Genomic DNA, 114349 nt, shown 5'->3' on the forward strand with positions numbered 1-114349 from the left:
CTATGTTATTAGATAGTCTTTATAAATCCGATAGAGAATGTAGTGTCCTACGACCAGTGGGGGTATCTTCCGTCAGTAATATTTATCATTTGGTACATGATGAAGTATCGGGAGATATGGATAATCTGCTTAAAACATGGGATCAGGATTTGGGACTAGAAATCTCTATAGAAACGTGGAATGATATTTGGGAAAATGCTAGAAGAATTACTATTTGTAACAGAACCCAGGCTATCCAGCTGAAGATACTTCATAGGGCCCATATAGCACCGGTTCGATTGGCAAAATTTAAGGCAGGAGCATCTCCAATGTGTCCTAAATGCAAAATAGAGGTGGGCACTCTTGTATATTGCTTATGGACCTGTCATAAGATCCGTGGATATTGGACTAAAGTAGCAAGTACCCTGATAGAAATTTTAGGAACGGAAATTAAAGTGGACCCCGTATCTCTCCTCTTGGGCTTTTCGAACTTTCCCTCCCTGGACACGTATGGGAAGAGACTATTTTCTATTCTTTCTTTCTGTGCAAGGAAAAATATTTTGGTAAACTGGGTGGCTGAGGGCCCCCCTGGACTTTCAAATTGGCACAGACTAATTATGGAATGTATTCCCCTTGACTTCCTTACAAATATGGTGCACCGAAAGACCGAATTATTTTATAAAATATGGCAGCCCTTTTTGAATTACATAAATACAGATATTTCGGCTATCCTAACAAGGGCTTTTATTTAATTGAGACTACGAACCTGGCTGGTCCGCGGCCCCTCGGGGGAGGAAATCCCGCACGAATACGGGTTTATCATATCTGATGTTAACACATCCCGAGCATGTAAGAGACTTAAATATACACCCTGGTTAGTTGTAGGTTAGATTAGTAGATAGTTGAGTTTTGTTTGTTTGTGGGTTTTTTTTTCTTTTTTTTTCGTTTTTTTTTGTTTTGTTTTTTTTTCTTTTTTGTCAAATTTTGGTTATTGTATATTTGAGCTAATTGTATATCAATGTTTATATCTGAGAGTTGTTTATTTTTGTAAACTTGTAAAAATGTTAAATTTCTAATAAAAATATCTATAAAAAAAAAGCGTGTGCTGGAAAAGCACAGCAGGTCAGGCAGCATCCGGGGAGCAGAAAAGTCGACGTTTAGAGCATAAGCCCTCCCCTCATTCCTGATGAAGGACTTATGCTTGAAACGTCAACTCTCCTGCTCCTTGGCTGCTGCCTGACCTGCTGTGCTTTTCCAGCACTGCACTTTTTGACTCTTATCTCCAGCATCTGCAGTCCTCCTTTTCTTCCTGTATGTGTGGCTTCAAACCAAAGCTTAAATAAGAATTCCAGAGTCATAATTCATAAATACACAAATCAGAAATTATAAATATAATTCTATTTATATAATTATAAATAACAGAAGCACAAGATTCTCTGCGTGTAATTGCAGTGCATTGAGTACAGAAGTTGGGTGGTCATGTTGCAGCTGTGTAGGCCACTATTAGAATAGTGTGCTCAGTTCTGGTCTCCTTCCTATCAGAAGAATGTTGCAAAACCTGAAAGGGTACAGCAAAGATTTTCAAGGATGTTGCCCGGTTTGGAGGGTTTGAGCTATAAGAAGATGCTGAATAGGCTGGGACAGTTTTCCCTGGAGCATCAGAGGCTGAGGAGGTTACCTTATAGAAGTTTATGAAATCATGAGGGGCATAGATTGGGTAAATAGCCAGTGTCCTTTTCCCTTAAACAAAAACAGAGATTGCTGGAAAGGCTCAGCAGGTCTGACAGCATCTGTGGCGAGAATTCAGAGTTAATGTTTCGGGTTGAGTGACCCTTTTCCCTGAGATGGGGATGTCCAAAACCAGAGGGCATAGGTTAAGGGTGAGGGTGGAAAGATTTAAAAGGGACCTAAGGGGCAACCTTTTCATGCAGAGTGGGGTGCGGGTATGGAATGAGCTGCTAGAGGAAGTGATGGATACTGGTACAATTACAACATTTAAAAGGTATCTGGATGGGTACATGAATAGGCAGGATTTAGAGGGATATGGGCTAAATGCTGGCAAGTAGGACTAGATTAATTTTGGATATCTGGTCAGCATGGATGAGTTGGACTGAAGGGTCTATTTCCGTGTTGGACAGCTCTATGATTCTACGAACATAGAACATTACAGCACAGTACAGGCCTTTTGGCTCTCGACGTTGCCCTATGACTCTAGGTACATCCTTCTGAGTACATCAATCTGTATTTCTGTCAGAATCAAAAAGTTTAAAAAATAAAGTACAACGTGACATTGACCAGATGAGCCAAAGGGCTGCAGAGTGGCAAATGGAGTTAAATTTGGATAAATAGGACTCAATTGATTTAGGATATCTGGTTGGACTGAAGAGTCTGTTTCCCTGCTGTACACCTCTAAGACGCCCTAAACAAACCATACAGCTGCAAGGAACGTGGTGCCAGGAATCGATTATCTTACCCAAAATCATTAAAAGGGAAAAGGTATTTTTGAAAGAGCTAATGCCTTGAGTCCAGTGACCCTTTTTCAGTTCTGGACTCCAAAACGTTAAGTCTGTTTTATCGACACAGACGCTGCCAAACCCCCTGAGTTTCTCCAGCAATTCCTGTTGTAGTTTCAGCATCTACAGTTAATTTGAAGGTGAGCATATCGTCCACTGTCTTTCGAGGTAGCTGGCTGATATTTGCCAGTTTAAGAAATAAAAGAAAGCCTTGCTTTAATATAGCACCTTTCATGACCACCCAACATTTCAAAGTTCATTGCAGTCTGTAAATAACTTTCTGAAGTGTGGGCCCTGCTGCAATGTGGGAAATATAACAGGCGATTAGCACACCATAAACAACAAAAGGAGATATTGATTGTGGTACAAATATTAGACCACATACCCAGGAGAATTCCCATGTTTTTATCTCGGGCCTCTGTCTACCTGTGAAGTGAGACGGTGCCTCTGTTTAGAAACAACAGTGGCTCAATGCTTAGCACAGTGGCTAGTGGGTGGCACGGTGGCTCAGTGGTTAGCACTACTGCCTCACAGCACCAGGGACCCAGGTTTGATTCCAGCCTTGGGCGACTGTCTGTGTGGAGTTTGCACATTCTCCCTGTGTCTACATGGGTTTCGTCCCACAATTCAAAGATGTGCAGGCCAGGTGAATTGGCCATGCTAAATTGGCTGTAGTGTTAGGTGCATAGTCAGAGGGAAATGGGTCTGGGTGGGTTACTCTTTGATGGTCGGTGTGGACTGGTTGGGCCGAATGGCCTGTTTCCACAGTGTAGGGAAACCAATCTAACCTAGAAAATAGGTGCAGGAGTAGGCCATCCAGTCCTTCGAGCCTGCACCACCATTCCAAAAGATCATGGCTGATAAAATCTCTCTGCTTAAAGTCTCCATCGTTGGCAAGACAGATATATTTAGCCCCAGAATTTTATGACTCTGTAGATAAGCAAGGGTTGTACGTAGCCAATTCCACTTGCGCATTTTGGACATTCTTCTGTTGTGTTTACATATTGATGGACCTCGAAACTTTTGAAAAATAAAGACGTGTATAGTTGTACTGTTTCCACGCATCCGCGCGTGAATGTAGACATTTGGGAGGGTGGGTAAATGATTGATTATGAGCGAGGACTGAAGTTGGGCAATGTCTTTCTAGTTTGACAGCATACCTCAATGCATATTGTGTCTTTGCGTCGACAACGCCTTGAAATTTGCTACGAGTCGCCAGTGCACGTTCCTTCAAGCCTGCAAGGAAATGAGTTTGTTTCACCTGAGAAAAGAGTTTGAATTTGCTCTATAGGAAATGCATTGATAAATTGAATAAGTGAATGAAATTGCACGACAAGGCATAGATGGAGAGATGAATCAATGTAATGCATTGTAAAAATTCTCAAACACAATTCAAACAAATCATAACCACAAATACGTGAACAAAGAAACGTCACTCGAAATTTGACACTCCTAATGGATAGAGTTCAAATATTGGCGTCAGATCAATTAGCTCAGTCTCGCACACGGGAATAAGGACTGAACATTATTTGGAGAGGTATTGTATTTGATGGATGTAATTGTATTTGCAACATTGATACAGTGAGACACACCGAGCTTTACTTTTATTTTATTTTTAACAACTGAGCTTGTGCCAACGAATTAGTCAGCAAGGCAGTTACATATAGATGTTTTTATTATTTTGGAGCAGGTGGCAGTTGAACTCGGATGTATGTATACACGAGTCAACAGATTTAATTTGCTACAAATGGTATAGATTATTCGTGATGGGGTGTACTCAGAAAGCATTAAGCGATTGAGAGAGCGAGAGAGATTTACTAATAAGATGAAGGGGCCACTTTCAAATTGTGAACACAGTATAACAGTAGACAGGTGCTTTGGAGTTACAGACAAATCAGAAACATTAAGTTGGTTTGGTTTTGGGGCGCATCAATAAAAGGCAGGTAGATGTTTAGAAAATATCTGATTAATTTGTTGTCTGCATTGATACTGAATGAGGGCAGAGATGATATTTCAGAGCATTCACTAACTTGACTGAAGACAATGTAATGGTGAAAATGCATAGTATGAGGGGCTTTTGATGCAGAGACAATGTTCAAGAGTTCAAGTCCTACCCCCCCCCCCCCTCCCCCCCCCCCCAGTCATATATCTGAATGTTAAGGTTTATAAGATGCTCAAGGAGATTGACAAGTCAGATGTAGAAAGATGTGAAGAAATCTAGAACAGTGCTTGCCCTTTTCAGATAAGGGGGTACTGAACTAGTTTTAATGTCACATGCATTCAAATGAGTACAGTGAAAAGTTTATAGAAAATTTCAAACAGGGGAGAAATTACTTCTCTCAAAGGTTGAAGAACCTGAGGAATTCACAACCCCAGAGTGCATTGATGCTGGGACTTTGAGTAAATTTAGGGAGGAGATGGACATATTTTTTAATCAGTAATGGGTTGAAGGGTTATGTTCTTAACAGGTTGATTAAAAATATCTAGAAGATTCACTCTGGACCTCACTGTCGAGTTGTTATTGGGGAAACCATCCTTGTGGAAGGTGCTATGTAAATGCAGGACTTGCTATTGGATCACTTCCTTTGTTTTTTAAACATAAATGGGTTAATGTCCGACTTGCAATACTGAGCAATGATGAGGCAAGGAGACATCTGCTGATAGAAGATAATTAATTTCCAGTCTATTGTCGAGAAATGTGTTATTGCCGTGAAATATTGTTCTCACCTGCTCAGTTTTCCACCCTGCCTCGCTAATGCTCTGCACCCTCAGGTTAGGTGGCTCAGTGGTTAGCATTGCTGCCTCACAGCACTAGGGTCCCAGGTTCGAATCCAGCCTTGGGCAACTGTCTGTGTGGAGTTTGTATATTCTCCCACAGTCCAAAGATGTGCAGGTTAAGTGAATTGGCCATGGGAAATTGCCCATAGTGCTAGACGCATTAGTCAGAGGGAAATGGTGGGTTACTCTTTGGAGGGTCAGGTTGGGCTGAAGGACCTGTTTTTGCATGTAGGGGATCTAATCCAATTACTTTCCCTCAGATCTAACTAGATTTAGCTGCTGTTTAACTTCACTGTGTGTTGTAGTGACCCTCAGGTTAAACTCAGTTGGCTCTCTCTCTCTCTTTAATGAGAGAGCAGCCCTATGGTCCTGTGGGACTAGGGCAGCTTTACCTTTATGTTAGAGACAAAAATATTGCAGATGCTGGAATCCAAATAGACAGGCAGGAGGCTGAAAGAACACAGCTAGCCAGACTCCCTTCCCAGCCCCTCCCCAACCCTTCCACTACTCCCTGCCATCAACTGGATCCATTCTTCCCATTGACCAACCAGGTCGTACCTTCTACCTGTCTTAACCTATCCACACTTCACCACCCTGCCCCCTCGACCTCCTCTATCTGCAGCTTCCCCAACACCCACCCCAGTCCTGAAGAAGGGTTACACCTGAAATGTCAACTTCTTCACCTCTTGATGCTGCCTGGCTTGCTGTGTTCTTCCAGCCTCCTGTTCGTTTATTACCTTTATATTGGGCAAGGCAAACAGGGTGTTTCTTTAATCTACAGGCTTGGGAAACGCCATTTAAAAAGTTGAATCCCAAGTGGGGCCAGATGTTGTCTTGCAATGATTAGTAATGGGGAGAGTCTTTTAACGTCTCACTGTCATATAAGAAATAAAGTTCTTTTATGCCTGAGTAGACTGGAGTTTGCCTTGTCTCTAGTATTAGCATGTTCCCTCAGTCATCTTTGACAATGTAGCACTGCATAGAATGTTAGTTCTGGGCACAGTAGACCTTTAATAATTATTGTGCAAATTGTATACTTAAGTATTTACACTTGTGCAATTGTCTTGTAATTTATTTTAATTCTCTATAATTGGCTTGAATTATAATTACAATGATTTTATTTTGTTTCAATCATTTCAACTCAGTGTCTGTTGTCATGATGACTTTTCGATAAGCAATCATCTGTCTGTCTTCAAATTTCAGGAGTGGAATTTGTACCCACTTATTCAGAATAACTGAATCATCAACTCCACCCTTTCTCAATGCTCCCTATGCCCTAATTAATCAGGGCCATAAAACTGTAAAATTGTGCCGCCAAAAGGATTTTTAATCAGTAAGGGGAATCAAGGGTTCTTGAGGGAGAATTACGTCAGCCTTGATCTAATTGGATGGTGGAGCAGATTTGATGGGCTGAATGGCCTCCTTCTGCTCCTGTGCCTTATGATCTAATTTCGGATCCTTTCTCTTCACCTCCCAATTCCTCCATGAATGGTCCTCTCCCATTTAAGAACCTTTTCCAGTTCCCTAGTCTAAATAGTATCATTTGCTCCTCATTTTAGCTGTTACATTTTTTCTGCTTACTCTATGCAAATAGAGGGAGTGAATCTTTAAGAGATTAACCCCAGCCACTGAAGTCTGTAGAACAGAGAGAGGTAATACAGTAAGAGCAACACTGAAATATTGAATCCCGCTGTCCTGTTTGTTGCAATTCTATTGCACACAACAGAATTCTCTCCCTCCAACGTTTTCATCTTGTGACCATTCTCTCCGATTGCAAAACTTCATGGAATATTGTCCTTCATTGCTACAGGCATGGAGTTTAAAAACAGGGAAGTGATGCTGCATGTGTATAGGGTGTTGGTGAGGCCACACCTGGAGTACTGCATGCAATTTTGGTCTCCTTACTTGAGAAAGGATGTACTGGCACTGGAGTGCATGCAGAGGAGGTTCACCAGGTTGATTCCAGAATTGAGGGGAGATTGAGTCGACTGGGACTATACTCATTGAAATTTAGAAGAATCTTACAGAACCATATACATTTATGAAGGGAATAGATGAGATAGAATCAGGGAGGTTGTTTCCATTGGCGGGTGAAACTAAAACTAGGGAGCGTGCCTCAAAATAAGAGGGAGCAGATCTAGGACTGAGTTGAGGAGGAACTTCTTCACCCAGAGGTTTGCGAATTCCCTGCCCAGTGAAGCAGTTGAGGCGAGCTCTCTGGATGTTTTTAAGGCAAAAGATAGATTTTGAACAGTAAAGGAATTAAGCGGTATGATGAGCGGGCGCGTAAGTCCAGGGAAAGACCAGCCATGATCTTATTGAATGGTGGATCTGGCTCGATGGGCCAGATGGGATGCTCCTGCTCCTGGTTCTTATGCTCTAACATTCAGACCAGAATCTAACTTTCTTCAGTGCTTCAAGCCATTTTGAACATGACTCCTAATTTCTGCTGTGCTGTCTCTGAGTTAGTTTTCTGTTCATGCAAAAACCAGTTATTGTCATCATTCAGAGTCAAGAATCCCACAAACTCCTTTTGACCTTCACCACATCCAAATAATTGCTAACCAATAGTCTCCTGGTCCATCAATTCTTCATTTTTTATTTAGGTCGTTTTGTGTCTCACCCCCTCCCTATCTCAGTAACCACTCCTATAAACCACTGAGATTTTGGCACTCATTCAAAACTTGCCTCTTGGAATTCCCCAGTTAACTTTCTACCAACATTCCTGACCCTGTGTTTGCTCTAAGCTCTGAAAAATCCTTTGCCAAAATCTCTTGATCTCTCTCTCTCACTCTGTCTATCTTGCTCTCTTTCCATTCCTCAGAGCTGACCTTTTCTGAGTGAACCTTTGTCACTCTGTGCTAATATCCACATGGTGCTCCTCAAGATGTTTTGTAATATCGAAGGCACAAGTTCTTTTAAAAATTCGTTTTGTGGGATGTGGGTGTTGCTGGCAGGGCCCAGTATTTATTGCCCGTCCCTAGTTGCCCCTTGAGAAGGTGGGGGTGAGCTGCCTTCTTGAACTGCTGCAGTCCACCCTTCCTCAATGCTCCCTATGCCCTAATTAATCAGGGCCATAAAACTGTAAAATTGTTCCGCCAAAAGGATTTTTAATCAGTAAGGAGAATCAAGGGTTCTTGAGGGAGAATTACGTCAGCCTTGATCTAATTGGATGGTGGAGCAGATTTGATGGGCTGAATGACCTCCTTCTGTTCCTGGGTTCACCCACAATGCCCTTAGGGAGGGAATTCCAGGTTACTGTCTGGAAATCCTCTTGTTCAGAAGCTGCTGTACTGAGGTGTCAATTATGTGGAGAGAGTGAGGGCTGCAGATGCTGGTGATCAGTGTTGAAGAGTGGGATGCTGGATGAGCACAGCAGGTCAGGCAGAATCAGAGGAGCAGGACAGTTGAATGTTTCAAGCATAAGTTCTTCATCAGGAATGCCATGCTTGAAACGTCGATTCTCCTGCTCCTCGGATGCTGCCTGACTGGCTGTGCTTTTCCACACCACACTCTTCAACTGTTAACTATGTGGACTTCTCTTAAGAAGGTAACTAATTAAGGAATAGATTTGTAAGATATGAGGCTGACATATCTTAAAACCAGCTTGAAAGTGACTTGTGTAAACTGAACAATTGAGAATATGTAACTAACTGATTAAATGTTAGACATACCTTTGTTGATGGGCACAGCACTTATAATAATAAACAATAGTATCTGAATAAGTGGATTAGCAAACAAGGCATTCAGGTTCGATTTACAATGGAAACTGTAAACTGGCTGAGGTTACCATGAAGGTCCCATCTTCTTGACTCTCACCTGAAATTAAACTCACCATCAGTCTAACGAGAGAGTGGGGCTATAGATTGGAATATAGTTTCGCCTACTAGCATCTCAAACGTTGTTGTAATATTTATGATTATTGCTACTACCCTTTGTTAGCTTTTGACCAGTTCTACCCAGTGCATGAGGAGGTCTTTTCACTCAGCTGATAATGTCTCTGCCTCTGAGTGCGAAGCTCTGGTTTTGAGTCCCACCTCGATGGCTAAGGAAGATGCCGTCATTATGTGGGCAAGCTGTTATGGGTATCAAACAACAGAACGCGCCAATTGCAGGCTGTAAGAATGGGAGTGAGTTATGTGATGGAAAAAGGTGTTGAAGCCTCTACTTCACTATCAATAGATCTAAGCTGCAAAAAGCAGGTAAGAATGGGCACATTGCCACAGAAACTCAGGCCCTCTCAGTGAACCGCAATGCAAATTTGTCTCACAAATCACATTGATGGATATCCTAACATGTAAATCCGGGTGTGAGAGAGCATGGAGACCAGCAGAGAAGGAGTAGATTAAAACAAGGATGCAATAATGTCCTCTATCACTCAGTATATCTTATGAAAGCTTGCTGATCTAATACCCAGATCAACAAAATGTTCAGCATAAGGTAACTACAGATAAGGAAGGTTATTTTTACTTCATCTTTTCCAAAAGTTCCTTGTTTAATTACCAATCATTTTTTGGGTTTTTTCCCTTAGTGTACTTTGCAAGAAAAACAACTTCCTGCTGTCAGTCTAGAATGCATCTTTTATCTGTTTTTACCCACATACTTAGCTTGGTTAGTAATGCAACGCATGTTCAATTCCCGCACTGGCTGAGGTTACCATGAAGGTCCCATCTTCTTGACTCTCACCTGAAATTAAACTCACCATCAGTCTAACGAGAGAGTGGGGCTATAGCAACTTTGCCTTTCCTTACCTTTGTGCCACTCTCCCACTCTTAGAGTTTGATGTAAATTACTGCTTCAGTTACCTTTTTCAAATGGATAGGACTCTGAGGGGGGATGACAGGGTGTTTCCCTCTTGTGGGAGAGTCAGGGACCAGAAGGCATAATCTCAGCATCATGGCTCACCCAGTCAGGAAAGAAATGAGGAGGAATTTCTTAGAGGCAGGTGGAATTCTTTAGAGCAGGGGGTTGTAGACTTGAGGTTGTTATGTACATTTAAGACTGAGATACACATTTTTAATCTGTGAGAAAATCAAGGGTTATAGGGGATAGGCAGTGAAGTGGAGATGAGGATTGTCAGATCAACTACAATCTCATTGAATGGCTGAGTACTCTTGATGGGCTGAACGGCCATCTTCAGCTCCTATGTCTTACAGTCTTGTGCTCTGGGAGAACAGAGAGCTCCAGCAGATACCTCGTTCCATTTCCCAGAGGCACTACCCGAACAAATAGTTGCAAATTTGTTGAACAGGTGGGCGCATTAACAACCACGACAGTACCAGATACAAGTCAACAACTGAGCGAAATCAGAGATAGAGTTATAGAATCGTAGAGGAGTGCAGCACGGCAACAGACCCTTCAGTCTGTCTTGTCCATGCTGACCGCATATCCTAAATTGATCTAGTCTCACTTGCAAGTGCAGTAGTCCCCCTGTACCAGTGGGGGATATGTTCCAGGATTTACTGCGGAAGCCCAAACCTGTGGATAGGAGCAAACCTATTCATTTCAATAGGAAATGTACCTCCCTGGCAGCATTCTGGTCCCTGGTTCCGGAATGTTCCTTATGTTCCGGCCGCAGTAAACAACAAGTAAGTGAAACACGGAAATCGATTCCGCAGGTACAGGAGTCACCCTGTATTTGGCTCATATCCCCCTTAACCCTTCCTTTTGGATACCCAGCCAGATAACGTTTAAATGTTGTAATTGTACCAGCCTCCACCACTTCCTTGGGCAGCTCATTCCCCACATGCATCATCCTCTGCATGAAAAAGTTGGTCCCTTTTTAATCTTTCCCCTCTCATTTTAAACCTATACCCTCTAGTTGAGAGAGGAAAGATTTAAAAGGGACCTTAGATAAGGGGACCAAGGCTGTTCACGGTCTTCCAAGTGTAGTTCAACTGATGCCTTGTATAATTATAATTTTCATTGCAAGAAATTTTGAGGTCAGAAGTAGGGACATCTTACTGCAGGGCTTTGGTGAGACCACATCTGGAGTGTTGCATGTAGTTTTCCACCAACACAAGATATATTTGCCATAGAGGTTCAAACTTGCTGAACGTTTCAGAGAACATCTCTGGGACACACACTAAACAACCCGACTGCCCTGTGGCTGATCACTTCAACTCCCCCTCCCACACCACCAAGGACATGCAAGTCCTGGGCCTCCTCTACTGCCAATCCTAGCCACCCGGCAGCTGGAGGAAGAACACATCATCTTCTGCCTTGGGACCCTCCAACCATTATGCCATCAACGTCAATTTCACCAGTTTCCTCATCTCCCCTCCCCCCAATCTATCTCAGATCCAACCCTCCAACTGGGCACTAACCTCTTGAACTGACCTACCTGTCCATCTTCCTGCCCACCCATCTGCTGCACCCTCCCCTCGTGGGACTAGATTAGTTTGGAATATCTGGTCGCCATGGACAGGTTGGACCGAAGGGTCTGTTTCCATTCTGTACATCTCTATGACTCTATCACCAGCACCTGCATCTACCTATCACCTTCCAAGCTACCTTCCCCTCAGCCCCAACCCCTCCTATTTATCTCTCAGCCCCCTTTCCCACCCCCACATTCCTGATGAAGGGCTTATGCTTGAAACGTTGACTCTCCTGCTCCTCGGATGCTGCCTGACCTGCTGTGCTTTTCCAGCGCCACACCTTTCGACTCTGATTCACGGGTTGGCAGGATTACCCTGGTTCACTAGAATTTAAAGAAGATCTGATTGAAGCATGCAAAATTCGAACAGGCTGAACAAACTGGATGCAGGAAAGATATTTTCTGTGGTTGAACCAGGTAACTCAGTTTCAGGATACAGGGTAAACCATTTATGACTGAGATATGGAAAGGTTACTTCATTCAAAGGGTAGCAAATCTGTGAATCACACAAAGCTATGGAGGCCAATTCACTGAATCTTTTCAAGCAAGAGTTAATTTTTTGTATAAAAAAAGACTGGATAGGCTGGGATGTCCTTTATAGGAGATACAGAGGTGACCTTGTGGAGATTTATAAAATCATGAGGGTTATAGATAGATTTAATGGTAGGTATCTTTTCCCTAGGATGGGGGATTTCAAGATTTAGGACTGCATTTTTAAGGTGAGAGGAGAGAGATTTAAAAAAGACATGAGGGACAAATCTTTTACACAAGAGATTGGGTCACATACGGACTGAACTTCCTGAAATAATGATAGATGCAGGCACAGCCACAATGTTTAAAATTTGGATAAGTACATGAATTTAGAGGGATATGGGCCAGGAGCAGGCAGGTGGGACTAGTTTAGTTTGGGATTGTTTTCAGTATAGACCGAAGGGTCTGTTTCTATGCTGTATGACTTTATACTCTATGTGAAGTATCAGGGGATATGGGAAGAGAGCAGGAATATGGCATTAAGGTAGCTGATGATATAGAATTTCAAAGCAGGCTGGAAGGGTGAATGGTCTATTCTTGTTCCTTAATTCATAAGTTAGCATTATTTATAGAATCCCTACAGTGTGGAAGCAGGCTATTCCGCCCATCGACTCCACACCAACCCTCTGATGAGCATTTCACCTAGACCTACTCCACACCGTAACCTTGCGTTTCCCATGGCTAACCCAACTATCCTGCACATCCCTGGACACAATAGGTCAACTTAGCATGGCCAATCCACCCTAACCTGCACATCTTTACACTGCTGGAGGAACACCCAGAGGAAACCCACCCAGACACAGGGAGAATGTGCAAACTTCACACAGTCGCCCGCGGCTGGATAGTTTTTATATTTTCGCGCTTTGACCCCATTCATATCCTGCCTTTGCATTAAACCTCAGCATCCTCAGTCTGAATTGTGTACTCAGCGAGGCATTTTTGATAACTGCTTAGAATGTGAGAGTGTCTGAATGGATATACTAGTACCTGCTAAATCCAAAGAACTTAAGGTCAAATCTTATTCCAGCAGACTTGAGCCCAGACACCAGGCTGACATTCCAATGCAGTACAGGCTGTAACGTTGTAGATCCGTTCCATGCAATCCTGTGTTATAAGAATATCATGTAATAGTAGTACCATTTCAACCAATGGGGCCGGAATCACATTATAAACATTGCATGCTTTAAAACCTCGCGCTTTAGAAACAGTGTTCCCAATTCATCAATCGCGTTATTGTGAATTTGTGTTAACAAAACGCGCATTATGCCAGAACGATCTGTACTGTCAGAGACACCTTCTTTCAGATAAAACCAAGGCATTATCAGTTTTGTCAAGTGTAATAAAAGACCTCATGGCACTGTCCAGTACAGGAAGGGAAGATCTCGCTAGTGTCCTCCAATATTTAAACCTGAACCAACATCATTAAAACAGATGAATAGCCGTTGCTAAAGGGTTGATATTAATATGTGGATTATCGCATCTACATTAACATTGGGAATTAATATAAGATCGCAGCTACTTAGAGATGGTGCTCTCTAGAATCCTTACAAATGTGCAAGCAGACCATTTGGCCCAACAAGTCCACACTGTGACTCAGAGTATCCTGCCCGGACCCATTCCCCTACCCTATTACTCTACATTTCCTCCATCTGATGCACTGAACCTACACATTCTTGAACATTATGGGCAATTATTAGCATGGCCAATTCACCTAACCTGCACCATTTTGGACTGTTGGAGGAAACCGGAGCAGCCAGAGGAAAACCATGCGACCTGTAGTAGATTTGAAGTTGTGAGCTTTGCATAGCTAGTCATTAAAATTCAAGACCATGTTTGTCAATTTGAGAAGGCTCATGCGATCTTTTCCAAGTCCTCTCTCAGAACCCAATCACAGTAGAACAGTCTTTCTTGGAGTCCTTACAGTCCTGAATATTGCTCTTGTCACCTCACTGTCATCGGGAGCTTGTAGTGAGCAAAGTGGCTGCTATTTTCTTTGTTGCATTGAACAAGTCACTTTGTACAAAGGGCAAAATGTTGCGAATCTGAAGTGCTAACAGGAAACAGCATCAAGTAGCCCGTGTGGATACTGGAACTAGTTATCAGGTCATGAGAGCTCTTTGGTCAAAGTAAGTGTTAACTCAACTTTCTCCACAACTCTTGCTTGAATGTTTCTCACACTTGTTGCTTTTAATGGGTGGCAGGTTGGCTCAGTGGTTAGCACTGCTGCCTCACAGCACCAGGGTCCCAGGTTTGATTCCAGCCTCGGGTGACTGTCTGTGTGGAGTTTGCACATTCTCCTCGGGTCTGTGTGGGTTTCCTCCGGGTGCTCTGGTTTCCTCCCACAGTCCAAAGATGTGCAGTTCAGGTGAATTGGCAATTCTAAATTGCCCGTAGTGTTAGGTGCATTAGTCAGAGGGAAATGGGTCTGGGTGGGTTACTCTTCGGAGGTTCGGTGTGAAAGGGTTGTGTCAAAGGGCCTGTTTCCACACTGTAGGGAATCTAATCTAATAATTGTTGGATTAAGTGCATGGTATTCGGAATAATCCAACAAACTAAGCATCAGGGGAAAAAGACAGTATTTCAATTGCCTTCAGTGGAGAGATAAGTCATTGGAAGGTTATTAGCTGATCCATACATCCTCTAGAGGCTGCGCTAAATGGAACCTGAGAAACCACCTACATTCTGATGGAGACATGAGTGAGGCATCTGGGCAAGTGACTTTTTTAAAGGGATTGAACAGTCCAGAAAAATGCAGTCAGTCCACGTCAAGGAGTGGTGGGACCAGTTTCACAAGCATTCCATCGGTCTTACTTAGCCCTCTGTCTAGAAGATCCAAATGAGAAAGACAAAAGGGACAACGTCATGAAACCTGTAACATGACACCGACAATCCTCATATAAAAGACCTGTTTGTTAGACAGCCCACGGCAAATAATAACCCATCTCTGCAAAGGAACAGGTATCATTTGGAGAGGTAGCTGTGGGGATTCACTCCTAACTTGCATAAGTAGGTTTTCATTAACCTGAATTGGAAGACTGGGAAGGATTAAACCAATTGAGGTAAGAGGCATTTTTGTTTATTTCATCATCATTGATATTTTTAAAGAAAAAGATGTCTTCTGGAAAGATTCTTTGCAATGAAATAAATTCTGGTTCTTTGTCAACTAAATATTGTTTTACTTATCCTCAGGATAAATGGATTGATTATTAGAATTTAATTCTGTGTCTTATGTCTGTGTGGACTGCAGTTGATTTGTGATTGTATTCTTGGTGTGGTTATTTAATGGCTTGATTGTGTATTCCCAGCGTAAAGCTTGAATGCAAACCTGGAAGCAGGTGCTAACTGAGGTTAGGTGGGTTGTGCCTTTGTAAAGCTGAAAATGAGTGGATTTGGTGTTGCATTATAGTGTATGCTTGCCACTCTGAGAAAATAATTTGGATTTCTAAAGCAGTAAGCTTTTGAATTTCGTTTACTCTCATAATAACGAATGTGGGCACACCTAGGAGGTGATTTCATTTGATTTGTTATCGTCACATGTGCTGAGATGTATGAAAAGGCTCATTTTGTGTGCTAACCAAAGAATTTGTAAGTACATCAGACTGCAGTAAGTAGCACTGAACTCAAAATAGAGTTACTTAATTAATGAAGACCTAGTCCCCTGAATAGCCTGTTTCCAAAATAATCATAGGATTTCAGCAGACATGAGGAAATTTTGCCATAAGTAAACGTTTAGATTCTCTGTATGAATTTCAGAGAAAAAAAATGCCTCACCTCACTTAATTCTGTTTTCTCAGCTTTACTGAGAGATTAACAGAGCAGTAATGTTCCAATGACCTTGAGGCTAAAAGAGGCCAACTCCCTCTTTATCACTTAGATCCCAGGTCAGATTGCTGTTGTGGGATTGAATTGGTTTTGCCTGCATCAATGAGGAGAGGTAGGACTGCCCGAAACCCTCCGTCTCCTTGTAAATTGTCAATCCATTCATTCTCACGCATTGAATGGGGACTTGGGTGATACTGAAAATAAGCTAAGCATTCAGTTTAAAGGGAGAAAAAACATTGATGTTCCTTTTCGCAGAAAATGGGTTAGGGTTAGTTAGTAAGGTAAAAACAATGACTGCAGATGCTAGAAACCAGATTCTGGATCAGTGGTGCTGGATTTTGCCTGTCCTCGGATTTTGCCTGTCCTCGGATGCTGCCTGAACTGCTGTGCTCTTCCAGCACCACTGATCCAGAAATAGGGTTAGTTAGTGTTAGGTTTAGGGTTATTTTTGCATGCAATTTTGTTGTGGGGAAATGGCAGATAAATGACATTTTGGAGTAAAAATTGCCTGCGCTTTACAAATATAGAGCAACAATAATCCCCATTGTAGATTCCAGCATATGCAGAAATTTGCTCCTATACTGTTAGTACTTGCTTTAATTAAAAAAAAACACTTGCACCCAGTCAGGATTTTAGGAACTATTTCTCTGCAAGTGTGCCTGCTGCGCTATAGAATCCCGGACAGCAATATAATCATGTCCAGGCAATCTGTTTTTAGTTATTGCTTAAGGGATGAATAATGGCCAGCAGTGATGGGTTGGAAGGGTGTGTTTCCATGCTGTGATGCCAGGGAGAACTTGCAGCTGTTGTTCATATAATGCCACTGGATCTTATAGCTGAGAGTGTAGATTATGGGCACCAGCGTCATGTCTTGCATTCTGGTGCACCAGCTCATCTACAAAGTGGCATTCAAATTATGTAGTACGCCACAAACATTGTTGTGGAGTATCAGCCTAGGTTTTGTGCAGGCTTTATTCTTCTGTGGAGCAACTGAGGGCTGCAGATGCTGGAGCTCAGGGTCGAGAGTGTGGTGCTGGAAAAGCACAGCAGCTCAGGCAGCATCCAAGAAGCAGGAGAATCAATGAAGGGCTTATGCCTGAAACATCGATTTTCCTGCTCCTCGGATGCTGCCTGACCTGCTGTGCTTTTCCAGCACCACACTTATTGACTCTGATCTCCAGCATCTGCAGTTCTCTCTTTCTCCTCTCACTGTATCTGACCTTTTATAGAGTCATAGTCATACAGCACGGAAACAGACCCTTGGGTCCGACCAGTTCATACCATCCTATAATCCCAATCTAAATCAGCCCCACCTGCCTGCTCTTGACCCATATCCTTCGAAACCTTTCCTATTCATGTACTAATCTAAGTGTGTTTTAAACATTGTAGCTGTGCCCAATTCCACCACTCCCACAGGAAGTTCATTCCTCACACGAACCACCGTCTATATAAAAAATTTGGCCCTCATGTCTTTTTAAAATCCATTTCCTCTCACCTTAAAAGTATTCCCGCTAATGTTGAAATCCCCCATCCTAGGGAAAGGTGTTGGTCTCTAGGTAGATTTAATAGAGACATAGAAACAGAGAGAAAAGGAGCAGGAGTAAGCCGTTCAAGCCTGTTCTACCATTCAATACAATCGCAGCTGATCAGTCATTTGTTCCTACTTTCTTCCCATACCCTTTCATCCCTTTAGCTCTGAGCTTGACTCTCAAATGTTAATTCTGATCTGTCTCTCCATACATTCTCTGTGGCTGTAACACTGCACTCTGTTCGGCTATCCTGATGCACTTTGTATGGTACGATCTTCCTGTACAGCACGCAAAACAACGGCTTTTCACTGTATCTTGGTGCATGTGACAACAATCAATCAATGAGGAGAAAGATTCCTGAAGAAAGGCCTGTGCCCGAAACGTCGAATCTCCTGTTCCCTGGATGCTGCCTGACCTGCTGTGCTGTTCCAGCAATAAAGTTTCAACAACAATCAATCAACCAATCAAAAAACAAATTGCTGGAAATGCTCAGCAGGTCTGGCAGTATCTGTGGAGAGAAATCAGAGTTAACGTTTCGGGTCGAGTGACCATACCGCGAAACTCACTGGATTCGAAATGTTAACTCCGCTTTATCTCCACAGATGCTGCCAGACCTGCGGAGCTTTTCCAACAACTTCCCTTTTTGTCTCTGACTTACAGCACCTGCAGTCTTTTCGGTTTCAATCAAAGCAGTCAATCTCATTTTTTGAAAATTCAAACTGCTTTTGTGGCAGAGAATTCCACAGACTTACCACTCTCTGGCTGGAGAGAATTCGCCTCATTTCAGTCCAAAATGGCGTACCCTTCAATCTGGGCTGCCCAGTCATTGGGAACATTCTTCATGCGTTTACCCCGTCCTGTTAGAATTTTATCGGTTTCTAGAGATCCGCTAATTCTTCTAAGCTCCAATGAATATAGTTCTAACCAGTCCAGTCTCTTTTCATTAATGCTGGGAGATCTGTGCATCAACAGAGAGACCTTCTGACAACGCAGTATCTTTGCCTTTACTAGTCAACAGCCCCAGGTACTTTGGGTCCCATTGGAGCCAGATAGGAAATCACCTCAAATTCTGGTCACCCTGTCTCAGAATCTCGGAAAGACAAGACCCAGACACAGTCAGTGAAGTGGAGATCGATTCATAAAGTCAACGGCACGGAAAAAGGCCCTTCGGCCCATCTCACCTTTCATTTTAAAGTTCAGTTCAGGCAGCTGCACAAAAAATGCCTCAAAATCCACAAGAAACAAGAAACGGTGGATATTCAGAAAGCCACTATTCTCAGTTCGCTAAACGTGTTACAAGATTAAAAATATTCCTTGCACATTTCTGCAACAGCAACAGATATGGGCACCAGCGCCCCACATTAGCATAAATAAAATGGCTTCCACAAGGTTTACAGATTTGAGTTTCAAACCAGTCTGAAAAACACTGTTGGCATTGCACTGTGGATGTATACCGTGGTAGCACGGTGACTTAGTGGTGCTGCCTCAAAGCCCCAGGGACCCAGGTTTGATTCCAGCCTCGGGCGACTGTCTGTGTGGAGTTTGCACTTCTCCCTGTGTCTGTGTGGGTTTGCTCCGGTTTCCTCCCTGTGGTGTAAAATTCCAAGCAGTGGAATGTGGTGAAACGGTTAAAAATTATGTCCCAATACATGTGTGAATCTAACCGGAATGGAGGTGTTGCTTAGTCCCGTGTGAATCTTCTTATCTGTATGTAACCAGAATGGAATGTGTTTTTTAGCCTTGCTCTGCTGTTCACATGAATGTTTATATCTGGAAAAGAATAAAAAGCTGGAAAAGTCTCCAGTTCGGTGAGTCTGCTCCGGGGTTACGTTTAACCGCCGAGCGTGGGTTGTTGGCAACCGCTCTACAAGAACTGACGGCTCCCAGTTTTTGTAACATGTAGAGTGAGCATAAACCAGACCCGTTGTGCGACACTGCGGGGAATAAAATGCCCATATTCTAGCAGTCTCGCCTCTTGGTCGTTTGTTCTGTGTCAGACTACTCTCCTACGAACCTGACCTTGAGAATTTTTTAAAACACTCCCGCAGTCCAAAGGTGGGCAGTGTAGCTGGATTGGCGATGGGAAATTGCCCCACAGTGTCCAGGGATGTGCAGGCTACGTTGATTAGCCACGGGAAGTGCAGGGATAGGGTGGGTCTGAGTGGGTTGCCCTTCAGAGGGATGGTGTGGACTCAATGGACCGAATGGCCTGCTGTAGGCACTCAATACTTTTGCAAAACCCTTAAAATCGCTTTTATGTGTCTGTTTGGTCTTTGGAGAAGTGTCCTGCCTTACCAGAAGTTTACCTGCAGTCAGTGGTATGTTGAAGGAAGGTGGACAGTTATCAGTTAACTCCCTGGTCTTAATGTAAACAGATAGGAAGAGACAGTCACAGATAAATAAGGGGAAGTGTCAGTTTGCCGGGACCATTTACTAACATACAGATACACCACATGTGGGCTCAAGCAAATCTCATGCAGGCAGTAAAACTGGTGCAGTGGATCAACTTGTTATTTATATCTATCCCTGTTGAGCCACATCAGGAAATGTGTTCAAAGATGCCAGAGGATGTGGTGGAGGCTGGTACAGTTGCAACATTTAAAAGGCATTTGGATGGGTATATGAATAGGAAGGGTTCGGAGGGATATGGGCCGGGTGCTGCAGGTGGGACTAGATTGGGTTGGGATATCTGGTCGGCATGGACGGGTTGGACCGAAGGGTCTGGATCCATGCTGTACATCTCTATGACTTTATGTAGATTCCAGAAAGTGCTTTACAGAGAACGGCATGTGCTTGATGGAGTTCAGGACGAGGAGGAGATTTCATTAAAGCTTACAGGATACTGAGAGGCCTGGACAGAGTGGACATGAAGATGATGTTTCCACAACTAATAGAGACTAAGTCCCACAGGTACACCCTCAGAGTGAAGGGGACAGTCCTTTAGAACTGAGATGAGGAGGAATTTCTTTAGCCAGAAGGCAGTGAATCTGTGGAACTCAATGCGGCAGAGGGCTGTCGAGGCCAAGTCACTGAGTGCCTTTAAGACAGAAATAGATAGATTCTTGACCAGTAAGGGATCAAGGGTTTTGGAGAGAAGGCAGGAGAATGGGCTTGAGAAATGTAACAGCCATGATCGAATGGCAGAGCAGACTCGATGGGCCTAATGGTCAAATTCCGCGCTTATTACTTATGGTCTAGTGGGGAAAAGAGGTTTGTAGTGAGTGAATTCCAGACTGATTGTCGAGGCAGCCAGTGCACAGTCGTTGAGGTGAAGGACTGTGATGGTTTGGAAACAAGAGGCCAGGATTGAAGTGGTACAGAGACCTCAACACTAGAGGCTGGTGCCATTTACTGGAATGTAGGATTCGTGTAGGTAGATCAGCACAAACCCAGTGGGCTGAAGGATCTCTTATGTGCTGTATGACTCTACGACTCTCTCTCGGATGGCTGTAAGACTGCAGAAATAGTGAGGGGAAGTCCCATGACGCAAGAACGAGAGTTTCATAAAGTTATCAAAACTGGAAAGGGTGCCAAAAAAGATTTGCAAGGATGTTGACGAGACTGGAGGGTTTGAGTTATAAGGAGAGGCTGGATAGTTTGGGACTTTTTTTCCCCTGGAGCGTTGGAGACTGAAGGGTGACTTTAAGGAGGTTTATAAAAAAACATGAGGGGCATAGATAAGGTGAATAACCAAGGTGTTTTCCCCAGGTTAGGGGAGTCCAAAACTAGAGGGCATAAGTTTAAGGTGAGAGGGGAACGAGTCACGAGGGTGATGTATATATGGAATGAGATTAGATTAGATTAGATTACTTACAGTGTGGAAACAGGCCCTTCGGCCCAACAAGTCCACACCGCCCCGCCGAAGCGCAACCCACCCATACCCCTACATTTACTCCTTACCTAACACTACGGGCAATTTAGCATGGCCAATTCACCTGACTTGCACATCTTTGGACTGTGGGAGGAAACCGGAGCACCCGGAGGAAACCCACGCAGACACGGGGAGAACGTGCAAACTCTACACAGTCAGTCGCCTGAGGCGGGAATTGAACCCGGGTCTCTGGCGCTGTGAGGCAGCAGCGCTAACCACTGTGCCACCATGCCGCCCACAAATGAGGCTCCACAGGAAGTGGTAGAGGTGGGTACAATTACAGATTGTTCTTCTATAATGCAATGGTTGTGATCTTGTGCAATCCCATGTTACAGAAAATCACGCTTTATAAAATCGCTTAAAGTGTTGGGGATGTAATCACCTTATGGCCAAAACATGTTTCAGAAGTTCCCGCTTTAGAAACAGTGTCCTCAATTCATCAATTGCATTACAACAAATTCGCGTTGACGAAACGTGTGAGGGGCAGAACGACCTGTAAAACATTAAAAAGAAGTTTGGACAGGCACACGGATAGGAAAGGTTTAGAGAGATATGGGCCAAACGCAGGCAAATGGGACTAGTTCAGTTTAGGATACCTAGTCAGCATGGATGAGTTGGGCCGAAGGGTCTGTTTCCATGCTGTGTGACTCTATGACTCTATAGCATTCCTGCATAGGCAGCAAGGGTGTGTCACCAAGCACAGGGGTAATGGGCCAACACTAGCTCAAGTGGAATGCTGTGTACAATCCCCCAAATAGCATTGCGTTTCTGCAGGGGTCAGCTACACTCCCATGGGGAAGCAACGACTGAGAGCAAGTGAGGACTGCTAATGCTGGAGAGGCAGAGTCGAAAAGTGTGGCACTGGAAAAGCATAGCAGGTCAGGCAGCATCCGAGGACCATGAGTGTCAACATTTCTGGCATACGCCTACATTTCAGATGAAGAGCTTATGCCCGAAATATTGACTTTCCTGCTCCTTGGATGCCCTCTGACCTGCTGTGCTTTTCCAGCACCACATGTTTGACTCCCGAAGGGAAGCCTCGAATAGAGGTCAGACTGTTCACTGTAGGAGACTAAGGAACGGGGAAACTGTCACTCATTCCCACAGGGTGTGATCCAGAACAAGGCTGAGAGAAGCCTGTTTACTGACCTATAGAATGCATTTGGCAAAAAGAGGGTACAAAAAGAAAAGGAGAGGGAAGAATTCATGTGGGAGCCATTTCTACTGCAGATACTGGAAACCCAAACTAAAAGCAGAACCAGCATTCTGTTTCGCCCCACAGATTTTGCAATCTCTAGCATTTTCTATTGTTTTTGTAACCATTTTCCGTTTGCCTTGCTCCGACGACGTATATAGACAGTGAAAAACCTGCTCGACAAGCCAGAACAATTAGCACATTGAGATTATGCTCGTTCTGAAATCTAGGGTGTCACTTTTGGGTTATGCTAATGAAATGAACAATTGCCACATGTTTCTCATTCATTGTTTACGCAAAGAAAATGTGTTTTAAAAGAGTTTCCATATTGAAGATTCATCAATTTCTGTGTCATTCTGATTCACTTAACAACCTCAATTTGCCATTTCCCCACTGTCACTGGGAATGAAGCTCAGTGTGCGCGTTGCAAAGCCACATTTACAAATAAAATATAAGAAGGTGTTTGATAGGCTTGCCTTTATTATTCAGGCCACTGATTATTGGAGTTGGGAGGTCACGTTGTGGCTGTACAGGACATTGGTTAGGCCACTTTTGGAATACTGCGTTCAATTCTGCTCTCTCTGCTATAAAGATGTGGTGAAACTTGACAGGGTTCAGAAGAGACTGACAAGAACACTGCTAGGGTTAGAGGGTTTGAGCTATAGGGAGAGGCTGAATAGGCTGGGGCTGTTTTCCCTGGAACGTCAGAGGCTGAGGGGTGAAATCATGAGGGGCATGGGTAGAGTGAATAGCCAAGGTCTTTTCCCTGGGGTAGGGGAGTCTAGAACTAGAGGGCATAGGTTTAGGGTGAGAGGGGAAAGATTTAAAAGGGACCTAACGGGCAACGTTTTCACACGGAGGGTGGTACGATTACAACATTTAAAAGGCATCTGGATGGGTGTACGAATAGGAAGGGTTTGGGAGGGATATGGGCCAAATGCTGGCAAATGGGATCAAATTAGAATATTGGGTCGGCATGGACGAGTTGGACCGAAGGGTCTGTTTCCGTGCTGTACAGCTCTAGGACTCTAATTGGGCAAGTTGGACCTTGTAGAATCTTCTGGGTTGGAGGAGTTGAGCTAGACAATTTTTCTCCCTCCCGTTCAATTTTGTGTTTTGCATAAAGTTGCTAAAACTGAGGCTTAAAACAGACGGGAGACAAATTATACCAGCTGGAATTTGATACTGGCGGTACATGTTGATTTCTGTCTGTGCATCAAAAACCTTTTTATTGGGGAAATTTACAGGAGCCATCCTTCTGCATAGAGTCGATGGAATGCATGACACCTTGCAGGATGAGTGACAGTTTCCCTGTCAGCTTTCCTTAGTTTCCTGCAGTGAACAGTCTGACCTCTAATCGAGGCTTCCCCGTGGGACAGTGCCTGACTGCAGGCATGCAATGTTATTCGGGGACTTGTGCTCACAAGCCCACCCCGATAAACTTTGTTTCCAAGTCAAGCAAAGCAAGACCCCTACCATCACCCCTTCTGCAGGGAGGTTAATTGTTTGGTGAAAGCAAATCTGATAAAGGAATCAAATTGTTTGAACTCTGAGGAAGCTTCAGCAAAGGAATCCAGAGTGGACGTATTCTGAAATTTCAATCTGGGAATTCAAGGAGTTCTTAATTTCTTCCATGCCGCAAGGAATGGAAATCCGAAAGGCAGATTCCAAAACATTGTGGATACTGATTGAATTGTAATATTCAGTGGTGAGATGGACAGATTCTTACTTATTAAGAATATCAAGATTTAGATTTTGGCTCATGCACGGTGAGAGGAACAGTAAACTGTAAGACTCCACCACCATCCCTGGGCCATCGGAATCTCAGTCGCTCCAGTCTAAGTGGTCTTCCACTCGTAAGGCCTGGCATGTTGGCTCAGTGGTTAGCACTGCTGCCTCACAGCACCAGGGACCTGGGTTCAATTCCCGCCTCAGGCAACTGTCTGTCTGGAGTTTGCACATTCTCCCCGTGTCTGTGTGGGTTTCCTCCGGGTGCTCCAGTTTTCTCCCACAGTCCAAAAATGTGCAGGTCAGGTGAATTGGCCATGCTAAATTGCCCGTAGTGTTAGGTGAAGGGGTAAATGTAGGGGAATGGGTCTGGGTGGGCTGCTCTTTGGAGGGTCGGTGTGGACTTGTTGGGCCGAAGGGCCTGTTTCCACACTGTAGGGAATCTAATCTAAATGTGCCCCCACCAAGTTTCCCTCTCCTTTCCCCATTCGGTGGTTCCCATTCCATTGCTGCTCGCAGGATCCAGAAAGCAGAGGATCTGTCGGTCTCAGTCATAGCCGCAAGGGCTAGATGTAAGGGCCTCTGACCAGTCTGGTGTGACACTTCTTCATTTAGGGGTGACATGCCTCCCAGTGACATCTAGGGTCTTCTGTTGGCAACGTTGATAGAAGATGCCCAACTTACATGCCGCCTTCAGTTCCATGTCTCACTGGCATCAAGGGCTGTTGAGCGAAGACCAGTTGAGGTGTGGCTACAATTTAACAGAATGGTAGAACAAATTTAGATGCTCTTGCTGTTAACTGCTATGGTTTAGTTCTGGGCTAGCTTTTCCGATTGGTGTATAGTTTTTTAAGGCCAACTTTCAAAGAGCTCCAGGTAAAGCTGGAAGGGGCAAATTTCTCTATTTCTTCTGTGGACCAGTCCTCCAATGCTGGGCACGGGCCTGCGTGGTAACTCGGATAGATAGTGTCAACATCACTCAGCTCGGGTTAATGTTTGCGGGGCCTGGGCTCAAATCCCACCAGAGGTTGGTGGAATTTGAATTCGAGCCAGAAATCGAAAGCTTGCCTTAGTGACAAAACTGTATTTGCCAAAATGTGTCTGCTTCACTGATTTCCCTTTAGGGAAGGGGATCTGCCTTCCATACCTGGTCTGGCTGCCATGTGATTCCCGGCCCACTTAACCCTAAACCAGATGACTCCTTCCCTGTGAGTCCTTACTCTGTAACTAACAGTAGGGTGAAATTAATGGACGATACAAGTGTGCAGAAATTAAAATAGTGATGTTTTTGTTCTACTTTAGAATTTCCACGTGTCGCCCAAGGACGCGAAGATGGGTCTGCTGACACCAATCCTCCTGGCACTTGTCACAAGTAAGAAAACTGTTCTGAATCATGTTAAAAATATCACTAATGCAAAACAAGCAGATTCTGTCGTGTGTGATTTCAATGCAAATAAGAGTTGGGACGGCACAGTGTCTCAGGGGTTAGCGCTACCGCTGCCAGCGACCTGGGTTCAATTCCAGCCTCGGGCGACTGTCTGTGAGGGTTTCCTCCGGGTGCCCAGGCTTCCTCCCAGAGTCCAGAGATGGACAGGTTAGGGTGGATTGACCATGGGAAATGCAGGGACCCCAACGTAAAGGACGGCGAGGCCCAACTTTGAGAATCATTACAGGTGGGTGGAAGAAAGAGGAGGAGGTATATAAGGAAGAGTTGGAGCTTCTCCTCAGGACTGTGGTTTCACAGTGAAACAAAACCAAACTTCTGGCTGTAGGCCTGACTGACAGAACAATGCATGCTCACCTGAGCAGAACCAAAATGTAGGTTTTTGTTCCATTCACTGGCGAGGCCAGCTTTTATTGCCTCATCCCGAATTGTTCAGAGGGCAGTTAAGAGTCAGCCACGTTGCTGTGAGCCTCGAGTCACATGTAAGCCACATCACCTGCCCTGAAGGACATGAGAGAACCAGGTGGATTTATGCAACAATTGTTAGTGGTTGCCATGAGTTTCATTTCAGAACTTAATAAAGAGTTCAGGGTTCACCATCTGTCAGGGTGGGAATCAAACCCATATCCCAAAAGCATTGGCCTGGGGATCTGGATTGCTACCTCAGTGACATTCCCACTGCACGCTGCCAACCTAAACTGATTGGAGCCCAAGGTGCAGTCAAGGCCTTAAGCTTTTCAAACACATAGGCTTGGGGCCTGAGCAGACTAGGCCCCAGGCCTGTGTGTTTAAAGAGGCTAAGGCCTGAACCAAAAGGCTTTCAAGCCACGCAACTTGATATCAATCTCGCCAGCAGCATCAGTGGAATTTTGGGCTAGAATATTTTAAAGTCACCTTATGCCTAAGGTAAGATGCTTGAAAATCTCCTTGTACTTGATTTCCATCAAAATATCTGGCCGTGTTTTGGTTGAAATAGACATCCTCCCTATAATGAACAAAGGCTATTTAGCAGTAGCTGCCAATCCCTCAGGATTACCATCACAGGAACAACAACACCAAGATTATGCCTGCCATTGGTACCTGCCCACATTGAATAAACACTTTAAAGTTTGAGGTTCCAAAATCGAAGGTCACATTTTCCTGTTGACACCAACACATACTAAATCCAAAGTCTTTCTCTTCAACAGGACTTGCACAAACCTTCAAGCTTATTTCGACACCGACTTCCTTCTCAGGCATATCAAGGGAGTGGGTTGCTAAACTTAGAAATCTGACCTTACTGGCCCACCCAACAGTTCATTCAAAAGGTCAACAAAATACCTGACAACAGACAACTTTGGCTACTGGCCTGGGATGGTGGTGGAGGTGAGGGGGGAAGTGTAAGGGGAGAAAGCACAACTGCTTTGGGCCTTTTGTCATCCGGAAGAATAAAAACACGCCCAGATATTGGAAGCATTTGTAGAACAGTAATGATATACTCAGGCACGGCAGAACTAATAAGTGTGTGCAAAACTGTTTTCCCATAGGTGCCATTCTTACAAATGCCACAGAACCAACTACCACCACAGGAACAACAACATCAGAACCAACTACCACCGCAGGAACAACAGCATCAGAACCAACTACTACCGCAGGAACAACAACACCAGAACCAACGACCACTGCAGGAACAACAGCATCAGAACCAACTACCACCGCAGGAACAACAACATCAGAACCAACTACCACCGCAGGGACAACAGCATCAGAACCATCTACCACCGCAGGAACTACAGCATCAGAACCAACTACCACCGCAGGAACAACAGCATCAGAACCAACTACCACCGCAGGAACAACAACACCAAAAGCAACTACCACTGCAGGAACAACAGCATCAGAACCAACGACCACCGCAGGAACAACAACACCAGAACCAACGACCACCGCAGGAACAACAGCATCAGAACCAACTACCACCGCAGGAACAACAGCATCAGAACTAACTACCACCGCAGGGACAACAGCATCGACCACCGCAGGAACAACAACACCTGAACCAACTACCACCGCAGGAACAACAACATCAGAACCAACGACCACCGCAGGAACAACAGCATCTGAAACAACTACCACCGCAGGAACAACAACATCAGAACCAACGACCACCGCAGGAACAACAACACCTGAACCAACTACCACCGCAGGAACAACAGCATCAGAACCAACTACCACCGCAGGGACAACAGCTTCGGAACCAACTACCACCGCAGGAACAACAACATCAGAACCAACTATCACTGCAGGAACAACACCAGAACCAACGACCACCGCAGGAACAACAGCATCAGAACCAGCTACCACCGCAGGAACAACAGCAGAACCAACTACCACCGCAGGGACAACAACACCAGAACCAACTACCACAGCAGGAACAACACCAGAACCAACTACCACCGCAGGAACAACAACACCAGAAGCAACTACCACCGCAGGAACAACAGCATCAGAACCAACTACCACCGCAGGAACAACAACACCAGAACCAACTACCACCGCAGGAACAACAGCATCAGAACCAACTACCACCGCAGGAACAACACCAGAAGCAACTACCACTGCAGGAACAACAGCATCAGAACCAACGACCACCGCAGGAACAACAACACCAGAACCAACGACTACCGCAGGAACAACAGCATCAGAACCAACTACCACCGCAGGAACAACAACATCAGAACCAACTACCACAACCACTGGTACAACAACACCAGAACCAACTACCACAACCACTGGTACAACAACTGAAACAACATTCTCAGCAACTACTTCAATCACAACTCCTCCAACCAGTACAGTGGCACCAGTAACCGTTCCTGTGACTCGTTTGGAGTTCCGATTAGATGAAACGTTTACACCAGGTTTAAGCAATCCTAATTCTGATGAGTTCAGGAATCTTGCGGTTGATATAGAAGCTACAGTAAGTCTTGTTCTTTGAAAACCTCTTTTTATGTTGGCTGTTCCAATTATGGTCCCTAACACCTACTCAGTATCATAAAAGTTTTAATATATTGTATCTTACCTTTCTCAAATGGAGATTTTCAGCTTGCAAACCTTTGTAGGTATAGCAAACAAATTTGTTGTATTGCCATGTTTATGCCACTGCCTGTGTCTGCAGAATTTTATCACTCTCCTATGTCCCTGAGTGTGCTGGTTCAATTCAGCTGCAGAGAATTCTGTGTCCCAGCACATTTCATATATCAGACATTAAAGGCAGCCACTCCTGCCAGTCACGATGGGAAGAGGAGCTTTACCCACTTTGTGCGGTGGCTGTTTACATTTCATTCACATACATCATTTTTTGTCTTGATATAGGACAGCACAGCACTGCCTTTTTAAAAATTATTGCATAAATATACTTTATTCATTAAAAGCTTCAGGTGCATACACAGTTACTGAAGCAGTTCTGTCCAGTCTTTGAACTTGGATAATATTTACGTATATCTGAGAGGGTCTAATAACTGAATGGATCACTATTGTACTTTGGCAAAAAGATCTTAAATGTCGTTTCTTTTCCCCATTCCCCCTTGCCAACAGCTTCCCCAAGGTTCAGTGCATCCCTCAGCACATAGTCTGGAGCTTGCAATGTGCCAGTCTGCAACACTCAGTCGAGGGCAACTTTTACATCTGTTTCATAGCATAATAGAATCCCCACAGTATGGAAACTGGCCCTTCGGCCCAACAAGTCCACACTGACCCTCCGAAGCATAACCCACCCAGACCCATTCCCCTACCCTATACTTACCCCTGACTAGTGCACCTAACCCTCACATCTCTGAACACTATGACCAATTTACCTAACCTGCACATCTTTAGATAGTAGAGGGAACACATGCAGACACAGGGAAAATGTGCAAACTCCACACAGTCACCCGAGGCTGGAATCGAGCCCAAGTCCCTGGCGCTGTGAGGCAGCAGTGCTGACCACTGAGCCACCATGCTGCCCCATAACCACTGAGCCACTGTGCTGCCCCATTGTTTCCATTACTGGATTCCTCCTGGCACACATTGCCAGGCTTAGATTCGATTCTCTACAGTGTGGAAACAGGCCCTTGGGCCCAACAAGTTCACACCGCCCCTCCGAAGAGAAACCCACCCAAGCCCATTCCCTGACCCTATATTTACCCCTGACTAACGCACCTAACACTGTGGGCAATTGACTGTGGCCAATCCACCTGACCTGTACATCTTTGGACTGTGGGAGGAAACCGGAGCACCCGGAGGAAACCCATGCAGACACAGGGAGGATGTGCAAACTTCACACAGACAGGCGGGAATCGAACCCAGGATCCTGGTGCTGTGAGGCTACAGTGCTAACCACTGAGCCACCGTGCCACCCAGAGCATGCAGCTAGAAATGGTCCCATTCACAGCCAGTGTGCCTGACCAAGAGAATTGTCCACTACCTTTCTTAAACTCTGTCAGAAGTGTGCTGGGGTGATTGTTAGGTTGACCCACCCTCATATAGATGCTCTTTCTGTAGCCATCAACTCGTGGACTGGGAGACAAAACTGAAGCTTCAGGCTCAGAATCAGGACAGTACACACTGTGCCACATGTGCTCCCTTTGTCTCAATCACAAGGAAGAGAATGATGTGTGTTTCATCTGGTTCAGCCTCAGTTTGAGGGTCCTGTATGCAGCTGAGCACACCACAGCCCTGAAGTGATTTTCCAAAGTTCTTCAACAATGTGTCTGAGCTTTAATAAGCAAACTCGCAATATGTTAAACAATCCCTTTTGTATAGCTGATGCTTTGTCACTCATTAGCTGAAGTGCTGAGATGATCATAAAACACTAATAGTCGCAGAAGCAGTTCAGGCAGCTTCTAAATAATAGCCTTAATTGGTTTTTCATTTCAACTGGAATTAACAAGTTCATTACCAGAGAGCTGGGGGTCAGGGAAGTGACAGGGGAAAGAACACAGAGGGAAGAATTTCCAAGCTGTACCACCTCAGTTCCCTCCCAGATATCAAGTCCAATGTCCTTAAATTTTCCCAGTGGATGTCCTACCATATCAGTCTCTCTTCCCAAAAATCACCTGGCCTGCTGAGTTTTTCCAGCACTTCTTGTTTCAATTGCCGCTTTTGAGAGGATATAAAATCCCAAACGAATGCTGCTGTTCTGATGGGGGTGCCTGGGGGTCCTCTGGAGACAGCCTGGCAATGTGTCCCAGGAGGAATCCAGCAATGGAAACAAACATAAGAATTGACCTCAACCGACTGTTGCAGACTGGCACATCCCAAACTCCAGGACTACATGCTGTGGGACTCACTGAAGCCTGGGGGTCAGCTGTTGGCAAGGGGCAGTGGATAAAAAAAAATCTAAGATCTTTCTGCCAAAATACAATGGTGGTCCATTCAGTTATTAGTTTTTTCTGGTATCTGGAGTCTGTGTTAGGGCCATTGTGTTATTCATGGCAGCATCTCTTCCAGGAATGGTCCCTTTGAAGAAGGTTAGCTCTTCTCTCCTACCAGACTCCGATGAAGGGTTATCGGCTTGAAAGGTTAACTTTACTGCTTTCTTCACAGATGCTGGGTCTTCCCAACACTCTGCTTTTTTTTTAGTTGTGACTTTTTGATTTCATTATCCAGTGTGACATTGCAATGCAATGTTGTGGAAGTGGTGCACTGTCAGAAGCTCTAGCGAGCAAGATGTTAAACTGCATCTGGCCTCCTCATTGACATTAATGGAATGAACCTAAACATTCATTATAGAAAAGGGGAATTCTCCCTGTATTCCCAAACAACTTTTATTGCTCACCTAAGACTTAAAAAGTGTAGATTATCTGATCAGCTGAACAATTCCCTCCAAAGTAAAATACCTCCATCGGCACTGCAACATTCGACATGGGTTTTACACTCACGTTCCCCTGAGTGAAACCGGAGTTTAAAATCTCTGGTTCGCGACTAAAGGTTGAGCGTATTTAAACAGCCATTAAAGCAGTTAATTTTGCTGATTAATTATAAAACAATTCCAACCAGATCCTAATGTATTTCTTTCCTTTGAAGCTCGGGAGAATATACCGAAGAAGGCTGCTTAATTTTATTCGGGCAAGGGTCAACAGTTTCAGGTAGGAAATGGGCTCAATTTAACAACCTTGGTCATGGTTAATTGATGAATAGTTTTCTTGTCGTGCTATGTATGCATATATAGAGTTCAGTGTTAGAGCTTGGAACTAAAGTTATGCATGGTTTAATGGGAGAGCATTGAACAGCAAGATTTGGATAAGCATGTCATGCGGAAAAGGGGCCAGTAGGGACCAGAATGGTGTAACTGGAACTGGGGACTCTTTCAAGCAACCTGCAGAATTAAACAAGATAAAGCTCGAATTTCTTCAGTTTTGAGATGTGATTGACCAGACATCGCAGAACTCATAGCAACAACTCAGTTCATTTACCTACAAACTAATGATGGGATTTTGAGAAATAGAGAGCTCACCTGCAGCCACACAGTTAGAAACAGCTGCTAACAAAAAATTGAGCAGGGAATGTTGGCCTGTGAGAAACTTTGGCCACAAATGAACACAAATTGTGACTGCAGAGACAAAGCTTGTGAATAGAAAGTGTGTTAATGTCCAACGTTGCAACTTGCTCATTTTAAAATGCACCCTCACATGGATTTTTGATTGCCATGACACAGCTCAGATGGACGCCATTTGGTCCATTGAGTCAGCTCCAACTCTCCAAAGTGCAATCCCACCCTGTCCTTGTAAACGCACATTTACTATAGTTAACCCACCTAGCCTGCACACCACAGGGCAACATAGCATGGCCGGTCCACCTAACCTGCATGTCTTTGGAGTATGGAAGGAAACCAGAGCAGATTCAAGGAGAAGATGCAAACATCAGATAGACAGTCACTCATGGCTGGAATTGAACCCGGATAGCGTGTACTGTGAGGTAGTACTGCCAATGTGCGACCCTGGTGATGTTATACACTTTATTTCTCCTTGAATCTATTAAATAAAGGATTGTCCAGAAACATAATGTTGAAATGGCAAATTCTCAAAATTGGAAGCTGGGAGTACAAGCAGCAGTAACATAACGTGCAGTGCGCATTACCACTGTGATCAAAAACCAATTCTTTAATTGCACAGTTTATTAGCCTATTTTACTAATCAACCTTTCCACTATCCTCATTGAACATGCAGGAGATAGATCATATTTAATTAGAGATACTGCAGGAGAGGGTTGGTTGAAAGATTGATACAAAACAGATAGGCCATTCAAATTCTGACTTGGCCTTGCCTTTTAACGTTCTGCCCTCTCACGCAACAACACAGTCCCTAAAATACACCAAAATGTGAAATCACAGACTGACGTCAATGAATCTATTAACACGGCATGTCTAATTTATTTCTTTTTCAGTCCGGGATCCATTGCTGTAAACAGCAGCTTGTTTTTTGAAGAAAACACTCAGCCACTATCTCCTTCAGAAACAGTCAAAGTGTTGGCAAACGAAGTGAATAATAGCACGAATTTAGGGAACCTTTCAGTCATTCAGGAATCCATCCAGTCTGAAAGTAAGTATTAGATGTTGTGAAAAATGTATGACATTTTATATTGTTGGTCTTGCCTCAACTTGTGAAGCTCAATGCCATCTGCATGATCCTTTCCAAGCTGCACGTATAAGAACTAGGAGCAGGAGTAGGCCATCTGGCCCATCGAGCCTGTTCCGCCATTCAATAAGATCATGGCTGTCTTTCCATAAACACAGCTCCACTGACCCGCCCGCTCATCATAACCCTTAATTTTTTTACTGTTCAAAAATCTGTCTTTGCCTTAAAAAAATTCAATAAGGAAGCCTCAACTGCTTCACTGGGCAGGGAACTCCACAGATTCACAACCCCTTGGGTGAAGAAGTTCCTCCTCAACTCAGTCCGAAATCTGCTCCCCCTTATTTTGAGGCTTGCTCCCTAGTTCTAGTTTCACCCACCATTAGAAACAACTCCTTGATTCTATCTCATCTATTCCGTTCATCATTTTATGGTTTCTACTCATTTGTCTAAATTCCAATGAGTATAGTCCCAGCCTACTCAATCCTTCCTCATAAGCCAAGCTCTCAACTCCAGAATCAATGTAATGAACTTCTTCTACATCCCCTCCAGTGCCAATAGATCCTTTCTCATATCAGGAGACCAAAACTGTACACAGTAGTCCAGGTGTAGCCTCACCAGCACCCTGTACAGCTGCAGCATAACCTCCCTGCTTTTAAACTCCATCCCTCTCGCAAGGAAGCACAATTTGCTGAATTAATTAGCTGCTGTACCTGCGAACCATTTTTTTTGTGATTCATGCACAAGGACACCCAGGTCCCTCTGCACAGCAGCACACTGCAATTGTTCACTGCCGGACTTGGAAGTATATCGCCATTCCTTCAGTGTCACCAGGTCAAAATCATGGCACTCCCTCTCTAACCTTGCTGTGGATGCCTGTACAGCCCACAGACTGCCACAGTTCATGAAGGGGGGGGGGTCACCTACCATCTTAAAGATGGCTACTTGGGATGGGCAAAGAATACTGATCCCACCAGTGATGCCAACAAGTATAACACAGAATGTGTAGAGCTGCAATTCTGCGACAGGTCAGGCAATAAGGTGGAGTCTTTCCATATGCTGTAATGATTAGATTCCTGGCAGGAGATTTTCCAACATGCCCACCAATGCAATCAATGGCTTTCCCTGGAGTTATAAAGGAGAGTGTGAGGAGGTTCATCTGGCCTGTAAACATTGGCATTTAGTGTATGGTAGAATGGCCAATTCCTGCATTACCAAAGTAGCCTTCCACAATGTTTAGGTAATATATTACAGTGTCTAATATTTATTTTTCAAAATAAATTGCTAATACAGTGTTAAAATCTCTTCTAATTTTATCCCAGCCTGTATTCCAGGAGCGGAGGTTCTATTTGGACAACATTCCATGTATATCAATGCTCTTTCAGTGGTCATCAAAATGGTGGCTTGTAGGGATTTGTAGCTCTTTTGGCATCTAGCTCCTGGCATTCTGCAGGAATGATGGTTTGATAAATCCTAAACCGCAGCATCCTGTAGTTTAAATGGAAAAGAGAGACACTTTGGGCTTTCTACTTCTGTTGTTGTCAAGTTAATGTTTAGTGATCAGTTGTTTAGCGGGAATTGGTTAACTCTGTGAATTAATGCACTCAAATAGAAAAACTATTCGAAGACATGAGGCTCATATTACAGAAAACCCATGGCAGGTTCTTGCAGTTTGCAGACAAAGCAGACTGTCAAGGCAGAGTTGCAACATTGTGTACGCACAGAGCGTGGTGAGCTTACGCATGGTTCACCTCCTTGTTTCACCTTCCCTATCGGGGGTCAGCTGCATCTTATCAAAACCTCATTCTGTATTTTGGGACCAGCTCTGTTGCCTTCTCTCTGCTGCACTGTGTCCTCTGGAGCAGAATTTGCTCCAATCACCCAGTCACCTTATTCACCAGCCTGTGCCAATCCCCTAACCAAATCCCAACCCACTGGCAGCCATGAAGTTGATGGGAGTGGAAGGGTTGAATTAATAAATGCACACAGCAGAGGGGGGGGGGGGGTCTCCAAATTGGAGGTTGCATATTGAGGAATCACATGTCACATTGTCTTAGAACCTTCCTGCATTTCAAAATCCGTAGCTGGAAAACTGGAATCTGCAGATTGCTGTCTACAGATTCCCGATCAGAATTCCCAAAGACTCCGCCTGGAACACAGAAACTGTAATGTTTCATGATCTACACTGTCAGCTGACTGTGTTTTCATACTGATTATCTGCTTTTTATTCAGGTATCACTGTGAACAATTTGGAGCCAGTTTCTCTGAATATTTTGTTTGTGATAGAAAACGTGACTTTTACTGATTCACTCACCAGCAATACTTCCAGTGACTTTACAAGTCTGCGAGATGCAGTCGTCTCCTGGGTATGTAGCAACAAATTGTGAATACAATTTGAAAATCTCAAAGAGCCGAGATTAAGCATACAGTCTTTCTCACTGGGTTTCTCTTTCTGTCAAACAGCTCGAAAACGTTCTCAGATCAGGATTTTCCCCAGAGGTGCTGCCTAATTCTCGTGTTGTGTTCAGGTATGTCCACTTTCATCCCGTTTTTATTTCAAGCTTTCGAAGGCTGCCAATGATGTATCTGTCAGTGATTTGTAGCTGTTAGAGGCTAAAGTTGCAGTGAATATTTCTGCTTCAGTATTCAACGCCCATCGGCAACATAGGAGTCTAAATCACTTCGTCAGGCTCAGTACAATCTCCTGAAGGTGTTTGAATAAACAAATTCCAGTCAAAGTTGAATAACTGATCTCAGAACTTCCAAATGAGGAATGGAAATCATTCCAGTTGATTGCAGGGTCATAAGAAGTCATGGTTGGTCTTTCCCTCAGAAGTGTTTCACTCTCCCAGCTTTGTACCCATTGATTCCTCACGGACTATAAGACAGTTTACGCATTCACCTCACCTTCATGCCTCCACACAGAGCGAACGAACCCACTGCTGCACTGTGGCAAACGGATTTGCCTTAAATGTCGCTCCGTATTGAAAGAACGGAAGAGAGGTTCACATTGGATGGAAATTTCCAAAGACCACTAGACGTTAGAATATTGCCCAGTAATGTTTGCCCCTTGAGCTCTCAAGGAGAGACCAGTCTGTGCATTGGTCAGTCGTCTTGGCGTAATTTTCACTCTTGGCCGTAATGATTGTCAGGATAATGGGGAAACACATGAGCAGTACCGCAAACCCAATTTCTCCCATCTTCCAGTGTCACCAGGAGGTTAAAATTTGCCCATCTACATGAAGAAAACATTCCTCATTTCATTAATTTTCTTCACAGTTGCTTGAACTAATTGTCCAGCTCTCATGATTTATTTTTCAGATCAGTAACCATTCCGCTTTAACGTTGAGCTCTCAATTAGTATTTCCTCCCAAATCAGGTCTCAGATGTTAGCTGAAGCCCTTGATTGCCGTCCCTTGGTGTTAGAGACAATCAGAGTGTTAGATAGGGTGGATAGGGAGTGCCTTTTTCCAAGTATGGTGACGGTGAGCACGAGGGGACATAGTTTTAAATTGAGGGGTAATAGACATAGGACAGATGTCAGAGGTAGTTTCTTTACTCAGAGAGTAGTAAGGGTATGGAATGCTTTGCCTGCAACGGTAGTAGATTCGCCAACTTTAAGTACATTTAAGTCATCATTGGACAAGCATATGGACATACATGGAATAGTGTAGGTTAGATGGGCTTCAGATTGGTATGACAGGTCGGTGCAATATCGAGGGTCGAAGGGCCTGTACTGTGCTGTAATGTTCTATGTTCTATATTTTGGCAAGTAAACCTGGACACCAGCCATCTTTCTAATGAATCAGTGGCTACTTTGATAGGACAGGGCTGAGCCGATGTCTGACTGAAGCATTCTGTGCAGTCAATGGCATCCCAGCTTTGAATTAATGTTTTACAGACATCTGAACCAGGCGCTAACTGAATGAAACATTGTGAATGGGAGAAGGGAGACCAAACGACTTATTGAGCAGGATTCCGCCTAGCAACCAAGCAGCCTATCACGTTTCTGTTCTTTTTCCAGCAATGCTTCCTCAAAGGTAAAGGTGGCTGTACACGTCCAGATCAACACGACCAAAATAGAAGACCGACCATTCCTGCGAGATCTGATCATTAATAATGTTAACAGTTCAGGTTTTGATATCATCAGATCCACTGTTCAAGTAAACGGTGAGTGCCTGTTAGTGTGAATGTGTCTTGTCTTCATGCCTAGCATCAAGAAATGACTCAATGTGCTTCATCTGCAAAGACGATAAACTGGCTTGAAGTCCAGGCATTATTGTTCTGCAGAGTCAAGATTAAAGTGGTGCTGGAAAAACACAGCAGGTAGGCAGCATCCGAGGAGCAGGAAAATTGACATTTCAGGCAAAAGTCCTTCACCAGCCCTGCCGAGTTTTCACTACCCCCCAGACCTCTCCCTCACTGAGGGCGAATGATCAGTCCTCAGCAAAGGCCTTACCTTCATCCCCTACCGTCCACACATCAACAAATTCAATACGCGTTGTGATATCAAACACTTCTTCCGCCGCCTCCAAGCTTACTTTTTTCATCAAGACTCCCACCCACCCTCTGAGGACCCCTTCGCCCACCCCATCCACCTGGATACCCCATGCCGGTCTATTACCCGCCCTTGACCTCTCTGTTTTCAACTGTTTCTTGCTCTTTTGATGTTGCCTGACCTGCTGTGCTTTTCCAGCACCACTCTAATCTAGACTCTGATTCTCTAGCATCTGCCGTCCTCACTTTCTCCTCCGTTTATTTGAAAGTACCTTCAAATAAACCTGTTGGACTATAACCTGGCATTGTTTGATTTTTAACTTCAGACACCCCAGTCCAGCTCCGGCACCTCCTCATCATGATTGGCATTCACCAGCCATTTAACTCTTCACAGTGTGTACGGTGAACGCCTAATCATCAGTCAGGATGATTTCCATGCACACAAATGCTCTTCCTGTTTGTATTGAACAGTTGAACTTTGCAAATAAAGGTGACTATTTTAATATTTGAGAAAAGTTAAGGACAAGCAGAACTGCCTTGAAGTGTCAATTAATATTTGCATTTCAATATGCCATGGCCTTTTACCGTGGTGGCACGGTGGCACAGTGGTTAGCACTGCTGTCTCACAGCACCAGGGTCTCGGGTTCAATTCCAGCCTCAGGTGAGTGTGTGGAGTTTGCACATTCTCCCCGGTTTCCTCCCACAATCCAAAGATGTGCAGGTTAGGTGGACTGGCCATGCTGAATTGCCCATAGTACTAGGTGCATTAGTCAGAGGGAAGTGGGTCTGGGTGGGTTACTCTTCGGAGGGTCAGTGTGGACTTGTTGGGTCAAGTGGCCTGTTTCCATACTGTCGGGAATCTAATCTAATGCAGGCTGCATTCCACTTGGTGGAACAGTGAATGACGAGTGGCAATGCTGCGACTGGATTGCACTGGAAATGGACGGGAGCAGCCAAAATGTAGCCATTGATTCCTCATGGACTATAAGACACTTTACACATTCACCTCACCTTCATGCCTCCACACAGAGGAAACAAACCCACTGCTGCACTGTGGCAAACGAATTTGCCTTAAATGTCGCCCTGTATTGAAAGAACCGAAGAGAGGTTCACATTGGATGGAAATTTCCAAGACCACTAGACGTTAGAATATTGCCCAGTAATGTTTGCCCCTTGAGCTCTCACCGAGAGACCAGTCTGTGCGCTGGTCAGTCATTTTGGCGTAATTTTCACTCTTGGTTGTAATGTTTGTCAGGATAATGGGGAAACGTATGAGCAGTATGGCAAACCCAATTTCTCCCATCTCCCAATTTTACAAACATCCCAATGGCTGCGCTTAATACATGCGGGAGCAGCAGTGATGGAAGAATTACCTTACTTGTATTCTGAGGAAGCAGAGAAGGATTAAATGTGGGCTTTATTTGATGAACATCCCAAATTGCCAGATCTTCTTTGCATCCCATATTTTAATCAAAGATCTTCCAGTGTAATCACCCTAGTCCCTGAAGAATGTCTGGGCTGATCTCTCATTAGAAAGACAGACAAACAGTAGTGAGTTTAACCAGAGGGTCATCACACCTCAGGCAAAGAGCAAGGTTGAGAAAGGGAGTCCTTCACAATAACCTCAGTCTTTTTTTTTATTTCAAAAATATACTTTATCCATAAAATACTTTAATGGTCTGTACAGTTGGACATGCCATACATATGTAAACATTCCATTTGTTTGCATACCGAAACAGAGTAATCATTCCTATTTACAGGTCAGTACAATTACATTTTTAGCTGAGGGGTCAGCAGAGCCCAAATGACTGCGCGGGCCCCCTGTTCTTCTTTAGGCAGGCAGATGTTACACGGTGGTCTTTCCCCGCCGCGCCTTGGCAGCAGCTGCCCCAAGCTTCAGTCCGTCCCTCAACACCTTGGAATGTGCCAGTCTGCAACCTCAGTCACTACAGGAATAGAGCCAACGCTGTTGGTCTCACCCTGCATCACAAACCAGTCATGCAGTCAACTGAACTATGCTATCCCTACAGTCCAAGTGCATGCATTACAAACATGAAATGGATGAGTGTACCTGCACAGCTTAAAGCACCTACTTCGCGTGGTGCTGGCCCCCTCGCCTGTGTTGGGAACACAGTTAAATACATAGGTGACAATGTGCTGTCTGAAAAGAAGTTGAGATGTAAATGTAGCTTTGTAAGACTTTGGTTAGGCTACACCCAGAATATTGCTTGCAGTTCTGGTCATCACATTATGTGGAGGCTTTGAGGAGGGTGCAGAAAAGGTTTACCAGGATGCTGCCTGGATTAGAGATTAGATTCCCTACAGTGTGGAAACAGGCCCTTCAGCCCAACAAGTCCACACCAACCCTCCAAAGACCAACCCACCCAGACCCACTTCCCTCTGACTAATGCACCTAACACTATGGGCAATTTCCCATGGCCAATTTACCTGACCTGCACATCTTTGGACTGTGGGAGGAAACCGGAGCACCCGGAGGAAACCCACACAGACACTGGGAGAATGTGCAAACTCCACACAGACAGGTGCCCGAGGCTGGAATCAAACTTGGGACCCTGATACTGTGAGGCAGCAGTGCTAACCACTGAGTCACCATGCCACCCAGAGCATATGAGCTATCAGGAGAGGTTAGAAAAACTCAGGAGGAGAAAGTGAGGACTGCAGATGCTGGAGATCAGAGCTGAAAATGTGTTGCTGGAAAAGCGCAGCAGGTCAGACAGCATCCAAGGAACAGGAGAATCGACGTTTCGGGCATGAGCCTTCTTCAGGAAAACTCAGAAAAACTCAGGTTGCTTTCCTCTGGAGGAGCGGAGGATGAGGGGAGACCTGACAGAAGTCTGTAACATTATGAGATGCATAGATAGGGTTGACGGTCAGAAACATTTTTCCAGACTTGAAATATCTAAACCTAGGGAGCATGCATTTAAGGTGAGAGGGGGCAAGTTCAAAGGAAATGTGAGGGGCAGGTTTTCTGCACAGAGAGTGGTAGGAATCTGGAATATGCTGCCAGGAGTGGTGGATGGAGGTACAATAGGGGCATTTAGATAAGGACAGGAATATGCAAGGAATGGATGGGGACCAAGGGCAGATAGAAGGGACTAGTTTAATTTGGCATCACGTCCAGCACAACAATGTGGACCGAAGGGCCTGTTCCTGTGCTGTCCTGTTCTATTTGCTATGTAAGTGTACATTTAGACGTGATCTATCATGGTCTTTCCTTCCTCAGGTCAGGGTCTTGAATTTGACCGTATTCCAGTGGCACTACGGTTTGAAACTACTACCTTCACAATTGAGCTGAATGATAGATCAACTCCCGAGTTCATTGCACTCAGCTCCAGAGTGACAAATGTGGTAAGTCTTCCACGCAGACTTGGATGATGTGCGAATATAAAAGGAATTTTCTAAAACTGGCAAAAATAATATTCTCAGATTTCCAGCCATGCTTAGCTGCAGTGTTTCATTACCGCAGCTTATAGCCCACACACATTTGCATGGGAGAGAATAGAATGATTGATTTACAGACACAATACTAAAGCTTTCGCCCTCTACCAAGGAGTGCTGATATAGTTAGAAGCTTTAACATGTTAAACTGATCACATACCATTTGCTGTTAGTCCCCATGCATTACCGTTATTGTGGTGGTGATATTCTGTTAGGGGCACTTACCAAGATCTATCAGAGCCTTATTCAGTGCAAACATCTTTCTGAGAAAGCTCCAAGCAATTCTTGGTCCATGAAAGTTCTTGGGTAGAAAGCAGCTTCACAAGCTAACGAGAGGTGCACTTGGTCTGAATGTGTCATTGCCAAACACAAAGGCTCTGAAACATTCATTTGTACTCTGTAAATACAGGACCACTAGCTTGTCACCACCGCTGAGAGGTAGCTCACCACACTGGGTGTGCTCAGCTTTATGAGTCCTGTTGGTATAAGGCTTGAAGCAGCAGGGACACCCACTAGGAATTCGAGCCTGGGATGATCAAACCTCAGGATTACAAGATCCTGGCCACCACCCACCATTCAGTGTTCCTGTCCCTTCATTCATGGATCATGTTGGAATGGATCACAGGAACGGGAGTGTTTAAAATGGCCATTTGGAGACGTTATTGATGTGATTCCGAATACTTCCACTAGAGTTGACACGTTCCGTGGTGAGCCCTGTGTGCATTTTCGATCTGTAACATTCACAAGGGGGGTTGGTGATGATTCACCACGGCAGATTCTCCACCAGCGTTTCTCCACTGGGGTCATTTGACCTCTGGAGAGTATTCGCCACCGTAAACATATATAAATGTACTGATTGTTTTCCCTCCCGCCTGTTCTTTCATACTTCTCATTCCCCTTTATTTATACAACTACATATTGATTTAAAAAAAGAGGTAAAATAAATATCATTTTATTGGTTTATATATAAAAATGAGTTACAAACTTTAACCAGAAAAAAGAAATATATTTTAAAAATCTTTATAATGGCAGTAAAGTCTCACATTAATATTAAACAATGAAATTTTAGTTCATTTGATACTTATGCGCTATTCCTCTAAGATATTCCAAACAGTCTCTTTCATCGTACAATCTCACCGTATTCAAGAACAATTTTTTTTTGTATTCTATCGTCTGAGTCTCCTATCATTCCTTTATCGTAAAATTATTTTCTTCACGTTGCTTGTCATCGGTAAAGATGCTAGGACTGACTGAGGGACATCAGCTACACAATCGTTAATAAGAACACTATAAGAACACAATACGAATGTTCACATCGCCAAAACTTAATACTTGAATCACTCTTGGACAGTTTATCAAAGACATATATAAAACCATCGTGGTAACACTTCTTATTTTCACGTTTACTAATAATTGCTTTTTCCATTTTGAAGATTTGAGGGTAAATGGAAAAAAAACCACAAGCTTAAAAGAAGCTCTCCTGTAACGAAAATAAGTTGTTACTGAAACAACGCAAACACTACCTTAACCAACGTAACGACGATTTTATATAGTTTAGATATGCTTGTTCTCTAACATTTTAAACTTACTGGATGTGGCTAATCATCTTCAGTGGCCAATGGGCGGTGGCTAATCATTGGCGGCGAATCTGCTGTCGTGAATGGTCCCATCCCGCCCAATGGAAGTGTCATGCAACTTGACTCCTATTGCCGGATTGCCCAGATGACACTCCCCTCATACAGAGCTCTCCATCTGGAGCGAGAGATTGTTTTGGGTATGTCGGGAGCGATTCATGTCCTGAGAACCTGACACTGCATGGCCCCCATTAAACACATTTATTCTTGCCTTCTTGTGCTGTAGATAAACAGTGTCTTTGGAAATGATCCGAACTTCACTGAGGTCGTAATCAATGGATTTAGGTAAGTACCAATCACTTGAAAATAAAGAAAATGCTAAACATATCTCTGTATTATCGGTAAGGGTAAGGTCCCTTTCCCATTATTGGTAGCACCTATGAGTACCAGACCCAGTTCGTCGGTGCATTTAATGGATTTGATGCATCTGTGTTTTCAGGCTACAGTGAGTCCACTGTATTTAACCTTTTCCCAAACTCTTTTTTTTGTTTCTCTTTACAACAATCTAGGAATGGATCTACTATAGCAGATGTAACAACAGTATTCAGTTTTGGAACAACAAAGCAATCAACTGTTACCCAAACAATCATTGATAACAGTGAAACATTCGTGAAGGCTGATTTCAGCTTGGACATCAACTTCCTTATGGGCACAAGTATGTTATCCATAACCATAACACCTTCTTTTTGTTTGTAGTGTTTAACTGTAAATCTTAATGGTGAATAAGTAAGGAATGACTGCCTCCAAACTGCCACAGACATGCCAAGTTGGTGGGTACAGGTTATAAATCTGTCACCCACGGACCCCCCCCCTCAGTTGTATCTTGATATGGTAAAGTCCTGGGGAGTGTTGCTGAACAAAGACAGTGCAACAAAGAGAGTCCTCGAAAGTGGAGGCGAAGGGAGACAGGATAGTGAATAAGGCATTTGGTATGCTTGCCTTTATTGGTCTGAGCATTGACTATAAGAGTTAAGATGTGATATTGCAGCTGTACAGGACATTAGTTAGGCCACTTTTGGAATACTGCATGCAATTCTGATCTCCCTGCTATAGGAATTAATGTTGTGAAACTTGAAAGGGAACAGAAAAGATTTTCAAGCATATTGTCAGGGTTGGAGGATTTGAGCTATAGGGAGAAGCTGAATAGGCTGGGGCTGTTTTCCCTGGACCATTGGGGACTGCGGGGTGACCTTATAGAGGTTTATAAAATCATGAAGGGCATGCATAGGGTAAATAGACAACGTCTTTTTTCCAGGTTAGGGGAGTCCAGGACTAGAGGGCATAGGTTTAGGGTGAGAGCGGAAAGATATAAAAGGGACCTAAGGGGCAACTTTTTCACACAGAGGGTGAGAAAAATATGTTATGAGCTGTCAGAGGAAGTGGTGGGGGTAGGTACAATAACAATGTTTAAAAGGCATCTGGTTGGGCATATGAATAGGAAGAGTTCACAGTTATGGGCCAAATGTTGGTTAATGGGACTAGGTTAATTTAGGATATCTGGTCAGCATGGATGAGTTGGACCAAAGGGTCTCTTTCCACGCTGTGCAACTCCAAGACTCTATGAGTCAATGGTACCACTTTGGAATGGTTTGCTTGAACACTGTGAAGGGGTGCTGCATGGAACAATGGAGACTGTGCCTCCTTCCCTGCCCAATCCCAGTACAGAGGTCAGTTGAGTTATAAATCCAGCCAAACAATCCCTTTGTGGTTTGTACACCAAAAGCATCTATTTATATAGTCCCTTTAAGGTACTAAAAGGAAATAGAAATGAAGATTGTTGAACAATGGTTAACGTTAAATCACAAAAGGCAGATGGCTAAAAAGCTGATCAAAGATCTAGTTTTTAATGGAGAAACCAAATGGAGGGAAGTGGGGCTAAAAAGGCAGTGAGGTTTAGAAATGGAATTCCACAGCGACTGAAGGGAAAGCGGCTAATGATAAAGGGCGGTGCGGAGGCCACAGTTAAATGAGCCCAGGTATGTCAGAGTCTTCTGCAACTGGAAAAGGTTACAGATCTTGGAAGGGGTGAAACCCCGGTCAAAATCAAAAATGAGTACATGAATTCTAAAGCAAAAGCATTGTTTAACTGGAGACCCTTGAGACGAATGAGCCATAACTGTCAACCTGAAGGTCATGTACAGCCTATTTAGGCACATCAAGCTCCCACAAACAAGGAGATAAATAGTTGAATAATTTACTTCAAGTGTTGTTTAAGGGTGGATGTTGGTTAGGACCCATTGAGAACTACCTCAGAGTCCTTCCAAATAATGCTGTGTGATCTTCTATCTGAAGGGATAGATAGGAGTTATGAGCACCTTATCCAAATGGAGTTAATTTTTTTAGACCAAGAGAAGGATCTCCATAAACTAATTCCATCATAATAATATTGAGTACAGTATCTTAGCTGGTGGTGCTAGGCACAGTTAACCATGTGGGTAAAAACAATGACTGCAGATGCTGGAAACCAGATTCTGGATCAATGGTGCTGGAAGAGCACAGCAATTCAGGCAGCATCGGGGAGCTTCAGCAAAATCGACGTTTTGGGCAAAAGCCCTTCATACTCTTCCAGCACCATTGATCCAGACAGTTAACCATGTGACAATCTTGGTTTCTCCTTAGAACCTCAAACTTCTCCACCATTCTGTGACTTTTTTTTAATTCCATAATTCAAATACAAATATTTGAAATCAGATGTTCTCAATAGTTTGGAGCAGGAGGATATTCAGAATATTTGCAACGTTATTAAAATATTGCATGTTATGACTTAGAATATATCTTTTACTGTTCCTGCACAAAGATGTTGCACACTTCAGATGAAGAAAAATTCATGTCCTCTCATGCTCTATTGTTTCTTAGTGAACTTTAATGGCCCAGGGGCATAATTATCTTATTCATTTAATCATATGAGATCAGGTTGAAGGTTTTGCCAGTTATGGTATGCCTGTCAAATGGACAGTGAGCCTCAGACATCATTAAAAGGAGAATGCAACTTATTCTGTAATATCGTAATAGGATATTTTAATTTAATGTTGGGGAAAATGCACTGTTGATCATTTTTTCTTGAGATATCTCATTTCAACTATATTAACCAGAGAGAACGGAATACGTTAAAATTGTTCAGGAACATAAACAGTACTCTTTCCATTCTCAGCGACCACCATCCCAGCAATGACCACCACCAGAACATCAACACCCACAACCAGAAGCACAGTGTCAACTACATCTGAATCTCCAACAACGGCCAATGCAACACAAGCATCAACAACAGCCAATACAACACAAGCATCAACAACAGCCAATACAACACAAACATCAACAACAGCAGCCAATGTAACACAAGCATCAACAGCAGCAGCCAATGTAACACAAGCATCAACAGCAGCAGTCAATGTAACAGAAGCATCAACAACAACAGCCAATACAACACAAACATCGACAACAGTCAATGTAACAGAAGCATCGACAACAGCCAATACAACACAAGCATCGACAACAGCCAATGTAACACCAGCACCGACAACAACGGCCAATGTTCTTGTGACACCTGTGACCGTGGCTCTCAATGGAACTTTTACACCAGCATTATCTAATAGTAATTCACCTGAGTTTCAGAATCTTAGAGACAGTGTAGAACGTCAAGTAAGTTTGTTTTTTCCTGCTTCTCTACTTGTATATAATATTGAGTGTTTAAAAATGTTTTGTAAAGATCTACAAAGTGTACATCTGCACTGGTGCTGATTTAGCATAGATCCTATCCTTAAATGGAAAATTTCAGCAGTATAATTTTGCGGTTAATGGAACGGAAATTTTTTTCCCTTTATCTTGCCATTTTGATAATACTGAATTTGCTTCTACGTAGATGATTCCTTGATGACTCATTTAATATCAGCAGACTCAAATGATTCAGTGAATCAAAGTCTGAGGGGAATGTGTTTTGCATCTTCAGGATATCTGAAATAAAATCTGAGAATGCTAGAAATACTAGGCAGGGCTACGTCTGTGAAGTGAGAATCAAAGTTAACAGGCAGAATTTTCCATTCTGGTTTGGATACCTGACTTTGACATGAAATGTGAGCCCTAACTCCACAGTGTGTCAGGAACTGTAACCCAACAGCAATTTTTGTTGCACTGCCTAAGCTTGGCTCAAGGGTAACCAGACAATGGAGGACAAGAGGTGATGGCTAGTCTGTTAATCCAGTGACCCAGGTAATGTTACTTTAACTCCCCCTCCACTCCACCAAGGACATGCAGGTCCTTGGTCTCCTCCATCGCCAGACCATGGCAACACGATGCCTGGAGGAAGAGCACCTCATCTTCCACCTAGGAGCCCTCCCCCAACACCCCTCCCCCAAGTCCCTCCTCCCTACCTTTTATCTTAGCCTGCTTGGCACACCTTCCTCATTCCTGAAGAAGGGCTTATACCCGAAATGTCGATTCTCCTGCTCCTTGGATGCTGCCTGACTTGCTGTGCTTTTCCAGCAACAAATTTTTCAGCTCTGATCTCCAGCATCTCCAGTCCTCACTTTCTCCTAATATACTGAGGGACTGGGTTCAAATGCCACCATGGGAATTCCATAAAGGTCTGGCATTAAGGGTGTATGATGATTGCAAAATGACTGTTGGGGAAAAACCCATCTGGTTCACTAACGCCTTTTACAGAAGGAAACCATCCTTACCTGATTTGACTCGAGACCCACAGCAATGTGGTTGACTCTCAACTGATCTCTAGGAAATACTAGGAATGGGCAATAAATGCTGGTATGGCCAGTGTAGACAAACTGGAGGCTGGAAGAACAAAGAAATCCAGCAGCATCAGGAGGTGGAAATGTCAATGTTGTGGGTATTAACCCTGCTTCAGGACTCAGTTATACCCATAACCACCTCTTCCTCTGGCATTTCATTCCACACACAAACCAGTCTCGGTGTGAAACATTGCCCTCATGTCTTTTTTAAATCTTTCTCCCCTCATCTTAAAACTGTGCTCCCGGGTTTTGAACTCCCCCCACTCTGGGGAAGTGAGCTTTGTCATTCATCTTTTCTGTGTCCCTTGTGATTTTATAAACCTCAATAAGGTCACCCCTCAACCTCCTTAGGCTACAATGAAAATGTCCCAGCCTTTCCAATCTATTTTTATAACTCAAACCCTCTTTTCATGGCAACATCCTGGTTAATGATTTCAGAACCTTCTCCAGCTTAATAATCTCCTTCCTATAGCAAGGCAACCAGAACTGGACACAGTACTCCACAGGAGACCTCACCAATGTTCTGTACAACCTCAGCATGATATCCCAACTCCTGTACTTGGCACTTTATCTGCTAATGGTTTGTCCTGAGCTGTGTTTTATTTTAGCTTTTGAGTCACTGCCTTCACTCTCAGGGATGGGGGGGAGGAGATTTTCTTCACATTCTACCTCAGCCAATAACGTGGTCACTATTGGTTTGTCTTTTTAACTGAGGTTTTTATTGAATTCCTCAATATTTTAGGGAATTGTGAATTACTGGTCCAATGACATTACCATGTATGCCCAGATCTTCTGGGTTAGTCGGGTGATCCTGGCTTTATTAATCGGGACGTAGAGTACAAAAACCAAGGAAATGATGTTGAATTTATACAGAATAGTTGTTCAACCTCAGCTGGAGTATTGTGTCTAGCTGTAGGTGTCACATTATATAAACCATGTGAGTGCGTCACAGAGAGTGCAGAAGTGAGTTACTAGAAACGTTCCGAGTATGAGAAATGCCAGGCACAAGGATCAATTGAAGAAATTGGAACCATTTCCCTTGGAGGGAAGGTGGCTGAGAATTTGAAGAGAGACTTCAAGCCACAGCATTTCAGTTCAGGAACTCCAAAGATCTCTAGGTTAGATGGATTGGCCATGCTAAATTGCCCATAGTGTTCAGGGAGGTGTAGGTTAGGTGCATTAGTCAGGGGTAAATATAGAATAATAGGGTCGGCGAATGGTTCTGGGTGGATTACTCTTCGGAGGATCGGTGTGGACATGTTGGGCCGAAGGGCCTGTTTCCACACTGTAGGGGTTCTGTGATTCAAATACACTACTTGTTGAACCACAACTGAAGTGATAAATATTCAAGATTCTGTTATCAGTGATTACTTATGAAAATTATTCAGACTGGATCTTAAAATGTTTCTTTCTTTTAAAGCTTACAGCGTTATACCGTAGACGTGCACCTACTGGTTTTCGAGGATACCGTGTCATAAGGTTCAGGTAGGCAGTGGGCTCAGTCTAATCAGGCAGTGGTCGCGGTTTGTTAATGAGCTTGTTAATAGCTTTTGTTTTTAATTTGCAACCCCGATGCAATTTGGAGAAAACTAACCTCTCAGAGTTTGTCCATGACTTTGAAACTGTTGCCAGGACAGTGGATATAGAATCATAGAATCATAGTGTCCACCAACACGGACACAGGCTCTTTGGCACAAACTGGTCATGCCAACCTAAATGTCAATCCGCTCTGACCCCATAACCCTACACTTGGCCCATATCCTTCTAAACCTTTCCTGTCCATGTATTTGTTCAAATGCCTTTTAAATATCGTTTGTGTACCTGCCTCAACCACTTCTGCTGGCAGCTCATTCCATACCACCCTCTGTGTGGAAAAAAATTGCCACTCAGGTTCCCTTTATTCTTTCCCCTCTAACCTTAAACTGATGCCCTCTAGTCCTTGATTCCCCAATCCTGGGGAAAAGACTGAGTGCGTTCACCCAATCCGTGCCTCTCCTGATCTTCTACATCTCTATAAAGTCCCCCCTTAGTCTCCTATGCTCTTAAGAAAAAAGTCCTAGCTTGTCCAACCTCTCCCGATAACTCACTTCCTTGAGTCCTGGCAACATCCTTGTAAATTTCTTCTGCATTCTTAATTTCATTATAATATTATGTTGGGAGATGGTGGTGTAGCAGCGTCTCAGGGTCAGGGAATTATTGTGCCTCAGAAGCAGGTGAGTCAGGCCATCGTGCCTGCACTGACTGCCTTTGGCTGGTGTGGGGTCTCCTTACTTTAGCCCATCTCCCTAACTACCCAAATGCTCCGATGCCTCAATTGACCCTGCCTTTCCCACACCAGACAGTGCACTCCTTACTCTAACACACTCTCACTTTGCTCTTGCTTCAATCACACATCATGTGAAGTCTAGACCCTCTCGCAAAGCTGTGCCTTTTACAAGCAGTAACAGCTTTACCCCTAACTACCCACTCATGGTCTTGGAAAACACAGTTAGACCTCCTCTCAGCCATCTTCCCTCCAAGGGAAACGGTTCCACTTTCTTCAATTGATCCTCGTGCCTGGCGTTTCTTTTACCCAGAACGTTGCTAATAACTCACTTCTGCACTGTCTGCGATGTACTCACATTGTTTACATAGTATGGCACCCACAGCTGAGACACAGTACTCCAGCTGAAGTTGAACAACTATTCTATGCAAGTTCGGCATCACTTCCTTGGTTTTTGTACTCTACGTCCCTTATTAATAAGGGCAGGATCAGCTGACTAACCCAGAAGATCTGGGCAAGCATGATAATGTCATTGGACTAGTAATCCACAATTCCCTAAAATATTGAGTTAAAAAAAATCACACAACATCAGATTAAAGTCCAACAGGTTTATTTGAAAGCCAATGCTTCCAAATAAACCTGTTGGACTATGAACTGGTGTTGAGTGATTTTTGACTTTGTCCACCCTAGTACAACACCGGCACCTCCAAGTCTAAAATATTGAGGAATTAATTAAATCAATTAAAACACCAGCCCAGTAGTGACCATGTGGCCACTGCTGAATGTGGTAGATATCCATCTGGTTCACAAATTTTCTTTACGCTGTCCTTACCTGATTAAAACTGAAAAGACTACGGATTCTGTAAATCAGAAACAAAGACAGAAATTGTTGGAGAAGCTCTGCAGGCCTGGAAGCAGCTAAGTATAGAAATGAGAGTTAACGTTTTACGTCGTGACCCTTCCTGAGAACTCAGAACAGTTCCGAGGATAGGTCCCTTGACCCAAAACGATAACTCTCATTTCTGTTCACAGATGCTTTCAGACCTGCAGAGCTTTTCCAGCAATTTCTGTTCTTTTTGCTGTCCTTACCTGGTCTGGCCTACATGTGACTCCAGATCCACAGCGTTGTGGTTGACTCTGAGTAATAAATGCTGGCCTAGCTAGCAGTGCACACAGGGAATAAAACAAAAAATTGAATGGGCCGTAAGCCAAGTCAATGGGCTGAATAGCCTCCGTCTGCATCTTCCGGTCTGTGTTGGCATCACATTCTCCTGTTTTTAAAAGGGAATCAAACAATTTCAGCAGCAGCAATCTGAATGAACATGAGCTGTACCGGTACCAATAAAAAGTTCCCACTCCGTTGAGAATATAGAGCACTCACTCGTGAATTATCACAAAGGATGTTGCAAAGATGTTGTACCTCTCCAGCTGGGGGAAGTCACAAAGGGTTATTCTAATGAAAAAGCAACAGTCTAACCTGAATTCTGAAAGTAGAAGGTGGGAGTATAAACAAGAGTTGTGGCGGTGCGGTGGCACAGTGGTTAGCACTGCTGCCTCACAGCGCCAGAGACCTGGGTTCAATTCCCACCTCAGGCGACTGACTGTGTGGAGTTTGCATGTTCTCCCCGTGTCTGCGTGGGTTTCCTCCGGGTGCTCCGGTTTCCTCCCACAGTCCAAAAGATGTGCGGGTCAGGTGAATTGGCCGTGCTAAATTGCCCATAGTGTTAGGTTAGGGGTATGGGTGGGTTGCGCTTCAGCGGGTCGGTGTGGACTTGTTGGGCCGAAGGGCCTGTTTCCACACTGTAAGTAATCTAATCTAATATCACTATGATCAACATTTAATCCTCTAATTCATCAATCTGCACACTCAGCCATTTAATCTGAGCAGCACTGAAAGGGGGATCACACCTCAATGCCTTACATTAGGAGTCAGTGGGAATAAAGTGCCAATTTGTTACAAAAAAATATAAATCGAGATTGGTTATTCAGAAGTGCTTGTTGTTTAGAAGCTCTGTATGCGACAATACAAATCAAATAGTGATCTGACATGTGAAATTGAAAAGCTATTTTGCTGAACCTAATAAAAGGATTGATATGATTTATTGCATTTCAGGAGTGGATCCATTGAATCAGTGGGTCAATTGGAATATGACACTAATGCCACACCACTATCAAGTTCAGAAGCAGTGAAAGTATTGGCAAATGCAGCAGAGAACAACCAAACGTTAGGGAACCTTACGATTATTACCACAAGCATCCGCTCTGGCAGTAAGTATTAAATTTCACAAAGTGGGCAGCATGTTGTGAAATATAGGTCTGGTCCCAAATGGTAATTAGGAAGCTTGGCTCAATCGTGGATAGGAACACGAAAATGCCATTCAGCCCCTTGAGTCTGTTCCATCATTCAATGAGATATTGGCTGATCTGTAGCTTAACTCCACACACCTGCCTTTGGCCCTTATCTCTCAACACATTTGCTTAACAATTGTTGATCTCAGATTTAAAATTAACAACTGATCCAGCATTCACTGCCAATTATGGAAGACAATTCTAAACCCCTACCACCCTTTATGTGTAGAAGTGTTTCTTAGCATCTCTCTTGAATGATCTGGTCCTTCCTCTCACGCAATGCCCTGAGTTCTGGAATCCCCAATCAGAGGATATAGTTTATCATTATCTACCCTGAGTTTTCCTGTCAATATTTTGAAGGCTTTGATCAGATCACCGCTCAACCTTCCAAAGTCTAAATAAAATTTGTATAATCTCTCCTCATAACTTAACCCATGAAGTCCAAATATCATTCTTGTAAACCTACATTGTTCTCCGTCTAACGCCAATCTATCCTTCCTAAGATGTGATACCAGATCTGCTTACTGTACTCCAAGTGGCTTTTGTATAACTGCAGCATACCTTCTGCATCCTTGTATCCCAGTCCTCCAGATGTAAAGGCTAGTCTTCTAATAATTGATTATTTTCTGCACCTATTCATAACATTTTAAAGATCTATGCACCTGAACCCCTGAGTCCTTTTGGGCATCCATTGTTTTTAACATCAGGCCATCTAGAAAGTACCTTGATCTATCCTGTTTTAGTCCAAAATGGATAACTCATACTTGTTTATATTAAACTGTGTCTGCCACGATTTTGTCCACCACTTAGTCTATTAATATCCCTTCCTAATTTTATGCTATCATCTACACTGTCTGCAATGCTGCCTAACTTTGTGTTATTAGCTACAGTTCTATGACCAGCCAGGTGGCAGGGTAAGGTCGTTCAATGCTCTGTAATTATTGCTGTCCTGAAGGGAGTCTTCTTCCAATTCCAATGCCAGCAATGACTGCCTGTAGTTGTAGAGTGTGAGGAGGTTCATCTAGTGAGTAAATCTTGGCATGTAGTGAATGGCAGAATGACCGGCTCTATAGTGTTACAAAAGCACCTTTCCTGTGTTTTGATCATGTATTAAAGTGTTTAATATTCACTTTTCAAAATGAAATCAATCCTCATTGCTTGAAAAAAAGTGTTAAAATCTTTCCAACAAACTAAACATGTACCAAACTAGGGGGTACAGGTTCAAGGTGCAAGGTATGGGGGAGGTTTAAAAGAGATGTACGAAGCAAATCTTTCACACAAGGGGTGGTGAGTGCCAGAGGAAGTGGTGGAAACAGACACAACAGCAGCACTGAAGAAGAACCTGAATAAATACATGAATAGGAAGGGAATAGAGGGATATGGATGCTGTAAGTGAAAACAGTTTTGGTATGGAAAGGCAAAATATGACAGCGCTGTCTTGGAGGGCCAAATGGCCCTCCTTTGTTCTACTTTTTGTGTTCTCCTTTGGTAGGGATTTGCTATTCTCTGACACTTTTCTCCTAGCTTTCTACAGGGGTTGTTGGATAAATCAATCCCAATTTCAGCATTCCTGCTTTCCATTCTCTAATTTCAAAGGAAAATTATGGCTCCATGAGTTTGGCAGTTTGTAATCATCGTCACCTTTGTTCGCCTTCCCCATTTGGGTTACAACTCTGTTTTATCAGAACCTCATTCTGTATTTTGGGACCAGCTCTGTTGCCTTCTCTCTGCTGCACTGTGTCCTCTGGAACAGAATTTGTTCCAATCACCAGCCTGTGCCAATCCCCTAACCAAATCCCAACCCGCTGGCAGCCATGAAGTTGATGGGAGTGGAAGGGTTGAATTAATAAATGCACACAGCAGAGAGGGGGGGGGGGTTTCCAAATTGGAGGTTGCATATTGAGAAATCACATGTCACATTGTCTTAGAACCTTCCTGCATTTCAAAATCCGTAGCTGGAAAACTGGAATCTGCAGATTGCTGTCTACAGATTCCCGATCAGAATTCCCAAAGACTCCGCCTGGAACACAGAAACTGTAATGTTTCATGATCTACACTGTCAGCTGACTGTGTTTTCATACTGATTATCTGCTTTTTATTCAGGTATCACTGTGAACAATTTGGAGCCAGTTTCTCTGAATATTTTGTTTGTGATAGAAAACGTGACTTTTACTGATTCACTCACCAGCAATACTTCCAGTGACTTTACAAGCCTGCGAGATGCAGTCGTCTCCTGGGTATGTAGCAACAAATTGTGAATACAATTTGAAAATCTCAAAGAGCCGAGATTAAGCATACAGTCTTTCTCACTGGGTTTCTCTTTCTGTCAAACAGCTCGAAAACGTTCTCAGATCAGGATTTTCCCCAGAAGTGCTGCCTAATTCTCGTGTTGTGTTCAGGTATGTCCACTTTCATCCCATTTCTTTTTCAAGCTAATGTTGCAGTGAATATTTGTGCTTCAGTATTCAATGCCCATCAGCAACACAGGAGCCTAAATCACATCGTCAGGCTCATTAAAATCGCCTGAAGGTGTTTAAATAAACAAATTCCAGTCAAAGTTGAACAACTAATCTTAGAACTTCCAAATGAGGAATGGAAATCACTCCAATTGATTATAAGGTCATAAGGATGTAAGAAATATCTTGAAGTCGCCCACCCTGATGACATCCCAGTGTTTCAATGGCAAGTTAGGAATTGATTAATTCAGTTAGGATGTAGAGTGCAGGTTTAATTCATTCATGTCACTGGGCAGACCTGGAGTCTTATGTAATCAAAGTGAGGACTACAGACGCTGGAGATCAGAGTTGAGAATGTGGTGCTGGAAAAGCACAGCCAGTCAGGCAGCATCTGAGGAGCAGGAGAATCAACGCTTCAAACATAAACTCTTCATCAGCCAAGCGGCAAATTAGGGGCCAAGCCACAATATGATGATGACTGGACTCTCCTGTGGTTCGGTGGTAATGTCCCTATGACTGGAGCTGAAGACCCTGCTCCAGAGGTGTGCAAATAACATCTCTGAGCAGGTTGTTCAGAAAACTAGGTTAAAGAATAAAATCAAAATGCAATGATGGCTGGGCTGCCTTGTGGCACGGTGGTAATTTCCCTAACCTTGGACCCAAAACCTTGGGCTCAAGTCCCACCTACTGTGATGATACCTCTGTGGAGAGTGCGTTGCTGGAAAAGCACAGCAGGTCAGGCACATTAGGTGCAGGAGAATAGATGTTTTGGGCATAAATCCCTCATTGGGAAAGTGATGGTATCTCTGGTCAGGTTGATTGGGAAAGAAAAGATTTAAAACTATGATGATGACTGGCTCATGTATTTGTTGTATATATTGGCGAAAACAATTGGTGAGCACCTCCTTCCATTTCTTAGCAATAATGCCACAGGACGTTTTACTGAAAAAGCACCCATTCAGCCTCACTGTGCCAGGGGCTTGTGTTCAATTCCAGCCTTGGGTGACTGCCTGTGTAAGGTTTGCTTGCTATTCCCATTGTCTGTGTGCGTTTCCTGGCACAGTGTAACGTTGTGTGGGTTCGGTGGATTGGCCATGGTAAATTGCTCCACAGTGTCCAGGGATGTGCAGACTAGGTGGATAAGCCATTGGAATAGGGATAGGGTAAGGGTCTGGGTGGGATGCTGTTTGGAGCGGGGGTGCAGAATCAATGGGCCGATTGGCCTCTTTCTGTGCTGTAGGGATTCAATGAATTCCGAGTTTAAACTGCTGCCAAATAAGCCGCAAGTATAAATCCTGCACCAAGATATCAATTTTAGGCAAAGGTGCATATGAGCTACTCATATTGTAAGTCAGGCTACAGAACCAAAAGCATGCTTTACACTAATGGATATGCTATGCAAAAAACAAAGCACTACACTAATTACATGTCACGGAGATAAAAATGCTTCCCTGAGATTTGAAAAAGCATTTCACAGTTGCCAGGGTCCTCAGGATTCCAGTCTTGATGCTGACTGATTTGAAGAGGGTGGACCTCACCAAAATGACTGAGCGAGTGGGAATCCGCCTAGTAACCAAGCAGCCTATCACGTTTCTGCTTTTATTCCAGCAACGCTTCCTCAAAGGTACAGGTGACTGCATTCATCCAGATCAACACGACTAAACTAGAAGACCGACCGTTCCTGCGAGACCTGATCATTAATAATGTTAACACTTCGGGCTTAGATATCATCAGATCCACTGTGCAAGTAAATGGTGAGTGCCTATTTGTGTGAATGTGTTTTGTCTTGATGTCCAGCACATCATCATGTGACTCAGAAACTCCTTAGTCTGCTTCATCTGCAAAAGCAAATGTTTTTAAAGTCGAGAGACTGTTGTTACATAAAGAGACCAAAAGACCTGAAAAAAAATTGAATGTTTTCTGGGCTAATGGAATTCCCTCATTTTCTACCTCTCTTTCCTCCCTTGAGATATCCCATAAACCCTATTTCTTGACCTCACCTGCCCTACCATCTATTTTACATGACATGATTGCAAAGCACCTTGGGACATTTTGATCATAGAATGATTAAAAGTAATCTTTTAACACAAAAAAATTGAATCTTTGATTTTAACAAGATCAGTGTGAGGACGTATTAAATCTTGCATGCATTTCCTTTACACACTCCACTTTGTCTTGTCCCAGTCTATGGTTGCATATCTCTATTAATGTCTCTCTCAATGTAAATTGCTATGTCAACAAGCCCTATTCAATCCTCACATGTCAACAGTCACGATGTAGGTGCAGCCTCATGCCTTAAGGTAGTGCTGTGGAGTATGTTTCTGAATATTCTCTTGTGCACCTCTGTCCACCATGTTTCCTAAAAATATGTCACAGGTAATTTAATCATCTGTATAAGCTGAGGTATAATTTAATTTTCTGAACATAGTAGGTTAGTTGTAGGGCTATATTCCACTTTCAGAGTAGCTTAGAACAGGAAATAGGATTTTTGCAATGTTGGTATTCACCACTCATTTAACTCGTCATCATACACTGTGAAAGCTAGAGCATTTTGCTTCGGTCACGACTATTTCTACACACCCAAACGCTTTTCCTGTTTGTGTTAACAATTTTGCGAATATTAAAGACCATTTTTGTTCTCTAGGAAGAGGTTGAGCTGGAAGTGTGACCTTCAAACTGATGTGCGGTATTCTTTCTTTCATCAGGTGACATGATTTCCTTTCAATCGTTCTCGCTGGTTCTTCGGTTTACAAATCGAAATTTCGTAGATGCTCTGAACAACAGGTCAAGTGCTGAATTCAAAGAGCTCAGCACCACAGTGACAAACGTGGTAAGTTATCAGTTCAGACCAGGACACTGCGAAGATGAAATGAATTTTCAAACATTGAGTGTTATTTGAACAGTGATAATATTGTCATTTTTCCAGCTGTGTTTTGGTGTAGAGATTAATTATGGCAGTTTATTACAAAGAAACAGAACCAGGTAATGTTAAGGTTGACTGCACCAACAATATTATCGAGTTCTGGTTCGAGTGCCAATCTCTATGTCGATACTGGAGGTCAGAGTCAAAAAGGGCAATGCTGGAAATGCACAGCATCTGAGGAGCAGGAGAGTCAACGTTTCGAGCATAAGCTGTTCATCAGGTATGTCTGACAAAGAGCTTATGCCCAAAACGTCGACTCTCCTGCCCCTTCGGATGCTGCCTGACTGGCTGTGCTTTTCCAGCAACGCATGTTTTGACTCTAAAAGATTTGTTGGTTTACAAATGCAATGCTAAAGCGGGTCTACATTTAATCCTCACCCAGGCACAGTGTTGAGATAGTCAGGATTTTAATGTATTACATTGTTCCCATGTAATTTGTTGTTTGCCCACCAGCATTATAATTGCGTCTTGGCCTGTTAAGGGCCAGTTGCTAACTCCCATTGGAGCCACAGTACCACGAGCAACCTTTAACCTTTAAGGCACCTTGCTGTTTTAGACAAGATAGAAAATGGTGGGAGGTCCTACATGACTTCAGCAGAGGGTCATCAGGAGCAACACTGCACTCTCTTATCATTGTCTGTACGTGTGATATTACGAACTTCTGGCACCAACAGAGGGCTGGCTCTCCCCGTTGTGTGAGCTCTGCTTTGCAAGTCCTCTTGGTGTAAGGCTTGAAGCAGCAGGGGCATACACTAAGAATTCAGGCCGGGGATGGTCAAAGCCTAGGATTAGAAAAGCCAGGCCTGGTGCCCTCTGCCAGTGGAATCCCACCATCCACCATTGAAGTGTTCACTTTTCCTTTATTCAAGGATAATGTTGGAATGAACAAAGAACAAAGAAGATTTCCAGCCCAGGAACAGGCCCTTCGGCCCTCCAAGCCTGAGCCGATCCAAATCCACTGTCCAAACCTGTCACCCAATTCTTAAGCATCTGTATCCCTCTGCTCCCCACCTACTCATGCATCTGTCCAGACGCACCTTAAGTGACTATACCGTGCCTGCCTCTACTACCTCTGCTGGCAACGCGTTCCAGGCACCTACCACCCTCTGTGGCATGTATCCCTCTTAAACTTTTCACCTCTCATCTTGAATGCATGACCTCTCATTATTGAATCCCTCACCCTGGGAAAAAGCTTATTTCTACCACCCTGTCTATACCTTTCATGATTTTGTAGACCTCATGAATCACAGGAGTATTTAAGTGGGCACTTGGGGAGGCCAGACTCTTGATGCGGTTCTGGCCTCCTCCACAAGAATTAGCGTATCGTCGAGGTCTACAGCATAGAAGCAGGCCCTTCGGCCCAACTTGTCCATGACATCCAGTTTTCACAATTAATCTGGTCCTATTTGCCTGCGCTTGGTCTATATCCCTCCGTACCTATCCCATCCATGAACCTGTCCAAATGTTTGCTAAATGGCAAAATTGTACTCACTTCCATCACTATCTCTGGCAGCCTGCTCCAGATACCAACCACTCTGTGTGAAACCGTGGACCCCCCAGACCCTTATGTATTTCTTCCGGTTCCCTTTAAACCTATTCCCTCTAGTTTTAGACTCCCTTACCATAGGGAAAAGCTGTTGGCTATCGACCTTTCATATGCCTCTCATCATTTTATAGACCTCCATAAGATCTCCCCTCAGTGTCCTATGCTCCAGGCTAAAATGTCCCAGCCTATCTAACTTTCCCTTAAAACTCAAATAGCACGGGTGGCACGGTGGCTCAGTGGTTAGCACTGCTGCCTCACAGCACCAGGGTCCTAGGTTCGATTCCCACCTGTCTGTGTAGAGTTTGCATATTCTCCCCGTGTCTGCGTGGGTTTCCTCCTGGTGCTCTGGTTTCCGCTCACAATCCAAAGATGTGCAGGTCAGATGAATTGGCCATGCTAAATTGCATTAGGTGCATTAGTCAGGGGTAAATATAGGGTCGGGGAATGGGTTTGGGTGGGTTTCTCTTCAGAGGGGCGGTGTGGACTTGTTAGGCCGAAGGGCCTGTTTCCACACTGTAGAGAATCTAATCTAATCTTTTACTCCAGGTAGCATCCTAGTAAATCTTTTCTGCACTCTTTCTAGTTTAATAATGTTATTTCTTTAGTAGGATATACACTGCACTCAGTACACCAAATGTGGCCTCACCAACATCTTGACATGTTCCATTGTGAGCCCCATGTGTGTTTTCTATCAATGACATTCACATAAATAGTGTCGTGTAAGCTTGACTCCTATTGCCAAATTGTCTAGATGGCGCTCCCCTCATACAGAGCTCTCCATCTGGACCGAAAGATTGTTTTGGATTTGAAGGGAGGGATTCATGTCCTTCAAACCTCTGCGTTGCCCTCTTTAAATACACTCATTCTTGTCTTTTTGTGTTGTAGATGAACAATATCTTTCAAAACAATCCAAACTTCATTGAAGTTATAATCGACGAATTTAGGTAAGGACCAATCTTACTCATCTCTTGAAAAGAAAGAAAATGCTGAATATTTTGGACAAGAGTGAGATCCTTTTCTTGTTATCGGTATTATCTGTGTCTGCCAGAACTAACTACTTGGAGCATTCAATGAATTTGATCCATCTGCATTTTCAGGCTGGAGTAAGACTACGTGTGGCATTACTTTTCTTAGTCGTTGCACAGATGAAAGAAGTTTGCGTGTTTTCACTCTTGATTAAGGGGTGGAATGGTAGCTCAGTGGTTAGCACTGCTACTGTATAGTGCCAGGGATCTGGGTTCAATCCCACCATTGACTGACTGCCTGGAGTTTGCACATTCTCCCCATGACTGCATGGGTTCTCTCCGGGTGCTCTGGTTTCCTCCCACAGTCCAAAGATGTGCAGATTAGATGGATTGGCAATTGTCCCATACTGTCCAGGAATATGTCAGCCAGTGGCTTAGCTGTAAGGGTGACAAGGATACAGTAGGTGGCGGGTAGGATGCCTATCAGAGGGTTAGTGTGGTCTTGATGGGCCAAATGGCCTGTTTCCACACTGTAAGGAGTCTGTGGGAAAGTCAAGCAAGCAGTTTAAATTGATAAGGGGAGCAAATTGTGTGTTGCATCTAATTATTCTTGTTGCATTCTGTATTTAACTACATTGTTAATAGCTTTCTTTCTCTTTATAACTGTACAGAGATGGATCTGTTATGGCTATTAGTCAAGCAATATTCCTTAATAATACAACTCAGCGGTCTGATGTTATCCAGCAACTTGTCGATAATACTGCCACATTCAGCAGTGCTAATTTAAGCTTGGACACCAACTCCCTTATAGGTAGGTTACATGAAGGTGCCACCTTCTTTTCTTTGTAAATGATATTTAATAGAGTATCTTTATGGTCAGAAAACAAGGATTGACTACCCTCCCTAGTGGGAGAAAGTGGGGACTGCAGATGCTGGAGATCAGAATCGAAATGTGTGGTGCTGGAAAAGCACAGCTGGTCAGGCAGTATCCGAGGAGGTGATAAGTCGATGAAGGTGGAAGGTGATGGTGATAGGTCGGACCGGAGGGTGGAGCGGCTAGGTGGAAAGGAAGATGGACAGGGAGGACAGTTCAAGAGGTCGGCGACAGGTTGGAAGGTTGGATGTGGATGAGGTGGGGATAGGGGAGATGAGGAAATCGACATTGATCCTGTGTGGTTGGAGGGTCCTCTCTAGTGCTCTTAAAGGGACAGAAAGACCCGGGATGTGTATGAGTGCTTGACCTGTGGCCCAACCAGTACATACTTGCAGTTCCTTGGTGTGAGGCGTGCCGTCACTGAGTTGAAGGTGTACTCTCATGGCATGGGCAATCATCTGGCAGACTGTGCCACCCGCACTGGCCAAACCGGTACTGGGGCCAGTTTGCTTCATCATGGTCCATGCAACTTTGCACTCATTCTTTTCTCAACTGGGAAAAGCAAACACAGCCTGAGACGTGGATCAGGCCAATGGCCTAGAACATGTTAAGTCTCCTGTGGAATGTGTCAGAAAAAGAATTGTATCTGTATAGCGCTCAGTGGTTAGCACTGCTGCCTCACAGCACCAGGGACCCAGATTCGATTCCAGCCTCATGCTCTGTGTGTCTATGTGGCTTTCCTCCGGGTGCTCCAGTTTCCTTCCACAGTCCAAAGATGTGCAGGTTTCGTTAATTGACCATGTTGAATTGCCCATAGTGTTAGGTGCATTAGTCAGGGGCAAAGGTAGGGTAGGGGAATGGGTCTGGATAGGTTCTCTTCAGAGGGTCGATGTGGAATTGTTGGGCTGAAGGGCCTGTTTACATTCTATAGGGAATCTAATCTAATCAAAAACAAGTGACTGTGTCTCAGAGGAGCTTTATAAAGCAGATACGATACCAAGTCACCTGCAGTGATATGATGAGCAGAAGTTTGGAGATACAGGGGAAATATGACATTGAGCAATTGATCGGTCGTGATATAGATCAATGGGCTGAATGGCCTACTCCTGTTTCTATTTTCCTAAAGGAAGGAAATGAGACAGAGAGATGCTGAAGCTGGAGAGAATTCCAGCATTAGGGAGCAGTGAAGCATTGAAGGGATTTGGAAACAAGGATGAGAAGTCTAAACTCAAGCTATTTGCTTAATTGGGAGCCAATGTAGCTGAGATATTTCCATCTGTGCCTCCCCACTGTTTCCTATCTCTTAGCCAATTATCGGCTGCTATTCAGGCCGAAGACCATGACAGATGCAGTATATCCCTCGAATCGGCAATGAATATACATCAGTTATTGTTTAAAAGGGGAGACATGTTCATTTGGAGGCATCTTGGTGACTTGTTTTAAATAGACTTTTGGCTGGAAATGCAAAGCAGACAATACTACTTGTGATGTTAGAAGCCCACATACATTAATCTGAGAGATTGGAATCTGTTAAATCACTCAGGTGTATTGAACATAACTCTTTTCTGTTCACAGGTGCTACCACCACCACTGCACCCATGACCACCTCTGCCTCAACCACCACAGTAAACCAGCCACCTCCTGACACACCCTTCCCAGGATTTGCTATTGCGATCATTGTGATGTGTCTGTTGGCTATCATTGCAATCCCAATCCTCATTGTTGTGGTAAGTCCATAAAACCATTTGCTTGGGACCTCGATCTCGAGGTACACACAGCTATCTTAGCAGCCCCTGCAATACTGAGCATCGACATTGACCATCTCTTCTCATTGTCTCTTGCAGTTTGTTAAGACTGGATTTTGTTCCAAAGTGGCAAACGCATTCAGACTGGAAGGCCCTGATGATTTGGATATGAAACTTCCAATGTTTGGTGTAAGTGTCAACTCTAGCCCAAACCTTCTGGTTCTCCCTTAGGTCTAGAATGCAAATTTCTCTTTACACATTTCTACTAGCCATTGTGTAGATGGGAGCCATCTTGGGAGCTGCCTTCTATTGGCTCAGCTTTAAGCATCGACACTTTCCAATACTTATTCATTGAAGCGACTCAATTCCAGTCCAAATTGTCAGGATCATGTAGCAAACTGATTACCCACGCATTTTGGGAATATTTATCAATGAATGAAAGAAAATGCAAACTCACTGTGTGAAAGTCATTTGGGTGGGTAGTGGGAGCAGATTCAATAATATACTTGGAGAGATAAAATTGCAGAACAACAGCGAAAGAGCAGGATTTCACCTTCTAAAAACTAGCATGCATAGGACAGGCTGAACAGCCTCCTGTGTTGAAAGCTTCTAATATACAGGGCATGCTTGTAGGGACTAGTCCCCCACCCTGCTTAAGACCAAATGGGGGCAGCTTAGTAATCTCTCAATCCATCTCCTTACCTTCAGAATGAACTTGGTCTCGCTCAGCTGGCGAGATCGATCCTGCTAACTTTATGTAGAAAAGATTGTCAGCCGATCTGTAGCTTATGGTTTCAACATAGAGTCATACAGTACAGAAGCAGGCCCTTCAGCCCACCATGTGTGTGCTGACCAACAAGCTGCAAATTGCACTCATCCCATTTGCCTGCACTTGGTCCATAGCCTATGATGACCTGGGTTGCGAGAGTACCTGCTTTTACCACCCTCTCAGGCAGTGCCTTCTACGTTTCTGCCACCTTCTGAGTGAAAAAGGAATTTCTTTTAAACCGTTCGCACCTTGCCTTAAACATATGCCCTCTGGTCTTCTCATGTCCGCCATGGGGAAAAGATTCTCACGATCTACTGTGTCTATGCCTCTCTTAGTATATCTCAATCAGATCCACCCTCAGGCTCCTGTGCTCCAGGGAAAATGAACCCAGCCTATCCTGGCAGAACTGAGACTTTCCATCCCAGGCTACATCCTGAGGAATCTCCTCTGCACCTTCTCCAGTTTGATCATATGCTTCAATAGAGTGACCGGAACTGCACACAGATCGAATAGTGTAACAATGATTCATTTGTCTCACATTAGGGTCGATCGTACAACTTCCAGTGATGATGGGATGTCAAGGCGCGATACAACATGGACTTTGTGTCGAGAGAAGTTAATTGACATGGATTATGAAGAACACATACGAACGCTGTTGATAACAATGATTATCTCACAAAATCAATGCCACACATGAACTGTCAAACACGTGTGCTGTCATGCTGCTCCAGAATTACTCTTAAAATGGCTGCCTTCTCGAAGTGGGTGGTTTCCCTGGCAACCAGTGGACACATTCACCACAGTGGAAAGCGTATGCTTTATGAGGCTGTAAGGGCAGAATCTGCCTAGTCAATATCCCTTTGTGTTGGTAGTTTAATCTTTAAGTGTTAAATGTGAGTTTAAATGTAAGATTCCCCCCTCCAGCCACCATCCCCGCTCCTCCCTCTAGCGAATAATGACTTCCTTTGTGTTTCTCTGGCCAAAAGTGGAGTCAGTGCGAACAATGTTTCTGATGGATCGACGAGACTTTGAGAAACCTGGCTTTGTACTGGGAAGCTTTAATTCACCTCAGTTGTTATATTATTAATGTAAGTAAAGGTAACTCGTACTCGGTGAAGTTGTAGTCATATTTAAAAAGAGTTCCTTTTGCTTAGCACTGTAACTGGAGGCCAATGAATAATGTGCTGGGTGGTTCATTGTTGTAGAGTTTAAGATGCTGATGGGACAAATACAGCAGTAGAAGGCTTGTAGCTGCATACGTCAAGCTGAAATGGTGTTCACGAGAGGTGGAATTCTCCCTCACTTGCAGATGATTTCCAAGCTGCAGTCTTTGGGAGTATTAGCAATAAAAAGATCCCTGGGTCCACTGTAAATGAGTGGATCTGTGTCACAGGTAATCATTGTGTCCTCCAACACAATTTTGATAAAAGGACGGCTGAAATACAAACCAACCCTAATACTCTGAAAATGTATATTTGCACATGACACTGCTGCTATTGTTATCCCAATGTCCCCAGGCATTGCTGTTTTATTTTGCCAGTAGGCGCGCAGAAGAAAGCTAAAGCCCCAGAAATGGCCTCATCAGAGAGGAAGTTGTTTGAACCAAGCTGTTTGTGAAGAAAGTGGATTTAGTGATCGGGGCTACAGCAGTCCCAAACAGCATGCTCATTCCTTCCTGCGCTCTGTTTAGCCACTTGTGAAGATGGCCACGCAATACTCATTTGAATTTTTCAGTGAGCCACAACGATGGGACAGAGAGTCCGTGGAATTATTTACAAAAAGGCTTCTTAGCCTGAGATTTTGCATGAGCCATTTTTTGCAAAGACATCGTGGATTGAGATGCTCAGTGCATCCATCTGGGATTGTCCATTTTGTGCGGGCATCAGTTGGTCAACAATGAAGCTCAGACGATTGTGCCAATTGCTAATGCTCCATTTCAGTTGCTAGGCCCCAGTTTCCTGTATGTGTGAGCCAATGATATGAGGCACACTCAATTTTCAGTGCTGTCAGTTTGTAACAAAAGACATCACAAATTGCATTGTGTTTTATAATGAGTATTTACTTTGTGCATTTGATTGTGCTGATATTTAAGAATTTTTTGTTCATATTGTTATGTATTGTTTTGAGTCACTGTAAAGCTATTAAGACCAGTGGCCATTCAGGGATGAAAATGTTTAATTTTGATGTGGGAAATGGGTGTGTATATGTATATATAATCAATGGAAATATATTTCAGATTAGACAGGGTATGTAATTCCAATTTAATATGTGCCTCTGTATTGATCATGGAAAGAATTCTAGGCTGTCTTCATTTGAAATCACTGAGCTCAGGGTTCGCCTGGACATCTAAGCTTCTTTGGATTTCTGGATAACACTAATTGTTGCTTGTTACGAAATTCACATTAAGCCATCATCTTCTGGTGTACAAGTTGACAAAATTTACGTAGGTTCAGTGACTGAAAGATATTTGACTCCTTAATGATTTCAGTTGCATGAACCCTGCGTTTAACAGAACGACCCCCCCCCCCCCAGTCAGGCTCCGAATAAAACTGGCCACAACTGTTGGAAACCAGTCTTGAAGTTGAACTGGATGGAGCCAGCTAGAATTAACTTTGCTGGGTGTAGCTCAAGTTTGGTGGGACATCGTGTTTGAAAATTTCCAAACATGCAACCCTTTGTCATACTGTTGTCGGCAAGGCCCACCCTCTGAAAACCTAGCTACTGATTAAACACAATGCTTCCATCAGGGCACAGCCTGCGGTAACTATCTCAATAGTACAAAAAGACCTTTGTGGATGTGTACCACCCTTCGAAGTTTGTGGAAAGTAATGTGATTGGCAATAAAACATGAGAATATTGAAATTGTCACAACATCTGCTGCTTTTTCTACTAATATCCCTGTATTAACATGAATGAAATTATGAAAAAAACAATACAAAAAACAGGTATTACCTAAGGGAGCTGCTCTGAAGGACAATATATATGTGGTGACTTTCACTTATTCATATTGTTTCAAGCACTGCTAAGCATGATGAAAATGTGCCATTTTTAAAATGTAAGAGCTTTAATTCAGAAGATTAATTATAACATGCTTTATTGAAAACAAACGTACAACTAAGGAGAGATATTTTTCTGACATAATGTATTTTTTTGTAAGCGTTACTATTAAATAAATATTTCTTACAATTCAAACTGCTGACGTTTATGGATAATCATTTCACATAGTCATGAGGGAAAGGAATTCCTTCATGATAGAGCCTTTGACCTATTTGTTTACCTGCATCCAACAAGTAAAAGGGACCTAAAGGGCAACTTTTTCACGCAGAGGGTGGTGCGTGTATGGAATGAGCTGCCAGAGGAAGTGCTGGAGGCTGGTACAATTACAGCATCTAAAAGGTATCTGGATGCGTATAGGAATAGGAAGGGATATGGGTCAAGAGTGTGGTGCTGGAAAAGCACAGCAGGTCAGGCATCATCCAAAGTGCAGGAGAATTGATGTTTCAGGCAAAAGCCCGTCATCAGGAATTCTGTTCTCCAGCATCTGCAGTCCTCACTTTCTCTGAAAGGAATATGGCCAAGTGCTGGCAAATGGAACTAGATTAGGTTAGGATATCTGGTCGGCACGGTGGCTCAGTGGTTAGCACCGTTGCCCCACAGACCAGGGTTCAATTCCCACTTTGGGCGACTGTGTGGAGTTTTCATATTCTCCCTGTGTCTATGTGAGCTTCCTCTTGGTGCTCCAGTTTTCTCCCACAATCCAAAGATGCGTAGTTTAGGTGAATTGGCTGTGCTAAATTGACCATAGTGTTCAGGAATGTGTAGGTTAGGTGTATTAGTCTGGAGGGAATGGGTCTGGGTGGGTTACTCTTCAAAGGGTCAGTGTGGACCTGTTGGTCCTCAGGCCCTGTTTCCACACTGTTGGGATTCTATGGACATGTTGGACCGAAGGGTCCGTTTCTGTGCTGTACATCTTTATGACTGTAAGTGGATAACCCTGACTTTCTTTGTGTGTTTGATGCCACTTTAGGTCTTGGCTAGATGTTGTTTAAGCAAGCTTCACTAATCTCAGCTTGGTTCCTGTATTAAATGTGGACTGTGTTAAATGCCAATGAAAATCACAGTTCCTTCAGCCAATTGAAATGGGTAAATTGCAACTTTTGGCCTTCACTCCAGAGTTCAATGGGTGCAAATGGACTTTTTATTGTCATTACTCCTGGTTCTCCATTCTAAATGTTGTAGTTTCAGTTTGCCACCTGGTCCTAAGCAATGGGAAGGATGATGTGATGGTTTCGACACTGGGCATATTTTTCCCACCTTTTAGCAAATTGAAAACTTAGCCCCATTAACTCTGACTGGCAAAGTTGTGAGCTGTTTATGGCAAACGCTGCCAATCCAGCCTTCATTGTGGTTCCCCAGACTGTCCCTACCATTCCTTCTGTTGAGTAGCTTTAACTGCATTGAATACAACAGGGGAAAGGGAGAATTCCTCAATCCAATAATGGATAATGTTATGGACTAGGCCAGACCAGTTCATATATTCTTAAGTAGGCAGCCCAGATCATAACTTTGCAATTTGTCTAGGTAAGTGTAACAGTGAAAATTACCCAGAGTAAGTTAGCTAGATTGACTAGCAGGTTTTAAAACAGACAAAAATGTGTTCACAAAATTACATGATGAAACACAAAGAACAGAATAAAGAACTGTCTATCCAAACTAGACTTAATTATGCTGTTCCGAATGTACACAACAGTCCCAATAAGCAAACCCCTTAAACACAGTAAAAATGAAACAGAGGCTTACAGGTCGAAGTTAGAAGGGCAGAAGGAGAGAGAGTTTAGCAGCCTTTCTTCACACAGTCCACTGCTGAACTCTCTAATTAGTTCTGGACTGAACTACTCAGCTAGAGAGTTGGCCATGCCCTTGTACAGGTTACTTTTACAAACATAAAAGCTTTGGCCTAAAGACTCATCTATTTACATATAAACAAAAAGGCCTTTCATCTCTGTACCAAACCCAGCCGTTTCGGAGCCCGGCATGTTTATGATCCCTCTGAGAAAAAACCAAGGACACAGTATCCTTGAGAAAAGGAACAGCTTCTGGAAAAAAAGGGACCAGCTTTGAGACAATAAGGGTAAATCACTTTGAAGAGGTAATGTCTGCCTCAAGGTGGTTGAGAACAAAGTGCCACATGGATCAATTAAATGCAGCAATGAAACCTGCACTCAGATACAGGGATGTTTATTAAAACAGAAATAGTGAGGGTATACATTGCTGGAGCTGTATTGGATCTACCTCATTATGATATAGCTCCTTTTGCCTATGGTCAGCAGTTATTAATAAAGGTACTGTTAACACCTTAATCATTCCCTACAGTGTGGAAACAGGCCCTTCGGCGCAACAGGTCCATACTGGCCCTCAAAAGAGTAACCCACTCAGACCCATGCTCCCTACCCTTTTTTTCCCCTGACTAATGCACCTAACCTACACATCCCTGAACAGTATGGGCAATTTAGCATGGTCAATTCACTCTGACCTGCACATCTTTGGACTGTGGGAGGAAACCGGATCACCTGGAGGAAACCTACATAGACACGGGGAGAATGTGCAAACTCCACACAGACAGTCTCCCGAGGCTGGAATCAAACCCAGGTCCCTGGCGCTGTGAGGCAGCTGTGCTAACCACTGTACCACCATGTTACCCCTTTGTCCACAATGTAAAGGTCTTTAGTATCTTTCTGGATGGACCAAATGGCCTTCCTCATCCATAATCATATGTTTGGACTTTGGAAATCAAGAGCTTTGGGAATAGATTGTAGCGCATAGTTCACTGTTTTTACATTCAGTCTGATTATCAATGGAAAACAGACTGATTGGGTGTAAAATGGACTGCCGATTCATTTTGTTTCATTCAGCCATTAAGGTACAGATCAATCCAGGATTAATTGCAAATTCACAAGTTGCTCTTAAAGCTGCCATAGCAAATTCAACCCAAAGGAGGCCAAGAATTGACTGCCCCAGGCACACAATCTCCTGCAGGTCTGGACTGAAGGGGAGCAATGCTGCCTGGAGGCAAAAGGTATACCATTATGGAGGTGCTCTGAACACAAAGTGCATCCTAGAAAATGTATCAGAAAAGATTGACAAGGGTGGGTCTCTTGTCTCTTGAAGGACCCTGCCTCACTAGTTACCTGATGAAGGAGCAGCGCTCTGAAGCTAGTGCTTCCAAATAAACCTGTTGGACTATAACCTGGTGTTGTGTGATTTTTAACTTTGAAGGAAGAGGGCTGAGGGTTGTTCTAACTGTGGTCTTTATGATTAAATGTCAATGTTCCAAAATTAAAAACCCATAAGAACACGTTTCCTTCATAAATGTGTCTCATATTTTCACGTTTGTTCCATTAATCAGGAAACATACATGACCCATGCATCAAATTATACATTTTGGAATGGACGAGCAAAGCAAGGGAGTACATGACGAGTGGTGGTGCTGAGGATCAGCAGGACCTTGGTGTGTATGTACATTGGTCCTTGAAGGTGTGCATGGTCATCAAAAATGCATGTGGAATACTGGCCTTTACTAACTGAGGCATTGGTAAGGAGATTTGGGAGGTTATAATAGAGTTGTGCAGGACATTGGTTAGGCTAATGCTGGTGTACTGTGTGCAGCTCTGGTCCCCAGTTGATTAGATGGCTGGTTTGCAATGCAGAGTAACACCAGCAACTATTTCTGCACTGGGAAGGACTTCCTGTCTCAACCTCTCACCTCGCCTGAGGCATGATGACCCTCAGGTTAGACCACCACCAGTCATCCATGTCCAATGAAAGAGCTGTCCTATAGTGCAGTGGGACTATGGTGAGCTTTATATCAATACCGAATTGATACATTCAGTTGAATTTCACCTAAGGTTGTTTAAGTGGGGCTGCTTGTCAATTACCATTTTATTTTATTCAAAAGCACAGGAGAAACTTCATTCTCCAAACAGAAACCAATCACTTCCTTGCGATTCCAGGCATTTACACATTTTGCTTAGAATTTTCTCAAAATTAACTTGTTTGATAATTGTTGAAGAAAATCTCGAGAGGCAGACCTTGAGCATTAACCAGTTTATTGTAAGATGCATCATGGGGATATCCTCCATTCTGACAGTGGCTCGGTAGGAGTCTAAAGTACAGCAGAAAGTTACAAGATTATATAGAAAGTAAGATATGGGCTGAAACACAGGCTGACCATTAATTACAAAGTGTCAGGATAGTCCGAGGAGGCACCAAGTCAGGGGTCAGCTCTCAGAGTCAGGCCTAAAAGATGCTACACATTCTACAAGTAAGCAGGATTGAAATTTATCACCTCACATGCTGTTTACAGAGATCTGTGATAAATGCAGGACAGACGCCCTTAATTAGAAGAACAACGCACATTGGCAATATATCATAGAGAGAGAGAGAGAGAGAAGCTAATTGACAAGAGGAGGCGCCTTTGAGCAATGAGGCTACACACACCAGCAATACATCACAGTGAGGGAAGACCTAAGCTATGCATGAGACAGCATCTTACAACCACATGCCGTGTCCTATTCTTCTCTTGGATGAGGGGCCCTCCAGCAAAATGGTCCCTTAACCAGGAGGGAAGCTATAGCCCAGAAAATGGCTTCCACAATAATACAAATATCAGCTGTCGCATTTGTCAGTGTTTAATTTATTACACTTCAAAAAGAACTTTATTTTCTATTACAATATCTGCTGAAACCCTCAGGACTATGTAACTTCTTTCTGTTTTTCATAAAGTTTCTTTACACCCAGGTGGTTTTAACTTTGGTTAATCGATTCAGATTGCTTGTAAGTGTTTGTTATATTTTGAAGTTGCAGGGAATCCTATTATACACCTGAGTGAAATGTGTAAAAAGGTTAGTTCTGCTTCAGGCAGAATGTGCCAATCCAGTGCCAGTGAAATTGTAACCTGTCAGCGGAGTTAGTATTTAGTTGTTTCTCTAAGGGATAGAACAAAACATTCTCCCTTTTGACAACCTTGCATCGCTTGATCACTTTGAAAAGAAGACATTTTCCCAAAAATGGCAGGCAAGCAATTTTTCCAAATCACCTTTCTATCAACCAGTTGCTTTGCCAATCTGTTTGGGAAGTACACTATAACATTCACAATTTGGAGATGCCGGTGTTGGACTGGGGTGTACAAAGTTAAAAAGCACACGCCACCAGGTTATAGTCCAACAGGTTTAATTCGAAGCACTAGTTGCAACCCCCGATGAAGGAACACCACTCCGAAATCTAGTGCTTCCAATTAAACCTGTTTGACTATAACCTGGCGTTGGGTGATTTTTAACTTTATAATATTCAAGGCTTTTTGAATTCCTCACCAAAAGGTCCATAGTATATGTCTTGAATCACAGGGTGTATCCAAGAGGTTATTTTCAGATTCGGTTAAATATAGTTAAGAGAAGACTCGACAACAGCAACTTGCTTAAATATGGATGTTTATTAAATAATAATAATGAATGATAATGATAATAATGAGTAATAAATGGAAAAGACAGGAGAAAAAGCAACAGGCCTTACTCCTTTCTATCTGTCGGAAAGCCCTCGATCAACTGATGATCTGGGGGTTTAGGTTTGCTCTGGGCACCGTTTGCAATCCTGGTCCAAGGTGAAGTTCTGTCCTCGAAACAAAGCTCTCTCTCTCTCTTATAACGTGTAACAAACAGATACAAAAAGACAATACTGCTGGATGGTACGGATGGTCTACAGAAAAACAAGCTGCAGCTGCTGTCTTCAGCCCGTAAAGAAATGTTATTCAAAGTCATGCAGCTTGTTGAGTATCATTGCAGCCCTTTGCCCATCCTATACAATCTATTGTCCCATGCTGCTGTCGAATGTCATCGCTAACTCTTTGCCCTTCACCCACCCCATACAGTATTTTAAGTTAATGTCAATTCTGATGATTAGCTGTTGGATTCTTCAGTGTGCGTGATTAACTCAGTCAGGTACTGTCTTTAGCTTTTGCTCAGGTGAAGCGTAGCAGAAATGGCTACGAGGCTGGTTAAGAGCTACAATAGAGCATGCTGGGAAGTTCGGTCAAGCTAGTTTAAACTCTGACCTTGGTTAAATCTGTAACCAGGCTGTATTGTGACTTGTCATGTAAACTGTGACCTGCAGTTTCCTGAGTTGATCAAATTAAGGAGGAGTCATGGGGGGGTCTGCTAGACAGCCTGGCACTCCTATTACCTTATATGGAGTAAGGAATGTGGCAGTTTACGGCTTGGTACTAACATCTGAGACCAAGATTAGAGTGGTGCTGGAAAAGCACAGCAGGTCAGGCAACATCCGAGGAGCAGGAAACTCGACGTTTCGGGCAAAAGCCCTTCATCAGGAATGAGAAGATGTTTCAGGGTTTTGACTCGATGACAGTGAAGGAATAGCAGCTCAGGGTAATGAAAGGCCAGCTCAGGATAATGAAAGGTAACATGCAGGTTCATGGTTCCTTGAAAATAGTCACAGGTAGATAGGATAGTGAAGAAGGCATTTGGTATGCTTTCCTTTATTGGACAGAGCATTGAGTATAGGAGTTTCGAGGTCATGTTGCGGCTCTTGATTAGGCCAAATTCCTGATGAAGGGCTTTTGCCTGAAATGTGGATTTTCTTGCTCCTTGGATACTGCTGTCTTTTCCAGCACCACTCTAACCTTGACTCTAATCTCCAGCATCTGCAGTACCCACTTCTGCCTACCTGATTAACATCTGGGAGCTGTTTACCAGTAAACCCCTTTGGCCAGGAACGATCATTGTGATCAGGTTTTGGTCAATTTGTTGGTCGAGTGCCAGAGAATGTTCTAGACGAATTATCACGTTTTGTGATAGAAGTTAGCAGAGCAAAGGATTTTCAGGGGTGAGCCTCTGACACACAGTTGAGAAGCAGGTCACCTTCAGAGCAGACAAGGAACCACGAGGCAAGGTCTACACTGAGGGGAAAGTTGGTCACTTCACTCGAATCGGATTCGTATTTGTTTCAAACCAAACTTACAGGGTTAGAGTTAAATGAGAATTAAGTTGAAGTAAGGTAAAGTGAGGTGAAATGACATGAGTTAAAATTGAAATTATATTAGATGAAGTTAGAAGTATATATTGCAACAGATGTATGTTCTAAATTGAGTTTTGGTACTTAAAGAGTTAAATAAAGAAGGATTTATTTAATTAAGATTTTGAGTCAACTCTCTGTCTATTGTCTGTCACACAGGGAAGAACACGTGGGAGAAGGTTAAGTATTCCTTTTGAATAACATGCTACAAGAAGTGGCATTACTGGAGAAACTCTAGCAGGTGTGGCAGCATCTGTGGAGAGAAGACAAGATTAATGTTCTCAGTCCAGTGATCCTTCTTCAAAACTCAGACTGTCTTTAGCCATTCAGTCAACAGAATGCTCTGTATTGGCTACATTGAATCTTTAACAAAGTGATGTCTGGATGGATGAGATCATTCTCATCTCCTTGACGTTAAATATTTCAGGCATTTTCTGTGGGACTCTTATTTAGTTTTGGTCTATGATTCAGTGTTATTGCACAACACAACTGCCTTCTGCATCAAAGTTAACTATTGTTCAAATTGCGGTGCTTTTGTGCAAGAAGAATTTGCAGTTGCTATGTTCATTTTATTTGTTCTTGACGTTTATAGAGTCATAGAGCATGGTTGATATTCACTGGCAATGTCTACTTGCTCTTGAGCTGTTAATGATAGATCCTCCTTGTATAGCTGGCACTTGTTCAATTCAGCAGCTCCTCAGTGCTGCGAGAGAAGTTTCAGGATTTTGACTTAACGGCAGTACTGTATTGGTCAGTTCAGAATAATGAAAGGTAACATGCAGGTTCATGGTTTCTTGAAAATAGTCACAGATAGATAGGATAGTGAAGAAGGCATTTGGTATGCTTTCTTTTATTGGACAGAGCATTGAGTTTAAGAATTGGGAGGTCATGTTGCGACTGTACAGAACATTGGTTATGTCAAATTTTTGAATATTGCATGCAATTCTGGTCTCCTTCCTATCTGAAGGATGTTGTGAAACTTGAAAGGATTCAGAAAAGATTTGCAAGGATTTTGCCAGGGTTCGAGGGTTTGAGTTATAAGCAGAGGCTGAATAGGCTGGGGCTGTTTTCCCTGGAGAGTCGGAGGCTGAGGGGTGACCTTATAGAGGTTTATAAAATCATGAGGGGCATGGATAGGATAAATAGACAAAGTCTTTTCCCTGGAGTGGGGGAGTCCAGAGGCATAGGTTTAGGGTGAGAGGGGAAAGATATAAAAGAGACCTAAGGGGTAACCTTTTCATACAGAGGGTGGTACGTGTATGGAATGAGCTGCCAAAAGAAGTGATGGAGCCTAGTACAATTGCAACATTTAAAAGGCATCTGGATGGGTACATGAATAGGAAGGGTTTAGAGGGATATGGGCCGGGTGCTGGCAGGTGGGACTAGGTTGTGTTGGGATATCTGGTCGGCATGGACGAGTCGGACAGAAGGGTCTGTTTCCATTCTATACATCTCTATGACTCTATGTTGGGGTGGTCACAGCTCAGAGGGAGGCTATTGGCCCGGTCATGTTGTTGCAGAGAGGGCACAGGTCAGGGAGCACATTGGCCCTGATAGCATGGGCATGGGGTTAATGGGGAGGGGGTTCCGCTGTGCGGAATGGGCTGTGGGGGAAGGGGAGCACAAAAGTGCTCAGGTTAGATGGTAGGGTTGCATGCTGGGGCCGGAGGTGGAGTTACATGCTGGGGTCAGGCATTGGGGTCACATGTTGGGGTCAGGAGTGGAGTAACATGCAGGGGTCAGGGGGTGGGGTTACATGCTGGTCAGAGGGTTGGGTCACATGCTGGGGTCAGATGGTGGAGTTACATGCTGGGGTCAGGGGGTGAGGGTCACATGCTAGGTTTAGGGGATGGGGTCACATGCTGGGGTCAGGGGTGGGGGTCACATGCTGGGGTTGGGGTGTGGGTCGCATGCTGGGGTCAGGGGGTGAGGGTCACATGCTGGGTTTAGGGGATGGGATCACATGCTGGGGTCAGGTGGTGGAGCTACATGTTGGCTTTAGGGGATGAGGTCACATGCTGGGATCAGGGGGTTGGGTTACATGCTGGGGTTAGGGGTGGGGTCTCAAGCTCGGATTCGAGGCTATGGGTCATATGCTGGGGTTAGGAGATGGAGTTACATGTTGGCGTTAGGAGTGGGGTCACATTCAGATTAGAGGCTGTGGGTCACATGCCAGGGTCATGGGGTGAGGGTCACATGCTGGGTTTAGGGGATGGGGTCACATGCTGGGGTTAGGTGTGGGGTCACATGCTGGGGTCAGGGAAGATGTGAAGCACAGGCCAGGAGTAGCAAGCAGGCCTATAATTTCTGTCCCTGCCCCTGGCTGTGGGTTCTCTGTAAAAACCAATAATCACCTCATTCTTTTTCCCTGCCTTTTCCTCCTTAGACCTTTCCACAAATTCTGTCCAAAAAATGGTTCAGTTCCCTTCTGAAAGCACTGATGAAATTTGCCACAGTAGCTCAGTTGGTTAGACAACTGGTCTGTACCACATTGTTATGCCCCCAAACACACACACTGCCTGCAGTTACCATGAAGGACTCTCCTTTGCAACCTCTCTGCTCCCCTGAGTCCTCAGGTTGCCCCACAGCCATTCATGTGTTCCCTCTCTAAGCTCTCCATGCTCGGATGGGACTTCGCCAACTTTACCTTGCCTTTCAGGCAGGGCATTCCAGATCTAAACCACACTTTATATAAACAAATTCCCTCCAGGCTATCCTGTGGAGGGTTGGCTGCTTTGTCTTAGATGATTGTATTAGTGAAGTCATTGGGGGGGGCTCCTCAGAGTGGAGGTGCCCTCGCAATCCCTCTTCTAAGGTGACAGTGCAAAAGTCTCTGGGGCTGCTAACCTTCTAATCCCTCTCCCTGGGCTGCTCTGCAGCCTCATTAATCCTTAACTGGACAGTGAGCACAGGACTGTCTCCTATACAGTGGCTCAGGGGTTAACACTGTTGCCTCACAGTGCCAGGGACCCAGGTTTGATTCCAGCCTTGGGCAACTGTCTGAATAGAGTTTGTACATTCTCTCTGTGTCTGCGTTGCTTTCCTACGGGTGCTCCGGTTTCCTCCCACAGTCCAAAGATGCGCAGGTTAGGTAGATCGGCTAGGATAGATTGTCTGTTGTGTCCAAGGATGTCCAGGTTGGGTGGGTTAGCCATGGGAAATGCAGGGATAGGTTGTGGACAGTGGGTCTGAGTGGGATGCTGTTTGGGGAGTTGGTGCAGATGCGATGGGTTGAATGGCCTCTAATCTGCAGTGTAGGGATTCTATGAAATGTGAGGCCTGAGATTTGATGTGGTTTATTTTACAGTGCGAAATACAGTGAAAAGCTTTCATTTATCACCACAATACAATGCTATTTCAATGGTTTTAGAGGAAAAAATGAAAAGATATAGCTTAAAGGATGTCCATCTATGCTCACCACTGCCTTGCTGCTGCCTCCACCACACCCAACTAACGTCAAAGGCCCCAGTCTTCAGGTGCCATCTTTAAGAGGCTCTGAAGAAGAATTACATTGGACTCGAAATTAACGTTAGCTCTGTTTCTCTCTTCACAGAATAGATTAGATCCCCTACAGTGTGGAAACAGGCCTTTCGGCCCAACAAGTCCACACCGACCCTACGAATGGCAACCCACCCAGACCCATTCCCCTACCCTATATTTACCCCCTGACTAATGCATCCAACATCATGGGCAATTTAGCATGGCCAATTCACCTGACCTGCATATCTTTGGATTGTGGAAGGAAACCAGAGCCCCCAGAGGAAACCCACGCAGACACGGGGAGAATGTGCAAACTCCACACAGACAGTCGTCTGAGGTGGGAATTGAACTCAGGTCCCTGCCACTGTGAGGCAGCAGTGCTAACCACTGAGCCACCGTGCCACCCAACAAACAGATGCCATCCATGCCTGCTAAGTTTCTCCACTTCTTCCCCTTGTTTATTTCTGATTTCCGATTTCATTTGTTTTGGATATAAAGTGGGACCAGTCACTGAGATAGTGAGAATGAGCCAAAGTGTGAGTAATCCGGCAGGAGGAAATAAGACTGGTCATTTCTGTCTGGCAGGTTCTCAATCTCTTCATGCTGTGTATGTGCTTTGCTTGCAGCCTAGACTTCTTTTGAATGATCCGTAATGACTTAGAATGAAAATTGCCCTTACGCTACTTTGATGATAAGCCACTTGCTGAATCCAAGAGCAAAGACAACAATGGTTGGATCTAAGTCAAGGGCAGAAAATATTAAAGCTTACCTGTTCTTTCAAGATGTGGAGGAGCCGATGTTGGACTGGGGCGGACAAAGTTAAAAATCACCCAACACCAGGTTGTAGAGTTCCATACCCACCTGATGAAGGAGCGTCACTCCGAAAGCTAGTGCTTCCAAATAAACCTGTTGGACTATAACCTGATGCTGTGTGATTTTAACTCTGTTCTTTCAAGTCTTTGTATTAAATTAAATATCATTTGAAGGGTGTGGTCAGTGTTCAAATTTTGAGACAAATATCACATTAGCACTGATGTGACTTTGTTTCCCTAATTTGTTTCCACAAATGACTGATCTCAAATGTTTGACCTAAGGCTGGCAATTGCATTAACCAGTAGATTCCTTAATGTCGATCGCCTTGGATCTCAACATACGTAACCTACTGAGAAATAATTAGTTTTCCCAAAGTGCACTTGTGAAATTTGAATAAGTGTATTAAAAAATGTCTTCACGGTGCAACTAAATTCAACTTGTCTCCATACAGTATTTTTTTCAACAGAGTTGTGATACTCTTAATATTCACAACAAGGTAAAGTCACTGTAGTCCCACTCTCTCATTGAGAAAGAGGATTGCTGCTGGTTTAACCGGGGGACACCACACTAGTATGGGAATTGAACCTATGCTGTTGATATTACTTTGTATCATAAACCAGCTGTCCAGCCAACTAAGCTAATCAATGTTCTGCATATAATATCCATTCTATATCAAGCATACAATGTGACAGCAAGTTATTTCAAATTGAAAACATAATTCTTGACTCACATACTGATGAAAAATCTGTCTCAGTCTTGATTACATTTATTTTTAACAATTTATTTTATGCTTTCTAATTTTATGATGATGTTATATTTTGGGTAGGATGGTCTTCGGAGGATTGGTGCAGACTTGATGGGCTGAATGGACTCTTTCTACACTGTAGGGATTCTATGGACAGAACTTAATGCAAAATTAACATAACTTCCTTCTATGTGACGCACTTGGAGACCAGTGATTACAATCAAATGGGTAGGTTCATTAAATATCCCTTCTTTAGCTATGCTTAGGAAGGATTCATTACCATAGCTAGGGAAAGTGGAAAGCAGACTGGGAATGTTTGACCCCATCCTACTGGCACATTAGTACATTGGACCTTTGCCCAGGGAGCTATGGATACAACTTGGCCCTCAATCCTAGGGAATTCTTAGCGAACCTAGAAGCATTGAGGACTAGCAGACCAGAGGACTGGAATAGGACTTTGTTTCTGAATCTATGGATCCAGGAAAGATATTTTTCCAGGTGGCAACATTGATTGCCTGAGATGTCAACTTTTAAAAATTCAATCAAGGGATGTAGTTGTCTCTGGCTAGGCCAACATATATTGTCCATTCCTAATTGCCCAAAGGGCAGTTGAAAGTCAACCACATTGCTGTGGGTCTGGAGTCACATGTAGGCCAGATCATGTAAGGATTCCCTCCCTGAAGGACATTAATGAACCAGATGGGTTTTTCCAACAATCAACACCAGTTACATGGTCATCGTCATTAAACTCCAACTTCCACATTAAATGAACTAAGTTTCTCCAGCACATTACCAGGGTCTCTGGATTAATAGTACCGGATGCCATTGTCTCTTGTTTATCTTGCTGGAGTTGAACTAATTTGTGCAATTGATACATTCTTAAGAAGGTCAGCCTTTATCAAATGGTTATGTTTAAAATGTCACCTTTAATTCAAAGTAAAATCAAGTAGCAGCTCATTCTAAATCTGTCTGGCTTTGACCACTAGGACGGGGGCCCAGCTCAAAACATATTGAAAGTAAAGTGGAGGTTTTCACAGACTAACACAAGGGAGAGGGAAGCTGACCTTGGCTCACATGAACCCACACACTCTCGGAGTCAACCAGACAAAAATATGTGGTGAAGAAGACCCACAACAGATGCTGCTACACCAAGGACACAAAGAAAAAGGGCTATTTTCACATTAACAACCAAGGAGAATGCTATTGAGGTCAGGCCAGCAGTTCATGGGTGTGAAACTTGAGACTAAAAGGACAAGGAATCATCTGAGGGTACCTTGTTCCTGGGAATCCATTCACATATTTTTAGAAGATTGAATAAATGGGCTTTTTCTTAAAGGACACTGGGAGATTCACCTTGGTGAGACAGAGTGTTAATGCTAAATCCAGGAAGTGTTTGGAACTTTAATGGGGAATCCCTTTTCTGTTTAGACAATGTGGATTTTAGTTGCAGTCCCACAAGACCTCTACCATCCAATGCCACTTATGGTTTTCTATATACATTAGCTCATATGACATATACCACAGATAGTCAGATTCTGTTGAGTTAGATATCTTGAAGTTTATTTACAATAATAACTAGTTACAAGGCTAAACATCACACTCATTGTCTGGGTCTGTCCTTATCGATGTCATTGTACATTACACCTTGACATATAATCAACTGACTACATTGATGAAGGGATTATGTCAACTCTCCTGCTCCTCGGATGCTGCCTGACCTGCTGTGCTTTTCCAGCACCACATTTTTCAAATCTGATCTCCAGCAGCTGCAGTCCTCACTTTCTCCTGACTACACTGACCCCTTTACACAACATAACATGTATGTCAAATGTCATGTAACTGTCTTAAAAGGTGTAGGTCTGTGAGGCCTGGAATCTGTGCTGTAATATTACACAAGCCTCTACACCTTCTGCTTCAGAATTCATTTTAAAATCTACCCTACTTTGAAAGATTCTCATCTTTTCTAAGATGCCCCTTAAAGCCCAATTCTTAAACATTTTCTATGACTCAATGTCATTTTCTTTCACCTGATTGCATTTCTGTGAGACACTTTTTGAATTTTTATCATTCTAAACACTCCTTGTAAATTGTTCAAGGTACAATATAAACCACCTTCATAAACTGAGAGTGGAACGCATACACAAATGATTATGCTAGCTGAACAATTCTGCTCAGATTTGGGATATCATGTTTTTAGTTTACTAGTACCTTGATGCAATGGCTTAAGATGAAGCTGAGATAATTACGGTAATCTACAAATTTAATTATTATGCGGTGCATCACACCTACATCATTCGAAAATCACATCTATAACTAATCCTATCGTGTAAAGGTTACCAAAGAGATCTGAGTAAGCTGCTTTTACATCGAAATGTTGGCTAACTTCAGTGAAGGGTGTGAGTGACAGAGGAGTAAGTCAGTCAGATCTGGCAGAACTAGTTCTGAACGCAGACTGATTCACCTCACAGATATGCTTCATTTTCTGACCAACTATCACAAAATGAATTTAGTTTTAATTTTGCTCTTGGGCAATTTGCTACAAATTGATGAACAATTCTGACAAATCCACTTCTGGCAAGTCGCTCCCACCTCACATTCTTCACATTGCATTTTATGGTATCATAGAATTTGTAGTACAGAGGAGGCCATTTGACCCAATTGTGTCTGTACTGTCTCCCGAAAGACCTACCCAGCCAATCCCATTCTCCAGCGCTCTATCTCTTTCAAATACATATCCAGACCTCTTTTAAAACCTCCCAGGGAGTCTATTTGTGTCAATGTTTTGTCCATGTGCTAAATTGACCTGGTCTTCACATTCTGTTCAAAGTTAATCACTTGGGAGAACATTAATTAGACGAATTAATCAGTATTGGACTTTGAGAGTCTTGTTTTCAATCTTTCCACCTCGCACTTCCTGTCATGGAGATCTATCACAGAATCCATGTTAAGGAGGTACCCTTCAGTTGCTCAGTCTCAGAGTGTCTGAGCTTGAGAGGCAGCTGAATATACACGTGGCTGAAAGTTTCCTGGATATCAAATCCCAACTAGGTGGTGCTCTGACAGTAACAGGGGGACAGAGGAGGAAGCAAGTGAGAACCCATTATGTAACTTCAAGAGTGACGCACTGACAAATCCATTTTTAGTACATGTTGGTAAACCTAACACCCAAAGATCTTTTCAGAAGCAAACCTGTAGACATACTTAATCCATGCAATTTGAAAAATAACTTCACTCTTGTGTCCATTTGAGTTAAGCCAAGTTTTTCCCCACTGAGCATGGTTCATATGTGGAATAGAACTGCCAGAGGAAGTGGTAGATGCAGGTACAGTTATAACATATAAAAGACAGGTACATCAATAGGAAAGGTTTAGAGAGGTATGTGCTGAAAGCAGACAAATGGGACTAGTTAAAAATCACACAACATCAGGTTAGAGTCCAACAGGTTTATTTGGAACCACTAGCTTTTGGAGCGCTGCTCCTTCATCAGGTGGTTGTGGAGGGTAAGATCATAAGACACAGAATTTATAGCAAATGATTACAATGTCATGCAACTGAAATGATATATTAAACAAACCTCCACCTAGTTTAGTTTGAGAGATCTGGTCAGCATGGACGGGTTGGAACGAAGGGTCAAGATCAGAGTGGTGCTGGAAAAGCACAGCAGATCAGGCAGCATCCGAGGAGCAGGGAAACCGACATTTTGGGCAGGAGCCCTTCGTCAGGACCGAAGGGCCTGCTTCCATGCTACATGACGCTATGGCCAGACTCACCGTGTCTAAAGGTCTTTTCAAGCTGAACTAAATTGTTTTCCAAACGGCCCAATGAATTTGGAAGGACTGTAGTGGACCCAAAAGTCCAAAATATCCTTTATCTGAAAACGGGTTGTTCCTGAGGTTTCTCGACAAAGGATTCCTGACCTGCACTGACTACAGCTGAGAGTGACAACGTATCAGAGGACAAGAGTTGCTATCTAAAGCAAATTCATAGCAACATGGGGCAACCAAATTCACAGCAAGAACTGAGAAAAGGCAAGTGGTGACTAAATACTGGATCAACGTGTCTTGTATGCTTGCAAGCAAAGGTCCAATATGATTAGTTTGTTTTTTTCCCCCCAAGTATTGCAGTCTTTTCTTTCAAACAGGGTTTTCCCCTCTGTTGGATTGACAAGTACAAGTTTAGCATGATGTGCTGTTCCCCTGGTTTCAGGGAAAGGACATGGTTGAACAGGTGTAGAACATTCTGCAGCAGAATTGCTGGCCAAAGTTATGTTTGTTTAAATTTCAAGCACGAAAGATAAATTAAAGAGCGGACACTCAGAGGACTGTAAAATCTGTCCATTCCAAAGATGTGCAAGTTGGCCATGCTAAATTACCCCATAGTGTCCGGTGTTGTGTGCATTAGGTGGATTGGCCATGGGAAGTGCAGGGCTATAGGGCTAGGGTAGGGGGTGGGTCTGGGTGGGATGATCCTCGAAGAGTCAGTGCAAACTTGATGGGCTGAATGGCCTGTTTCCACACTGTAGGGATTCTATGATTTTATTCTAGATTCCAAGCTATTCCCCAAAGCTAGTGAGCATGGGTATGATTACATTGGTGTACGCAAGTTTAGGGGAATGGAGACATCAGGGAGGATCCTAGGGCACTGGGAGGAGGCATGGTGCTCAGTGATTAGCACTGATGCCTCACAGCGCCAGGTTCATGGACCCAAGTTCAATGCCAGCCCTGGGTAATTGTCTGTGTGGAGTTTGCACATTCTCCCTGCATCTGCGTGGGTTTCCTCGAACAATCTAAAGAGGTGCAGGTCAGGCGAATTGCCCATGGTGTTAGGTGCATTAGTCAGAGGGTGGGTTACTCTTCAGAGGGTCGATGTGGACATGTTGGGCCAAAGGGCATGTTACCACACTGTAGGGAACTCTAATCTAATCACATCTCATTGCAGCCAGGATCAATGGTCTTTCAGGGAGGTAAGTAGGTTTGAGGGATTAATGTAACTTGGAAAAGGAAATGCACCAGGATGGCACATTTGAGGCAAACATTAAGTTACTAAAATATTAACTTGTGCCAGTGTAGAAAGTGGCCTTTTGGACATATCAGCATGCAAGTGAACACATGGATTTGGATCGGGAGTAGACCATTAACCTCACCCCCCCCCGTCTTGCTCCTCCACTCAATCAGTGGTGATCTGACTGTAACCGCAAATCCACATTCCCATCTTCTCCCCAATAACTTTTCATCCTAAACAAGAATCTATCCCTCCTTATCATTAAAATATTAAAGGACATCACTTCCACTACCTTCTCAGGAAGAGAATTCCAAAGATCAATGACCTTCTGAGTTCGAGTCATAGAGCTGTACAGAACGGAAACAGACTCTCCGGTCCAACTCGTCCATGCCGACCAAAATTCCTAAACTAATCTAGTCTCATTTGCCAGCATTTGGCCCGTATCCCTCTAAACCCTATCTATTCATATACCCATCCAGATGCTTTTTGAATGCCATAATTGTACCAGCCTCCACCACTTCCTCTGGCAGCTCATTCCACACACGCACCACCCTCTGCGTGAAAAGGTTGCCCCTTAGGTCCCTTTTAAATTGTTCCCCTCTCACCCTAAACCTATGCCTTCTAGTTTGGACTCCCCTTCCCTTGGGGAAAAGAGCTTGACTATTTACCCTATCCATGCCCCTCATGATTTTGTAAACCTCTATAAAGTCACCCCTCAGTCTCCGACACTCCAGGGAAAATAGTCCCAGCCTACTCAGCCTCTCCCTGTAGCTCAAACCCTCTAACCCTGGAAACATCCTTGTAAATCCTTCCTGTTTTAAATGGAGCGCTCTGATTTTTAATTGTCGACTTGCATCGAACAGGAAATGTCCTCTCCATATCCACCCTTGTCAGGATCCTCAGGATCTTATGTTTCAATCAAGTCACCTCTGACACTGCTAAACTCCAGTGCATGTCCAGCCCGTCTTCATAATACAACACCGCGATTCCAGGCATTAGTCTGGTAAACCTACATTCAACTGCCTCCAATCTAGGTACAGTTTTATTTCAATGAGGTGAGTGTAGTGATTGGGACCAAGTTGTCCTTATTAACTATGAGATTCTTGATTGCAGTTATCAATCTGGGTCAGTCAGGAAAGTCTTGGCTGACAATATAACCAGGACATCCCCTTGATGAGAAGGGCACTGCTTGTCACGGCCACTCTGGTGTTTCTTTTCTTCCTGGTGGCGGTGAAATCGAGATAAAGATTCACGTACTTGTTGTGCTCCGGTGTCCTACATCTGCACACACACACGACATGGGTGCTGGGGAAAACATAAGCACTACTGCTGCCAGGCGATAGTTGGTGGGGTGGGGGGAAAGAAGAAGAAAAAAATATAACCAGGAGATTTAGAATATATAAAAATAAAACCAGGACATCACCAACCTGAAGAGACTGGGAGCCCCTGAGAAAGGCAGTGGGGGGTGGAAGTACCTGTTTGACAGGCTCACCTTGAGCTGAGTGGAGTCATAGAACCATTTTGGTACTGTACACAGCAGAATTGATTTCTGTGGAATGCATTGATGTATGTGGAAATAAAATATTCACTGATAAAAATATAACCAGGATATCTGAATGTCCTCAGTTGTGGATTGACTCCGAACCGGCTGGCCACAGCCAGAATACTGTGCACTAGTGAATAAAGGGTCTTTGTATCGTTACTTCAGTCACCAATACTGTGCACTCCAAATGTGGTCTCACCAGTGCAGCGTATAACTGAAGTATAATTTCCCTATTTTTGTATTCAAACCCTCTCACTGTAAATCTTAATATTCTAGTAGATTTTCAAATTATTCATTGCACCACACACACTAAACTTTTGAGATTCATGTACAAGGATATCCAGATTCCTCGGACTCTAGCTCAGAGCGCTGCAATCTCTCACCATTTCGATAACATGTTTTGTTTCCATTCTTCCTGTCAAAGTCAACTACTTCACACTTTCCCACATTGTACTTCATTTGCCACATCTTTGCCCACTCAATCTATCCATATCCAACTATCCGCATCAAAATTTACTTTCCTATCTTTGTGCTACCAGCAAATTGGCAATTGTAGCACATAACCCTTCATGCAAGCCCTTTGTGTAAGTTGTACACAGTTGAGGTCCCAGCACGGATTTCTATGCCACTGCACTGGTAACATAATGCCAACCTTTAAACATCCTTTTGTACCTTCTCTGCTTCATTATCAGACAACCAATCTCCTATGTCACGAGTACATATTTTCCACAATAACGTTTGACGTGACACCTTATCAAATGTTTTCTGAAAAATGTAAGTACGCCAGTTCCCTTTTATCCACAATACCCGTTGCCTCAAAGGTTTTTTTGCCTAGAATCCCTAGGGTGTGGAAAGAGGCCATTCAGTCGGTATCAACACTCCAAAGAACAGACCAGCCAGACCCAGCTCCCCACCCTATCCCCATATTTCCCATCTAACCTAATTTAGATTTCATCTAACCTGCACACTACAGGGTACAAAACGTGGGCTATGGTCCAGCATGTGCCACCAGAATCCGAGGTGGAGTCTGAGGAACCAGACCCAGTGCAAAAAACATTCCAGCAAAGGCTGCAAGATAAAGAGCAAACCTACATTCCCAGACTGTTGGGTTTGTGATGGCAGTGATTGCAAAGAGGTCAGCCAAAATATGAATTCCCTGACTGGGGCTGATAACCTGGTCCAATCAGGGAAGCCCAAGCTGACAGATAGAACCAGAAGGGTTTTCACGGTGTCTCAACTTGCGCACACGCACATGGGTGCAAAGCAAAACACAAACAAAGAACAGGAGTGTCAGAGGGTCTGTTCACTGAGAACTGGAATCCGTGTGGAGTGAAGGGAAATAAAAGAAAAAACCAGAAGTGTTCACTGTTTGTCACCGGCCATTTGGATATTCCCTTTCTTCCTGGTGGTGGAAATTGAATAAAGATTTGTACACCTTATGTCTCTCACTGTCTCACACCCACATCATGGGTGCTGGCAAAAATATAAGCACTACAGCTGTTAGGTGGCAGTATGGGGGCAATTAAAAAAAACCCAGAAGTGTTAGAGGTTCTGTTCACTCGGAGCTTGCTCGGAGGAAGCCAACCAGTGTCAAGCACTATACATGTAAATAAAGTGCGATTTGGTGACAGAATACCAGGTTTTGTGGAGTTATTTCATTGTTTTTTTTCCTTCCAGTTCTCCATTATTTCCCTAGTGATGCCCATAATCTCATGAATGAATAAAGTCTCGTGCCCTATTGGGCATGTGTTCACTTTGGTCTCTGTTCCTTTTCATGTAATTACAGAAGCTCTTACTATTCTTTTTAAATATTACTTGGTAGCTTATCAAAGTTGACATTCTCCCTCTATGAGAATTCATTCATTTATTGATTTTCAATGTTTCCTAATTCTGTTTTATCACTTATCTTTGCCACATTATTCATTTTCCTTTCAACTGGACACTAGGGTTGGTTAATCAGTTGGTTTATTCCCTTCCTTAGAGATATTTGCTGTGAACTATGAACTATTTTCTTCAATGTCTGCCACAGTCCATTAACAGAAATGATTAAACTCCACTCCACACTTATCCCAGTGTAACTACCCTTGCTTAAATTTAGCAAAGTTGCTTCTGACCCAATCTCCCTCAAACTGAATGGTAAATTCTACCATATTATGACCACTATTTCCTAGTGTTTTACTTTTAAAGTGAATCTATTTCACAGCATATTACCAGAGCCAAAATAGCCCAATCCCTATGGGGTGGCAGTGGTTTGCACGGCTACCTCAATGCCGGGGACCTGGGGTTGATTCCAACCTTGCGCAACTATGTGGAGTTTGCACATTTTGTCCACATGGGTCCCCTCTGGGTGCTCTGGTTTCTTCCCACAGTCCAAAGATGTGCAGGTCAGGTGAACTGGCTATGCTAAATTAGCCAGTGTTAGGTACATTAGTCAGAGGGAAATGTGTTTGAGTGGGTTACTCTTTGGAGGGTTGGTGTGGACTTGCTGGGGTGAAGGGCCTGTTTCCACATGTAGGGAATCTAATCTATTTAGACCCATAGCATAATTTTCTAGGAACCTGCCCTGAATACACCCTATGAATTCTTCCTAATGGCTACCTCTGCCATTTTGATTTTCCACATCTACATAAAAGACTAAAGTCACCCATGATAATGTACTCTTGTATGGGCCCTCATTCTGTCCTACCCTACTGATTTACCAAACCTTTCCAGCTTTGATCCATTCTCCTCACTTTTATTTAAAATTCTCCTTAAGTACCTAGTTTTACAGTTGGCTGATTAAGCATCTATGGCAGAGCCAGCACAAAGGGCTGTATGACCTAACCTACTCCTATTTTATGTTCAGCTCTCCAGTTGTGGTCTAACCATAATGATCAATCCTCTAAACTAGCTTATTTCAGTGCCCTACACTGCCACCTCAATAACCAGTACCTGGCCCAAGTTGTAGATGTTTCCCATGAGGAAATGGATCCCCTGCCTGATAAAAGGAAATTACTTTTTAAACTCCTACAAAGGCTTAAATCCTACACAGACCCATACTAATGAAGGTCTCACAAGACTTAAGGTGGGATGAGATTCAGGATTCAGCTGATGGATGTTACACAGAAGGCAGCCTCAGTCAAAGCAAACCTTGTTTGGCAAACAAATTCTTCAGAACATGCTAAATTAAGCAGCTTGTTGCAGGACTGGTAACTTGGGGTGCAGTCAATTAGCACATCACAATCAGTAACTAGATTAAGCAGAATTTTGTTATAAAAACGTTCAAGATGAGTGGTAAATTGGTCTGATTTATGCTTTCCTACAGGAAGGCATCCAAACAAGAGACTTTAACTGTTGGTCAACCTTTAGTCAGAGAGTGAAGTGAAAGTGTTAAAGAAGCCCATTGGATGTAGGCATCACTGGCAAGGTCAGCAACTTTGATAGCAAATTTGTTTTTTGTATGAGTCAGATATGTACAGCACAAAGTTTTTGGACTACAGCATGTCAGGCAGTAGCCATGGAGAGAACACATGCTAACATTTAGAGCAGACATGACTTACAGCTGAGGAGTCAGTCTTGAAACATTAGCTTATGCGCTCTCCTTAAATGCTGTCTGACCTGCTGTGATCTCCAGCATCTGCAGTAATTTGCTCCCAATTATCCACCCTAGTTACAAATCCACTACATCAACTCAGATGACCTGAAGATGCAAAGCATCATGCCGGAAGAGATACAGCAGGCCAGGCAGCATCGGAGGAGAGCTGACATTTCAGGTTAAACCATTCATTAGAACTCTGGGGATGGGGTGGATTGGAAAAAGGGAGCTGAGAAATAGGGGCTAGGTGGTAACATACACAACACCCTCTGCATGAAAAAGTTGCCCCTCATGTCTCATCTTTGCCCTCCCCCTAAATCTATTCCCTCTAGTTCTGGACTCACCCACCCCAAAAGGAAACTATTTACCCTATCCATGCCCCTCATTTTGTAAACCTCTAAAGATCACCCCTCAGCCTCTGACACTCGAGAAAGACAGCCCCCACTTGTTCAGCTTCTCCCTGTAGCTCAGATCCTCCAACCCTGGCAACATTCTTGTCAAGTCTTTTCTGAACCCTTTCAAGTTTCACAACATCCTTCCAATAAGGAGACCAGAATTCATGCAATATTCCAACAGTGGCCTAACCAATGTCCTGTATGCCCACAACATGACCTCCCAACTCCTGTACTCAATACTGACCAATAAAAGAAAGCATACCAAATGCCTTCAAAGTTTGAGAAGATTTGTAGCTCGGATGCTCGTTGCTGTGGTTCTGTTCGCCGAGCTGGAAGTTTTTGTTGCAAACATTTCGTCCCCTGTCTAGGTGATATCCCCAGTGCTTGGGAGACTCCTGTGAAGCGCTTTGTGGTGTTTCCTCCGGCATTTATAGTGGCCTGTCCCTGCCACTTCTGGTTGTCAGTTTCAGCTGTCCGCTGTAGTGGCCGGTATATTGGGTCCAGGTCGATGTGTTTGTTGATGGAGTTTGAGGAGGAGTGCCATCCACAAACAATATACCAGCCACTATAGCAGACAGCTGAAACTGACAACTGGAAGCAGCACGGACAGGCCACTATAAATGCCGGAGGAAACACCACAGAAGCGCTTCACAGGAGGCTCCCAAGCACTGGGGATGTCACCTAGACAGGGGACAAAACGTTTGCAACAAAAACTTCCAGCTCGGCGAACAGAACCACAGCACCAAATGCCTTCATGGAGGGAAAGTGATGCATTCGGTGGAAAAAAAAGTGGAGATGCAGCAAGGTAGTCCAGCTAGATGGATTAGTCTTGGTATGCATGTCCAAAACTTGGAGAAAAATCAGTGGCAGACTACACTAGGTGGACAATGATGCTCAAATGTATGCAAGTCCTTTAACACCACAATGGCTGCATAAACAAGTATTTCACATGTTGGTATATTGATCAATGAATGGAACACACACTAAAGATGTGCAGGTTAGGTGAATTGGCCCTGCTAAATTGCCCATAGTGTTCAGAGATGTGTAGGTTAGCTACATTAGTCAGGAGGTACGTCTAGACAAGTAGGGGAATGGGTCTGGATGGGTTACTGTTGAGGTTTGGTGTGGACCTGTTGGGCCTAATGGCCTATTCCACACTGTAGAGATTCTATGGAAATGCAGCACCAATCTACTCAAGTGTAGTATTGACAGCAAAAGAACATCTTATAGCAAGAGCAAACTAGATCAACAAAAGATAGTTCCATTTATTAAAAAGTTTACAAAAAAGATTAGACTGGAGACTTGCCTCCACAGGTTTTTGTACAAGATATAAAGCATATTGTTTATATTGTAACAAATCATTTACATATTTCACCTGGTGCAACAGTACACAGGTCAGTTATTACACAATAGCCACTAAAGGCAAAAAACAACTGTTGCCTTTTGGCAGGGTTTGTGAACAAAAGCATTCAATTTAAATAGCACTGATATTACCTCAGCTCCTTACACCACCCACCCCAAAACAGCACACCCTTAAGATACTGTCATAGCAAAATGTTGACAACCATCTGCATACTCAACTTGGAAGACAAACAGAACCTGTCCAGTGTAGAAATTGTCACTGCATCTGGCTTATATCCAGCTGTAAAGTGTCAAACCACAACCTTCACTAGCTTTAGGAACATAAATCTTGTTTCTTGTGAAATCATTCAAACCAGACAATAAAGGCATACATGTAGTTAGCCAAAAGGAAGCAAACAATTAACTATTTAAAAAAAAAGTAAGGTTTCTGTTGAGGACTGCAGTTGGTGACCAGCATCAGCCGTTTTGTAACCCGAGAAGCAGAACAAGTCTGAAATTTGTTGCAAGTCATGCTTCAGTTAAAGTTCTTGCTCGGGGGTTCTCAAGCTATGGTAGGGCATCTTAAAATATGCCACGTCAGGTCAGGATCCCATTTCTTTTGAGGGGTTTGTTTTCAGAGAACTAATTGAGAGAGGGAATGACTCATCTATATTAAAACAGACTATACTGGTGCACTGAAAACACAAAGTGAAACAAAGTTGTGAAGATGTTGGATTCCTGTCCTCAATTTTTTTTAAAAATAAAGGGCCTGTTCTGGCATTGCCAACTCAAATACAAGTAAATATTTTCTCTAATGTAGCATTTCCCAAAACATCCCAGTACTTGTGAATACACACATTTGCTCCTACTTATCCCAATTAAACCAGGAGTATCCAAATCTGTGCCCAAAAGAACAAGATGGGACAATATTTAAAGCCACAGGAGGTGGGAATCATGCAAATGAAGTCAACTTCACGATGATCTCATTTTCAAAAGAGACAACCTACCAAGTGCAGTGCATGAACATTACAGAACACAAGTGAAAATATCTACAGGAGCAAAATATCACTGACCAAATTACTTTAGGCTAGTTGAGTTACATTAGAAGTCAGATTGGCACGAGATTAGTTACAAAAACAATATAGACCTCCATTTATTGACTACATAACCACATGCACTGAAACACCAATCTGCATTGAGAGATCCAGTCTGGAATGCAATACTTCAGTCTCCTTAGATGGGTGTTTAAACCAGAGTTAAGTGTAGATGCTGCTGATTAATGACCACTACCATTATGCTTGCGAGGTGGTGCTTGGAATTCAAGACCAGTATAAAGATTGTTTTAAAAAAGTGCATTGGTCTACAAACATTTTTGCTCAGCCATACATAAGTGGGTACAGCCTTTTTTTTTCTGAAGGGATTATAGCCATCAAAACAGGAAAGTCTAAAGCCAGTCAAGTGATTAACGTATGGTCTCATTATAGATGAAACGGCTATGCTCACCCAATTCACGAAACTCTAGTCCAGACTACGAACAAAACAGTTCATCTAGACAAGGTCACCAGGGGAAATAGCCATTTTCACTCAATCCCATTTTGTTGTAGTGACTGAAGTTGGTCAGCGAGGGATTTCTGAAACAAACTCAAGTGGCCATTTGAAAATGGGATGCTTCATCTAGATTGCTTCCACACTTGAGAAAAGAACCCCCATAGCTTCCATGACCAACATTCTGACACCAAGTTTTAAAAAAAGACAAAGATCAGGAAAGTCTGGGACAGAATTTATAACTTCAACTCGAAGCTGAACCTAGCTCATATGTAAATATTCCTCTTCCAAGGAAACAGTAAAACTAAATCAGGACAAGTTCAGTCTCATCACCAGATCTTTGGTAGAAAGGATTAGGAGTTGAAGGAGTAGTTGACATATGTTGCTTCACGGAGTCTGTAACTTTCCCGATTCACCTGTATATACACAAAAAAAACAGACAAGTCTTCTTGGCATAAGGGAGTTAGAACAATACAAAAAAAAACTTAAAGCAAGCCCTGGTCGATAGGAAGCAAATCCTTGCACGGGTTTCAATGCGTGAGCTGTGGTTTGCTTGAACTAGAGTTCATGCACTTGAACACAAAACCCCAGTGTTTCAAAAATGTTTGTTAACACTGCATCCTGGGAGAGGGTGCAATTTCATTTGAAGTGCATGAAAATTTGGTAAGTAAAATTTAAACCAAAATTAGAATCAACATTGACCAAACTTTAGTAATTAGCTAAGGAAGCTGTTCAAACCAGATCTCTAAACTGAACCCAAAAAAAAAGGTGTTTGTTATTGCACTATGCAACTTTAACTTTGTAGGCGAAAGGAGGACTGCAGATGCTGGGGATCAGAGTCAAGAGTTAGTGCTGGAAAAGCACAGTAGATCAGGCAGCATTGAGGAGCAGGAGAGTTGATGTCCTGATGACACTTGCCTGAAACATTTCACAAGAACACAAACTAAGGGAAACCCATATTTTCATTGAATATGGTGGATTCTGATTGTGTGCAATCTTCATAGCAATGCCTTTACTGTGAATGCTGATTTGAAGTGGGTGCATGTGCACTTTCCTCATGCTGTGCTGGTGTCAGTTACTTTATTCACTGGAAGAGGATATCACTGGCTGGAATGGGACTATTTGGCACTGATCATTTGGCCCTGCTGTTTTGACTCAACTGTTTTGGCACTCAGTTTGGCACTGAGCTGTTTTGGTGCCAATACAGAATGAAAAAAAGTCTTGTTTGGTTAAAGGAGAGGGGATGACTAATGACCTACTCGTTTTGTAATATTTTCTCATTTAACAATTGTTAATAGTCATCTATTGCCTTGATATTTAAGCCCATCTGTCTTCACATTGGAAAGCTGTAATACAATTTTCTTTCTATTTCCAGAAATGGCTGAAAACATTCTAAGAGACAAGCCAAAATTTCCACACAATGGTTATCTATGTTTGATAAATGTAGCAAAAGCAACCCATCTTTAAAGTTTTGGAGATGTGAATTAAAGAATGAGTGCAAAGGTCACATTCACACAAATCCATGAAGTAGTAAAAGTAGTGAACGGGCATTCTCATGGTGCTTTTGTAAACATTGTAAGTAGCAAGTCTAATTTTTAAATTCATTTTTAAACTTATTACAACCTTATCATTCACGATATGACAAAGGTGCCAAAACAACTCAGCAATGTACACCAAAACAATTTAGAGCCAAATGAATGGTGTCCAGAGGGCAACACCAAGGCCAGCATTTATTGCCCATCCCTAATTGCCCAGAGGGCAGTTAAGAGTCAGCCACATTGTGGTCAGTCTGGAGTCACGTGGGCCAGACCAGGTAAGGATGTTCGTTTCCTTCCCTAAAAAAAGGACATTGTTGGAAAATCGCATCAGGTTCACAAGTGGATGGAGTCATCATTAAATATCTAGAATGAAGAGCTTACTCAATTCAAATTCCACCATCTGCCAGCACAGGATTTGAACCCATGTCCCCAGACATTACCTGGGATTCTGGAATAAGTCCAGCACCACTAGGCCATTGCATCCCTTCTCAGGTGTTCTGAGGGGTGCAAGCTGAGAAACTATGGACAAAACATTTTTGCAGGGCAAAAATGGAACTAAAACTAAATTGCAGGAGAAACTCAGGACTGGCAGCATCTGTGAAGAGAAAGCAACATTAATGTTCTGGGTCCAGTGATTACTAGCTCTGAAGGTTGGTCACTGGACCAGAAATCATTAACTGCTTTCTCTCCACAAATACTGCCAGACAGTTTCTCCTGCTATTTTTGTTCAGGATTTCCAGCATCTACAGCACTTTGTTTTATTTTAGTGGGGAACTAAACCTTAAAATATTGAGAAGTGCAACCTATTTGCAGAAATTAAGAGTTAAACTAGTTCTTGATAATGTACTCATTTTTACTTTGTAAATCAATCCTTTTTAAGTGACAGTCTACACTGACCAGAAATCAAAGAAATTCACAGCCATCCAGGGCAAAGTATTGTCTTTATGGAAGAAGCTTGAGTTTACTGACAAACTAGGGGAAGAGACAAGAGGAGGTAGCACAGCAGAATTTGGCTCGATGTTGCCAAATTGGAAAATGAACGTTGTGCCAATAAAGTTTGAGCATGGATGGAAAGTCCCTCATGGTACACTGTACTTCCCTATCCCTGGAAGGAGGGTGCCTGGGTTAGAGTCCCAACTGCTCTAGGAAGGGTTAATATCTGAATAAGTTGATTAGAAAAATTTAACACAAGTGGCAGCATATTAAAAGGAAATGAAATAGTCTATGAATGAATAACTATACCCAGAAATACTCTACTGGAGAGAAAGCAGAATGAACATTCATTTGGACAGCAGAAGACAATTTTTTGTTTAATCTATTTTTCTAATCAACCTGTTCAGAGATGTAATTATACATGTCTGGGGCAGGTGGGACATGAACTCTGGTCTCTTGGTCCAAGGATTGGGACACCACCATGCCACACAAGGGCCCTCAGATCAGAGACTAAAACGCAAAGGGCAGATGCAGTCGAAGTGGTTTAAACATCTACTTACCACCCTCTCCTATTCCATATTTCAATATGGGCCTCATTCCTTAGCCTGGGTCCCAAAAATCTCAGCTTTCACTAAACAGAAGCCACAGCTCAGCACAGAATTCCAAAAACCCTCAATGTTACTGGTGCAGAGTCAACAGGACCATTACTCAAATCACTATTGAGCATGTGCTGAAGGAACAGCCTCATTGGGTCAGATCAGTGTCTGCTTCTTTCAGGCCTGTCCTAAGCCCAGTTTTAAATCAGGCCTGTGTCTACAGTTCAGGTAGAAAATAGTTTATCCATCCAACAGATCCCAGAGACAGTTGACAATTTGTACCAGTGGCTGATCATCCAGAGATTGCAACCCCTCATTCAAACAGCCTCCCTGCATTTTCTCTATTGTCAAACACTCAATCCTGGATTGTTCTTTAAATATGAAGTGGATGGTGCAGATACTGACCCAGTGGAGGAGATAACCTCACACTGGGGACATGTGCTATTAGTAGTGGGTTGGTTGGGGTGGAAGTGCCCATGTGCACCAGTGGAGAGAGTGAGTTGTGAAGGTGGCGGATAAAATTTAACTTGACATCAGTGAATTGTGACAACATCTGCACTCACCAGCTTACCTAAAGCTCAGTTTGAATGGTGTTACTGGGTCCAGAAGTGGATCTTCCAGCTCAGGGTTTTAACTATGATGTATCAATTGATCAAAAAGGAAAAATCTGGTATTTAACCTTCCAGATGTAGTCTTATCTTACTACAAAAGATTTTGCAGATAGTGATACATTTACCACCTCACCTTTTGCTGGCAGTGTATCAAGTCAATTGTGGGCAGCATGGTGGCACAGTGGTTAGCACTGCTGCCTCAGCGCCAGAGACCCAGGTTCAATTCCAGCGTCAGGCGACTGACTGTGGAGTTTGCACGTTCTCCCCGTGTCTGCGTGGGTTTCCTCCGGGTGCTCCGGTTTCCTCCCACCATCCAAAGATGTGCAGGTCAGGTGAATTGGCCATACTAAATTGCCTGTAGTGTTAGGTAAGGGGTAAACGTAGGGGTATGGGTGGGTTTCGCTTCGGTGGTTCGGTGTGAACTTGTTGGGCCGAAGGGCCTGTTTCCACACTAATCTAAATCTAAATCAATTAGAGAAGCCTTACAGTGCAGAAAGATTCCATTCAGCCCATTGGGAGTCTGCAACAACCCTCAGAACATCTGACTCTTGCCTAGTCCTCATCCTATCCCTCTAACCTGCACATTCCTGGACACTGGACAATTTAGCATGACCAATTTACCTAACCAGCACATCCTTTGACTGTGGGAGGAAACCTACAGACGGAGAATGTGCAAACTCTCCAAAGAGACATCAAAAAGGTGGAATCAAGCCCAGATCCCTGGCACAGCCATGTTCTCAAGCAACAGTTATGCCAATCATTAAGCACTCAGACAGCAAGCCAGGAAACATGCACTGGATTACACCCAAATTAAAGAATGGGATTCAGAAACAGTCGAAAGTGGTGGAGAAGTTAGATATTCAAAATTAGGTTTGCACAGCGAGCAAACTGATCAGTAGCAATAGCAGTTTACTTTAAAATCCAGCTCTTAAAATTGTATTTTTATAGTAAAGCCAACAGTAGAAACTGAACCAGATTGAAATTCTCACCAGTTTACTGATCACCTACAAACTGAAGTGGGGTGACCTCAAGCTTAATGTGGAGGCACTGATGTTGGACTGGAGTCAGCAAAGTCAGAAGTCACTTGACATCAGGGTTTATAGCTCAACTGATTTGAAAACAGCTGTCTTCTCTGCTTTCAGCATGCTGATCCTTTGTCAGGTGATTTCAAATAAACCTGTTGGACTATAACCTGGTGTCATGACTTCTGACTCAAGCTTACCGACATCGGAGGAAATTCATTGTCAGCACCTTCTGGAAGATTTCCAAGTTTAAAGGGCACATACAGAAAATCCAGGAGTTGAGTAGTGACAAGGGAATGTTAGCTACATTTGTCCCAAAAATCTAAATTCTAAAGCAAACTTTGTTTGCAGTTCAGAAATTACTACTAGCCCTCATTCTTCCCAACACCTTATGTAGTCCAGAAGAAATACAGAATTACTATTTGGTGAATCATCTTGACATCATGAGGCAGATAAAGGAACTGCATGGTGCTCTAGCAAGAGAGTTTGGCCCCAGCTAATGTGTTAAATCTTTAGCTTCCTGAAGAAGGGCTTATGCCCGAAACGTCGATTCTCCTGTTCCTTGGATGCTGCCTGACCTGCTGCGCTTTTCCAGCAACACATTCAGCTCTGATCTCCAGCATCTGCAGCCCTCACTTTCTCCTTAAATCTTTAGCTTGTCTAGCTAAGTTATGTCACCCACTTCTGGATGACAGAGGGATGCAAGAGCTTTACTGTACAGAGTATTAGCTCCATGAAGGGTTAATGGAGGGCAATAGGGGAAGGAGGAGGACTCAGCCACCAACATGTACACATCTGACTTAAAAGTATTCAAGTGGGTGTGTTCCAAGCCAAAGCATTTGGAACAATTGCACCATGTCTGATTAAGAGTAAAAATGTACTTTTGCGGTGGAAGAATTGAAAACTCACCTCAGGCAGTGGTATGTTACTTGCATTCTCACGCTCAACATCCCAGGCTTCAAATGTGAAACTCTTCTGACAAGCTGCACAGAACCTGTATTTCCAGCACTAAACCCAACACAAGAGAACACATTTCAATTTTATTTTAAGTGTAAAACAAGTAGGATTTGAAGCTAGTTAAAAAAAAAACAGCAACTCAATGCCATATTTAATCCTAATCATTGGATTCAAACCTGACCCCTCATCAACACCATGAAGTGGGCTTGACCTCAAAGCATTTTGGTGATAGATGTTTTGCACTGGAACACATTTACAGCAGTCTCCAGGTTGCAAACATGTTCCACTACAGAGTACATAAGTCACTTAACATGCAAATTAACATACAGTATAATGTACTGTTCACAGATATAAGCAAATATTTACATTGAACCCTTGATATGGAATACACCAGTCAGGGACACCTGTATATTTAAACAGGACATGTTCTATCCTTCAGTTTGAGTGATACAGCACAGAAACCAACCCATTGGTCCAACCCATCTATGTCAACCAGGTTTCCCCTAACTGAACATTTGTTTGCATTTGGTCCATATCCCTCAATTTTCCAATCTTTGTATCTGTCCAAATGCCTTTGGAACAGTGTACCCACCTGCACCTCCTCCTCCGGCAGCTCATTCCACATATGCACTACTCTTGGGGGGTTACCCTTCAGATCTCAAACCTTTCCTTTTCATCTTAAACTTCTGCCCTCTAGTTTTGGATTCCCCTCCCCTGGGGAAGGTCTAGCCACCTGATCACATATCTAAATGGTTAAGAGTCGGTTAAGTTGGTGTGGAACCTTTGAAAGGTTCAAGTGTGCAATCACATCTCTGAACAGGTTGGCCTGAAACCATCTACCCTGCAAAGACTACAATTTTAAGTCAGGACTATTTTTGAATTAGAGGTTAAGGATAATTTAGGTGTTCTTCTGGATATTATCTGAAGGTGATTTCACAAACTCAGTCCTCCTTAACTGAAGAACAATTGTAGCACTCACCCTTGTGGGCAGATTACCCATTGCAGGAAGTTTTGGGTGACCATATTCTAGCAATATGTTGCTGGTTTATATGAAAATGGAGTCTCAACAAGCATTCAGCTTTTTAGGCATTAAAGACTTTAGGACCACTTATGTCAGTTTAAAAAGTCAAGTCGGAGAGGGAGCAATGGGCAACTGGTTCCAAGCTGTAGAAAATACAGCTTGCATATGCATGCAACAATTTCACTGTTACAGCTGTGCTAGCACTAAGGATACCCCTATATTTGCCACTTGCAAGGAGCAACAGGTTCCACTTGTTTTTAAAATCAGAAATTAGCTGTTTACTTGGGAGTCAAGAAAACTCTGACACTGTCCATCTTACAATGGATGGTGTCTATATAACAACTGGCATTCAAATAAAGTCCCAGTCTTAACATACCATAGGGCTGCATGCAGAAAGATGACTGGCAGTGGTCTAACCAGAGGCCACTATACCTTGTCAAGGGTGTTCAATATAATACCATGAAAGTTTATATCACCACACATTGGCACCATTCTCAATGGAGCTGGATTTTTTTCCAGCACTGTTCAGGGCTTCACCAGTCCACATCATGCCACCAGAGGTTTCAAAGGTTAGCTTATTGCAACCATGCTGCTTTTGAAGACACTTTGTATGGACCCCAAAGCCACCTCTATCCATCCTTCTCCATTCCTCCCCCCACCCAGGTTCTGCATATGGTTTGTCTGGATCTGGGTTTACTTTCTGGAGGTCAAGGAGGGTTCTTCACAGTAACCTCAACCAGTTTAGGACTTAACACTGTTGGGATCACTCAAAACTGCAAACCAGCTGTCCAGCCAACTGAGCTAAAATCAGACATCTTGGTCAAGATGCAATATCATCCTCAAAATTTAAAGTTAATGTGAACAAGATCTCATTTTACACATCACTGCACTGGATCTTATGTAGATGAATGAAGCACCACATTGGAATTCCATGTCAGTAACACTGCTTGCACTCACAAGAAAAGCCAGGATTGGAAGGGAGACGATTGCCAGGCCACACAACAGGATGATGGCAATTCCAAATCCTGGGAAGTGGATGCGTTTATACGGCCGATCTAGTCTTGCACCTAGGAAAGAAATTTCCAAAAAACACCAGAAGTAAACTTAGATTTGCCAGCACTTCAGATTCAGTAATCAACAACATGGTGACAGAATTTGCTTGATGAGTCAGTTCTTCCAAGACAGTTCCTTGTAGCTGACACTAGCCACAAAACAGAGGTGACTTAAAGAGCTTCCTCCTAAGACAGCTTTAGGTCAATATACATTGACTAGTCTGCACTGAAAGCCTTGCTAACACTTCCACCTGCATTCACATTAGTTCCAGCTGTCAAAACTACCCACAACATTCTCATTTTATTCTTGAACACTAATTGATCTATCCTCTACTGAAAGTAGGAGTGAACTCAAAATATAAATAGGACAAGGCAGCCACACATTTAGAGACTGAGAAAACCAAGGATTAAAGTAATCACATGGAGACCATTTTAAAAAGTAAAAGCAGCGAAGTGCATTTCTAGAGGAAGACAGTCAAAAAGCAGGGACATTAGTTAGACCAGACTACAACTGAACATTAGATCCAAAGGAAAGGGAGACAGACAAGGCATTTGAAGGTTTACTGGAGTGATAAATCAGCATACCAGGATGATTCGACAGACCAGGTTACCTAGCCTGGAGAAAACCAGGACCTGTATGGTGATTTGATGAAAGCCTACTCCAAGATTCTGACAGAAGAGAAATAATTTGCTCTACTGTGGTCCTGCTAGCAAAGTCACTAAAATGAATCAAGAAGAAAATCAAGAAAACATTGAAGCTTCCAACCAAGACAGAAGGAAGCGAGAGAGAGATAAATGGAGATGGTTACATTCAAGGTTCAAAGGACAGATCAAAAAGTATTGGCCTACATTTCCTCAAAGTACAAATATCTTTGCTAAGCCCCATAGTATAGAAAGATAACATTAGTGCATAGTGTGGCCAGGCTTAACAGCAATTTGAGGGGATATTTGAGATTAGATTGGGCAGCATGGTAACTATGATTACCACTTCTGCCTCAAAGCACCAGATTTATTCTAGCCTCTGGCGACTGTGGAATCTGCACATTTTCTCTCCCCTCCCCCCCCACGTCTGCATGATTTCCTCACACAGTCCAGAAGTGGGAGAGTTGGGAGGAGTGACCATGCTAAAATTGCCCATAGGGTCCAGAATGGAGAGGCTAGGTGGATTAGCCATGGGAACATGGAGGTAGCAGGTTGTGGAGGGGGGCTGGGTAGGATGTTCTTTGGACAGTCAATGTGAACTCAATGGGTCAAATGGGCTCCTTGCAAACCATAGGGATTCTAAATCAATAAAACCAATTTCTACTCAAAAAGTTCCTACTGCATTTACAAAACAGAAGGCAGGATCAGCACAGTGCATTTTGAGATTAAACTTCATGGAGGGAAACAGGGGCAGTACATGCAGCCCATAGCACTTGTGTTAACTCTGGGGGGAAAGGGACAGGAGTTGCCCCACGGACTTGCCACTTGCCCCCTTTCCCAATTCTGGATATTGTTGAATCTACTCAAGGCACTGACAAAGGAATCCATTCCATATGGTGAGCTTTCACCTCTGACTACAGTGGAAGGCCAATCTGTATTTGAGGTGCAGTATTAAAGTGATTGAAGGAGCCAATCAGCCCATTATGTCAGGTCTCTCCCTAAACAAGCATAATTTGGCATCAATTCCCCACTTTTCTTGCAACCCCTACATATGAATGGTTAAACCAAAATGTCTAAAGAGTCTCAACTTAACTTGCACTCACTACATTTCCAGTGATAAAGTGCTTTATCTTGGTTAGGAAACCTTTTGTAAGAGTTAAACCACAACAGATTCAGCAAGGTAATACTAATTTAGAACAAAAACAAATTTAGTGAGTTAAACATTGCAATGAAACTAGAGAACCAGATGAGGGCACTGTGACACCAAGTGAACAAAATGACAAAAAGCAGTAACATCTTAAAGTGATGACAAGGAGCAGCTGGTGTTGAACTGGGTAGACAAAAATTTAAAAATCACACCAGGCTACAGTCCAACAGGTTTATTTGGAAGCATTAGCTTTCAGAGTGCCGCTCCTTCAGGTAGTGGAGTAGGACCGCAAGTTTATAGCAAAAGAACGATTAACAAACTTGATTGTTAATTTTTCATGTTTGAGTTATAGGTTTTGGTTCTGAACGTGTAAGGAGCTGAAATCTGTAACCCATTCTATAAGATGAGACTTAACCAAAGTTTGTTAAATATATGAAATTTTACTTGCATGACACTAATCTTTTGCTACAAATTCAGTTTATGGTCCTACTCCAGTCACCTGAAGCAGTGCTCCCAAATAAACCTGTTGGACTGTAACCTGGTGTTGCGATTTTAATCCTGAACCTTAAAGTGAAAGAGTTTAGTTATACCAATAAAATGTCAAAAAAAAAAGCAGCTTGCTGTGTAGAGTTGGCCAGGAGTCCAACACCACCTGCAATTACAGCATCTTTGGACAAGTCTAGAAGTTAAGCTTTTTCCATAGCATGTGCTAAGAGCAAATGTTGTCCCTGATCTTTGTAATGCCACCAGTCCAGATGCTCCAGGATATTGAATCCAACTCAATGAACATGCAAAGGAACAATCTGCTGTAATGTCAACCTCAGAACCTCTAAATAAATGGCCCTTGAACAGATTGCAATACAAAATAAGGCCGCTCATCCATGTCAGTAATAATAGTCAGATTTACTAGTTACTGAGGAGAACACTTGTTCTTTTACAAACAAGCCCATGACAGCACACAGCTTTTAAACATCAAGTCAGTCATACAGCACTGAAACAGACCCTTTACTCCAAAGTGTAAACCCTAACTAAACTAGCCCCAACTGCTTGCTCCTGGCCCATATCCCTGTCAATGTTTCCTGTTCATTTACTAATCCAACACATGTTTTAACATTCTACCTATATCCACATCCTCCACTTTCTCTGGAAGTTCATTCCACACAAGTCACTAAAAAAAAATTGCCCCATGTCTTTAAACTCTCTTCACCTTAAAATATGCAGCTTCATCTGAGAAAACCCCACTAGAGGGATCCTCACTAGAGGGAGACATTCACCTGCTCTATATCCCTCATGATTTCATAAAGCTCTAAGGTCACCTTTCAACTGTACCCACTCCTGTGAAAAGTCATCCCAGCCTCTAACTCAAACCCTTCATTCCTGGCAACATCCTGGTAAATCTCTTGTGAACCCTCTCCAGCTTAATATCTTCTATAGCAGGACAACCATTACTGCACAGTACTCCAGAAAAGGCCTCCCCAGCATCCTGGCTGATCTCAACATGTCATCCCAACTCCTATCCAAGGTCAGAGCAATCTTGGAAAATAAGCACAGCTTGGACATTGGAGTGTATTGAAAGAATATTGTAAAATCGTCAAATTAGAGGGGGGGGGGGGTGGGGAAGACCTGAATGGAGAACCTCTAAGAGCAGGATCAAAATGGTAGTGAACACAATCAACAGTATGACTCTACAACAGCTATACCTTCTGGAAGCTCAGTCAAATGCCCAGGGTAAAGTTTGCAACAAAAACAATTTCTGAAGATGTACCATGTAATAAAAAAGGAGAATTCAGTTTTGTGATGGGGTGGGGTGGGGAGGGGTGCTAATTTCCAACAGGTAAGGCAGGCTAATTTGAGTGGTTGAAACTGGCTGAAAAAAGAAAGTGTAATTTTTTCCAACACTCTCTCAGTGTGGCTTTTGGAAGACAAAGACATGTATTCCCAGGATGTATGGCATCACTAATGAGCCTGCTCAGTTTATCCATCTCTAAATAGATGAGTCTTGAGACCCTAGAGAGATTGGAGACAGTGTCTGCAGGAGACTGAATTTACAACATCCAGCATTTTACAACATTCTCTGGATATAGAGCACATGCTTACAGATGGGCTTGGAGATGGTCTTGGTAACTAGCACATCCTCCTTTACATAGTAAAATGGAAGAGAGATGCCTGCTAGACTATTTGAGGAAAGCTTTGTCCAGGGTTGTGATAAGCAGTGCTAAAATTCTGAATGCCCATGTCCACCAAACCTTGGAAGCTGAGACAATGGCCAAACGGCACACTTGCAATTAAGAGCTACTCAATTCTTATTGCAACCACCACTCTGATAGTTATTCAACTTGTACTGTTCAGTCCTTGCTGCCAGAGCTTGACCAATATTTAGCCCTCCTGGCTAGTTGTGGTCTTTTGCAGTCAGTCAAATGTTGGGGGAAAGCTTTGTACAAGTGAACATTCTTGAAGTTCAAAAGATTTTCCAAGGCAATTAAGGTTGCGCACTCAACTGGCCTATCCTGATTGAATGGAATGACAAAAACCCTATTTCTCTACTTAGAGCAATCTACTGAGCACAGGGATTGTTGCAACTGTTAACTTATTGTTTGCACTGCTTAAAGGAAAATGCAACAGTAAAAGGTTAATTGTGTTGCGCCTATGAGGATCAATTAAACTAAGGAGGTTAGTGTCAGTAAAAACAACTGATGCTGCTGCCAGGCAACCAACCAATGAGGAAGCAGCACATCTGCCTTTCCACCGATTTCAGAATCTATGCTCAGACAAGTCATTCCCATGAGGAGATAGCATGCTGCTTCCCAAAAAAAATCAAGACAAGCAAAATAGCACAGGGATAAATGTGGCAACAGTACACAGTGGTCCCCAGCTAGGTGTTACAGTACTGACTGATCAGGGCATGATTGGGTAGGTGACAAGTGACAAAAACTTAGTACTTATTTCCTTAGCATGGACTACAATTAGTAACAAATTTTGAATTTGCAAGGCACATCAGGAATCAACATCTTGATTGATAAACCACATCTCTAGATCAATCAAGATAAATGGCTTAGCAATTCTTAGACCATAAGACACAGAAGTTAGATCATTCAGGCCATCACATCTGCTCCACCATTCAATGGCTGATACGTTCCTCAATCCCATTCTCCTTTCTCCCTGCAATCCTTGATAATGGTGGTTGCAACATGGACAAAGAACCCAGAACCATAGACTAGTATCTCAGACATGGGTTTGAATCCCATGGGAAGTTAGATTTAAATTTTTAAAAAGTGGACCAAATGACTAATGCAGTTGCATGCACAGTTTCTAGTAATAGTAATTCAGAAGGGGTGTTGGCCTGATATGGTCACTAGACTATTAATACAGAGGCTGAGGGAGTGTTCTGGGGACTGGCACAGGCAGATGGTGGAATTTGGATTCAATAAAACCTGGAATTAGACTTCAAATGATAACTGAAATGGTAGTTGGTGAAAAGCCTACCAGGTTCATTAATTTCCTTCAGGGAAGGAAATTGCCATCCATATCTGGTCTGATCTACATGTGACACCAAACCCACAGCAATGTGGCTGACTCAAATGCCCTCTGGCCAGGTAGGGACAGGCAATAAGTGCTAGCCTGGCCAGCAATGCCCACATTGAGAATAAAAAAGTTAAGATAGCCCCTTAAGACAGCACTTCTCAAAACCATGTAGAGACACAAGAGGCTGGGCTAAAGGATAGCCATAGTATGATCACAGTAGGTTGAGGAAAGTGAAGGGAGAAGGGTTGACTGGGAGTCTTTCAGGTAGGTAAAAACAATGACTGCAGATGCTGGAAACCAGATTCTGGATTAGTGATGCTGGAAGAGCACAGCAGTTCAGGCAGCATCCAAAGAGCAGTGAAAAAAAAAAATCAACATTTCGGGCAAGAGCCCTTCATCAGGAATAAATAATGCCATCCAGTTAGATTTGGAACTAGAGAGTGACAAGTCAGCACATCCCATAGACAGTAATGTTGCCATGTTACTAAATCAATACAATCTAAAGAGGGAGCTGTCCTTTTAAAACCCAGAACAGGAGATTTTCCTCAAATTGGCATCTGCAACATTTCAAACAAAGTTGCTGCTAAATCAAGGTGAATGTAATGGAGATGAATTCGAGGCTGCATGCATCAGAACTCCTGACTTTTTCAAGTCAGGGGGCAGGGAATGAGCAACTGGTCACTTATCAGCTCAGGCAGAATGGCACAAATTAATGGCTGCAGGTTGGAAAGGAACAGGATTAAAAACTGTATTGTAAGGTTACATTACAAGATGTCATGAACTAGATAGCAGACAGCCTGCAGAGTTTTGCCTCATCTGTGACTTGGTCCTTATCAAGGGAAAAAAAAGGAGGAAATTGTGGTAAAAAAGTAATTTTGCAGAGAGAAAGGAAACTTCAAAGGGACAGTTGTGCAGGCAAGGAAAGATCTGCAGCAAATCGGAGACCCCACAAATTACTTCAAGTGGATAGCAAACAAACATACTGAATGGTCATGACTAGCAGTGTGAATCTAACTCTAAACCAATGTCCAAAAATTAAATAGAGCAAGGAGAAAGGATAGTGAAGTGGCATTTAGTATGCTTACCATTATTGGTCAGTGCATCGAGTATACGAGTAGTGAAGTCATATAGCCATACAGGACATTGGTTAGACCACTTTTGGAATATTGTGCAATTCTGGTCCCCCTGCTACAGGAAGGATGTTATGAAATGTTAAAGGCCTCAAAAGTTGTTACAAGGGTTTGAGGTTGAGCTATAGGTAGAGGCTGAATAGACTGGCGCTGCTTTCTCTGGAGTGTCAGAGGCTGAGGGGTGACCTTATAGGAGGCTTATAAAATCTGAGCGGCAGGTGCAGGGTGAATAGACAAGGTCTCTTCCGAGGTGGGTGGGGGGTGTCCAAAACTAGAGGGACAAGAGGTAAGCAGAGATTTAAAAAAGGGCTTTCTCTGGAGTGTCAGAGGCTGAGGGGTGACCTTATAGGAGGCTTATAAAATCTGAGCGGCAGGTGCAGGGTGAATAGACAAAGTCTCTTCCGAGGTGGGTGGGGGTGTCCAAAACTAGAGGGACAAGAGGTAAGCGGAGATTTAAAAAAAGGAATTGAAGGGGCATGCAGAGAGTGGTGTGTATGGAAATGCTAGAGGAAACGAGGCTGGTACAACTACAACAGTTAAAAACCAATCCAGATGGCTATAGGAATAGAAAGGGTTGGGGGGAGATGTGGGCCAAAAGCTAGCAAATGGGACAAGATGTCTGGTCAGAATGGACAAGTTGGACCAAAGGGTGTGTTTCCATGCTGTACACATGACTAGCAGGCAAGAGACATTTTAATCCCATGGAGTTTGCAACTGAACAAATTGAGTCATTGCCAAAAATCCAAAGATGGATGCTGGACTAAGTTATAGCCCTCTGCAGCTGACATCCCATGTTCTGCATAATTAGAAATTCCACATTTCCTTCAAATTCCTGGAAAATGCTGTCAGGAAAGAAAGATTGTGTAGAGCTGCAATACTGTCTGAAACAGTTGTTCTTCTTTGCAGTCCAAGAACCAGAGGCTTCCCAGCTAAAATAGTTGAGTACACTGAGGTAACAGCGAGACTAGGAGTTTAAAGATAGCAATTTAAAAGCTGAGACACCAAAACAGTGTTGAGGTAATGTCTAAAATCATACAAGACAACCATTAACTGCTCAGGGTACGTACTGGCTCCAAAGTGGAACAAATAAAATCTGAAGACAACACATTAGAAACCCCAGATGGCAATTCAAGACTTATGGGAATTGCTTTATAGAAAACTTTCCATCATCTTAAAGGGAGTGGCAGTCAATTGAACTAGAGTTGCCAATTGAGCACAATTCTCAGATGCAAGGAGACTTCGTAACCTTTCATAGTATAGGGGAAGCATTGGCAAGGTCAACTTTCATTGCCCATCCCCAAGTGATCTTAAACTAAGTAGCTCAAGCTCAATTTAAGCATCTAGAGAAGAGTCAACCACACTATGGGTCTGGAGTCACATAGGCTAGACTGGATAAAGAATGACATCTTTTCTGCCAAAAGATGTTAGTGAACCAGATGGGTTGGCATAATAGCAGAAAGATCAGATCCTGAGCATTAGAATAGGTAGTTAGCCTACTTTAGAATTTGCTGGCTGAAGATAAATTCTCAGACATGAGTGGGCCAAATGGCCTCCCTCCTGTGCCACACCACCAGTAACAGCTATGACTCAAAACAAGTGCTTCAGTTAACTTGTAGACTACACACTAGGAGTAGCAACAGGAGCACTAGAACCTACAAAGACAGCTGTGAGAATTCCATCATATTATTAAAAATATGGTCACATGACATAGGGCTAAACCATGGCAACATCAGTTGCCTGCACAAGGCAGTTAGTTCCATGGAGATGACATCACCCCAAGAGGATTACCTTCAAAGCCCCAGAACGTTGCCAAAGCAGTTATTAGCTGTAGGGTCCTCTGGGACCCACTACCTTATGTTATGTCAACTCAGCATCGAGCAATTCAAAGTCATCTTCATTGCTGCATCAGCAGTTGCTTCTTGATGTTTTGTGGGGGTGGGGGAAAAAAGTGGGGCAGGAAACTTGCTTGGTTTAGCCAATGCTTCAGTTTAAGACAACATATTGAATTTAAGTATGCAAGGAAAAAAAAAGCCAATTTCTCAGGTAACTAGTACTCAAATTTCTTATGAGGAGGAAAGTGTAGACTATTTGACCCCATAGTCAGATAGGTCCACAAACTACTCAAATAGAGGCTTCTCAACAGATGCTGTTACAGAACAGATAGGATTGAATCTCCTGGCCCAAAGATGGGGCATTACCACTGCATAAGATTCCTCTATGTACATGAAAAATAGCATTCAGATTGTAGTTTCCAGCTGACACTAGTGACATTTGCTACTGTGCTTTCAAATTCACTTGCAATGAAGCCCATTGCTTACCTTTCTAAATTAAGGTTGATAATCAGTCTGTTAGGTGCAATGAAGGTAGACAGACTAGGGGGAGCAAGCAAGGTAGAGTGCACATTGACCTTCATTGCAAGAACACTGGAGTTCAGAAGTAGGGCGAGGGCGTTGGAGAGACAAGTATTGCATGGAGATTTGGTCTCCTTACATAAAAAAGGAGGGGGTTGCCACAGAGGGAGTGGAATGGAGGATCACAAGGCTCATACCATGGATGTCAGGATTGTCCTGTGATGAGACATTAGTAGACACAGACCCAGTAGAACCAAAATTCTGAAAAGATAGGGTTGGGAGAAAAATCAGATTGAAACAAAACAGGACTGGAAATGTGACATGCAGGAAGGACATTTTCTTGATTGGATAGCCTAGAATTATGGATATAGGGCAGGGTAGACCATTCAGAATGGAGATGCGGAAACATTTCAGAGGGTGACTAAATGTGGAATTATCTTGCTTAGTTTTCAGTAGTAGAGAAGGCACTGAACATACTGGAGAGAGAAAAGATTTTAGAATTAATAATATCGGGGAGTGGGGGGGAAGCTTTAGGATTGATTGAACCTCAATCTTTTATTGAATGGTCTTTGCTTGCTTTAGTTATTAAAATAGACAATGGGGGGTATGACTAGCATCTACACAACCAGCAAGAAATCTGCCTTCAGGAGAAAGGACCAAATTCAAGTTTGGCAAGCAGCTGCCCCAGTACATTTGTCAAATCAAAATGGATGAGTGGTAGGCATTTATTCAAATTTGTTTTGAATTCAAAATTGCTCAGAGGCAAAAGTTTGTTCATACAGTGACATGTACGATCCCCAGCTACTGGACAACTTCAGCTGCCTGTAGGTCATCCTATACAGATCAAAGCTGAAGATTAAAGCTTCACCACAGGGCTTCTTGGGGGTGGGTGGCACAAAATTTGGTTGGGTCACAGCGAATGTCTGTGGTCACACTGAGGCAACGATCACTATGGGGTCCGTCAGGTCTGTGCTCTTGATGAGGGGTTAAGATTTTAAGGACCAAAATGGAGAGAATGGGTTGGAAAGTTTGTTTTGCAGAAAGTTTCCTTTGTATCTGGAACATTTGCCTACAGAAGCTATAAGTCTTAAGTGCTCTGTTACCTGCATCCAAAATATAATTTGGAGTGGAGATAAATAAAGGTGCAATTTTGCTGGTTGCTACCTCTCCCCCACCAAGAAAGTGGCAGGAAAAAATTTATATAGACTTTAAACCAATACAAAACCAAGGTTACCATAATTTCTTTCAATGTACTCACAAGCAATGCTGTTTGTGTTGTGATACACATGGCTGGCAATGTGTGGTTGGGGTAATGTCACCAATCCTTTCAACTATTGCAGTAATACAACTGACCAAATTGCTGAATCAAAGGGCTAACCAAAGCAGTGGTAGAATAAACCACGAGAGTCAACTAAAGGCAAAATTTGTCCTAGACAAGATTGTTTTACTACACAAGTTACATTGATGAATTAAATACAATTACAAGACCAGAATCCAGCAAAGGGACCAGTCTGCCCCTTCAATGCCTAAGATGGGCATCAGTTAGATGGAACTGAATGCAACTTCAACCCTTTCCAGAATCAAGGCCTTATTCAAACACACCTTATATACTCTGGAAGGTGAAAAAGTCAAAAGTTAGCCACTGACCTGGTCAAGTTTACTAATGTGAACTGTACAGAGGGTATCTGCTTAATTACTTCACTACATTCTGAAGAGGAGTCAGAGTCAAAACAAGCTCTCTCCACAGATGCTCCTAGTATCTCAATTTTAAAATCACAACACCAGGTTATAGTCCAACAGGTTTATTCAGAAGCACCAGCTTTGCGTGCTGCTCCTTCATCAGTTGTTTTTAAACTTTGTACACCCCAGTCCAACAGCAGCATCTCCAAATCATGACTGCCGGTGTTTCACTAGCAATTTTTGCATTTCAGATAGGTTGGAGGTTCCTGGGAGGAAATGAGGAATAATAAAAGTCTTAATTGGTGAAGACATTCACATCACTACTGATTAGTTAAATATTATAAACAGAATTGAAACCAAATAAAAACCTAGCCATCATGGCAACCATTCCTCCAATTCAACTTTCTGAATCTAGGAATTAAAAACATTAGTCTGTATTCAGGTAGCTTTTTAGCTTACCTTACCTCCAACAAAGAACGAGTAAGGATCAACTGCAAAGTCAGTCCCTGCCAAAACACTCCTGGAATTAACAGAACTGAAGAACAAATCCAAAACTTCATGACTGGAAGGCGGGTTGTTGAAAAATACTAGATCACTTGTTACAAACACAGATCCTCTCCTTCGGTTTGAGATGGGGGCATTGAGTAGAGCAAAAAAAAAAGAAAAGTTGATATTAGAACAAGCTGTTATAAAGCTGACTAAACAAGCTGCACACAGGGGTCAAAAAGACCACTAACAAGTGTTATGTAGTGGAAGCTACTACAGAAGTACTCACATTTTGAAATAGACATGATAAATTCAATTTAATCTAACATGTATTTTCATGTGAAAGACTGGCACACATTTGGTTTCAATGATAAAATGGAGGCAGATTATCAAAGAAAAGCACTGTATACAAGTTAACATTTCACATACCTTACAAAGTCTTAACTACTGTAGCAACACCACTTCAGTGAAATCAAATTACAAAGATGTTTCTATTCCATCTAATAGAAGTTAAATTTAACTGCTAAGTTCCCATCCTGAGCTTTGAAAACTTCTCTTGCATGCTTAAAGACTTACAACTTTTAATAGCATTGTAAACAGACATTCCTGGTCTGGAAGATTTCTGCATATAATTAGCATTCCCTTAACTGCTTTGAGCAACTTCTAGAAAGGGACAACAAGTTACACTTGACTTCAGACAACTCTCCAAACTGAACCAAAAACATTGAACTAATAGAACACCTTGCTCATCCTACATTCTGGTAAGCTAATGCAGAATGTCTCTACTCTACAGTTTTAAGCTCTTTTATTAACAATCCAGGAACTGCACACAGGCTTAAAGTATGGATCCATCTCTTCACAACAAGATCACTCATGCCACTAGTTTGAAATCAAAAGTACAAATCTCAGTTTAGAAGACAATTTCTAGAGTGTGACAGTCATTAAACAGGACACGAGGGAAGGTGGAGTGCAAGAATTTCTTTAATGGACAGATTAGATAAGCATAAGAGTCAAAAAACAAGGACTGATTGCTTCAAACTCCTGACCACTCAATGATTGAGACTTGATTTGTACAGTGATCTGTATAATTAAAAATCAAAATCACTCACTGGGACAGCTTTCTTTCACTTCTATTCAAGCCAGCAGTAAAACATGGAAATAGACCCATCAGTCCAACTCTTCCATGCTAAAAGAGATATCCTGAGTTAATCTAGCCCCATATCCCTGTAAACCCTTCCCATTGTATACTCATCCAGATGCCTCTTAAAGTGTTGTAATTGTACCAGCCTCCACCACTTCTTCTGGCAGCTCATTCCATACACATGAATCACCTGGCACTTAAATGTTGACCCTCAGGTCCTTTTAAATCCTTCCCCACTCACCTGAAACCTATGCAGTCTAGTTTTGGATTGGACTGCACAATACTGGGGAAGACCTTGGCTATTCTCCCTTTCTAAGCACCGTGATTGTATAAACTTTTGCCTTGCACCTGAATTTAGTGTTCTATTTAGCAGAAACACAGCAAACTTTTAATTCCTGTATCAAAACCCTCCTAATGGCATTGTGGGGGTACTGACATCAGTTAGATGAGACAGCCTACAATTACCTTCAAAAGAGGCAAGTGGATGATAATAAGTGCTGGCCCAGGTAGCAACACCCACATCTGCAGTGTAACTATAATTAGAAAATATTCTTTCCCCATTTCAAGATCAGACATAACTGCTGGCCAGAGACCTGCAGTTTAAACTCCACAGGAAAAAGATAAAAAACACAGGAAGAGCTATTTGTTATTGCACAATTTAAGATTAAGCCACAAACGAAATACTGAGCAATTACACAAATCGCTTGGTAAGGAAATTTCACTTACCCAAATTGTTTGATCACAGCTTGCACAAAGTGGCCATATTTTGGCTGCAAGATCATCTGTAACTAAAAAGAAAATCATTCAATAGATAAGGATCATAGAATGGTTATGGGGCTGAAGGCCACTCAGCCCATAGAGTCTACACAAGTAGAAATTGTATAACTACTGCCAATTGTTTGTAGGCAAACAAAGATATTAATGTTGGTTTTAATGGACAGTATCCATTAGAATCTGATGTCCAGGCTCCACCCCATGTGACATCTGAATGACTAAAATCGACAGCTAAAGTAACCTACACCTTACTAGAGGAAATAACGGAGAGGTTCTAAGCTACTCAAAACCTGCCCAACTAAAAGTGTGTAAGCTAAGGGGTGTGTTGGTTGGGTACATGAGTCAGGGGTAAATGTCGAGTAACAGGGCAAGGGAATAGGTTTGGGTAGGTTACTCAGTTGGTGTGGATTGTTGGGCCGAAGGGCCTGTTTTCATACTGTAGGGATTCCAGAAAAAACTTCGAATGAGATGTTGGCATCACTGACAGGTAGGGATGACAGATTTCCTTCCCAAGATATGTCTTTTTAAAACCAGAATTGACTTAATAGACCAACTCAAATTCCAGATTTCACAAAACACTATGGTGCAATTTGAATTCATACTCAAGATTAGCCTGGTGATTGTGCAGTGACATTATGCTACCATAAAGGTAAACTGATGTTGGCCTTCATAGCTAGAAGCTTCAAGTACAGGTATTTTGGCATCATGCAACAGTTTTTCTGTGCAGCCTCATGCTACCCAAACAGCATCCACTATTAGTCAATTGCATTACAGCCAATCACATCTGCACACTTATCACAAGTTTCTGTACAGAAACAAGGATGTCTTGTTGCAATTATACAAGGCATTTGTGATGCCTCACCTGGAATATTGTACATGTGTGTCCTTAGAGGACAATTGTTGCAGAGGGAGTGCAGTGAAGGTTTAACCAAATAGGATTCCTGGGATGGTAAAACTGACATGGAGAGATTGTCAGTTAGGATTGTATTCACTGGAGTTTTACAGAGTTGTTTGGGGAGGGGGTGGAGTTAATTTTATCTTTCAGATTTCACCAACACTAGACAATACATACATACTTTATTTTTCGTGTGGTGGGGGGCAGGGGGGAAAGGAGGGAAAGAATGCACAGGAGAGCAAGAAGAATCCATAATTGGGGTGAAGGTTAAAGGGTAAAACTTTTGGAACTTAGATTAAAAAAGTTTCTTCACAGTAGCGAGCCTGTGGAAATGGTAAGCGGTCAAGACCAAAACACTGGGGTTTAAGTAGGCAGATATAGCTGTCGCAGCTAAGGGAACAAGGATGTGTGGGGGAAGACAGGATTAAAAGTATTGAGCTGGAAAATCAACCAGGATCACAATGAATGGCTGAACAGTAGAGGTCAAATGGCCTACTTCTGCTATGCTTCTATGTTAAAAATTTAACTAGGTTTACTTAACAAGACTTAACTGCACATTGAGTAAGGTGGGTAGTGGAGTCAGGGCCCTTTGTACCAAGTTTGCTGTTATTCCATTGTAACCCCAGACTTAGTCCACCACCCTAGCCATCCTCCTATGAGGGTCTTGGACAGAATGGATCACTAGAATGATAGCACAACCAATTAAATATGTAGGTTCAATACAGAAAGCAGAACAGTTTGTGATGGTCAG

General features: G+C 43.1%; 1 protein-coding gene across 1 annotated transcript; it reads left to right on the forward strand.

Moving 5' to 3' along the window:
• The first annotated feature begins 15143 nt into the window (after nucleotides 1–15143).
• LOC122542635 (uncharacterized threonine-rich GPI-anchored glycoprotein PJ4664.02-like) lies at nucleotides 15144–66772 on the forward strand. Its single transcript, XM_043680621.1, has 25 exons — nucleotides 15144–15150; nucleotides 25625–25694; nucleotides 27293–27747; nucleotides 28129–28331; nucleotides 28461–28725; nucleotides 31812–31873; nucleotides 33171–33325; nucleotides 35591–35724; nucleotides 35822–35886; nucleotides 37383–37528; nucleotides 41100–41224; nucleotides 43175–43233; nucleotides 43458–43603; nucleotides 46100–46587; nucleotides 49111–49175; nucleotides 52067–52221; nucleotides 54406–54539; nucleotides 54637–54701; nucleotides 56367–56512; nucleotides 57464–57588; nucleotides 60113–60171; nucleotides 60864–61003; nucleotides 62642–62793; nucleotides 62911–63000; nucleotides 64124–66772. Exons 2-25 carry the CDS (start codon nucleotides 25655–25657, stop codon nucleotides 64145–64147), a joined length of 3498 nt encoding a protein of 1165 aa, XP_043536556.1. The 5' UTR covers nucleotides 15144–15150; nucleotides 25625–25654; the 3' UTR covers nucleotides 64148–66772.
• The last annotated feature ends 47577 nt before the right edge of the window (nucleotides 66773–114349 follow it).

The sequence above is a fragment of the Chiloscyllium plagiosum genome, chromosome 40 (assembly GCF_004010195.1).
Source record: "Chiloscyllium plagiosum isolate BGI_BamShark_2017 chromosome 40, ASM401019v2, whole genome shotgun sequence".
Taxonomy (NCBI): Eukaryota; Metazoa; Chordata; class Chondrichthyes; order Orectolobiformes; family Hemiscylliidae; genus Chiloscyllium; species Chiloscyllium plagiosum.

Bases quoted from the DNA above. Each gene is read 5' to 3' on its own strand.
- LOC122542635 (XM_043680621.1), top strand. From the start codon at position 25,655: ATGGGTCTGCTGACACCAATCCTCCTGGCACTTGTCACAA. The intron at 25,695-27,292 runs GTAAGAAAACTG...GTTTTCCCATAG, and splicing joins CCTCCTGGCACTTGTCACAA to GTGCCATTCTTACAAATGCC. The intron at 31,874-33,170 runs GTAGGAAATGGG...TTTCTTTTTCAG, and splicing joins GCAAGGGTCAACAGTTTCAG to TCCGGGATCCATTGCTGTAA.